We start from the raw sequence: 102,631 nt of genomic DNA, 5'->3' as shown, positions 1-102,631 counted from the left end.
TGCACTAAAAAAAATAAAAAGTGCTCAAATAGGACTCTGGTGTTGAATGGAGTGGGATTATTGAACTCACTCATGTGCTCAGAGCAGGTTAAAAAAAAAAAAAAAAAAAAATCACATGCAAGTGTTCTGCCAGAAAATCCCAAAAGTGTGAATACACCCCCCCAGTGGGAGAACATGAAAAAGAGGCAAACAGTGAGTTACTAGAGTAAGGAATTACTTTTTTTTTAGAGGGAGCAGGTCTTTCTAAGCTCTTTCCATGTGCCATCCTATTCTCCTGAGTAGTCAAGTGCCCCATTTTTTGTGCATCCCAGCACAAGCTATTGGATTCTCCACCCTACTGGATTAGGTTGGTTGTGGCCTTGGCTTTGGAGGTTAAAAAAAAAGGATATTAAATCTGGTAGCTTTAAATTTTCCAGCCGCTTGACTGTGTTTGGCATCATTCTAGTAGTTTTTTTTTTTTTTTTTTTTGGAGCATTCGAATAAAAATCTCTAAGCCACAAGAGTGCAGAGAAATATCTAAAAAAGGAATTTGAAAATTTGATATGCCTGCCTGAAAAGGCCGTTTCTGCTTAACCTCAAGAATACTGAGGTTGAGGTTGCTTGAGTCTATTTCCACAGAGTATATTGCATGAATTGTCCTTATTTCCATAGGGGAAATAAGGACAAACTCTCCCTTACAGTTTAAATGTAACTGGTAGCCATAAACTGAACAATCAAAGACGCCTCCTAAGGAGGAATATTCAATCAATAGTTATGCAGATTTGAGTTTGTGAAATGGCTAGAATGACAGAACACATTTAGAAAACAGCCTATCAAAGTGTAATCAAATGTAATGCAGGCACACAAAATAAAATATGCATGACAAATTGGCTTTGGAGAACTCAGAGCAGGCAGGTCCTCTGAACCTTAGCACAAAGGCTCATTGAAATTCCTTTCATTATGACTGAGGCACTACAGAGAAACAGAGAATGAGACTGACAGACAGAGAAAGATGACTATAATGATTTCTGATTACAGAGGCAGATAAACCTTTGCATCATATGCTGGAATATATCATGACACAGACTGATGCACTGTCAATGCTGGGGAAAACAAAAACAAAAACACACAAGACAAGCATTTAGTGATTTATTTACAACGTTACTCTTTGCTTCAATTTCATTCAGTATAATGTATAGTCTTAACATAGGAAGTGCTGCCAAAGCAAATGTTTTCTTTTTAAATATGTTACAGAAAGTTTTAACTATTGTAATTACCTCCCCCTGTTACAAATGCAAAGGCACATACATGAAAAGAATACACTCTTTGAAACACATTAATACCACAAAACTCAGCAAAAAGAAGTATGATACTGCAGGGTTGTCTCTTAATAGCTCTAAAATCTAAGTTAAGGTCAGAAGAACATCTTGCAGACAATTTCTTGCTTGACTAGTTTCGTTGTCAAAACATTTAAAAATTCTTGTGCATGCAAACCCCTTACACAATTTTACAGCTGTAGTATTTAATACAATATAAACATACAAGTAGATGACTTCTTTGAAATCTTACCCTCTTAAATCACACACAGAGAAAACAAATATGATCCTCACCAGGGAGTGACCTGGGGTTCCTGAAGTGAGTTCAAACCAAGCGTCCCTGTAATTTGCAATGGCTTCAATCTTAACTTTAAAGTTCATGGGTTGTTGTCACAAGTGGTCTCCTCATCAATCTGCTGGAGCACAGTCACATCACATAACTGTTGGCTGGGCAGCTAAAAGACAATAAACAGAACAATTGAGCTAAATGAGAAACAAAACATGTCCTCAGAGCTGGATAAGATGGATGAGTTACTCACTTTTGAATCGCATGTAGCAAGAGTTACAATAGAGCTGTTTGTTTCGTATTCTGACTTCGGCTCCGGCTTCTGATCCTCCGAGGCTGGACTTGCAGTCAATACACTGTATGAGTTAAAAAAATAAGGGACGAGTTAAAAAGCCACTTGTTTGAATAAAGCTAAATTAAACTGACCACCGGAGAAGTTAAGAGGACAGACAAGACAAAGGCCTTCATTTTGTGTACAGAAAGAAAGAAATTGAAGTTAAAAGGTAAAGATTGTCAGAAAAGACTAACATTCAGATGCAGGACACCAAATAAAGAGCAAAGTTCCCTGAAGGAAAAAAAACAAAAATAAGTCAATTTATTACAAGAAAACAAAGTGATTAGTTTGATTTGTAGATTTTGGCACAGCTGTGAAATAATCAGGACCTTTTATATACACCTATGTTAGTAGAACAAGAAAAAAGTTTGGAGTGATTATGTTAGTCTCGGGAAGATCAGCCAAGATGCGCTTCCTGTTTTCTCCAGTACGGACAGAAGCGCAGATCTCACCTTAAAACAGCCCAAATGATAACAGAGCCCGAGGGACTCGATGATCATGGCCGCTCCTTTTCCTAGCGGGGTGTCACAGAACGTACAGATTTTCTTGCCACTCACTGACCTGGATTGCAGAATGTACAGCTATGATTTTTAGAGCCAAGCACACATACACGACGCATGTGTGAATGAATGCACACACACTAAAAACACAGCCAAACTGGTATACACTGGAAGGCAATTTTTCAGTAAATGCATGGGCCAAATACTTGCCACCTTAGGTTCCCTTAGCTGGAAAGTCACCTAAAAAATGTTTCTCAAAACAGTGTCTTAATTACAATGTACTATCATGTCTGTCAAAAATAACATTAAGTGCAAAACATTTAGAACATTTTTAAACATAATGAGAGAAAAATGCAAGGTGTCCTTTGCAACCACTTCCTATGTTGAGATAGTGTAAAAACCCAGTATACCAGCAGCAAGTTAGAAGTTGCAAATTAAGAACTCGAAGCAAAGCAGCACTGTTAGATTTACCTGCTCCGCAGCTCAGGTGGGGGCTCTGGAGAAGTGGTGGGTGATGAAGAAGATAGGGAAGGTGAATGTGACTGTCGGGACCAAATGGACGAGTGGGTTCCTGCCCCACCTCGAAGGGAGCCCATGGAATATGATGAAGGTAAAGTGGAGGAGATAGGCCGCTGAGCCCCTGACCCACTGACGAAAAAGGAAGTGCTGCTAGAGAGGCTAGACGGGGGTCGTGAATAGTTTGGGACAACAGAGCCACTTCTGGGTGTCCATGAGAAGCGCCGAGAGTTGTAGGAGGAGTCCAAGTTGTCAAGAGACTCACCTCTGCAAAGCCAACCCATGCCACACCCATGTTAGCGTGTTAGTTGAGGCAATAAAACCATCTGGCTACCAACTGTTTTTATGGTCAAATATTTACTAATGAGCCAATCAGAAATAATAAAGCAGTATCAGTGTGATAGCCAGACTATTAAATGTCTTTGCTTCTGCAAACAGCTTAACAGGATATTAGTAAGTGGAAAAAGCCAAGTACTAACTGAGGAGGTTGTTTTCTTTACCTGCGCATGGGTGGCATGTCACTTTCCTTGTTGGTGGCAGTGCTGGAGGAGCGCTGACGGATCCAGCTGCTGTCTGTTAGCAGCGGAGTCTTCTTCTTCATCTCATTCAGAATCTGCTGACGGTCCACTTCAGACTGCGACACTGACTGCTGACCTCTCTTCTCAGCTATTCCGCTTCCTGTCTCTGCATCCAGGAAGAAGAAAAATCAAAAAAGTGATGTTTGATAAAATGAAAGTTTTGTGGCAGTTTAAAAAAACAGATCCTGACTGGTAATGGGTGGAGAAAATGGGGGAAATGAATTAAATAGTGTAAGATCAGGATGAAGAAATAGTATTTCCCCAGTCTGGCTTGATCAGACAAACTAAGATTTTACATGATAGAGAACAGAGTGAAGTGATCTGAAAGAAATCAAATTTCAATAACTATTAATTAGTTGGTTCACTATTTAGCTGTTCAGCTGCAAGTGAAACAAATGTTTTAGTAAAATTTCTCAGATTGATCATAAAGGGTGCGGGAATCATATCCAGATCAAAACAGAGACTTAAGGGGCGAACCCCACCTATCTCTTCTTCTCTGTATATCATGACATTGAGGCTGTTTTTCTGTTTCAGCTGCAACTCCGACGAAGGCCTTTTAATCTGGGCCCGTTGTTCACGTGCGATCCTTAGCTGCTCTTCCAGCAGCCACGGGGTTTTGCCCTTTGGCTGCATATGTGCACCTATGGCAGGATACAGTCCACATGCATATTGTGTGCAACATCGCCTATGTGGGGTTATTCAATAATAACCAGTGTAAACTAGTCAAGAAAACTGACCTCTCGTCTGAGATTCGTTGTCTTCGTCAAGCTGAGGAGTTGACTTGGATTTTGTCCTGTAAAAACAAAAGACCAGGAATAAATTAATCAAATGTCACAAAACACCTACAATGGTTTTAATTTAGGAGAAACTTCTTCATTATGATGTTGACAAATATTTATAATTTGCCATTTTTAGGGCAATCACTTTTTTTTCAAGTGATCTGACTTTATTTTTATGTCACTTTTTAAATTTTTATTTTTAATTTTATATCCTATCACCATCATTTTTCAAAGAAGTTGAGATAGGGATAATGGATTTACTACTGTGTTGCATCACATCTTTTTTTGCACATTTTGTAAGAATTTATGAACCATGAAACTAATTCTTGTTGTCTTAAAAGTCAAATGTTTTCCCATTCCTGCTTAATACTGGATTTCCTCTGCACCTAAACATTAATGGCACTTGAACTGGTGGGGAAGCTACCCATGATAGATAGTCCAAATGGGATTTAAAAGTTTGTATTTCCAGGAAAAAAACTTTAAATATTAAGGAATGAGCTCAAGGGATAATTTTCCACTTCTCCTAAGAGCATTTAATGATCTGCTAAATTATTAAGTAGGTTCTAGTACTAACACTTTAGTAATAGATACTGCAAGGAGTGTTTGTGGAATGAGCTTGCGTTCTATCAGATTGGCATCTGAGAAGGTTGGAAGCTGGGTGAATATCTCAGACTGTAGTGCCGCCTGTTCTCCTCCTGGGAGTCTGCTGCTGTTGCCATGTGGGGTGGGGGGTGGATCTTCTTAATGTGTGTTTTTATTTTTGAGAGGTAGTTTTGAACTTGCAATTGTGGTTACACTGACAAACTGTTTACTATGCTTCCTCTTCACCATTGTTACAGATGATCTGAATTAATAAAACTAGGGACTGTGATAATGGAATTACACAAACCCTCCAGCTTTATGCTGAGAAGCAGACTTCTTGTTGAGCTATTTGTCTTCCACAGAGCGGTTAACTCTTTCCAATCTTTATTCCTGGAGGACAGCCTCTCTGAAATACTCTTCCATCTTTTTTAAACTTATTTGTTTAACATGTATTAAATAATGGAAAAGTGTTCCTCCTTTTATGTACAGTTTCCCTACTTTTAAATACATTAACAAAAAAAATATTCTCATATTCCTCATTAGTTGACATGCTTTGTTTGCACTACTTTTAAATAAACATAGAAGTTTGACAGATTTGCAACATGCTGTGTTAAGAAAATCTATATACACAGTTGCCTCTACCTTTGGGTGCCCACAGAAGGTGTTAAAGCTGTTGAAATCTTGTTTACTATTTATTCTACCTCTCATGTGCAATATTCTCCCTCTCCCCCTACCCACTCCTCTATCTCACAATACCTTTTGCTCTTGTACAGCGCTGTACAGTGTATAATAGTATGGCTACACACTATATTTTTTATTTTTATATATATATTTTTTTATATTTATACATTTTTTGCTATAGTTTATTTTCTAATGTGTACAGTGTTCATTTATTCTTATTCTTGATTCATCTTTTCTCTCCTACTACTTAAAACTGTGACTCTGATAGAGCCCTGCACAAGAATTCCAATGTACCTTGACTTTCTGGTTTTATGTACAAATGGCAAATAAAGAACTTTGAACTTTGAACTTTGAAATAGTCATTTTGTTATACTTAAGTTATAACCAGCTAAGCATTGATGTTAGTAAATTATGAGGCAAATGTGTAGCAAGACTGTACGTGATGCAAGTAGCCTAAAAGTAATAAATATTAGGTGACAGAAAGAACTCTGGTAGGAAATGTAGTTTGACAAACACACAGGGACAGCTGTACTGACCTGTCTGTAAAGAACAGAGAAGGCTTGACAGTAGCAAAGCCATGGAAGCCACCAGTCCTTTAGTAGAAAGCAGTGTGCAAGCAGGAGGGATGATGGTTACAGCAGCAGGATAACGCACACACAAACATATTAGTTGCAGTCATGTTAATGCATAAACAATAAAGCAGGTTAAATGTGTTATCAGCTGATGAGAAGACATGGAATACATGAGAAGATGAGAGTTTAGGACAGAACAGGAGGAGCAGCTGCTCTACTGACCACTGCTGCTGCTCGGAGGCTCTCTCTCTGAGCTGCTGCTCTACAGCCTCTTGTCGTCTCCTCTCCTCCTCCCTCTCCTCCTCTCTTCTCCTTTGCCATCTCTCCTCCTCCTCCTCCCTTCTTTTCCTCTCCTCCTCTTCCTCCTTTCTCTTCCTTTCCTCCTCCTCCTGCATCTCTTTCCTCCTCCTGGCCTCCTCCTCCTGTATCTCTCTCTTCCGCCGCGCCTCCTCCTCCTGCATCTCTCTCCTTTTCCTCTCCTCCTCCTCCTGCATCTCTCTCCTCTTCCTCTCCTCCCGCAGACATTGCAGCTCTCGCTCTTCCACTTCTCTTTTCCTCCTCTCCTCCTCCTGCCTTTGGCGCTCCAACTCCTCCTTCCTCTTTCTCTCTTCCTCTTCCCACAGAGGAGGTGTGGGCTGTTGGGAAGAAGATAGGGGAGAGTATGGGCTGATGCTGTGGCTGTTCACTTCTAGACTCCCAGGCTGACGGAGAGAAGGGAGAACAGAAAAGAGGAAGCATTTAAAATGCATGATGGCATTTAAAAACGTGATCTTTATTGACATCCAGGAGGAACTGCAACAGTAGTTGAGAAACTCCTTACACCCCCGACTTGACAAACCAGAAAATGTTTCAAAAGATAAAACAATGGAGAGTTTTTAGTTGCAAAACTATTAGATGGAATGTGTCTTGTGCTTGTGTCAATAAAAGGGTAATGCTCTCCAGTTGCTTTCACTCAGTGCTTCACCTGTATAGGACTGCTTTTTAAAAAGTCTGATATAAAATTATGTGGGCACATATTCACAGCATAATTACAGCATTTCTGACCATCAAAGTGTTTTAGATACATTTAAGCCAATTAATGCTGTCAGTCGCAGCCTAAATGCCACATTTTAACACTCTCCAGCTGATATGGTATTATGCCATAATTTGCACAAATTAAAATGCTTTTGTTACCTCTCCTTGGCCCACATTTGAGGCCAGTTCCTGCTGAGCCTTGAGCCACTCCTCCTGCAGCTTTTCTTGATCACGTTTGTATTTCTCCTGAGAAAGAAGGAAAGAATAAACGGCTGTCTCATATCCCCATTTGATGCAAACTTTCAAATAATTTTTTTAATTCTAAAAAAAAAAACAAAAACAAAACACAGACATATAATACATACAAAAACACCCTGCTCAGATCAAGTTTAAAGCTTTAGTAAGTACATTAGAAATGTACTTTATCTAATAGCTGGAGGTATGGGTTATAAGCTCACCTAGATGTTACACAATCATTCTAAAAAACCTTTGGATGTTTGCCAGGGTGGGATGCCTCCATGGCAGATCATGAAATCAGGCTGTTTATCCAACAGGGAACAAGACCGGGGGAGTTAACAAGCCCTCTCGGCTACATCAGTACTCTGCTTAGCCACCTTTGATCTCCATCCAGAAATAAGGTTTCAGTAAAATGTTTTGACAGATTCTTTTACATTTAAGCTTGACATATTCAACAGATATGTTTAGCTGTCTGAATGCTACCAGCAGTCGAGCCCACTGAGGACTTCCTTGCCCATCAGTTCTTTATAACGCCTCCTCTCTGAAGGGTTGCTAAATTCTTCATTATGTATTATTCAGGTTTATTTTTTTCGGTTGTCTTCATTTATAAATAATTATAGTCCCATTTTGATCACACTTTGCATGTTAAATAAGGGCTTCACTCTTTAGCATAACTTTTAAAAAGCCAACAGAAAATTGTCAGTTATAATAAAATTATTAATATTTTCGACCTCCTTAAGTTTTGTGATCATGTGACTCTACACCTGATGTATTGCCAAGCTGTTTAATGGACAGTATTAGCAGTAGTTTTAGTTCATAACCTAAAAACAATGCATTCACTACCTGTAGGAGGCGCTCTTGTTCCTTTTGCCATTTCTCTTGTCGTCTTCGCTCTTCTTCTGTGTCCCAAGACCAGCGACTGGAAGGATTGATAGCAGGAACGGGAATCTGAAGACAGGAAGACTCTTACATGTCTGGTGTTACAAAACCTGGTGTTTATTACCTCTGGTTCCCAACACTCTCCTTGCTTCTGAAGAGAAGTTTCAAGTGAAGCTAAATGTTTAAAACTGCTAAGAAGGTTGGTACACTTTTAGAACAGAGATTATATAAGTAATCTACAATTCCAAATAAACAAAATGATCAATTTATCTTAAAAAGGACCAAGTTAACTACATTCTCTTTCCTACATGCTCCCTGTAATCCCAAATTAGTTTTTTTTATTCAGCTGTTAGCTGAAATTAGTCAGAACAAAAACAACTATTAAAAGAAATTATGCTTTGCCATCACAAACAGAAACAAAATGCAAATTTTGTAGAAAAATAGCAGTGAACTTAAAGCTCTCCTGAAGCAGAAGAAGAAAACCAAGCAATGAAACTTAGTGAAACTAGTCCCTAGTGGGGCCCCAGCTTTTGTTTATTACGTAGAAAACCAGCTTCCTTTATTTAAAGTTTTAAAAACCTATGAAGAGGGCCTCCTAACAGTGCAGACTCAGTGAACAGAAATATTTACATTTTTTTATTTAAAGGTTTTGCTTTGAGTTTTGTTTAAGACTATTGTGTGTGTGTTTTTTTTTAGTTCTTCTAATTTAGACTGAATTCATCTAAGCTAACTGAAAAAGAAAAAAAATCCAAGACAGCTTCTTTAAAAAAATTTAAATGACTGTATTTTCATGGCATAACCATAGAATAAAATGAAGTTAGCGCCAGACGTGCCTCAGTAAATGCAGGTGAGGAAATATTACACTAGTTATTAATATATAAGTATTTGTGATGTGGATGAAGAGCTCATGCGTTTGAGTTCTAAGGGTTTTAGTTTTTCACAAAAAAAGTAAATCCTTAGGAACAGAATGTTTATGTGTTTAAGTCTTTATAATATCAAAGATCAATCTATGTTTATCTTGGTTCACTTACTAAATGTGTATGGGATTAAACAACGAAAGTGTGAGCCTATAGGCATCCACAAGTTAAGCTCGTGGGGTACCTTTTCGTAACTTTATGTAAAGGATGGCTTAAAATCTTTCATCCAGACTAAATTGTTGTAGGACATATTAGAAAAACTGTGTACTATAAGAGATACCACTTTATAACGCAATCAGCACACTGAAGAATAAGGCAAGTTGACAGAAAGATGGTAGACTGGTTGATATGGGTTTAACCTAAAGCAAGACGTTGAAATAAAAAGAACAAAAGAGAAAAAAATACACAGTAAATTTGAGAAGTTACAGCCTTTTAGACAGGAAGTAACTGGAAATAAGGATAAATGCAAAGCAACAAAGGAAAGAAACTGTTTGCATTAACCTTTAAAACGCTATTTTCTCTACCACAGCAGACTTTTTTCCTCTTACATATCAGAAATATGCCTTTGTGATATTCAGGGTTATTTACTGGATTCAAACAGCTTAAGTTTAAATAAAAACTAGAATGAGAAAAATAGTGTTCTGAACTTTTCATTGAGTCAAGAAGAAGAGAGAACCGGGTTCTGATGTGAACTGCAAAAAACGGTCCATGTGAGAGGTTAATAGTTGGTCTGGGCTTCCTAATAACACTCTGGTACGGAAGCAAACATGAAATTAGATAAAATAAGGGGAAAAAAAAAACCCTCATTGCACCAACACTACTTACATCTGGCATTGCAGATTCTGATCCTCCTAGAAAAGAAGAGAATTTGGATATTTAGACAACCGTTGTGACATGCACAAGCAGAGAAAAGTGACATATTACATTTTTATCCAGATGCCATTTTCTACATCAACACAGAATTTACAGATTTATTGAAGATTCAATTTGATTTTTTAAATTAAGTATCAAATCACACGAAAAAAAACAAGCTTCAAAACAGGAATTCATGTTTACAACTAGTCTGATGCAACATAAGGTCAAATTTCACCCCCTAGAACTTATTGATTTTCTCAATTCCAGATCACAAACTTGTTGACGTTGATATTTTCAGTCATCTTAATACATCTGAACATGAAAATCAATATACTGATTGTAGGATGGCAAGATCAAACAAGCTGAAAGCGCGGCCACATGCATGCAGCTACGGCACAGAGCAGCCAGTCTGAGAGGTGAACAAACGCTTCAACACGTGCATGCCAGAAATGCTTTTAACTTCAAGCACAGCAAAGTGTGAGGTGTAACCATGTGTTAAGCTTGGACATCATCCTAATATACCACAAACACACAAATTCAAAAGATTTGCATTTGTGGCTGATGTGCTGGAGCAGTGTCATGCTGTTCAGCTTTAGGAATATAAATGACTGCTTTTATTTTGTTTGTTTTTTTCCCAATGTCAATGAAAGTTGTAGAAAAATATCTGTTTATTAGCTTGAACAGCATATCACAATCCAAGGCTTTACAAAGACAAGGTGAGAAGGTCACTGCACACTCAACCTCGTTTACCACAGAGGAAGGCCAGCGCACTGACACTGGACCCTGAGCCACCTGAAGAAGGGAAGGGGCATAGCACAGGGGTTAAGCTTTAGGACCAAACAATAAAAAAAATTAAAAGAAGGAATAAAAAAAAAGAAGGTTCCTCAGTGGATTGCACTTTAATCCCCTCAGCTTGTAATCAATTGATAAAGGTTTGCTTATCAATTAAAAACAGGGCTGAGACCAATAAGGAAACATGCAAACTCTATTTCCTAGTTCAGGGACATGAAAGCACAGAGAACCCAGCCACCAGAATACACACATGTCATATTCTATGGTAACAACCCCCCATATCCCACTTGAGTCACTTCTTTATCTTTTTACCTTGTTCAAAAAACTCTGATCTCCGTTTTAAGTTTTTCAAAGATATTGGTTCTGACTCTACGTGAGAAATGGAAAACAGGACACAGTGAGGCACAAGAGAAGAGGGAAATAAGTTTAACCTGAAGAGATTGCGCTTTATATTACACATTATCGTAAATCAGGTCTACAGTAAACACTGCTTACATTATCTTGTAAGTAAATGCCTGTTGTAGTAACACACACACATCTCTCAAACTAAGTCAACAAATTTGACATCTACACCGATATGCGTTTGACCTTAGACCAGAAATAATCATCAAGATCAATTTCATAACCTTTATGATTGTGTGCTCTGCTCTTTACCTTTGTTCCTCATGGTCACCGGTTTCTCTCTGAAAGCCCCATTAACTCCGTTTGAAGCAACGTCCTGCAGAGAAACGTGGCAGGGTGTAAACTCATTAGAGATTCCCTGGGCTGTGAACAATACCTGAATAAAAATCGATCGATTTGGAGTTGGTCAAGGCGATTGCAGGTCACTTACACTGAGGGGATGTGCAGGGGCCTCTTTGGTTGGTAGCGGTTCTTTGGAAATGTTTGAAGTGAATTCCAGGTTGGAGCTGATATTGTTTGCCTCAGGGGAACCTAGAAGCACCAGATGATCCGTACTGGTCAGATTGATGGTCTTATGGCTTTTATATGGCAGGGAAGGTTGATCTCTGTCCCAGTCTGCATGCAGTGAATGCAATGGCAAAAGATAGATTGTGTGTTTGCAGATTGAACCATTTTTTGTTCAAGTGTATTTGTGAGAGTAGTCTGTATATGTGAGCCCCAACATTTGACACATTTAACACACAGACCACTATGAAGCAAGGGGATAAGGGATGCTGTTATGGAGTTATTGTAGAGAGCAGCAGGGGGTGACAGAGAAACCACCTTCCTCAGCCATGCATTGCATTAAAGCCTTTATAAACCCAAAACACTGTTTCTAACATGCTTATGACCACTGGGCTTTAATCTGTGTTAGTTCAAGTGAGCTATGCTGGCTGGTTTATTACTTTTCTAAGATGGCAGTGGTGTTGTTGGAACAAGTAAGAATACAACAGCAGACTCCTAAAACAATGAACCTGAGCAGAGTTAGTTCTCAAAGAGTCAAACTACTGCAGGAGAGCGAGAAACGCTAATGATGCAGAAAAGCCAACTGAAAGAAAAATAAGAACTAATGGAAATAAAAATGAAGGGCATGAAAAAAAAGAGTATGATAACTCACACTGGGGAAAAAAAGAAGAAATTAAGAATCTCACAGAGGTCAAAATAACACCAGTCTTCCCTCACCAGAGAGAAACAGAAAATTCACAGCTCTCTCATCAGTTAGCTGTCATGAGATCATTCATGGATGACTTAACAATAGTTTACAGACCAATTTAAAGTGTCAAAACTATTTAGCAACGCACAGAGCTTAAGCGACACTGTCAGTCCTGGAATGTAGCTCTTGCATGTTTCATTCACTTTCAGTTTCTTGTTCTCACACAACACACTCACACACCGACGGTGTATTGGTGACTCACTGTTCTGGCCATGACGGCGTATATCCATGACCAAACTGCCTTCCTGCAAGGCCTCTTCCAGGTGAGACTTCCACTCTGTGTAGCTCATTTCTGCCACCTGGTGTCGGTTTACAGTCAGCACTTCATCCCCCACCTGAAGCTGGCACATCTCCGCTGGGCTACCTGAAAGACACAGAGGTCAGAGCCGATAAGAATAGAATTTAGTCATGCGGTGACATGATCGACTTTCACAGAGTTTCTAACGAACAATGTTTCTTAAACATGAGTTTTTATAACAAGCTGATATTCAAATCTCAGTTAAAAAATATTTTCAAGTAAGAATTCCACTGAACAATAGACGTGGTCGTCAACTGTTTTGCTTCTTTCCTTTACTTTGCAAGATTTTATGTTGTTCCATTGTCCTAATTACAGAAATGATGGTCAGTGAGTGTAGTGCTTGTAATCAATGAAATGAATATTATATGAAACCTTGACAATAATCTATACATAGAGTTAAATGTACTACAGTCTAAAGCTGGTTTGACAAAGCAATAGTTCCTGTATTGCCGCGGGATGTCAGTATATCAAAGAAAAACTATGCGCCATACTGTGAGGTGTTGGTGGGGAATCTCAGCAGAAAGAGGCTCAGGCCCAGCAGATATGACCCAGATAGAAGATGCCCTACATAGGTCTAGCATCACCACTGCAATGGACTAAAAAAACCTGCTGACAGCAAACTACATTTAGGGACCAAATGCAAAATATAACAGAGCTAAAGCTCTGGTTTCCAACCCTAACAGAGTAACAATGAACACAAAACTTTTAGAAGCAAACAGCACTGCATGTGTGATCTTTTTTGACTTCTCAAGAGTTGCTACCGTTTTACCTGAAAAATTATGCCATTAGTTTAGTAAAGCTCTGCTAGTAAAATATAAGGTATATTTTCTGAATTGTTTGCTGTTACCTGGCTGGATGGATGTGACATGAGCTCCTGTTGAATCCCAGGTTGTCTGGAAGCCAAAGTCTCTGCTGCTGTTGGGCTTCTGGTTTAGGCTAATCCGCATCTCACAGAAGTTCTCCTAAAAACAGCAAAAACAACATGGGTTAGTAGAGAATAGTTTCCAGTCTATGAATGCAGACTGCTTTTCTATAGCTACAGAGATATTAACGTGTCATGTTATGTGTATGAGCAGGCCATCTTTGGCAAGAAAGCATTTCATTAATCATTTATGGCTGTTGATTAAAGGCTAATCTGTTGCTACACCTTTGTTTCTCCAGATGGTCACTATTATTTCTAACAATGAAAAACTTGCAAAGGTAAGTACCTGGCTTGTTTCTTTGGCTAGAGCGGGACTGACAAGAGTTTCCTTCTCCACATGAGGAAGAACAGATGAGATGCTCTGAGTAGAAGTGGCTTTCTTTGTTGTGGTCTGCTCCTCCGCCTCCTCCTCGTCCTCTTCGTCACTACTGTGTGCCGAGCTTGAGTGAGCTTCATCCTCGGATGTCATGAATGGGTGATACCGGCTTGGCACCGATGTCTTCTTAGAAACATCAGCATTGCCATTGACCCGTTTTTGGGAGTAATCCATCTTTCCGGGATGAGTACAGAATGGCAAATAATTAATTACAACATAATGTAGAATAAATATTATTGCCAGGCTTTTGATTACAAAAATAATCCCTTTCAGTTAGTAAAATAGGTTGGTAGCTGGTCACTATTTAAGTTGTAGGGGTTCAAAGTCTTTTCATGAGAAGTAACAACTGTGAATCTCATGGAGGCTCAAAATAGCAGTTCTGCTAGTTAACTTAGGTTAAAAACAACACAAACCTCATTCATTATTTACACTGTAATCAGATCAGATTCTTGGGTAATACTGATGTGCTTAAAAATAAACTATCTGGCCAGCCTGATAAAGATTTCCCACTGTCAAACAAATACAGTCTCATCCTGCCCTCTAGTGCTGCGCTGGTAGTTTGTGTTAAGTTGTAAAACCATCTAGTACTCACTGTGTAGGCTCTGGGAAGAGAGGTGATGCTGGAGGGCTGGGTCCCAAAGGGCCTTGGCGCGATAACTGAGGTCAGACGTGCGCTATCCGATCTCTGGTAGTTTCTGGGGAGGGAGGCAGAAACCCGAGACACCCCAAGAGGCTTGGGTTCCATTGAGCTGTACTGCGGTTGTTGTTTGTTCAGAGAACCAGAGGAGGTGGCCTCCACTTCAGTTTGTGTGCCCAACAATGGGTGTCTAGGCTCTGGCACCTTATGTAGAGAGCTGGAAGAAGAGACGCCGTCTGTGGCCTCCTCTTTCTCGGTCGTGCTGGTGTAATCTACAGCTTGACTCCTCTGTAAAGGTCTGGGTTCTGGAGAGTTGGAGCTGCTATCGGAGCTGTGGCTGGCTGGAGTGGTGGTAGGAGTGTCGGTAGCTGTGGTACTGGTGGTGCTGGAGATGCTGTCTACAATTTTGTCTTCCTGTAAAGTGGGAGGGGAAGGAGCCCGAATAGTAGATAAAGAAGCTGCTGGGGGTTCTGTTTTCAGAGAGGGCTCAGGTGATTCAGAGGAATAGAGTGGAGTGTCAATAGTGTAGCTTCTGGTAGGGAGGGTTCGGGAACGCGAAGAAATGGCAGCTTTATCAAATACGTCGTCGTCGTCATCCAGGAAAGACAGAGATCCAAGACGACTGCCGATGCTGTTCCTTCCTTTATTTTCTCTGGAGATAGGACAGAACGAGACAGTGGAAGAGAATAAATGACAAAAAAAAAGTTTAAACTCGGTGGTAATGGATAACATTACAGATGAAAATGACTTGGGGACGTGCATGGAGATGGTTGGAGAGGAAGGATGTGGGGCAAGAAAAGGGTTTAGCTATGATTAAATTATACTTTCAGACTGTAGAAAAAAAATACAATCTCCTCATGCACTCCTGCTAAAATGATGATGTCATTACTGCACAAAACAAATTCTCACACACTTTTCTTTTATTACCTTAGCAAAGGATCCCCCTCTGAGAGTTAAAAAGGTGCACAACAGAGAGACATATTCAGTGTGCAATACCACACTATAATGCAGCATCCATGCATTATTTTAAGTACCTGATCAAGTGTGCTTTTCCTCACCTCTCTTCTTGCATCTCCTTGAAGGTTTTGGACCTCCTGTTGCCACTGTATGTAATTTGTTCTATCTTCTCCCTTTCCTCTTTCTTCTTCACTATATCAGAATTCACACTCCTGCGACGGTTCTTCCATTTGGTCAGGTCCTGCAGCGAAAGCAAGCTTAAATCACCTTACGCATAACAGCTTTTAAAATAAAATTCTGCTTGAATCCAGAACGTAAAACCCAGATTGTTTGCTAAGTATGCAACTGATGGGAAAGAAGTTGAGAAGGGCAAAAAAGAGAAGGGGCTATGTTTGAAGGTGTTCTATTTGTGAGCTTTAGGCTCCTCCCGGCTCATTTCCCCTGTGTATGGGGGACTGTGTGACCTAAATGCTGCTTTAGAACTATTATTTCACCATGACACCAATCAGACCACTGGCAAGCTTCATGACTGGTCATGCATATGTGGATAACATTCCGTCTTATTTATTATTATTTAATTTATTCTATTATTGAACATGCGTAATGGACAACTTGGGTTTAAAATGGTACATAATATATTTTTCGAGTGATTCTTGCCACCAGTGATTTGGAAATGAGGACAGTCCATAGCCAGAGGGCAGTTCTTCACCATTCAGTGTTTGCCTTCCTATCTAAACAGCTCTGTTTTCCCCCTGCAGACTTCTACAACACCCAAACACCTGCCACACACATCTCACAGATCATGTGCTCATCTTTCACTTCAACCTTACTGTATGTGTGCTGTAACCAAACATTTCTCTGCGGTCAGACAGAGCCCTCGGGCATTAATGTGTGGTACAGAGATATACTCACATCCTGCCACTTATCTTCACTCTCCTTGATCTGTTCCCGATGCTTTTGGAGCTCTTCATAGCGAATCTGCCTCATAACTGCAGCGTCTATCTGGATATCGCTTGTTGATTTACTCCTGTTGAAAAAGCAGGAAATATATATAAAGTATTAAAAGATTTAGAAGCTCAGTTGGCAGGTTGAGGCAATGTTCTCTAGCTGAGGCTTGATAAAAAGATTTTAAAGTTATATTCACAGCAGATATACATGCACCAACAATGGTTTCAAATAAGTTCAAACAACAAACACATTTAATACTTAAATTAATTCCAGATAACCTACATCAGAGGATTTAACACCAATGCTGAAAACGAATGCCACAACTTGTTTTAGTGTTAGTTTGCATACACAGCACACCGGTCAAACATGCCAACTGTAAGGGGATTTAAGCCCAGCGGGTTAGTAACACAGTCCTCCCCCCTTCATGCAAAACAGGTGAGTCTACTAAAATCTTTACACCTAAAAAAAATAAATAAACATACCTGTAAAGATTAGCATGTTATATCTTGCAAACAGTGTTCAGACCACTGCTCGGTCATAACTCCCACTGGGACACACTACAGTTTAGTTACATGACCCAGCATATTACTACTGTATCAGTCACTTTGTAGCTTTTTAGAGCTCACACCTCACCCCTCACCCTGAACTTGGCCCTCAGCCATACAATACTCAATGTTGTGTGTCAGCATTTAGCCGCTAAAGAGTGAGAACAGCAGCACAAAAGCAGGAGGCAGCAGGGTGCGACTGTAAGAGGCCAGAACAAATACAAACGTGCCACATTCCTGGGAACCCTTTTCAACTCACCCATCGATACTCTCTTCTGTCTGGTGTTGTCTAGGGGAAGCGGAGAGAACCACAGACAACAAAATCACATTTCTGCAGGATGGTTTTTGGTACTGAGATCAAGAGTTTGAGGCCAATTAGCGACATGAGCTGGTGGGCTTCAGTTATATTTAAACCCATTGTGAGCAGGAATTTGCTCATTTTCACCATACTGAATATGTAGAAGAAATCAGAGTTAAATGTCTGTATGTGTGTGTGTGGTAGGCCTAGACCACCGCATCACATTTTCTTACTCTGACATTTAGATTGAGGAGGTGTGTAGACATACATCTTTCCCTAAACAATGCCACCTTTCTGAAGAAACCAACATGTTACTGGAAACATGACAAATGGGACTTAAGTACATCCAGATGGACCTGACTCAGGTTATATGGCTGCTTTGTGTGAGCTTTTGTATGTCTGGTCATGTTAAAACTCTGTTTTCAGGTTACTATGGAGTCCACATGTCACATCTACTTTTCAGAGCTGTGGGGAATTTCTACAGTTTCTGACGTTGGCACAAAAGACAAGACAAGACAGCATTAAGTTTCCCTGCTTAATGCTGTCAGAATATTCAGGATGTTATGTTGGGACATTTTTCCAGACTCCAGCCTTTCCACACTCTCCTGTTGCTGCAGTTTGAATTTCACATGATGGTGTAAAGCTCCCTTTGCTGAGCACTTGAACTTGCACTTGGGTTAATTCCATGTTCCTGCAGATGTGAGGTGGGGTTTAAAAAAGAAAACTCAATGCAATTCACTGCAAAGTAATGATGTTGCTGATTTTTCTTTATTTGGCATGAATATTTCTTTTCGAATCATAAGCAAACTCAGTTTTGCAGGGAAAAAAAACAAACACATTTTGTGTATGGTCTTCTCGTGATCTACCAGATCATTTGGTCAAAGAAAAGTTTATACTTATTTGTTCACAAATCATGCAACACACATCAGCAGTTGGTTTATTGTACAATCCGGGCACACTGCATGTACAAACCATCCATTTTATAAATGAAATATACTATAGTTTTGACAAAGACTATATTGAACACTGTGATCCAGTGAATGCAAGTGCCTGCTAGTGACTGTCAACTTTAATTGCTGACTGTGAGGACTCCAAAAATGCCAGACATGTAATAGCATGAAATGATAAAGAAACAACAAAAAAAGGACAAAAATAGGAAAAAAAAAAAGTCTACAGAGTCAGAAGAAACTAACAGGCACTCTAGCATCAACCTGCTCCTACAGCTTCAGTGCTGCTAGCCTCTCCACCAAAAGCTTCTTCTTATATCTTAATTGACTTGCTTCTCTGATTTCCTGCCACCTCTGCAGGTCCCCTTTGCTACAGGAGGAAGGCACAGAGGGTGTCATGTAAGCAGCTGATGGGCCTCTTAGCAACATCTGACTCTGATCAGAATAATTTCCAAGCTTTCGAATTAGCATGTCATCAGTTTTAGGATGCATTTCATCATCAACTTCGTTCTTGTTAGCTGGTGCTGCTTCTTGAGTCAGAGGACATGGAGGGCAGAGAAGTCTGGCTTTAAGTTTAGGAGGAAGAGCCCAAGGTTCAGGGATGGACATGGGAGCGTAGTTGTCGGGGGCTCCTGACAGCGGTCGTTGCTGCTGAGCCTGCTGAGTCTTCTCCTTACGATAAACGACATCGTCCTCCTCTATGTCGGGAAACTCAGTTTCCTCAGTGTCTCCGCTACGACATTGCTGGGTAACAATATTGATTTGTGGCTCAGATGTGTAGTGTCGGCGGTTAACAGACAGCTGAGTCTTCACCATAGCCAGGTCTGTGTTGGACCTAAATGCCAGGGTTCGCCTGGTAAACATGTCATCATTCTCCAAATCGGGGCAAATACTTTCATAATCAAAGGGATCCATTGATTCCCGGGGGTCTTGGCGCCCCAGGAGTGGCCATCTCTCACATTTGACCAGCCTGGGACCTGATGTCGGGTCCACAGGGGCAAATACCAGTGGAGGGGTCTCTAATAAAGAGAACTGTATCTTGGGGGGCTGTGGGGAAATGTGTGGACTGCAGGGTAGGCAGAAGGAGAGAAAAAGGAAAGAGAGGTGATGAGCGCATGCATGTGAACTAGATGAAGATGCAAGAAAAGGAGGAAAAGATTCAACAAGCAGCCAAAAGTGGTGATATTTGATTCAGATGTTGATCAAATGAAGACTTACAGCTAACTGGAATAAAACTCTGATGATAGTTGTTATAAAAACTAGTCAATGACAGACTGATTTAATAAGGAATTTTAATTCTGACAGTTTTTTTTCCAACTAAGGCAAGCAAACTTTGCTCTGCTTTTTAAAGCTTGTTAGGGCAACTCCAGAAGCTTGACAGCATACTTTATTAGTTTATTAGAAAGCAATCCATCAAAACGTCTAGCTGGAGCATGTCAGAATTATCCTACACAATCTGATGCTTGAACAATCCTGCATCATCACAGTCATGCAGCTGTATCAACCTTTTCCCAACAACAATGGTAGCTTGAGCCGAGGCCTCGTGTGTGTGGGAGTGAGAGGGAGGTGGGCCAGAACGAGAGGGGGCAGAGGACAGCCAAGGACTGATGTTGCACTCTGAATCATCTGATGAAGAGCCCGACCTCTCACGGCTGCAGCCGAGAACAACAGGATGGACGAAGGGAAAGGAGAAGAGGTAACGGGGAAAACAAAGGAGGAAGTGGTAAGAAAAGAGAAATGAAGGTAAATGGGGGAGAAAATGCAGTGAATCATTGCATCCAAAATTTAAAGTGTATAAAAAGGTTAGACTGGCATGCAATTGTACGAGGAATATAAGATAAAGTGATTAAGGAAGGAAGAAGGGAATGAGCAGAAATATACATCTAAACTTTGGTGTTATACTATCTGTTTACTTTGGTTAGATATAATATATATATTTGGGTTCTGTTTATCAGATGCTACAAATGCCCTCACACACCTGAAACCTTGCATCTTCTTGTACCAGGGTCTCCTCTGAGAGCCCTGTTTGATCATCTGCACATGAACGTCTTCTTCAGGTGTCCAGAATTTAGGTAAAAACTTGTCGTACGACACGCTGCTCACAGGCTGGGGCTTGATACCCATCTTACGGGCATAGAGATCATCTTGGACTGGGTCAGCATAGCCCACCTCATCGTCCTCATCCTCAGAGTCATCATAAATGTCCCTGAACAGGCTGTTAGTGTGCACAGCTCGGCGGTGGTCCACCCTCACAGAGCCGTGCTTGGGTGGCGGCACTTTCCCGCTTTTGCTGCTCAAGAGAGACAGCCAACCACAAGTGTCAAAATTATTTTTCAGCGGCAGAAGAGCACAGCAGTCACGCAAAAAGGAGCACAGCAACCTCAAATGAAATGACGCAAGGATTAGCAAACCAAAGCAAGCTTAAAAGCAAACTCTAAGGTAAAAAGCTCATTTGAGGAGCCATGTTGACAACTCAAATCCCTCCTCAAAGCGCGTATAATCCAGAAAGCAAATATGGGAGCTCTGCACCTGAAAGTTTGAAAATTATTTTAAAAATAACCAATAAACTAAAGGAGCGTTAGAGGCAGCACACTGCGATCAAATGGGTTGCTCATGGTTATAATTAACCATGCAAATGAGGATAAGAGAAGCATTTGTGGTTGCTCTCATCACACTGGCACATCACACTGCAGCTTCATGTATTCTGACCTGTAGCAGGTCACATTTTCCTGAGGGAGAACACTTGGAGACATAGTGACCTTGGGCCAGGGGCCTGCTTTCGGTCCAGGCAGCCTTCCCTTTGCCAGGGGACTGATGGGCAGAGCAAAGTTGGTGGGAGGAGCTGGTGTGGGGCTGTGAAAGCGTCTGCTTGCCAGATCGTCTAGGACAAGATCGGGATCTGGTCGATCTGCATCTGAGTCACTGCCACTTTCATAATCGTGGGCCCACTGGAGGTCAGCTGCTGAAGTGGAACTCTGGGCGACTTGGATGTTGCCATAGGAGTCAGTGGGAATCCTTGTTTTACTGACATTGTCATCCCACAGCAAAAATTGACAACACCGTGGACCGTTCAGACAGCACAGTGGTGAGAGGAGAAAGCCAGCATGTAAATGTCACACGGCACAAGCCAGGATTTTAGCTATGGAACCTCGTCACTACATTTCTTTTCAGCAAGAAATATGAGGAATAGCTCTTTAATAATTAAAGGACATAAGAATCAGTCATTAAACAGATCAATATTATGGTACCTGTTGAGTGTGCCTTCATCCTCTACGCTACTGATGCTGGCCCAGCTGCGCCGGTTGTCTTCATTACGTTCAGCCCGTTTCTTCCTTAATGGAGCAGGCACGTAGCCTGACTGCTTGTCTTTAGTGGGCAGAAACTGGTTAAACGGCGTGCTGGATTTAGGTGTGATGACAGCAGTCCGGCGGTAACCAAAAGTGTCCTTGTTCTCAGCCATCCTGAAGACTGAATCTGCCTCTGTGTCGCTACAACAACCTGGACCATGAAGGAGAACAGGAACAAACGGGTTTAAGACACAAAAGAAAGTGGGAGCGGGAACAATGGAGGCAAATGAAAGGAAGACAAACTAAACAAGGATATTAAAAAGGAAAAAAAAAGTGAGGGGAGTGTTGTGTACTCTAGTGCGACTTTGGAGAAGTAACAGGGATGTAGGGGTGAGGAGCGGAGGCTTCCTCATTTACAAGCTAGTGTAGACAGCTGTGGAATGTCTCACTGCTGTCTGTTACAGAATGAAAAGAAAAAAAACTGCTCTGGGATTACTAATCAGCAGTTTTCTCTATTAAAAGCACAGCGACACCCCAACAGATTAATTTACCATAGATTTATTTTCTGTTTTCTTGAGATCATTTTTTCATTAAAAATATTCAGTTGCAAAAGCATACCACTAGATGGCAATATGTATTTGTTTTCACAAAAGGGAGTAAACTTTTTGGCCTCAGTTCATATTGAATTTCTAGGCAGATGAAATGGATTATAAATATTTGTGCAGAGGCACAAGATGAAAAGGTTTAGACAAGCAAATGGCCATCTACTTTTTAGTGTAAGAAGCAGTCTGTAATGACACAAAACATGCTGCCAAAAGTAAAAAAAACAAAAAAAAAACATGTACACTGAATTCCATGAAGGCAATTAAGGGCAGCAATATGCCTTAAAAGTGATGTAAGAGCTGTATATCTTAAAGGGTGATTATGTTAACACCTCCTACCCTCGCTGTTGCCTTTTAGAGTGATGTCAGATGAGATGCTGTGGGGTCGGGAGCCTAAGGAGTCTAAGCTGTCCAAGGAGTCGTCTCTTCTGTGTGTGCTGCCGCCTCCTCCTCCTCTACGATGGTAGAGCTCCTCTCGCTCTGGGTACCAACTATCTCCAAAACCGCTGTCTCTGACGTTGCTGCTTGTCTGACTCGAAGATTCCTGCAGAGCCTTTCACACACATGATCAATTATACATTTAAAAACAGATTTATCTCCAACTTATGTGTGTGTATGTTTAAGGGGGGTGTCAGATCTCCTAGGTAGTTTAAAGTATGGGCTTGCTGGCTTATCATTTTTGCACACTAAGTTACTGTACACAAAAATTCCTATAGTAAATTGAAACTCTAGACTACATGGTACAGTTTGCATGGATTAACCAAACTATGTTCTCAGTTCAGCCATCTCTGCCAAAACAAATAATGCCACGATTCCCACACCCTTAATGACTGTGCTTACAGTAAGAAAAGAATGTCACTCTACATAAACACTTAAAACCCCAGTCTCTTTAAACCGAATAGTTAAAGACAAGTCAATACTCTTCAGCCACTTTAAAAAGAAAATTTTCAAATCTGTAATCTTCTAAATCTTGCCAGACAATGCAGGTCCCCGAATTAAACCAAACCAAACACTGTGCCACTTAAATGTTTAGCCACTGCATGGCTCAACATGCAAACTGCAATCCAACCAAAGGCTGTTACTGAAAATCCCTATTGTTGGTTGAATTACAGAGGCCTTGCTCACCACCTATAAATCCATGTGAACGCAAAGTGCCAAGTTCAACACTGGCATGGGCAGGGGGAGGAAATGAGCTTCTTATTTAATGAAAAGAAGCAGCTATTTTTCGCATGTAAACTATGCAAACAGTGTGCCGTGCAGTAAACAAGATCAAAAATAGTTGAGTCAAGGGATCAGTTCATTTATGACTTAACGTAGCTTTGGTTTTAGTGGCTAGCAAGCGGCAGCCCCTTGGCCTATCGCAAACATTCTATAGAACATTCTCGTCATACCAGGGAGGATGCAGAAATGCAAAATAGGATTTCAGTCTATGCTTAAATTAAGTCTTTGGTTCACAACTGCACAGATAAAACAACTCATAGATCCCAATAATACTTACTTGTTTGAAAGAATTTACCTTGTAGAGTGCTGTGCCCAATAATCCCTCAAATGCCTTGAAACTCAGGTAAGGTCCATCATAGAAACGGTCACATTGAGCTCTTCTACCAAGCCAATAAACAGTGATTAAAACCTGTAGAGGGGAAAAGGCAAAGGTTTATTATACATATGCCTATAAATCTGAATTAATTATTACCAACTAAACTGATCAGGCTATCACTGTACTTTCACCCTAAGTGATGATGCAGTACTAAAGCAAGTGATTGTTATGACAGTTGTAACCCTGCTTTCAGTGAATGAGGTTTATATCACCCAGTGCTATGCTCTTGTTTCCAGGCTCATCCAGAAAAGTCTACTGCTGCTTGTGTGTGCATCATTAGGCTAAACAGGTAAATATAGTGCACTACAGCAAACAAACATCACCACACCAGCAGTGCTAAAGCTTCATTACAAATGAGTTCAAACCAACATGTCATTTATGTTTTGAGTCCAGAAAAAACATAAATGTTGGATGATAATGTGGTGAAGCTTTGATGAGAGATGTTGTATTCACGGGCATTTTAGAATAAAGCTGAAATAAATCTTTATCTTTATGTAAAAACATAAATTAATAAAAAGTATAGATGGGAGGCCATCTAAACCATCCTGAATGTGATTACATGATCATGTAATCACAATGTTTACAGAGTGAATCTGTCACCATTGAACTTCTTCCATCTAACCTGAATATTTAAAAGCAATAAATATCTATCAATGCTAAGGCAAAATTTTATATTATGTCTTATCTCATTTACTGCTACACATGTAAAGGGTAGCAAATGCATTCCACGTGTATACCATAGAAAGTGTAGTTGTAGGCTACAAAATTAACAAAAACTTGTATCACTATAAAATTAAGGGATTCTATTTGTCACTGTCAGGACTGTAACTGAAATAAATTATGCTTTATGTTTATTAATAATTACAGGCCAGTGAATTAATATCAAAAACTCACATTTTTCAGCCTCCTGTTGGTCTCTTGATGCCTGAGAGGAATAAAAGAGAAAAAGAGAGGTGTGTATGAGGGAAAATAACACCACAAGAACAGAGGGTATCGTTGTTAGGTCTATGTGTTGGGCAGTGAAAGAGCTGGAAAGTGAGAGTACAATCCAGACTACTGCCAGCCCTTCACTCACACTCACACAACAGCAACACAAAGGCAGTTAGAAAAGTAAACACATTTGTGAAAAGAAAGGAGAGGAAAAAATAAATCACAGGTTGTCATTAAAAAGTGTTCAGCTTTCACATAAGTGTACCTTTTAAACAATTAAGTTATAAAACTAAAAACTGTTAATTTAACATCAAATACAGCTTTGCTGTGGGTGCATGAAATCTCAAAGCAGTTACCAAGGGTCAGATACATTTACAGCATATTTCTAGGGTTTGACAGTTGACCTGGTCCCTCAGTAAATTGCTTTGCAGGAAACAGTCAGTTCCTGTGAAAACAAACAAAATCTGCAGTTTCAACCTGCTAGTCTAATAACTCTCTCTTCTTGTTTACCCATCACCCAGCATCTACCTAGAGATGTCAGTGAAGAGTGACAGATTGCTACAACACATATAACGACAATAGAAGATTTACAATCTGGTTTACATCTCTGTTACATGTGACAAATTCCTGATATGTGGTAATAAGATAACCACACATGCCTCTTCACTCAAAGCACTCTGATTTCTCACAGGCCTCTCCCTAGCACACTATGTGACCACAAAAACTTGCTGGCACTGTGAGGCATGTAGGTGGTAGCACCTGAGATCAGTGCTCAGTGTCAATCAAATCTTCAAGTTCATCTAGGCTGCTTGGTTCAGGGGAAGGAACCAAAGCAAGGAGAAATATTTAAACACATTCTTTAACAGGGACACCGTCAAGGGCAATTAAAAGTTTCTGTGCAACAGTAAATGATATACGTATGAACACATTTACTCAAATACTGTTTTTTTTTTACTGCAGCCTCACAGCAAGAAGGTCACTGGTTCAAACCTTGGCTGAGGAGGAGTTCAAACAGTGGCTACTCTGTGTAGAGTTTTCATGTTCTCCCTGTATATGCATGGGTTCTCTCTGGGTACTCTGGCTTCCTCCCACCATGCAAAGACATGCATGTTGGGCTAATTGGCCACTGTAAATTCTCCCAAAGAGTGAATATGAATGATTGTCTCTCTGTTTTGACCCTGCAAATTTACTCTGCTTCTTGTTTGCTAATTGCTGGGATAGACTCCAGCTTCCCTGTGATCCTGCATTGGAATAAGTGGTATAGAAATTAATGTATTTGGATTTTTCATGCATGAACACTTACTAGTAACTTACTGTTACTAGTTACACAAGTGGAAGATTAAATGATCACTGAAAGACATACCATTGCCAGAAAAGGAGACAATGTGTATTAAAAAGCTTTACAAATATTCAAACTCCTCAAACTCTATTCCAACACCTGCAGTCATGGGTTCCTCTAAGCAGCAGCAATCAAGCACCCTGAAAACTCAAATAACTGATGCATGAAAATCAGGAGAATTCAATAAGATTTCTTAGCTTTTGCTGTTTGTGTAGCTTCTCAGTTACATAGGTCATGGTGATTCTTAAAAAGATGGACTTCCTTATTTGCTCTTGAGGATATTTCACCTCTCATCTGATAAGCTTTTAATGGGGAATGGGGACATTTACACCTTGAAACATTGAAATTTATGTTTTATATCTTCAGACTTTAGACCTGGAGACGGAGGGTTTTCAGAGAGTCGTCTCCTTATTTAATAATCCTACAGAGAAATGAGCATCATCAAGAACATTGAAGTAAAGTTGAAAATTGGAAAGCAAAGACACTTTCAAAGATAACTCATCATTGGTTCACAACATCTTCATAAAGACTGTGGAGTGGTGCTGGACTTTTCCAATGTGCAGCCACAACCTGCACAAATATAACTTTATGTAAGAATCATCAGAAGAAAACATTTCCTGCTTTCCAGGTACAAAATTCAGTCTCAAAAGTTTGCAAATTAACATTTAACAAAACTTATTGGCGGCAATATTTATGAAGAAACACCTGTCATAAACATCGTCATGCAGAGTGGCTAAAACTTGTTTTGGGATCGTCTTACAGTCAGTGAATATAATAGCCAGACCTCAACAGAGAAATCCTTGCATGACTAATTTTTACAGACCTGGAATTCTTTTTCATGTCAGAAATACCTCCAAAGTTTATTGGAATATTCTTAGCAGGCTATGAAAAAGATTTACAAGCTGTCATACGTGTCAAAGAGGGCATTACTGACCATGGCAAGCGGACAAACCTTCACCTTAACATTTTTTCCTTTTTTTTTATTTTCAAACAGTAATTGTGACAAATGCATTTTTTTTCTTTTACTGAAATAAGGTAATCACTTAATCATAATAACAGAAATTTTCACCAGGGGTGCCCCAACTTTCCCAAGCAACTGAGATCAGCCTCTCCATTGAATATGTCAGAGCTTCACTTTAACTTTAAATTAACTTTAACTTACACACAACTTTGAACTGCACAAGGAATTTGTACAATAATGTACAAAGATTTACCAAAACAATTATGAGAACAAGCAAAGAACTTTATTTAAACTATACTTAGAAATTCATCATTGACAAGCAGCACAATTCATTTAGAGCTGTGTCTTTTTACCACCAGTTGAATACAACTCCTGCATGTTAACATCTACCACTGCTCAGTTTGTTTTAGCTCTGCCAAATCCTGGAGGGAATATCTGTCTCAAGGTGCAAATTGCCAAGTGGTTGGCAACAGTTTCTGTCTGCTATGCAGTGGCTTTCTGGAGCTTTTTTGCTTTCTTGCTGAGGCTGAAAATATGTGGTGAGAAATGGTAAAAGGACTGTATTTATATACTGTAGTGGTTTTCTAGTCTTGTTGACCACTCAAAGCACCGTTGCATTACAAGCCACATCCGTACACACTCATACAGAACTTCTTAGTCGAAAGCCTTACAGGCAATACAGTTCTTTTTCTCCATCAGGCAAACATTCACACATTGATGAACTAGTAGTATTAGTTTTAAAGTAACACATACCAGAGAAATAATTGTTGTTGACAACTGTTGTTGCTGTACACATGCTAAAGTGCTGAGCTGTACTAAAACCTGTGTAACGGATCTGAGAACAACTTCTACCACTGGCAGCATTTGGACTGGATGGGAAGCAGATCAGTTTTCCCACCAACATGCGTCATCTCACACCATGAGTTTCCAACATGCTAACTCTCCAACAGTGAAAACTGAAGTGGATGTTTTCCAGTTTGGCATGGCATGAATTTATGAGTCCAATGAAGAAAGGAATGGCTTGGAAGACATTAACAAAGTCTTAGATTATAGTGGTAGCAGGTCCAAAAAAAATAAATACATAAAATAAAAGAGTTACAAACAAAAACTACCAGAATGCACTCATCTATGAGTAATGGGAACATTTTAAGAGAGGAGAAATGTGTAAAAAAAAAAGGGCTTATTTCAGGCCTGTAGTGCCTCAGGACTTGCTGTAGTCTTTTAGAATCAGCTGAGTACTCATATGATAGAGCACAATCATCTCTGGAGTCTGACACACACAAGATTTGTACAAAATGTACAATTTAAAAACAGATTCTCTGAAACAGTGTTATCAGTTTCACACAGACAAGTAACCAAAGAACTAAAAAACTGCTTTGACGTGCATTTCCAATTTCAAATTCAAATAGATGTCATGAATAAAATGTCATCTTGTGAGTTCGTAAAACCTTTCAAGTCATTCTACCTCATAAATTTCTCAACTTGCAGACCAAAAACCTATTAAAGAATTTCAATAAGCCGTGCAAAGTTTTCAAAATGGCTGATTAGACAATACTGTGCATGCCATACAGTAAGTAAACAAAGCTCGATAGGAAAGAGTCTAGGTTGACATTTATATTGGAGGCGTTCATTTCCACAAGCAATTCATGTCAAGCCTCAGGCAAAAGCACTGCATGATTTAACAGACTTTCACACCACTGCACTTCTGATGAGGTCAAAAAGTGAGACACAACCAAGTCAGTTCTTTATAAAAAAAAAAAAAAGTACAATCATGGGAAATATCAGAAAACAAGCTGCTAAGTTACACATTTGTACAATTATACAAAGATAAACACAACTTAATTAATTCGATTCAATTCTGAAGAGTTAAAGTTTTGTCAAAAGAAAAGTAATGCTGAACTTTACTGAATAAAGCAACCACGGAAGAAAGCAAATACAAACAAGTGAGCATGAACTTACACCAAGTGAACATAAGGCACAATTCAAATTTTAGACAAATAACTTCCTAACAGACCAATGTAAATGATCTGTCTGAATCTCTTCCTTGTCGTGTAACTAGTGAAATAATGTTAAGAGCCACAGTGAGGTTATAAATCTGCAGGTGAATACTACATGTTGAGTCTACAGCGAATAAACCTGCTGAACCTCTTCAACACAATAACATCAAAAAGAACCCACTACCAAAGCCTTAAATTAATGGGTGTGCACAGACAATCAGAAGCGTACCTTTGTAATGACGATCTTTTGCTCTGTCACGATCATCACATTATCAATCTTCATCTGTACTTTGTTTTTCTCCACTCATAAAACTCTTGGTATTTAAAAAGGCCTCTAGGCAATCTCAGCCGTTCTGAAGATCTTAGGCGCAGTCTGAGCAGGGGAATCATCTGTGGCTTAGATGATGTTGGACATTATTGTGTTGTGCACACAATGATAGACACTACAGCCTCTGTGAGCAAGGAAACAGGGTGAGGCTGGCATTTCTTTCTCCAGTTAGCTACAAAGCACAAACATAACCCTTGTGTGGCTCTTGTACAGCTAGTATTGGTCGTTCAGCATCTGCCCACAATATAATGGCAGTGCCATATACATATAAAACCATGAAACTGTAGCTGGACCAGCAATGAGAACCACGCCTGATAATGCTAACACGCAAGGTAATGAATTTGTGGCCTTCACCAAAACTTGTCATAATCAATTCTAAACCCCTTAAAAACAACAAAACACACATATTATGGTACATTTATTTTGGAGCTGGATAAATTCTCAGAAGATGTGAAACTTAAAAAAAAAATTGTGTGGGAAAACAATAAATTCCTTCAGGTAGTTTAAACATTTAGTTTGATCTGCAGCCAGAGATGCTATTGCATAATCCAAATCATACAATCACACCACACAGCCACTCCTCATCTATTGTCTAAAAGGAGTTCTTAGCAATTTTTTTAAAGGACAATAAAAAAAAGAGTAACTGCAGATCATGTGCAGTTTCCTTTTTTGGTTTTGAGAACTGTCAGACCTTGTCAATTATTTGCTTAATCAAACAGTGGAAAAGAATGAGACTTTGGACCCATCTCTGTGGGGGATTTGTTATGTCACTGGAGGTCATCAGGAAGAAACTGGACCTTTATGCTCCTTAGAACTACATCAGAAATGTTTATATTGATGTAAACAATGTCCATTACAAGAAAAAGCCCTGCTATCAAAAAAGTACAAAAGTACAAGTACATAAACAAAATATACATGCAGCTACAGGCTTTTGGGGTAATCAGCCATAAGATCAGACATTATATAGAGTCTGCATATATTGTCTTTTAGACTCTATAAAAATACTTAGCCACTGAATTTTAAATGCAAAGCCAATGCAGAGGTGCTTCAGTATTTCCCATGTGTTAATCTGTTAGTAGAAATGCAAAATGGTGTGGCTGCTTTACGGTTCAATGAGAAGAACACAGCAGCTCGTGTAGGGAGGCAGACCAGGTTTCAGTTCTGACCTTTTAAGCCATTTACTGTAACAGATGACACTAAACAGTGGACTTTAATTCGTATAATGCGGAAATGGCTGAGTCAAAAACATTTCAGGCAGCAGACTTCAATTCAGTCTGCTCTTGACATAACTAAATTACTAAATTATGATTTCTTTTTTTTCCCTGCTGGACATTATGCTGTCATTTGCGTAATTCTGATCAGGGAGCTGGTGGGAGTAATAACATAATTAGACAGCCAATTAAAATAAAAAAAAAAATAAAAAAAATACAGAGGGAAGACGAGTCAGGAGTTTCATTGACAGTTAAACTTAGGCCACAAGCTAATTATTTTGACGCATTACAGTATTGTTGCTCATAGAAAAATGCATTACTCACACATGATTTAGCTGTTTGTTGGTGAAATCAGTTGTTCTTAATTACAATAACAGACCTTTAAGAGACTATATCATTTTTTTGGCAAGAAATATTTTTAATTCGCTGTTTTAAACTGTGATGCACTTTTTTAAAAACAATACTAGCTGAGTCTTAAATATAATATTTACAATGCATTTTTGTGTTTCAAGAGTAAGCTTGAACTGCATTACCTGATGACTTGGCAAGCTTTCTGCTCCTTCAGTTATTCCATTTATACCGTGTATTCCACTTCATGAAATTCTAATACACTTTGGACAGATTTTGTATTAACTATAATATTTACAATGCATATTTTATGTTTTCTTCCAGTGATGTAGTCAAGAGTAAGCTAGTACTAGCATTGCCCAATGAATGAATAAGCCTCCAGCTCAATCAGTTATCACATTTATGTAATATGTCACAAATTTTCAAGTAAATTCTAGAAATAAATAAGTATTGATGATCAATTGTAAGACTGGAGGTGTTAAAAATGGTAGTTCATTTGAGACAACTGATTTGTATATCCATTTCGTTTATGGTGTATATTGAGAAGAGTTCAAAAATTTTATTTATATCCTTGTGTTTGTGTTTGACTGATAATTACAGATCAAAGATTCACTCTTGCTTTGCTCAGTGTTTTGGTCTCTACCACCTCCTCAGAGAAATATCAGCATTTGTAGGAGGTAACTGATCTACAGTATTTATCAGACAAGTATAAACTGTGCCTTCTTGCTATTTGGTACAGAGCAAGTAGCATACAGTTGAGCTTTAAAATCTGTTTCTGATAAACTCATGTTTAGTGTGGCTAAACTCATCCTCTGATAAGAATAACAAAACAGTACATTTGCACATGTGGAATTCAAATTGTGAACTTAAAGTCTCTACACAACACATTTTCATTGGGATGAGATGAAGTCACTGTGGGTTAGTGGCATTCCAGCACAGCTTATTACTTGTTCTGTATGGCAAGTTCTACAGTACAAAAAACCTTAACTGTCCCATCAGATATACTGTAGTTCCTCTTATGATATAGGATATACAGCTGGTTAGAGATTTACTTAGCAGCTATACCAGTACAGTGTATTATCTATGCATTTATTATATGTATCCTTTAATATTTAACTCAGTTGCAACACTACTTGTTCAAGCATTTACAGAAATCAGGTGTTAGGTATTCAGGTGACGTTGAGTATAGGCAAAATCTAACATTTTCTAGACTTTCCATTCATGTCAGCTGATAGTTATGATCCTAGTTTTAAGATTAATTCTTAAATACAACTAGGGATCTAAAAGAGGTGGGTGATGTTGGAAACTCCTTTTAGATGTAGTGACTCATCTGCAGCACTTGAATGGTGTCATTTCCTGTGCAGCCATTAGAAAGAGGCAGAGTTAGTTAAAATTAGTTGTGAATCATTGTCTCCATTGATGAATCAGATCCAACATGGCCAGTATTTGACCCAGAAGAGTAAAACTTGCTTGGTTAGAGTTCGTTATGTGGAGAATGCTGAACTCACCAGCACACTGCTCTTATCAGTCAGTTGCTCTATCACAACACTTTGTCTTGATATAATATAGTTTTGATATTGAATGCGTTTGTGACTGATAAAAAAGTGTTTGTCAGAGCAAAGGTTGCAGGACACAATGCAAATCCACACTGAAAGAGGTGGCGAGGCCAATACCACAACAACTCAATGGCTCAAAGGTCAGAAAAGACATGGAATAAGCGTTTATGGCTGTCGTAACAGTGGAGTATGAATTAACTTGTGCTCTCAGCACATATTGCATTAGTCAATATCTAACTCCAGATTCATATCAGAGGACATGAGCCTTGCCCACAGCTAAGCAAGACCAATCAATCCCAAGTCAAAGAGGATTTCTAGGCCCTTTAATACTGCTGAATCAGTTTCTAGAAAAACAAGGCTGCAAATACTGTTTTGTGACTAACGTGTCCACTATCACTTCATTTCCAGTTGATTAGCTGAAAAATAAGTCAGAAAGCAAAAAATTACCTTTCATATAGCCCAGGTTGTTTGTTTTGTTTGATAATAGTCCAGCTTATTAACATTTGAAACTTTGGAAGCTTACATTATTTTCAACCTTGGAGACTAGATGATTGTAATGGTTACTGAGTATTAATAAATCACTTGATTGGATTAATTTTAAACATCAACCAAGCAACTTTTTGATCTGTCTCACCCACAAGAAAGTTGATGTACAGCTACAAGACTATTTAGGAAATAAACACTCAGAAAAGTTAGAGATATATGATTGAAATGAGCATTGTATAAAAATAAAAACAAAAAGCAGATGAGATGGTTGACTTATACTAAAGGGTATAGATCACTTGTGAAAAGCAACCTAAAGCAACAGCCTACCATCCTGCTGAAACAGTGAACAGCAAAGCTGAGCAAAGCACCTGTCAGACTGGGTTTAAGGGAGTGGAGGTTGGACAAACACCAGGGCCAAAGACAGCTGATAGACAACTTTCTCTCTCTCTCAGGTTCATTTGCCTAGACTCTGATAAGCTACAGTGTAATAAAGCCACTGGCTGCACGTCTGCTGCCTTGTTTGGGATGTTCTACTCATGTTACTCTCTGCAGGAGTACAAAACTGCAGCTGGAGAACTACACAATTGAGCCGAGGGACAGAAATATGTTATCTTCTGTCTGCTACAGACAAGACTGGGTATGCTGTTATCAAGAGTCACACATAAATCAAAGACTGAAAGAAGCTGCTGAACATGTTAGTGTCCGACATCAACGTTGAACATGTTCCAGTATGAGATACAGTGACAAAAACACATTCAGAAATGTTTACTACAATCACAACTTTGAATCTCATAAACAAACAAGCATGGGTGTACTCTAAACACCACATGCAAGAGGAGAACGTACTGATAGGAGACCACAAACTATTTAAAGCTCCTTTACTGCTGAGTCCTGATACCATTCCAATCAATCCAGCTTGTCAAAGTGACCCCAGGTGCTAAAAATAGGACAGCGGGAGCAGTCTGAGCAGAACCCAAATGTGGATGGACATGATGGCAAAAAGCTGCTCAACAAAATACACAAAATATAGATAATATATTAGGTAATTTCAGTTGGTTGTCATAAAAATGAGGAACAGTTTATTGTCAATATCCTCAGGAAGGGTTGCACAAGAGAGGGGTTGTCTGTTATACAAAGGGCATACGATTGTTATCTTAGATTTATGAGAATGAATCAGACATTTAGTGAATGATAACCTGAGGCACATTATCATCTGCTGTGGGCAGTGGGTGTGTCTTCATTAAAGGTTGGCAGTTCTTTTTTTTATATATATATATAAAGACCAGATTGGGGTTAATGTACATTATATTTGCCTCTGTGAGGATGACCATGCCTGTGTGAAGAATGTGGTATCAGCAGGTTATCAGAGGTGATGAAGAAGGAAAGTCTAGGGTGGATCATGGGAAAAAAATGTTCTGAGGAGTCTTAAGGAATACTTCTAACTGCACAATTATGTGAGCACATTAGGTGAGACAATAAAAGAGCAGCAGTGGTGTGTAGTACAGAAAAATATTTTGCCAGGTGAACGGTAAAGTCTGACAACAAGCAGGTGCTGCTACAGCAATTTTATGCTTGCACAGTACAATGCTGTTCAGCAACAAAGTGGATAGACTGTTTACAGAGCTTTGCCTCCAGAAGCTGTGAAAACGGAACAGGTTGTTCAGCATGCCTCTTCGGTTATGCGACCGAAACAAACACACTGTCCAAAACTGTAAAACGTTATAAGCACAAGGGTAGCGTCATGAACTCAAAAACGACTTCTTCCTATTAAAACTCAAAAGTGCTTCTTTAAAAATGCACAACCTGCATCTGTAAGTGAAATTTCTAAGCTACATCATTAGTCGACTGCTTTGCAAGTTCTCACCTGTCATTCCAACCATTGTATTTTAAAGAACATAACACTGTGTTTCAGCAGATGTACACTAGAGGAGAACATGCACACTGAAAATAGCACTGACCTTTTTTAACGACAGCTTGAGTCATCCTCACATGGAGGACATGTGTTCTACACTACTGTACAGTGTGGAGGGTTTGAAGTTTCAACTTTTATGTGAATATTAGAAGAGGCATGAAAGATGGAGAGGTGGTCCAGTCAAAGCAGAGTCAAAATGTAACAGGATCTGGACTCTGAATAGTAGGAAAGGGCATCAAAGTTTATATGTACCATTTTTACAAGGCTCACAAAATCAGAACTTACTTGACTGTAACTCTTGTAGACAAGTCTTGAAGATCTCCCGGGTGAAAGAGCTGTGCTTCCTTTAGTCCCAGCTTCCCACAGGCCTTGAGGAAGACGTTAAGATTGTCCTGGATAAAAGAACAAAGCAGGGATGAGGGCTGTCCACCTTCAGAGACGAAGAATAATCACTTAAGAATTCTCTGGCAGGGACGCAGCATACAACTGATTGCTTCCAAAGTTCATGTCACTAGGGAACAGAAGCGGACAGGGAGGAGCATGTGTGCAGCAAATAAGAAGCGACCCAGAGCAGAACACACACAAACACACATGTAGGAGAGGAGGGGAGGGGAGAGGTAAGAGGCTGAATGACAGGAGCTGAGTGACACAAGCACAACCACCTGTGGGTCGGGTTAGGGTTGGGACAAAACTAAACCAGGAAGAATGACATCAGAGTCCCACCCAACCGGCCATGCAAGTGCAAAAGTGACGCACACAGGGAGCACACTGCCTGCTGCTGCTGTCGTCTTTTTCTCATACTGAAACTGTGCCCTCCACTCCCTGCCAAGCCTTTTACTCGAGAATACCTGTGGAATCTGTGGGGTGGCGGATTATTTTGGAGACATTTGGTTGCTATGAAACATGAGGTTGGGTGACAGAAACTGACAAGTATTTCCCTGAAGCAGCTCAAAGAGAAAAATGGGAGTGGAGGGACAGTTTCTCTTCCAACACCCTTTCAATTATTTTACATTGCATAAAGTTTATATCTGCGCACATGAGTTACACAGATGTGCGAGTGTGATGCAGAATAAATACATTTCGCTTTATAAAACGTACAAAGCTGTTTTACAATTAAAACATTCCTCTTTTGGTTCGATGATTTTTCCAGTTGTAATCCTGACCTTGTTTGCAAAGCTCCACTTCCCACTGGGACACCGCTGCTTAAAAGGGTTTTCATGCAATCATGCATGGTTTCAGCATGGGCTGGAATAATTAAGGGGTAGACATTTCTATATTTAAATGGCAAACATGCTTATTAGCAAATGGTAAAAGGGAGCTGACCTCTCAATCCCTTGCTGACAGCTTTGTTTGTCCTTTAGCTGCACTTAAGGTTCTAGGTCACCGTACCTCCACAAAACCTGCTGTACAGAAGCTACTTTGGTGTCCTTAATGTATTATAAAACAGCAGTGAGATCAATAAAGATTTTCTCCTCTTTATTGTCTTAATAGAACAAGTGATGACATTTTACTGATTGACTCAGTTTTCTCAGACTCTTTGTCCTCACAGCATTGTTCTCATGTGTACATGTCTGACACAAAATGTATGACTGTCATTCAGTAAGTTCAGCATGTATGCAGTCAGATATTGAGTACACATGACATTTTGGTTAATTTGCCTCACCAGCATGTTCACTTAAAGAACAGAACAGAAATGTTAAACTTTGTAGAAGCAGTTTAACGCTGAATACTTTACAGTAAATGTTAAACACATATTTGAGTTAGACACTTTAACCTCTAGTCATTGGTCTGAAGGAAACATATTTTGACCATAATTTTGTTTTCTTTCTTACCATAATGTGGAAATATATTTGGCAGAATGCGGATACGAAAAGTGCTCACAAGCAACATGTTTCCATTTGTTTTCCACCAAAACATCTGGCTTTGCAACAGAAAATCTGCTCATAATGAGCAACTTTTACAAGACTGAAGGAAATTTTGGTAAAGGTTAAGAGAATTATTAGGGTCTTGTTAAATTCTGCAGTGATGAACCACAACATGCTCATTGGTGTTTTATCCAAAATTTGCATGATATCTGCCTAAACTTTTAATGTCAATAGAGATGACACCGTTAAAATAATGAAGGTAGCCAATATAGCTCTCATCACAATTTGTAATAACCCCAACTACAAAACTATGGAACTCTGAGTTAAACTGAAATAATAATAAAAAGGATGCAATCCTAAACAATAATTCAAACTTGAATTTTTAAAAAAGAAAGAAAAACTATGCATTACATGTCAGAACAGCTTTCAGCCCCCCTTTTCAAAATGTGCTTTAGGACGGAAACAGGTTTATCACCTCCATGTTGCATCACCTCTACATTTACCAGCAATAAGTGTTGGGAAACTGAGAAGACCGGTTGCAATAATAATAATAATAATAACAATAATAATAATAATAATAATTATAATAAAGCAGCTAAATGGTTTCCTTTTGTTCTTTGATTACAAGATTCTGGTGGTCAGTTCATGGTGTCCTTTGTAATATTTTATTTCATAGTGCACCAAACATATAAGGCATGACAAATCTAAAATTATTTAGCATATGGCATTTGTGCTTTTCCAGACTTTCACTATTTTTTTGTTTGTCATAGTGGGTCATTTGAAAAAAGAACATTAGGAAATGTGAGTCAGCAGCAGGATACACTGGGCAGCCACCTCTCATGCAATGATGGGATGCAAAACAGGTTTTCTTCAGTTGATAAAATAGTGACAGAAAACAACTGTCTAATGAAGTTATAATGTGTAATGTTACAAATATAAAAATTGAGGTTTGCTGGTGAAGATTTGCTCCTCTCAACCCCCTTTTTGAAAAACTTTTAGCTTCAGGTTCAGAAATCATCCGCCATTCTCCAAATTGAACTCTGATTGCCGTCATCCCTGCAGACCAGTTTGAATTGATGTGTTCACATGGATCTGGATCCAGGAAATGTTTATTTAGCCTTGGTGGAGCTATGCAGTCAGACTTCTTGAAATATTAATGGAACAAAATTCTAATTCCCTCTCTTGTTTCTGTTTCATTATGTGTAATATATTGCCTGTGTCTATTCTCCAAAAGATTTAACAATTTGAAAAACTTGATTGGCAATTCTGAACTGACCCGAGGAGTGAGTGTAAGCATGCAGGCTGTTTGTCTCCGTGTTAGCTCTGTAATGTACAGGTGACCCGTCCAGGTTATACCAGGGCTCTGGTGACCAATTTTGTTTAAACATAACATCTTCACAACTTAATTTCATTGTTTGGATTTCAATGAAAATCTTATGATCGCCCATTTTTGGCCTTGGTATGACACACACACAAAAAAATTATAATTAATATCATTAGGCATGAATGGCATTTGACCACAAAGAGCATTACCCCCTCCCCCCCTCCCCCCTTACAGTCAGTCCCAGAGCTTGCAGAGATAATGATGTTAAAGGAATGTTATGCTGACTTGTGCCTGCATATAATCCTGCTAAATATGCTGTACCCATCCAGCAGCCTCTAATCCTCCCATGCAGACTTGAGGACCCTGATTAAAGTACTTCACACCACAAAATAGAAAGATAGGCCTCTTAAGGTAAATCTGATGTAAGTATTAAAGTCATTCATCCGTATTTGATCACACTGTAGTCATTATTTCTTTCATAGCATTTATTGTCTGTGATGGGCAAACTCTACAGTTACCCTCATGTGACCCCTTGCAGTGACTCAAAGAACAAGCAAAGCTATGGTTAAAATATCAGGCTACATATTATTGAATCTTGTGACAATAAACCAAGTGGAGATGGAATACATGAAATGAGGCCTCTCCTCAAACAGGCTCAATAAATGGTCTTAGTGTCCCATAAGTCAGATCCAGTCATAACATGCACCCATACAACATAAACACTGTAACAAAACACGGTCAAATGCCTGTCGCTGCACAGATGATTACACAGACATTTAGACGAGTAAAGACACCCTCAGGGCCATTGAAAACTGCTTGTTTATCTCCTCCCCTTGGTACTTCAACTCACAGAGGAGTTAGTGTATGCAGCTCCATACCAATTACTGCATATTTATAGTGGGCAGAGGCTGATGGAGACTGGACCTGCCCAGCACCACTAAAAGCAGAACCAGACCCAAGCTAGGGTGCCATGAACCAAACCCACAGCTCTGCAACAGGCAGAGAAGTGTGCTGACATAAGAAAAAAAAACTCTTGGACACAATTGAAACCAAAGAACTGGTCTGGGTCTGGAGCCAATGTTGCTAAATATTCTGCAAAACCAGAGATTTATATTCCGCCCCCATCTCTCACCAGAATTATTTTTCTTCTGGAAGCTGGTATCGATTTAGAACACTGAAAATCTTTCAGATAAGCAAAGCTAAAACAACACTTATGAGTATAATGGTAGAAAATCTTCATACCTGAATGTTAATGGGGCATGTTAACAGAAAACCTTTAATTCAGCAGAGATTTAAGTCATACTGAAACTACATTAAGGGGTGAAAAAAAACACTTAAAAGTTTCCTCTTGCTCTTCATCCACCTCATTTTCCTTCCCCTTTTCTGGATTCTGTACTCAAGGAACAACGTTTCCCAGTTTGTTCTTCTCCCACAGGAAACAGTAATGCGGGATACTATGTATTAAGACAAAGCATATGTAACATGACACACATGCACAAATATACCTGCTAAATGTTATACTGCATTTTGGGATGACACCGCTTCATATCAAACACTTGATCCCAGCACTTAAAGACAAAACTCATTGCTATTTACAGAGATGGGAAGAGCAAGACTACTTGACCACTTTGGGAGAAAAGCTATTCTTGCTGCAGAGTGAAAGTGAATAACGTTTGTTGGGACATACTTCCACTTCTCTGCATGTGGTTGGCAGTAACTGATAGCCTCCAGCCAACCAAAAGCCTTCACATTTGCAGGAGAATTTACGATCAGGTAGTTTTAAGTTTGTGTCCAAGTCTCGGAAATACCACACAAGTGCTACTGATGGAGGAGATACTCATTACCTCAGCAGGTGCTGAGCCAGATATATGAGAAACATTGCAGAACAAATGGCAGGATATTTGGATTATGGCATAACACAGGTATGAAATTTGTGTTTCGTGTTTATCATGTGTTTATCTTGCTGTCAACTTGTCATTATTCCCTCTAACATGTTCAGTGCTCTAACACATACACAAGACTGCTTGGGTTAGGGTTCCCTATAATTCCTCCAGACAGCTGGACTCAATTACTCCCACTAAAGAGAGTTTTGTGAGGGATGGATTTAAGGTAGATTTTCAAACCTCTCCTTCCCAAGAATTTGTTTGGAGACACTCCCAAAACATCATCTTTACAAGAGTCAGAGTGACTCAAAAAGCTTCAATCAAAAGATACTCAAATTGTGGTGACATTACCAGGTCTAAAAAAGGTTTAAAAACACTGACTTACACCAATTCAATAACAGGTTTTTCCAGTCCTTGAACTTTGCCTCTGTCTGACATCCCATCACCCGATCAAAAATCCAATTATCATACTGGCACAAAGACTTCTTGTCTGATGGGGTTTTGACTGAACGCAGCCTCAAGCACAGAGGATATGATATTGTGGAGGCGCTCAAATGCCGCCAGCACTCTTTCAAGCAGCACCTCGTTCAATGAACTTTTTAGTGCGGATGGAAATTAGCAGTGACAAGTCACTGAGGCAAAAACTTCCCTCTTACTGGCCGCCAAACCTCAAACCTGTCACTATTCAGCTCAGCTGCACCTCAAACAGATTCTTCTCACATTTTAACACACACTCTACAACAACTGTTGCCCAAAAATGGCAAAAAAAGAGGCAACGACAGGTGTCAAATGTGATACGAGCCAAGATGAGCTCTTGCAGATATCTGTAAGGACAGGTTTGAAATGCAATTGCAGTTAGGCTGACTAAAAAAGAGAAGACGACTTACCAGTCCAGCAATAGGTGTTGGCAGCCTGTTAACTCTTTTAATGATACCTGGCTTGATCTTGTTGATCAGACTGTGAGAAAAAGAAAAGAGATGGAGAACATCAGGAGATGTGAGAAGGTAAGTGAAAGCAGTGGGTCAAACTATGAAAGAATAAGACTTGTTGTTAGGTCTGGGTGTTGTGTGTTTATGACTCGGTTTAATGATGGCCACCTGGCTTCAGTTTAGTAAATCACCAGTGCTGCAACATGTTGTAAACAAAATGGGCTGAATGCTTCCAAAACATGCCCTCTACTACTGAAACAACCTCAAGCAAACCTTGTATGACCACATCTAAGCTTGGAAAGCAGTAATGGATTTTAGGTAGAAGGTGATGAATTTTGGGGGATATTCAAAGGGCTTCATTGCTTTTATCAAAAACGGCTTTCAAGACAGGAACAATATTCAAGCTTCATTGCGGTAAGAAACTCAGGTCTGTGAAGTCAGCGTTACATCAATATAACTCTAAATGACATGTAGCTACATGTAAAGCAGGTACAACTATACAAAGAGCAGGTTAGGGTGTTAGCAGATATGTTCTTAAAAAGACATAAATCTTTAAGATATTCCTGAAGGTACAGAGGGACAAAAAATGCACTAAAAGCATTTGATAGCTTGTTCTCCTCATCACGGAACCAAAAATGAGAACAATCTGCACTGACTGCTTTGTGCATTAGGATGCCAATAGCAGACAACATTCCTCAGAAGAGTGCAGCAGTTTAAGAAGCATAAACTTGTATGAATGACTTAGTTAAGATAGCAGATCTCACAGTGACTCTGCAGGCAGTTATTAGTTACTTGATCATTTGTGTCTATGTTTGTAGCTTGTGAAGCTTAATGAGGAATGACATGTGCCCATTCTAGTTAATCAAACAACAGATGGTCCACTGTGTTCTGGCATATCTTTTGTGGTGTCACTGACTTCCCGGGGGACTCACTGAGCCAGATACAACCCAGTTTATCTTATATTGTAAAGGTCAAGGTGGCATGACAAGTGCAACACAAAGAGGGAAACCGGTAAAAAAAAAAAAATCATACCCTGGTTCTCCACAAGCTTTGTGAGGGGATATTTGAAAGAAGGCTTCTGATATTGCTACTGTGTCCGATGGAGTGAATGATTGGGAAGAAAAGTAACTCAGTCTTGGAGATATTTAGTTGAAGTTGGTGTTTGGCAATCCACATGAATCTCTCAGAGAAACAAGCTGGGATTTGTGCTGAAATCATAGTTATGTGGCAGAATAATCAGGACAGGTGGGTATAATCTGCAGAGCAGCGATACCAGTAGCTATGCAAAATACGAAATGATGAGCTGGCCCAAGTAGCAACATTTTCTGGATATTCTTTATTTTAGCTTTTTAAAAACACAATTTAACTTATTAGATTTTTTCTGACTGTACATTCTAAAAGATACCCAACTGGTTGGAAAAAAGGGAAATGAAAAAGCCCAATTATGAAAAGCTGAGACAGTTAAAACATCTGTCATTCTGTCTTGAAGAAAAGACTATCTATTAAAACAACAGTTGTTGATTTAACTTCTGATAAACCCATTGTTTGTTCAACTAATCAAAGCTGAACAAAGTCAAACTATCAAAACATAAATACACCTGATACTGGATGATACTTTTCAAGTTGATAAATTGCTTTTAGATGTAAAATATCCACATCTGCTATGTATAATATAGTGCAACAACATCACCCTTTGTCTAAGAAAAGCATAAAATAAATAAAAAGTTCAACATGAGGTACAACAATGTCTTAAAGCTGCAGGCTGTAGGTGGATGGGATGGGCTGACAATAGATGTAAAGAAAGAATGTAAAGGGCACTTGGGTTCATGCTAGCCATTTAACAGTGAAACAATAGAGCTTTATAAGATAACACACACATACACTTAAAGCTAAGTAGGATTTAATCATGTGTGCGACCGACACTAAACATTCCTTTCCAAACAAGAAGCTGTGATAACCACAACACAATGGCAACCAAGGCTGAGTTTCTAGGTGAAGGTGATTTAATCTGTCTTCCTCTTCCTAATGCTGAAAAAACATGGACATTGAATGAAAGCGACTGTTTTGTCCTCTGAGATTAAGTAAACACTGGAGTCAGGCCCAAATCAGCAGAGTGAAGAGCTTTTTCTTTGAGCAGACGCCAGCAGAGGTTTGGAAGATTCTGCATCTGCTGCTGCTGGTAATTACAGCCTCCTGCTGATATGTGCAAATCACACAACTGTGTCCATCTAGCAATTAACCCACACACTCATCCTTAATACACATACACACACACCTCTGATGTGAGAAAAAGCTACAGCTCCACAACTCAACCACTCAAAGGGATTCAGTGGATAAGCAAATCTTGCACAGATAAATTTGTTCCTCTAATTCATCAAATCTCTTGATGCACTCAAGCTAATGAGAAAGCAGCATGCTGCGACTCTTCACTGTGGCTTTAGCTGGTAGTTTACCATTCAGTACACGGCTTCTCAATAAAAGTAAGGATGGCACTCGGCCCAACCCACAGATCTGTAACATCTGTCAAACAGACAACACACCACCTCTTAAAATACATCACACCACTCAAACTAAACATTATAGGGAAGATCTGACAATGATAACACCAAATAACTACATAACACAGACTCTATTGTGCTGTCTGGAGTCACTCGGGTCACTTTAGGTGGCTAACAAACAAACTGAGATGGCAGGGGGTCTGCCTGGGAAATATCAGTAACACGTAAGAGTGCAGACCTAGAGGAGAGCAGAGGGATTCCTTATGAATGAGTGGCTTAGGAGAGATGCCTGGGAAAAGCGGAGTACTTACTCACACAACAGCACGCCATTCTCCAGCGCTGATCGGAAGTCGTTGCTCCCAAATTTTTTCTTGGTTACTGCCTGGAAAAAAAAGGGGGGAGACATGAACAGTGAGCAAAACAGCAAGAAGGGTTGGGTGAGGAAAAGAGGCGTGTGGTGGGCTGAGAGTGAAGAGGGGTGGGGAGGCTAAGAGAAGAAAGGTAGGATGTTGAGAACAGTAGCAGAGGAAGTCAGAGGTATTTCCTCCTGAGTTCCTACATTGTCTCTGTGGGACAGAGTCGAGCAAAATTCTTCAGGTACAGGAGCTCTGAAGTGGCTTAGTTCTTCTCGCTTAAATGCTAGAAGCTGCTGGCAAACAGGAGAGCTGTGTTAAAACTTCTGGAGCCAGACTGCACAAGCCGCAAGGCTATGGGAGCATCTGGAAGAACACAGCGCTGTGTTACAGCCTCATGCCTTTCCCATGATCTCAAACCACCACTGCAGAAACACCAAGAACCATTATGTAAGCAAACACACACACTGCATGCATGACCTGCAGCCTTAAACACTTGAACACATGCACATATGCAGTTCATCCACAGAATTAAACAAAAGCCATGACTTTTACCATGACATTCTTTATAGCTTTTCATTCATGCACTCTGTACTTACTTTATAAGGAAACATTACTCTCATTTTTATGCTATAATGTGAAACTGTCAGTTTGTTATCAGGTATGAGATCATGCTGATAGCCACTCCTTCACTCAACTTCCTGTGCTGTTAAGTTAAAATATTTCTCTATTAAATACTTGGCCCATCCGCACCTAAAGGTGCAAAATCAAACAGAGTGCCTCAGAAAAGGGTCTATAGTACTAGTTCTGAACATATGTTATATATTTTTTTTAATTTTTCTTGGCCAGAGGGCTAACTTTAAAGAGATGTACAATGAATCCTTCTGTTCTTTTTCCATGTGGTCTGTCATTTGATCCAGCACCCAGTCCAGCAGATTCTTTGGTCTGCATGTCTTCATTGTTTTGTTTTGTTTTGTTTTATGGTCTATTCTACTTTAATATTTAATCAAAGTCAGTTTCTGACATATTATTGCTAAATATTTCTTGAAGAGTAAATCAAGAAATTAAGCTGAACTTTTTCAGGCAGAGGTTATGGTTACACTGACAGCCACGTTGTCACATTTTGCTGCCAAACAAATTCTGTTTTTGCTTTAATTCAAGTCCAGTTTGTGGAAACAAGGGTTTTTATTTAGATGTTCATTATACACAAAATATTTTGTTCATAAGATGCTCCACTGGCAGCAATAATAGAGTTATTAGAATCAGAATCAGAAATACTTTATTAATCCCTTTGGAAATTCCTCAGGGAAATTTGTGTTATTTTTAGCCCTTGTTCATAGTGCTTCAATATCTGATTTGGCTCTCAAGGAAGGCTTTCCAATCCTTGTTATATTTTCGGAGTTCTGTCATCCATGCCTGCTCAGAAAGTCCCAGAAATTTTTGATGGGATTAAGATGTGGAATTTCTGCAGGCCAAGGATGAAGGTGAATATTGTTTTTTTACAAGATCTTGCAGATCTGAGCCACCTGTGGCCCCAGCATTGTCATACTGGAACCTAGACTGATGCACTAGGATAACAGTTTAAACTGGCCACAGCATTTCATCGGCATTAGCATTTAGATTTCCTTAAATAAAATCAATGTCATAGGAGTCAAAGTAAACGTAACACTTGTTTTATCTTTCTGAGAACACAACAACAGGCAAAAGGGCCCAACAATTCCATCTGGGGCGAGATGCAAGTTCAGAATCGGTGTATGGATGACTGGGTCACATCCCATAACCACCATGTTCCTCGCTGCTCTTCCAGCCACAGGTCAGTTGTTCCTTCCTACATGAGAAGCAGAGGGTTATGATGCTAACTGAAAGTGTCTTCTGAGTTAATTTGTTGAACCTAATGAGTAGATACACATGGCCAAGTCAAGAGTCCCAGAAACTTTTTCAATTGTGGACTAACACTAATTTCTCTCCAAAGTTTTTCCTCTGCAGAAGAACAGCTTTGTCGCTCTGTGGTTTGGTCGGCCATGGCATTGTGAAGTCATGTGAGAAATATTTCATATTTGGGTACTTTTATAGCGCTGAACCGCACAATTTTCATGGATAGTAAAGAGGTTTGTCATCTCACTTGAGGAGTGAGTATCGCACAACTACAGGCAAAATCTCAATAGTTTTATGTAACAAGTGAGTGGAGTAGGAAATAATACAATTTTCAGATTTTTCAACATGTTTTTTGGGAAATAAAACTGACAGATTTTTTTTATTCTGCAAGCATCACTAATTTAGTTTCCCAGAAGGAAGATTTGCTCAGATATTACAATGCAAGCACAAGTGATGTAGCTGACATGATTAAAAAAAACAAAACAAAACATAATAATGGTCAGATTTCAAGCAAAACATGGTCTTTCAGACCAAATTGTTCAGATGTGGCTTGTTTCAAGTCTTTCATCCAATTTCTTAGTTCAAAAGGAAAAGGGAACCAAAGATGAGCTGTTAAACTGAGGCAAGTTGTTAAGTACAGGGCATCATAATGGAGCAGACAGGAGAAACTGCAACAATTAGATTAAATGACTGAAAGCCACTATTATTATTTTCAAACAATTCACGTCACACCTCGGAACACACCATGAGTAACCTGAGATGGAAAAGCCTCAAATACTTGTCATTCCAACTAAATTAGACCACATTGTAATAAACGGATCAGATTTAAGTTCTCACACGCTTGTTGCCTGCAGTATTTGAACAGTGAGATCAAGTTATTACTGGGAAACACTTGTTTTGTTTGCACAACATACCGAGATCTTGGCCTTTTTCTTTCTCATTGACAAAAATTAAAACGACAACCAGGCACGCAAAACACAAAACAGAGATGCAGAAAGACACAAAGCTGTAAACACACACATGCATCATATTTACACAAAGGGAAAAAAAACATCACAATGCAGTGCAATCAGTCAAGCTCTGCTGTTGGCATATGAAATCCTGACCCCTGCTGTTCTATAGATGTGGAGCAGAAACTGGGATTCACACACATGCAAACAAACAACAGTTGGAAACAGACAGTAAGTATGATTCAATCTATGATCTCTCCAAAGTGGTGTTGTGGTTATGGTTATTTTCCCATCACATTTTCTTATCAAAGCTGATGTAACAGAAAACCATTCTCCTCTGCTGTCTCCATTAGAGGCATGAACTCCACCAAGATCCAGCCTGCCGTGCCCCATCAGTCCTGCTGAACCTGCCATGTGGGATCACAGCTCTGATCTGAAACAATGTACTGCTATTCTGATTTACCTAAGAGGCAGGAGGAGAAATTTTCAAAAACAGTTTGCAAAAGTTCCTGCAAAAACCCACCTTCACTCCCCTCAAGAATGTGTTGATGTGTCAAAACTTTGTTCCAGTAAAAGACAAAAATGTGGCTCTCGGAGTCCATTATGGGTTACAAAACAGCTCTAATACTTGTGTGAAATTAATTATCCTTATTGTATTGAACCAAAACTCTCTGGGTCCATGACCACAGATATTGTTTATTCATGCAGGGCACTCAGGCAAAGCTGCATTAACACCACTAACTATTTCTAGAATTCTCTGTCCTTATTCCACTGGATTGAAGAATGGGTCACCACAGATCAAATGGGACATTATCCAAATATTTCAGGCTTCCAACTCAAGAAAAATATACAACTGTGAAAGCCATCAGTATTTCTCCTACAGACATGTTACAATAATAGGGCTACATCAACATGTATTTAAGTGAAAAGCCTCTTTTATGAAGCCCTGTTTCATGTCAGTGCGTCTGAATGCATGTGGCCTCAGCTTTAATTGGTTTCTGTCAAAACAGTCAAAAGACCCAGAGTGGTGCTATGCCGAGCTGACCAATGATCGGTCTATTCTCATAGCTTCTGCTATGGCAAACAATACAGCAATCTCAGAAGACAAGGGTGCTGACTGCAGGACCACCATAAAGTAAACTTATTCAAATTTATTCCAAAAATTCAGAAATACCATAAATAACTAGAGTGAGGGATCAGCCCACAGACCTTATTTAAACCAAAAACAGTCCTTAGGAAAAACATTTTGGAATATTCTATGCATCATCAGAAAATGGTTTTCCAGGAAAAGATGTTTCAGATGAAATCTTAAATCGTAAATTTCTTTTGTTGAGGTCAACACAAAAGCTTCCATTCCACTCCACTAATTACCAACAAGGTGACCAAAAAACTGAGGCATGGATGAGTTTTACTGAATGGTTAAAACAATAAGAACCCACAAACTGTGAAGATGCTCAGATTTAAATGGACACCCTCTTATACTTTTTGACACATCATACCACAGTGGTGGTTTCATTCAGGACAACAATGACCCATTATACAGATAGGAGGTGAAGCAGCTGGTGGACTGGTGCTCTGAGAACAACCTGACCCTGAATGTCCAGAAGACAAAGGAAAAGATCATCAACTTTAGGCTGAAAACAGCCCAGCCAATCACCACTCGTCATTGACAATAAAGCTGTGGAGGTGGTCAACAGCACCAAATTTTTAGGGGTGCACATAACTGACTGCTCATAACATGCTTCCACATTGTTCACATGGGCTCAGCAGTGTTTGCACTTCCGGCACCAGGTGAGAAGAGCACAGCTGTCTCCTCCCATCCCAGCCACTTACAACTGGGGCACATATTGGCCCTTTCCCACTCTTACCCACTTAGCCCAGCCCGACGCCATCCCTTTCTACGATTTGTTGGTGTTCTCAGGATTTTCATTTTTAAGCACCTGCTCTGTCTGGGTCTTGAAGGTGCAGAGCCGGGCCAAAAATTGTGATGTGTCGAAATAGCAGGCCACTAATGGCCAGAATTCGACGTTATGGGATGAGTCGTGAAAGCAACTCCCGACCCTGCCATCTTTAAAACCCAGAAGCAGTGACTGTGGATAACAACACTGACAGCAGCAGAGAAGGCATTATAAAAGCAATCACCATGGTACAACACTGAGGTGAAGACCTTTTTATGCTTTTTGGCCAACAAATGGGAACAATCAAAACCGGGGTGATGTGGTGTCGGCTGCATTAAGGTAGGGCTAAGTGGATACTAGTGGGAAAGGGTCAATGGAAAGTGTGTTAACCAGCTGGATGTCTATATGGTTTGGCAGCTCCAGGGCCTCAGATAGGAAGTCGCAGCTGAGGGTAGTGAGAATGATATAGAAGATCATCTTGACTTCTCTTCCATCCATGCAGGACACTGCATAGAAATACTGTCTTATCAAAGCCTGAAATATCAAAGACTCTACAAACCCCCACCATTGTCCAGTGTCCTTGATGTCCTCTAGGAAGAAGTTCTGCAGCACCAAAATGAGGACAGCCAAGTTCTGTTTAATTCTCCAAGTCATTGTGAATGCACCGAAATTCCATTCCCAGTGTGCAGAAACTTGTGTAACTTCTAAATGACAAAATAATCAATTTATTTCTACAAACAGAAAATACTTAAAGAAAATAACTTAATATACAGTATCGATAATACTGTCAAAAATGTAGCATCATGTTTCCTCAACACACAAAAACAAACAGGAAGCTTGGATTTGGTTTCGTATTGCATGACGGCAACAACAGGATTTGTAACAAAACCTGCAGAAGTTCACAGGCTTGTGTTACCTTTGAACATCTTTTTTTTCTGACATGGAACACAATATGGCGCTTTTCAACCCTCCTTACACCATCCACACAAACACACACACACACACACACAAAGCTGTAACATCAAAACTACAGTTAACATCTCATACAAATTACAGCCCGGTTTGATACCCAACCTTAAATCAGAGTGGTGTGCAGTCATGCTCACCTTAAAACCTGTTTTAAGAGGCTTTAAGTTATCTGGGTGAGACATAAAGACTAAAAAAAGGCAAAACAAAAGTAATTTAACCTCTTTGTAAACAAAAGAAAGTACATTAAAATCATCACGATGTGCTTGAAAGGGCCACTGTTGAAAGTCCCTTTCCCCTTTCCACTTCTAGAACTCTCTGTATGGTCAGTATTTAGTAACAACCCCTTTAGCAGGTGTCACAGCTTACAAATGCCCTTTCTATATACCAGTAAGATTCTTTCAATTCCTGTTCAGGATTTTTTTATCATTCTTCCAGGGAAAAAAAAGGCTTTTAATAATCTGAGAGACTATTTGGCCATCGTGTTTGCACTGATGTCTACATTCTGATGAGGTTAATAAAGTTTGTGTCTCTTGAGACAGTTTATATGATTAATAGTGCTTATAATTATCCTAAAGCAGAAAGCCATGAACTTTCTATCTCCAGCTTTGACTGCCAACAGAATAAGTTGACACTTGATTTAGTCAAAATTTTCCTCTACAAGTGAAAACTTCCCAATGCCACAAGCTGCAACACAAAACATAACTGATCCATCTGCATGCTCTCTGAACACAACTATGCACATTTTTTCCTTCAAGTGTAGCTTTTTTCATTGCAGCCACTGAGTTCTGTTTTAACTTAGTAACTCAGGACTTGTTTTCCTGAGTAACATCCTTGTTTAGATACTCTTTTGTAAAAAAAATTGCTTGCTGAACTTTTACAAAATGCAGGAAATATTTTCTACTCATGGCTCTTTGGTGACAATCATATGGAAATATTGGTGTACTGCTGATTTGCTTTGCAACGCTCTATGAGTCAGAGTATATACAAGGTTAAACCCTAATGAGGAATGTGAAACTCTTGTAAATGTGATCATAGTTTAAATTGAGTGAAGAATAAATTAACCCAGTATAAAGAATGATCAAATAAAAACAGTGAAACAATCAAATTAATACCTGTGTCATTATTATACAAGAACTGCTACTTCTATATATTCATGTCTGTCTTTACAGCCACATGCATAATCCTCTGACCTGTTCTTTGCATAAACAATGTCACTTGTTCTTGATCATCATAACAGTCCCACTTGGCATTAACAAGGAGCTCTATTATTCCAGTAGGCCCTGTGGTTGTAGGACGCAGCACCCTTTGCTGACAGCAGACCAGCTCTGAGGGGGGCTATGTTCACAGCCATGGCAGCTAATGCAGGAATGTGTTCATGTGACAGGCTCCAGACCATTTAGTCTAGCTTTTAACAACACCACCTACCTCGCCATGCACACATGCCTCTGTTTAAAGCGCTGTGAAACCAAGCAGCTTGTTAATCATTCAGTGGCAGCATTCAATAACCACAAAACTTTCTCTTTGAAGGGAAACGGCTCCCCTCGCGCCAGAGTTTGGTTTTCTTATTGCTCTTTTATTTCATCTAAGTCAAACCTTTCATACATATTCTTTTGAAATAACGCCTTCATGGTTTATACACCTTTCACAGCTTTCTCCTTGTTTCTCCTGCCCCTGCCTGCCCGATATCATGCCCCCCAACCTCAGTCCACAAACTGAGCAACTACAATGGGCTAGTGTGCAAATGTGAGAGACACTGATGTCACATAGAAAGCATTCAGATTCACCCCTCATGAAATTAGAACAATATTTGTTTAGTTACTGCCATGCAGCTACACGCCACCATGCTGAGAAGAGAATTTGTGCAGTGAGGAGACAAAATTTTCCCACTTGTTAAGAGAGAAAAAGAATTAGAGTTTGGCTGGAGGTTGGGTGGAAACTTCACATAATATGACATTTTAGAAATGAAATGGGTCTGCTCTTCTAGTGGTTTTTTCCCCTCCTTTTTAAAGCAAAGTGGGCACATGAATATAAATGGTGATAAAACACCAAACTCAACTTCGCTGTATTGGTCTGGACTTATATTTGCTTTAAATAGAGGTATACCTTGGATAATGCACATACATTACTGAATTGCTTATTTGATTTGTAACTTGAGCCTCAAAGCTCTAAGAACATAAATAAAGCCACTGGTGGGCAAGTCTCTGCAAGATCTGACAAAAGAAGCAGTAGGCAAGAATAATGATCTATAGGTTTTAAGTAATGTACTTTAAAGGAGATAAGAAAGGGGGCAGGAAAAGTCAGTTTTTTCTAGTTTCTAAAAGAAGAGATTGATCTAACTAGTTACCTGAGACATGAGGTCAAAAGGTGACACATCTGTCAGGTCTCTTTGAAACTTTTAGTCATAAAACTGTCAGTTCTTTTTTTTTCTTTTATTTTTCTTTGAAAATGAATTTTACCTAATCTCTTCAGGAGTCTATATATATATATATATATAAAATAAATAAAAACAAATAAATTAATTAAAAAAAAAATTTTTTTGGGGGGGGGGGTGTCTAATTCTCAATGTGGAAGGTTTGACTCACCTCAATCCATCTCTGTGCCTCCACGTAGGCTTCATCGCAGCTGACAGAGGACTGTTCACGCCACTCCATCACAAAAAACTTTTTTTCCGTGCTTCACCAAGTCGGTTCCTAGTGGTCCGGTTCAAAGACGCAGAGACAATGATCTCAAATAAAACTCCTCACGTACTTAGGCAGAGAACAGGTGAGCTTGTAATCACACTACTCATTCTTCAAGTATGTTTCCTTTTGTTCTTTTTCACCAACTCATCAGTGGTTGAATGCAAGGTGTCAACAGTAATGCATTCTGTTGCATCACCTTGCAGCTGCTTACCTGTTCTTTCATCCGACACACCTGCGGTTGGCTTCTTTTCAGCAGTTTCACACTCCACCTTTTAAAAGCGCCGATCAAACGAGTCTTTACAGTCGGACAAGACAAAGCTCACCTCTTCTGAAGAGGACAAATACTGCTGTTCTTTTAAGACTCAGAGATAGAGAGGCGGGGTGGGGGTTCTTCAAAGTGAGGCACGGGGACCATCTACAGACCCGTTAGAGGTTTCCAGGTAAACAAACGGATTTTGCTGTGGTTTTCTTAAAAAAGTTTTCTCCGTACAACACAACAGCTGAGATGAACAATAGTGTTATGTAACACCGAATGAAGCAACTAATAACCCCAAAAGACAATTCCACCAAACTACAGCTATAAAAATGTGACTGCTGAGCTTCACACACAAAAATATCTAAAAAAAAGTTTGAGCACCTGAGAAAACTTTTCACTTGGAGGGAGGTCTGCTGCTCGTGATGGACCAACTACTTTCTCGCAGCGCCACCCAATGGCAACATGTGGATATTGCAAAGTATTAAAACAAGCAACGCAACTAAAATTCAATCGCTAGTTTTATACTCAAGTAATAGACACATACACCCAATAAACGGGGGAAGATCAAGAAGATTTTTGATGGGAGGCCATACTGGACACCATAATGTAAAAAAAATATCAATGTGTATAGCCAATTGTATGTTTTAAACAACAACTAAGGCATTCTCTTCTTAAAATATGAACAGTTTGACAGACAAATATTACCACCCATGTAGCCCATGTAGGCAATTGACAAAATATGGAAGCCTCAGTACCCCCCCCCAAAAAAAGGCACTTATCATGTTATAAACATTTCACATTTTTACAAAAAAATAAACTATCATGTTATATTATAATATGATTCATGTTTTTACAATGAATTATCACGTTATACATTTATATGGTCCCTTTTTTGTTTAATTTGGGTGATAGTTCCATGGTTTTGTACAGATGATGATGATGAAGATGAGGTTGTGTTAATGTAGAAAAACATATGGAACAACATAAAGAAGTCCATTACATGCTGCATTCACTTGTACTTTTACTTTATGGGTGGTGCAACCCACCCCAGGCCACCACTCTGGCCTTGCTGTTGACAACAACGACAACAACAACAATAATAATAATAATAATAATAAATCAGACTTCAAAGATGCAGATTCTGAAGAAACTGAAGAATGGTATTCTGATTTAAAATAAAATTCAGTTAAACTATGTCTCAAACTGCCATTTAAAAGAATAAAACGTAACTTCTGACACAGTTCTTTCCTGCACACGTTAGGGGTGGCGTTTGTTTTCTTGGTACACAAAATATAAACAAAGTTGAGCTTAAAAAAGTTATTTTAATGCTTTCACAGAAAACCAGCTCTCATTTTCTATCGGAGTTTATGATGAAGATGGTGTTATTCTTGTTTCTTGGAGGCCTCAGACTGGACATATGCTAGAGTAAAAACCAGGGATGCTGGAAAGTTAAAAAGAAAGTTTTAATTTTTTCATTATAATTTTTGTTAAATGTCAATACCACTCTAACTCTAAACATTCCACCCATTCCTTTCAAATGGATTTCTTTTTCTTAATAATTAATTAAAGGGGGTTGTCACAAAATTGGTGGTGTGGTCTGAGCCACAACTACTGGCCAGACCAAGGACCACTACAAAGACTACTGTGTAATGAGTGGTCTATGCAACTGGGAGGCATCTAAATCAGTGTTACCTGCCAAGGACCACAGCAGGGACCACAGTGTAATGAGTCTCAAGACCTATCTTTAAAATTTAGCTTTAAACTAAATTGTTATTTTATATTGTTTAGTTTTTATTAGTTTGCTTTGTTTTCTTAGACATTATTATTTATTTTATTTTATTTTACTTATTTATGAACTTCATACTTGTTGTTTTTATTTGTTTTTAGGTTTATTTAATTTTCTTTAATTTTTTTTCTTTAATTTTCTACTTTTAAATGGTAAATGGTAAATGGTCCGTATTTATATAGCGCTTTACTGTACCTGGAATGATACCCAAAGCTCTTTACAATATACATCACATTCACCCATTCATACACACATTCACACACTGATGGCGGAAGCTGCCATGCAAGGCGCTCGACCACGACCCATCAGGAGCAATTAGAGGTTCGGTGTCTTGCCCAAGGACACCTCGACATGAACACGACTTGGCTGAGGATCGAACCGGCAACCCTCGGGTAACTCCAGTGTATTCCTCATGGGGACCCTCCACTCTGGGACCATTGCCTGCTTGGTCTGCATGATTGTTGTCATGGGGATGGCTGTGGTCTGGGTGGCTAGGGGCCCTGCACTGCAGCCCGAATGGCTGTGGTGTGAGCTCAGACCTGTGTTGTCCCCATAGTGGCAGCTTCTGTGGTCATGGAGGCTAAATCAGTGGTCCCTGCCACTAAGTGATGCAAAAAGACTAGCATGTTGTGGTACATGTGGTTGTAGGTCTACTTGGAATATGGTGGTGCAAGCATTCTGTAGAACTTTTAAAATTTCATCACACCAGTCATCTAGTCAACACACTAGAGAAAGCCATGGCAAAAGGTAAGTAGGCCACTTTTATGTTCTGTATTTAGACTATTTTTAAAATTCAGGATAGGAGGCTGACACCTGGACATGTTTCTAGATACAGTTTTCCAAAGACTGGAAGCTTTGTAACACAAACAGGACAGGGGCTGCCCCTACAGTAAAAACCACACCAATGGCAACTCAGTATCATATGAAGAATGTTCATTTAAAATACTCCATATTCTTCAGTGTCGAAGGCATCGGTAAGTTGAGTCAGGCAATAAACTACTTATTTTAATGTTTTGCTGATAATTGCTGTCTGTATTAGCCAATTCATAAGTAGAAATGCATGAAAAGAGCATTCTTTACAACTTTTTTCAATTATTGGACACCCTAATGTGTTCTGCATAACATCATTTACAACAATGCAGTATTTACTTCTGTTATTCAAAACTCTTGACCTCCTTTGTTCAGTACTTGAAACACACTGAACCAAAATAGGCTTACATGATCATGTTCCTTTAGAAAAAGTTTCGTTTTAAAAACTTTTATGATGTATTTGTGTGCTTTTAAAAAACACTTTTAGAACAAATGCTCAATGTAGAGTAAGATCAGTGTGTTTTAGGGTTGTGAGTTATTTTCAGTGCCTCCAGAAAATTGTCAGACAAAATTTCAAACTTCAAAATTCACCACATTTCGTAAGTTAGGGTGGTGGTGGAGACATTTAGGAAGTAAACTCTAAGCTTTGGGTATCTATTTACAAGATAAGCAGCAGCCTGTCAATAATAGTAACACCAGTAGGAAATGTGGAAGAGTTGTGCAGCGGTGGGAATAACAGAATGATGTTTAAGATGTTCTTTAATTAAAAAACTGTAACAAAAATCTTCCAGTAAGTGATAAACAGCCGGCATTGCACAAGGACCACTGTAGTCATTTTATCCATGTCATTTTATCTATTTTAAAATCAACAGGTAACCAAACTGCTGAGTAGACTAAAATAAAATCATAATTTAAAAAGGGGTCCAACTGAAAAGCCATAAGTTTGTTTGTTCCAGATGAAAAAATATAAGAAGTGCAAAAAAAAAAAAGTGTTTTCAGACTCCAGAAACACCGGTTCTGTGTGAACAACATGTCTAGATAACACAAAAGTTAAGCAGATACACATCAACTTGTCTCTGTGTGGACATGGTCTTAATTTTACCAACCACACAGGCTCTGTATCATCAAAGCCTTGTGGACCCCCTGTGCTCTTTTGCGTCGGGACCCCCCAAAGTTGGGAACCACTGGTCTAAGGTGTGCATTGTAAAGAAGTGAGTGTCCAGCCCCTTGTGGTGCTCCTGTGTTGCTGACCATCATCTAAGACACACAACTTTTCAGTCTCACAGACAGTGATCTGTTTGTTAGCCATAAATCCAGCTGCTGGTAGAGGTATCCACCCAGAAGTTAAGGAGCTTCTCACATAACAGTCCAGGCTGAATTGTGGTAAAGGTCCTTGATAAATAAAAAAACATGATCTTCATCATGCTGTCTGATTTGTTCAGATGAGAGTGTGCTCACTAAAGCAGGTAGTTGATGGCATCTTCAAGCCCATTACAGAAGCAAACAGGAACGGGTCCTGAAAGGTGTTTATTTGCTTACTGAGGTGAGCCATTCACCGTCTCTAAAGGATTTTCATTATGTGAGATGTTATTTTACATATATTTAATAAAAATAAAATATATATAAATGGGAGACACTATTAAAACTTAAATGTTATATATGTATATATGTATAAAAATGGTGGTCTGATCTGAGCCAAGACTACATCAGTGGTCCAGACCAAGGACCACTACAAAACTACTGTGTAATGAGTGGTCCGTGCCACTGGGAGGCATGAGTGGTCTGTGCTACCAGGGGGAGACTAAATCAGTGATTCCTGCCAGTATATATGTATGTATAATGTATGTTTTAACAGAGTCAGTCATAATTAAAGATGCGACCAGTATGACAGGCCATTGTTATATTTATTCAAGACACAACCCCCTCTGTACTTCTTTGTAAGATAGCTGTCATATTTTATTCCTGTATTTAAAATATTTTTACTTGTCAGTATTGTAAATAAAGGTATCCTCAATCATGTTCTTGGTTAGAGAAACTAAATTTTAAGATACACAGAATACACATCGTTCTACTAAGAATTAAGCTTCATATATGAGCTTTAAAAACCTTAAGTTAATATATATTAGCTTGATAGGAAAGGTAATTGAGATAATTCAGTTCTTCCTGGTCAGAACATTCCCAAGATCTAAAGTTGCATTAATCAAATCTTAAAGACTGCAAACATCATCCTTATTAAAAACAAGCTATGTCACTTTTGTGTTTTGGGTTTCCACTTCCAGAGATTCAAGAATGTGATTTTTTTTTCATACCAGAAAGACATTTTGACAAGAAAAATCAGAAAATCTCAAAAATTCTTGAACAATTAAACAGATTAATAAAAACATGATGAACATATAAAAAAAGAGAATCACACACATTTCATTTTTTGTAGATTATTTAGTTTTTTATTTAAAACAAATTTAAATAAACATTAAAAATAAGCAATTCATTCTAAATATAAAAATACAAATACTCATTAAAGCTAAATTAACTAATTAATTAATGTTACGACCCACTTTAGTGGTATGAGAAGGCAGTACAAAAGAAAAGAACTGTGGACAGATGCTGTAACGCTGTAACTGTCCACAAAACAACTTAGAGAGCAGTTTAACACTTTAAGATAGTTTTGTAAAGATTCTCAAACCTTGATAAGAGTTTTATAGCTAAATAAACTAATTAATTAATGTTAGAAGCCAATATAGGGGTATGAGAAGGCATAACAAAGAAAAGAACTGTGGACAGATGTTAATAATGGAAGCAAGTAGTTATTTTGATTTGAAGGGAAAATAGAGAACAAACAAAACGGTGGTAATGATGAGTGCTGGGGTTAGCGAAGCTGCTCAAAGAAAAAACAAAATAGAACGGCTAAGGTCTAACTCAAAAACAGCCAGTTGAAATAAAACCAAGAATAATCAAAAGTGGTGAACAAACACTGGCCTGCTAATCTATGTTTAATAAAAGTGAAGCAGCTCCAATAATCTAAGAAAGCTTTATGTACAATTATGATCACACTAAACTAGCCCAGCACATTCTAACTTTTACCAAATTTGAATGAACTAAACAAAATAACTGTAATGCTGTAACTGTCCACAAAATAACTTAAGCAGTATAAGACAAATCTTCTTAAAGATGGTCTTGTGAAGATTGTCCAACCTTGATAAGAGTTGATAAGCTAAATAAACTAATTTATTGATGTTATGACCCACTATATGGGCATGAGAAGGCCCAACATAAGGAAAGAATTGTGGACAAATATTAACAGAAGCAAGTAGTTTGTTTCAAGGGGTAAAATAAAGAACAAACAAAACGGTGGCAATGACGAGTGCTGGGGTTAGCGAAGCTGCTCAAAGAAAAAACAGAATAGAACGGCTAAGGTCTAACTCAAAAACAGCCAGTTGAAACAAAACCAAGAATAATCAAAAGTGGTGAACAAAACACTGGCCTGCTAATCTATGTTTAATAAAAGTGAAGCAGCTCCAATAATCTAAGAAAGCTTTTTGTAAAATTATAATCACACTAAACTAGCCCAGCACATTCTAACTTTTACCAAATTTAATTTAACTAAATATTAAAACGGACTTTTGATGATGGAAGGTCGCCCAGTGATTCCAGTAGTCTGGCTCTGAAGGAGCAGACCAACCGGACCTTCTCCACTATGCTGCATGAAAAGACCAGAAGCAAGACCTTATCTCTGGCAATCAAGTTGCTCTTGCATAGGTGGAGGAACATGTTCTTGGGGAGTGGGTCCATGCTCTCGGGGATCTTAAATTTCCCTCCACTCCAGCCCAGATGATCTGACACAGCTCCCTGACCTGGCTTTTCAGATATTGAGGATCATAATTTTCATGCAGAAAGCCTTGAAAATGGTCTTGTGAAGCATAACAGGACTTTCCAGAGAGGGATCAAAATGGTGGCCTTCAACCTCGGTCCACATTTTGTGGGAAAGCCACGTGAAGGTGTTTTAAAGCTGTTTAGGAAGAAGGCGAAACAAAAGAAAAGAAGTGTGGACAGATGTTAATAATGGAAGCAAGTAGTTTGTTTTGAAGAGAAATAGAGAACAAACAAAATGGTGGTAATGACGAGTGCTGGGGTTAGCGAAGCTGCTCAAAGAAAAAACAAAATAGAACGGCTAAGGTCTAACTCAAAAACAGCCAGTTGAAACAAAACCAAGAATAATCAAAAGTGGTGAACAAAACACTGGCCTGCTAATCTATGTTTAATAAAAGTGAAGCAGCTCCAATAATCTAAGAAAGCTTTATGTACAATTATAATCACACTAAACTAGCCCAGCACATTCTGACTTTTACCAAATTTAAATTAACCAAACAAAATGACTGTAATGCTGTTACTGTCCACAAAATAACTTAGAAAGCAGAATAAGACAAATCTTTTTATACATGGTCTTTTCAAAATTGTCCAACCTTGATAAGAGTTTATAGGCTAAATAAACTAATTTATTGATGCTATAACCCACTATATGGGTATGAGAAGGCGCAACATAAGGAAAGAATTGTGGACAAACATTAACAGAAGCAAATAGTTTGTTTTAAGGGGTAAAATAGAGAACAAATAAAAGGGTGGCAATGACGAGTGCTGGGGTTAGCGAAGCTGCTCAAAGAAAAAACAACATAGAACGGCTAAGGTCTAATTCAAAAACAGCCAGTTGAAACAAAACCAAGAATAATCAAAAGTGGTGAACAAAACACTGGTCTGTTAATCTATGTTTAATAAAAGTGAAGCAGCTCCAATAATCTAAGAAAGCTTATTGTAAAATTATAATCACACTAAACTAGCCCAGCACATTCCAACTTTTACCAAATTTAATTTAACTAAATATTAAAACGGACTTTTGATGATGGAAGGTCGCCCAGTGATTCCAGTAGTCTGGCTCTGAAGGAGCAGACCAACCGGACCTTCTCCACTATGCTGTATGAAAAGACCAGAAGCAAGACCTTATCTCTGGCAATCAAGTTGCTCTTGCATAGGTGGAGGAACATGTTCTTGGGGAGTGGGTCCATGCTCTCGGGGATCTTAAAGTTTTATCCCTCCACTCCAGCCCAGATGATCCGACACAGCTCCCTGACCTGGCTTTTCAGATGCTGAGGAACATAATTTTCATGCAGAAAGCCTTGAAAATGGTCTTGTGAAGCATAGCAAGACTTTCCAGAGAGGGATCAAAATGGTGGCCTTCAACCTCGGTCCAGATTTTGTGGAAAAACCACGTGAAGGTGTTTTAAAGCTGTTTAGGAAGAAGGCGAAACAAAAGAAAAGAAGTGTGGACAGATGTTAATAATGGAAGCAAGTAGTTTGTTTTAAGGGGAAAATAGAGAACAAACAAAACGGTGGCAATGACGAGTGCTGGGGTTAGCGAAGCTGCTCAAAGAAAAAACAGAATAGAACGGCTAAGGTCTAACTCAAAAACAACCAGTTGAAACAAATCAAGAATAATCAAAAGTGGTGAACAAAACACTGGCCTGCTAATCTATGTTTAATAAAAGTGAAGCAGCTCCAATAATCTAAGAAAGCTTTATTAACAATTATGGTCACACTAAACTAGCCCAGCACATTCTAACTTTTACCAAATTTAAGTTAACTAAACAAAATAACTTTAACACTGTAACTGTCCACAAAATAACTTAGAAATCAGTATAAGACAAAACTTCTTAAAGATGGTCTTGTGAAGATTGTCCAACCTTGATAAGAGTTGATAAGCTAAATAAAGTAATTTATTGATGTAATAACCCACTATATGGGTATGAGAAGGCGCAACATAAGGAAAGAACTATGGACAAATATTAACCGAAGCAAGTAGTTTGTTTTGAGGTAAAATAGAGAACAAACAAAACGGTGGTAATGACGAGTGCTGGGGTTAGCGAAGCTGCTCAAAGAAAAAACAAAATAGAACGGCTAAGGTCTAACTCAAAAACAGCCAGTTGAAACAAAACCAAGAATAATCAAAAGTGGTGAACAAAACACTGGCCTGCTAATCTATGTTTAATAAAAGTGAAGCAGCTCCAATAATCTAAGAAAGCTTTATGTACAATTATGATCACACTAAACTAGCCCAGCACATTCTAACTTTTACCAAATTTAAATTAAATAAACAAAAAAATTTTATTGCTGTAACTGTCCACAACATAACTTAGAGAGCATTTTAAGACAAATCTTCTTAAATATGGTCTTGTGAAGATTCTCAAACCGTGATATTAGTTGATAGGCTTTATAACCCAAATACTTAATATTACGACCCAATATATGGGTATGAGAAGTCGTAACAAAAGAAAAGAACTGTGGACAGATATTAATAACAGAAGCAAGTAGTTATTTTGACTTGAGGGAAAATAGAGAACAAACAAAACGGTGGTAATGACGAGTGCTGGGGTTAGCGAAGCTGCTCAAAGAAAAAACAAAATAGAACGGCTAAGGTCTAACTCAAAAACAGCCAGTTGAAACAAAACCAAGAATAATCAAAAGTGGTGAACAAAACACTGGCCTGCTAATTTATGTTTAATAAAAGTGAAGCACCTTCAATAATCTAAGAAAGCTTTATGTACAATTATGATCACACTAAACTAGCCCAGCACATTCTAACTTTTACCAAATTTAATTTAACTAATCAAAATCACTTTAACACTGTAACTGTCCACAAAATAACTTAGAAATCAGTATAAGACAAAACTTCTTAAAGATGGTCTTGTGAAGATTGTCCAACCTTGATAAGAGTTGATAAGCTAAATAAAGTAATTTATTGATGTTACGACCCACTATATGGGTATGAGAAGGCACAACATAAGGAAAGAATTGTGGACAAATATTAACCGAAGCAAGTAGTTTGTTTTGAGGAAAAATAGAGAACAAACAAAACGGTGGTAATGACGAGTGCTGGGGTTAGCGAAGCTGCTCAAAGAAAAAACAAAATAGAACGGCTAAGGTCTAACTCAAAAACAGCCAGTTGAAACAAAACCAAGAATAATCAAAAATGGTGAACAAAACACTGGCCTGCTAATCTATGTTTAATAAAAGTGAAGCAGCTCCAATAATCTAAGAAAGCTTATTGTAAAATTATAATCACACTAAACTAGCCCAGCACATTCTAACTTTTACCAAATTTGAATGAACTAAACAAAATAACTGTAATGCTGTAACTGTCCACAAAATAACTTAAGCAGTATAAGACAAATCTTCTTAAAGATGGTCTTGTGAAGATTGTCCAACCTTGATAAGAGTTGATAAGCTAAATAAACTAATTTATTGATGTTATGACCCACTATATGGGCATGAGAAGGCCCAACATAAGGAAAGAATTGTGGACAAATATTAACAGAAGCAAGTAGTTTGTTTTGAGGAAAAATAGAGAACAAACAAAACGGTGGTAATGACGAGTGCTGGGGTTAGCGAAGCTGCTCAAAGAAAAAACAAAATAGAACGGCTAAGGTCTAACTCAAAAACAGCCAGTTGAAACAAAACCAAGAATAATCAAAAATGGTGAACAAAACACTGGCCTGCTAATCTATGTTTAATAAAAGTGAAGCAGCTCCAATAATCTAAGAAAGCTTATTGTAAAATTATAATCACACTAAACTAGCCCAGCACATTCTAACTTTTACCAAATTTGAATGAACTAAACAAAATAACTGTAATGCTGTAACTGTCCACAAAATAACTTAAGCAGTATAAGACAAATCTTCTTAAAGATGGTCTTGTGAAGATTGTCCAACCTTGATAAGAGTTGATAAGCTAAATAAACTAATTTATTGATGTTATGACCCACTATATGGGCATGAGAAGGCCCAACATAAGGAAAGAATTGTGGACAAATATTAACAGAAGCAAGTAGTTTGTTTCAAGGGGTAAAATAAAGAACAAACAAAACGGTGGCAATGACGAGTGCTGGGGTTAGCGAAGCTGCTCAAAGAAAAAACAGAATAGAACGGCTAAGGTCTAACTCAAAAACAGCCAGTTGAAACAAAACCAAGAATAATCAAAAGTGGTGAACAAAACACTGGCCTGCTAATCTATGTTTAATAAAAGTGAAGCAGCTCCAATAATCTAAGAAAGCTTATTGTACAATTATGATCACACTAAACTAGCCCAGCACATTCTAACTTTTACCAAATTTAATTTAACTAAATATTAAAACGGACTTTTGATGATGGAAGGTCGCCCAGTGATTCCAGTAGTCTGGCTCTGAAGGAGCAGACCAACCGGACCTTCTCCACTATGCTGCATGAAAAGACCAGAAGCAAGACCTTATCTCTGGCAATCAAGTTGCTCTTGCATAGGTGGAGGAACATGTGCTTGGGGAGTGGGTCCATGCTCTCGGGGATCTTAAATTTCCCTCCACTCCAGCCCAGATGATCTGACACAGCTCCCTGACCTGGCTTTTCAGATATTGAGGATCATAATTTTCATGCAGAAAGCCTTGAAAATGGTCTTGTGAAGCATAACAGGACTTTCCAGAGAGGGATCAAAATGGTGGCCTTCAACCTCGGTCCACATTTTGTGGGAAAGCCACGTGAAGGTGTTTTAAAGCTGTTTAGGAAGAAGGCGAAACAAAAGAAAAGAACTGTGGACAGATGTTAATAATGGAAGCAAGTAGTTTGTTTTGAAGAGAAATAGAGAACAAACAAAATGGTGGTAATGACGAGTGCTGGGGTTAGCGAAGCTGCTCAAAGAAAAAACAAAATAGAACGGCTAAGGTCTAACTCAAAAACAGCCAGTTGAAACAAAACCAAGAATAATCAAAAGTGGTGAACAAAACACTGGCCTGCTAATCTATGTTTAATAAAAGTGAAGCAGCTCCAATAATCTAAGAAAGCTTTATGTACAATTATAATCACACTAAACTAGCCCAGCACATTCTGACTTTTACCAAATTTAAATTAACCAAACAAAATGACTGTAATGCTGTTACTGTCCACAAAATAACTTAGAAAGCAGAATAAGACAAATCTTTTTATAGATGGTCTTTTCAAAATTGTCCAACCTTGATAAGAGTTTATAGGCTAAATAAACTAATTTATTGATGCTATAACCCACTATATGGGTATGAGAAGGCGCAACATAAGGAAAGAATTGTGGACAAACATTAACAGAAGCAAATAGTTTGTTTTAAGGGGTAAAATAGAGAACAAATAAAAGGGTGGCAATGACGAGTGCTGGGGTTAGCGAAGCTGCTCAAAGAAAAAACAACATAGAACGGCTAAGGTCTAATTCAAAAACAGCCAGTTGAAACAAAACCAAGAATAATCAAAAGTGGTGAACAAAACACTGGTCTGTTAATCTATGTTTAATAAAAGTGAAGCAGCTCCAATAATCTAAGAAAGCTTATTGTAAAATTATAATCACACTAAACTAGCCCAGCACATTCCAACTTTTACCAAATTTAATTTAACTAAATATTAAAACGGACTTTTGATGATGGAAGGTCGCCCAGTGATTCCAGTAGTCTGGCTCTGAAGGAGCAGACCAACCGGACCTTCTCCACTATGCTGTATGAAAAGACCAGAAGCAAGACCTTATCTCTGGCAATCAAGTTGCTCTTGCATAGGTGGAGGAACATGTTCTTGGGGAGTGGGTCCATGCTCTCGGGGATCTTAAAGTTTTATCCCTCCACTCCAGCCCAGATGATCCGACACAGCTCCCTGACCTGGCTTTTCAGATGCTGAGGAACATAATTTTCATGCAGAAAGCCTTGAAAATGGTCTTGTGAAGCATAGCAAGACTTTCCAGAGAGGGATCAAAATGGTGGCCTTCAACCTCGGTCCAGATTTTGTGGAAAAACCACGTGAAGGTGTTTTAAAGCTGTTTAGGAAGAAGGCGAAACAAAAGAAAAGAAGTGTGGACAGATGTTAATAATGGAAGCAAGTAGTTTGTTTTAAGGGGAAAATAGAGAACAAACAAAACGGTGGCAATGACGAGTGCTGGGGTTAGCGAAGCTGCTCAAAGAAAAAACAGAATAGAACGGCTAAGGTCTAACTCAAAAACAACCAGTTGAAACAAATCAAGAATAATCAAAAGTGGTGAACAAAACACTGGCCTGCTAATCTATGTTTAATAAAAGTGAAGCAGCTCCAATAATCTAAGAAAGCTTTATTAACAATTATGGTCACACTAAACTAGCCCAGCACATTCTAACTTTTACCAAATTTAAGTTAACTAAACAAAATAACTTTAACACTGTAACTGTCCACAAAATAACTTAGAAATCAGTATAAGACAAAACTTCTTAAAGATGGTCTTGTGAAGATTGTCCAACCTTGATAAGAGTTGATAAGCTAAATAAAGTAATTTATTGATGTAATAACCCACTATATGGGTATGAGAAGGCGCAACATAAGGAAAGAACTATGGACAAATATTAACCGAAGCAAGTAGTTTGTTTTGAGGTAAAATAGAGAACAAACAAAACGGTGGTAATGACGAGTGCTGGGGTTAGCGAAGCTGCTCAAAGAAAAAACAAAATAGAACGGCTAAGGTCTAACTCAAAAACAGCCAGTTGAAACAAAACCAAGAATAATCAAAAGTGGTGAACAAAACACTGGCCTGCTAATCTATGTTTAATAAAAGTGAAGCAGCTCCAATAATCTAAGAAAGCTTTATGTACAATTATGATCACACTAAACTAGCCCAGCACATTCTAACTTTTACCAAATTTAAATTAAATAAACAAAAAAATTTTATTGCTGTAACTGTCCACAACATAACTTAGAGAGCATTTTAAGACAAATCTTCTTAAATATGGTCTTGTGAAGATTCTCAAACCGTGATATTAGTTGATAGGCTTTATAACCCAAATACTTAATATTACGACCCAATATATGGGTATGAGAAGTCGTAACAAAAGAAAAGAACTGTGGACAGATATTAATAACAGAAGCAAGTAGTTATTTTGACTTGAGGGAAAATAGAGAACAAACAAAACGGTGGTAATGACGAGTGCTGGGGTTAGCGAAGCTGCTCAAAGAAAAAACAAAATAGAACGGCTAAGGTCTAACTCAAAAACAGCCAGTTGAAACAAAACCAAGAATAATCAAAAGTGGTGAACAAAACACTGGCCTGCTAATTTATGTTTAATAAAAGTGAAGCACCTTCAATAATCTAAGAAAGCTTTATGTACAATTATGATCACACTAAACTAGCCCAGCACATTCTAACTTTTACCAAATTTAATTTAACTAATCAAAATCACTTTAACACTGTAACTGTCCACAAAATAACTTAGAAATCAGTATAAGACAAAACTTCTTAAAGATGGTCTTGTGAAGATTGTCCAACCTTGATAAGAGTTGATAAGCTAAATAAAGTAATTTATTGATGTTACGACCCACTATATGGGTATGAGAAGGCACAACATAAGGAAAGAATTGTGGACAAATATTAACCGAAGCAAGTAGTTTGTTTTGAGGAAAAATAGAGAACAAACAAAACGGTGGTAATGACGAGTGCTGGGGTTAGCGAAGCTGCTCAAAGAAAAAACAAAATAGAACGGCTAAGGTCTAACTCAAAAACAGCCAGTTGAAACAAAACCAAGAATAATCAAAAATGGTGAACAAAACACTGGCCTGCTAATCTATGTTTAATAAAAGTGAAGCAGCTCCAATAATCTAAGAAAGCTTATTGTAAAATTATAATCACACTAAACTAGCCCAGCACATTCTAACTTTTACCAAATTTAATTTAACTAAATATTAAAACAGGCTTTTGATGATGGAAGGTCGCCCAGTGATTCCAGTAGTCTGGCTCTGAAGGAGCAGACTAACCGGACCTTCTCCACTATGCTGCATGAAAAGACCAGAAGCAAGACCTTATCTCTGGCTATCAAGTTGCTCTTGCATAGGTGGAGGAACATGTGCTTGGGGAGGGGGTCCATGCTCTCAGGGATCTTAAAGTTGTATCCCTCCACTCCAGCCCAGATAATCCGACACAGCTCCCTGACCTGGGTTTTCAGATATTGAGGACCTATTGAAAGATAATCAGCTTCATAGATCAGGATTTTAGTCAGTCTGTAAACAAACCAACGAACCACTTTTTGATGTCTTTCCTTCTCTGCTGGAGCAAAATCCTGGTCCTTCAGAAAAATGAGCTGACCTGTCTGGGCATCCACAAAGTCAGCGGCTGGTTCGTCTACTGATGTTTGCTTGGACCAAAGCTCAGCTCGTCAGGTTCACGTCAGGGTTTATGTGTTTGTTTTCATCTCCTCTGTTCCTACACAGGGCTAGATCTAACATTTGCCACATATGAGGAGAGCCAGGTGATGGCAGGTGCCTTTGAGGTTTTTAACAAGGCCTTCTTAAAGCAGGAGACAACATATCTGTCACCGTCTGGGAGCTTTGAATTCAGTAAAATGAGGACTAATTTACTCTGAGCCATAATTTTTCTGCAGAAAGTCTTGAAAATGGTCTTGTGAAGCATAGCAAGACTTTCCAGACAGAGATCAAAATGGTGGCCTTCAACCTCGGTTTAGATTTTGTGGAAAAGCCACGTGAAGGTGTTTTAAAGCTGTTTAGGAAGAAGGCGAAACAAAAGAACAGAACTGTGGACAGATGTTAATAACGGAAGTAAGTACTTTGTTTTGAGGGGGAAATAGAGAACAAACAAAACGGTGGCAATGACGAGTGCTGGGGTTAGCGAAGCTGCTCAAAGAAAAAACAAAATAGAACGGCTAAGGTCTAACTCAAAAACAACCAGTTCAAAGAAAACCAAGAATAATCAAAAGTGGTGAACAAAACACTGGCCTGCTAATCTATGTTTAATAAAAGTGAAGCAGCTCCAATAATCTAAGAAAGCTTTATGTACAATTATGGTCACACTAAACTAGCCCAGCACATTCTAACTTTTACCAAATTTAAATTAACTAAACAAAATAACTGTAATGCTGTAACTGTCCACAAAATAACTTAGAAACCAATATGAGACAAAACTTCTTAAAGATGGTCTTGTGAAGATTGTCCAACCTTGATAAGAGTTGATAGGCTAAATTATTTAATTTATTGATGTTATGACCCACTATATGGGTATGAGAAGGCGCAACATAAGGAAAGAATTAGGGACAGATGTTAATAACAGAAGCAAGTAGTTATTTTGATTTGAGGGGAAAATAGAGAACAAACAAAACGGTGGCAGTGTCGAGTGCTGGGGTTAGCGAAGCTGCTCAAAGAAAAAACAAAATAGAACGGCTAAGGTCTAACTCAAAAACAGCCAGTTGAAACAAAACCAAGAATAATCAAAAGTGGTGAACAAAACACTGGCCTGCTAATCTATGTTTAATAAAAGTGAAGCAGCTCCAATAATCTAAAAAGGCTTTATGTACAATTATGGTCACACTAAACTAGCCCAGCACATTCTAACTTTTACCAAATTTAAATTAACTAAACAAAATAACTGTAATGCTGTAACTGTCCACAAAATAACTTAGAAACCAATATGAGACAAAACTTCTTAAAGATGGTCTTGTGAAGATTGTCCAACCTTGATAAGAGTTGATAGGCTAAATGAATTAATTTATTGATGTTATGACCCACTATATGGGTATGAGAAGGCGCAACATAAGGAAAGAGTTGTGGACGGATGTTAATAACAGAAGCAAGTAGTTATTTTGATTTGAGGGGAAAATAGAGAACAAACAAAACAGTGGCAATGACGAGTGCTGGGGTTAGCGAAGCTGCTCAAAGAAAAAACAGAATAGAACGGCTAAGGTCTAACTCAAAAACAGCCAGTTGAAACAAAACCAAGAATAATCAAAAGTGGTGAACAAAACACTGGCCTGCTAATCTATGTTTAATAAAAGTGAAGCAGCTCCAATAATCTAAGAAAGCTTTATGTACAATTATGATGACACTAAACTAGCCCAACACATTCTAACTTTTACCAAATTTAAATTAACTAAACAAAATCACTTTAACGCTGTTACTGTCCACAAAACAACATTGAGAGCAGTTTAAGACAAATCTTCTTAAAGATGGTCCTGTGAAGATCCTCAGACCTTGATAAGAGTTTATAAGCTAAATAAAATAATTAATTAATGTTACGACCCACTATATGGGTATGAGAAGGCGTAACAAAAGAAAAGAATTGTGGACAGATGTTAATAATGGAAGCAAGTAGTTATTTTGATTTGAGGGGAAAATAGAGAACAAATAAAACGGTGGTAATGCCGAGTGCTGGGGTTAGCGAAGCTGCTCAAAGAAAAAACAAAATAGAACGGCTAAGGTCTAACTCAAAAACAGCCAGTTGAAACAAAACCAAGAATAATCAAAAGTGGTGAACAAAACACTGGCCTGCTAATCTATGTTTAATAAAAGTGAAGCAGCTCCAATAATCTAAGAAAGCTTATTGTAAAATTATAATCACACTAAACTAGCCCAGCACATTCTAACTTTTACCAAACTTAAATTAACTAAACAAAATAACTTTAACACTGTAACTGTCCACAACATTTTTTCCAACCTTTCTGGTGGGAGATTAGACTTCTGTCCTCGAACCTCTGCGTAGACTTTATCAAAAAGCCATGAGTTGGTGTCTTTCAGTTCATGTGCAGAGAATTTCATCCATGATTTGGAAATGGCTTTTGAGATCAGGTTATCTAGGACATTACAGCTGTTTTGTAGCATTTCTTCTCATCTGCTGACTCCAGATCACATTTACATTTTGGGAAATTAATCAAATCGACTTTGTCCTCGACTCCTGTGACCTCCTCCGTCTGATGGCCAGCTGTGGAGGTCTCTGTGAGCTCAAACTGCATTGGGATTACCTTTTCATGTCTTTTTTCCAAAGAAAGTCTTAAGTATCTTCATCATGATCACAAGTTTTGGTTGTGCCCAAGTGTCTGGAGAAGCTGGCTCAATATCCCAACAGACTTTGGGTGGCATCCCTGAGATGCAGTGAAGAACATTCAGGTCATGTTTCTTTTGTGAGGAGGAAATGACGTCTTCGACTCTTGTGACTTCTATTGTTTGACAGGATGATCCAGAGGTCTCTGAGAGACCGTACTGCACGGGGATCACGGATGTCTTTTTCCAAAGAAAGTCTTGAGTTTCTTCATGGTGGTCCTTCGTGTGGGCTTTGCGCTGATGTCTGGAGGAGCTGCCTCACTTTTCCAACAGACTGTGGATGACATATCTGTTGTTACAGGGGTTCAGATGAATTAGTTCTGAGGGAAATGGACTATTTCCCTAAAACCAGAAACTAGTAACAATCTGAGGACCAATTGATTCTGTCTTTCAGTTGTCTAAGACGATGGTGCCTCCATAAGGAAGGGATTAATCACAATCACGATCCTGTGTCTGCTCTGAAAATTTCCACCAAACTGAAGTGAGGTTGGAAGGAAATTTAGATAAAGGGGCTTTTGGAATGCAGCCTTTGATACATCATCTTTGTATCAGAACAGTGTTCGATAAGCCACGCCCACAAGACGGGGTCTCCCCTGGCAGCAGCAGCGAAAGTTGTAGTGACATCACATCACCGACTTTTCAAACAAGCCTGCGCAAACTCCGTGGCTCTCTGCTGTGACAGTGGATGGAGGTGTTTTTTTTGTTTTTTTCCCCCCCTTCCCCCTCGTCTCTTTATTCTCTCTCTTATTATTGAATGCAGCATTTCAGTACAAAATATAAACATGACAAAGAACACATGGTGATAAATTAGCTGTAGAGCAATTACATTGTGGATGGAGGTGTTTGTAACTTGTATTGAAATGAATGGACATTACGCGGCTCGCGGAGTCACGCTGGATTTCAACAAGCAGGATGGCCTCCACGTGCAGTCTCGGAGTGGACCACAAGAGTAGGGGGACAGTTCGCAGCGCTCTACACTTATTCGGGCAATTGGCAGGCCTGGCATCCACCCACGGCACGGACAAAGTTAGTTGTTATTTTTCAGTTGTCACAAAAAGGGTTTAATTATTATTATTATTATTATTATTATTATTATTATTATTATTATTATTATTATTATTTATTTTAATAATCAACATGAGACGGAACAAGATTTGGAAATGGTGAACATAATAAATTGAGCAGTAGGGGGGAGCGGGGTTTGTCAGATGGGTAAGTTGTCACATTGCAATTATTTTCTCCACCAGGAGGTATAACAAAAAATTGGAATACTAGTTTTCTTCCTTTACATGGGCAAATGTCATGCACTGTCTGAGAAGAGAACAGCACATTGTGAGCTGAGGTAAGCACAATTAATCATTTTCCACAATCCAAAGTAAAAAATATTAACTCAATATATTTCAAAATAATCAAAAATAAATAATTCTTTCAGGTAAGAATTCTAACAATGATAAATGAAGTCTTGTTAGAGGATACATTGAGGCATCCTGTCATACCTCAGTCATTCTGTTTTATGCTAACTTTAAGCTAGCGCTAGCTTTAACAAACATGGACGTTTGGGGCAACTTGTCTCAATCATTTTGTGGTAAGTTGTCACATGTGGCCACAGCCTTTGGATAGAAGGGCTACTTAAAAAGCATGTTAACATTTGTCTCTGAGAAAAAAGAGAAAAACTGCTATTATCACTGACACACCTGTGAAGGAAGCACTTGAAGTGGAAAAGCAATTACAAGGAAAAACAAAAAGTCTATTCAAAAAGAAATGCAAGGCAACCAAATCCAAAATACCAAACAAGCAAAGCACAAGAGAAAAAAAGAGGATGGGTACAAAAGAAGAGACAACGCCTTGCTAGAAGATGAGTCCCAGTGTCTGGTCTGTGTAGAGCCATTTGGAAACAGCCACCCAGGGTGCAGTGCACAATATGCAAAGGATGGGCCCATGAAAAATGCACCCCTGTCAAATCAGTTTACATTATGCCAGAACTGTGATTTGGATGAGTCTGACTAGTGAACAGTTTAAGAAAAGTTAAATTGGCATTCTGCCTGCAGTCTGGACTTTAATCCAGTGCATGTTGCATTTTATTTTGTGTTGATGTTTGTTCATTGGCCATGTTAAATGACTTCTTCACAGTCAATGACGAACACTGTTTGTGCCTGACTTCAATGTTCAGTTTCAAGTAAAAAAGAAAAATAATAATGATAATTGTGTCCTGGTTTTATTAGTTGCAAAATCCAGTGTGACATCTTGCTCCATATAGTGAGACAACTTACCGCATGGTGGGGCAATATGTCACATGTTCACACTCTCCATTTGATTGCCTATAATTCTGCACTGACAAATAATATGAAAATAACATGAATACAAAATCTATACTTGAGACACTGGTCTTTCATCTGGTACACATTTTTATTTTAGATAATGTATTGACTCCAAGAAATATACAAGAGTGTAAAAAGTGTAACAACAAGCCCCGGTCTCCCCTAACTTGTGTGTATGTGTATGTGTATAGCTATTATGATCCTGTCGACAGTGAAAATAGGTCATTTAAATTTATTAAGCCTTTACTTTATATCTTTGAAAAGTATTTTATTAGTTCTCCACTATTTAACTTGTCTGACAGCTAGTTAAATGTGGGTTTTCTGATAATTCAACTCTTACTTGTCAAAATAAATATTCCAGATGTCGAAATTTACATAATTTCGATTTAAAACACCTCATACACCATCCTAGTAGAATGTCCCATACAGTGTTACTGTAGGGAGTGCATGAAACTGTCCAGGATTTACTCTGTGTTTTATTGCTCCTGGTCCCACATCTCTCCCAGGCTTTCCAGCACCGATTTCATGGAGGCCTGACGACTGCTCGCCTTTATTACCCTTATTTTTACATTTACAAAAAAAGAGGTTCAACATAAGGTATATATTCCACAATTATGGCAGCACAACACACGTGAAGAAGGGTGTACCATTGGGAACGCAAACAGGCAGGATCTTCTAATATATTAAACAACATAAAGATGTACAGACTCCTGCAGTTTGTATTTGCTCAAGGAAGATCGGACAGGCCTATTCAAGAGGAGCTTGCTTCCACCTGTCATTCTAAGGGGGCCAAAGTGGTCCAATTTCGGGAAGTCTGCTGCATGTCTGCAGAATATGTTCAGAGTGTGAAGGTTGGCAAGCAACTCCATGTTTCTAAATGGTTGTATACTCTGTTGCCCAATGAACAAATACATCAGTAAGAACTTTTAAGCCTTATTTATGTTTCCTCTGTGTCCGTAAATGTGTACATCTGTGTCAAATGTTGTCAAACATCACTGTCCACATACTCCAATGTGGGCAGTGATAATTAGGTAAAACATCCACGTGATTGTTAGGTAATATATCCACTAGAGGGGAGTGCAGAGTTCAGAGTTCATCTCCGAGTTCTGAATACTGACAATAGTAAACATAGCAATGGTGGAAGAGAACATGATACATTTTGAGAAAGAGACGTACAAAGAGGCTGCGTGGTAGACGGCGGTGGTTTGCTGCATCTGGGTAGCATCTGCTATCTCTCTGAAAACAGACTGAAATATGTACGTAAATGATGCAGAAGCAGACAAAAGGCTTCATCCGTTTGTGTATTTAGCATAAAGCATAAACAGCGGCATTTTCAATCTGTCACATCAGAAACAGTTTTACTTGATGTTTGCAGTTCAGGCTCATGACCTTAAATTGTTGGAACTGCCTCCACTTTTAGTTTCCGCCTCCTTACAAACCCGGCATCATACTGGGCTTTGTGGAGAATTTGACCAGTTGGCTGAATAACAAACTCTTGTGAGAGAGAGTTTGAGCCTACTGGATAAACAGAGTTCATTATGCATAAAAATTTTAAAACATGCATTTACCTCTGCTTTTTACCCCAAATATCAACTAAGGTACTGCACGCCATACTGAATTATTAATTTTATAAATAAAGTGTTGGCTTCTTCCACTCCTTTTAAACAAGGACTTTTTAATTATTATTTATTATTTTTTAGTTTTATTTTAATTCCTTTTTTTTTCTTGCTTAAGTTCAAATAAATTATCTTATAAATTCTAAAATCACAATAAAACCAGCATTATTTTAATTGCATATAAGCCAGAACACAGGGACAAATGCCATGGGCCTTTCACTAAAAATCCCATTATGATTTTTAACTTTGAGGCATCCCAACATCAGTTCAGTTCAGTTTATTTGTCATTTGCAGTATTTAAAAAAACACACTGGAAAACAGTTGCAAAGAGATCAAAATGCACTGTCAACATTTATAAAGACAAAACATACGAAACACAAGCCTAAAACATACAACACATGGACAAATCCTAAAACGCATAAATACTAAGAAACAATAAAAACACTGTATAAATAAATATCAGTAAAAGAGGTAACTAAAACAGTAAGGTGCATGTCTGAGGTATTTCAAAGTGCATTGTTCAAAGTCATGACAGCTTGTGGAAAAAACTTTTAGTATGACGAGATGTAGTGCATTTATTAGCGCGATATCGTTTCCCTGAGGGCAGCAGGTCGAACATCTCTGTAACAGGGTGGCCAGAGCGATCATTGGACTATTGTCCTGTGAGCAGAGCGAACCACTCAGTTTAAGCGAGAGTGGTAAGTTTCTACATGACATTGATAAAGAGAAATAACTTTTGATCAAATAAAACCACCTTGTCAAGAGGGAAGAGGTTGAGGAGCTGGTCTGTGCCCATGCTCTGCAGGCTGGTGTTCTCCTGGTTGATGAGTGTTGGCAATGCACACAAACTTCTGCAACCCCATTTTCTTGTCCTCCAGTGTGCCTTGTGTAATTAGCCTGTACACATTCAGCACCCGTTCAGACAAATGTTAACAGAACATAAATGTGCCTTTCTAAGAATCTGATTTCACTGAGTCTATTTTCAATCACTAGTTTGAGACAAAAACAGCTAAATTACATGATTCAAGACTGATCTACCCCTATAGTTAATGTAGCAAGAATCAGTCACTGAATGCTACAGAATCAAATTAGATTTAATCTTACTACAACAGCTAAAAAACTACATGAGTGGTCAGCAGCAGCACATCAGTGGTTGGAAATTTCAAAGTGCCACAGAATGCTTACACTACCATATTCCAAGTAGACTTACAACCACATGGACCACCACATGCTGGTCTTTTTGCATCACCTAGTGGCAGGGACCACTGATTTAGTCTCCCCTTTGTGGCACAGACCACTCATGCCTCCCAGTGGCACGGGCCACTCATTACATAGAGGTTTTATAGTGGTCCTTGGTCTGGACTACTGATGTAGTTAAGGCTCAGATCAGACCACCATTCTTGTGACAACCCCCTCTCCAAAAACAACTAGCTTTGTCTGTGGGTGGATGTCAGGGCCGGCCAATTACCCGAATCTGTGTAGAGCGCTGGGAATTGCCCCCCTGTTTTCGTGGTCCATTCCGAGACTGCACGAGGAGGCCATCCTGCTTGTTGAAATCCAGTGTCAATTTAATAAAAAATTACAATTACCTCCATCCACAGTGTAATTGCTCTACAACTGATTTATCACCATGTGTTCTTTGTCATGTTTATATTTTGTTATGAAATGCTTCATTCAAAAATAATAAAGAGAGAGAGATTAAGGACCCGGGAAAAAAACTCCATCCGCTGTCACAGCAGAGGGCCACGGAGTTTGCGCAGGCTTGTTTGATAAGACATATATACGTAGATGCCGCCTCTGCTGTCCATTGGAACCATAGACATTATAAAGACCTATGTTATTATCTTTTCTTTACTTTTTTTTAATCTTTACTATTGACATTTAGAGTTTTTAGAGGACACTGCTGACATGACATGCAGTTTCATGCACTCCCTACAGTAACACGTTAGTGGAGTCAAACTAAATACAAATACCAATATAATTCAGCACTCTACTCCCAACTTTAAATTATTAGAAGAAAACATAAACCAGGCAGGACAAGTTTTTAATTAGACAATAATTTAAGCTCTAAAGGAATTATTTCTGATGTATAAATGTTGAAAATATGTCGTAAATCAACAATGTATTATGGTTAAATTCTGCTGAGGGAAATGCCAGAGTTTACTGTTTCAACTGTGGCTGTTTCTACAAATGAAAACATGTTGAGACCAACGTAGGAATGGGGGGCTAATAAATTCTAATGACCTATATTCACTGTAGAAAAGATCATATTGGCTATACACATTACAAGTTACTGGTCAATTTATTAGGTTCACCATTTCAACGACTTGTTCTGCCTCCATGCGCTTTGCTCATGTTGATTATTTAAAATTAAATAAAAGCAATAAATCCTTTTAGTGACAACTGAAAAATAACAAATAGCTTTGTCTGTGGGTGGATGCCAAATTAACCGAATCAGTGTAGAGCGCTGGGAACTGTCCCCCTGCTTTTGTGGTCCACTCCGAGACTGCACATGGAGGCCATCCTGCTTGTTGAAATCCAGCGTGACTCCGCGAGCCGCGTAACGCGCATTTAATTCAATACAAGTTACAAACACCTCCATCCACAATGTAATTGCTCTACAGCTGATTTATCACCATGTGTTCTTTGTCATGTTTATATCTTGTACTGAAATGCTGCATTCAATAATAAGAGAGAGAATAAGGAGACGAGGGGGAAGGGGGGGGAAAAAAACAAACAAAAAAAAAACCCACCTCCATCCACTGTCACAGCAGAGGGCCACGGAGGCTTGTTTGAAACGTCGGTGATGTGATGTCACTACAACCTTCGCTGCTGCTGCCAGGGGAGACCCCGTCTTGTGGGCGTGGCTTATCGAACACTGTTCTGATACAAAGATGATGTATCAAAGGCTGCATTCCAAAAGCCCCTTTATCTAAATTCCCTTCCAACCTCACTTCAGTTTGGTGGAAATTTTCAGAGCAGACACAGGATCGTGATTTTGATTTATTCCTTCCTTATGGAGACACCATCGTCTTAGACAACTGAAAGACAGAATTCATTGGTCCTCAGATTGTTAATAGTTTCTGGTTTTAGGGAAATAGTCCATTTCCCTCAGAACTAATGCATCTGAACCCCTGTAACAACAGATATGTCATCCACAGTCTGTTGGAAAAGTGAGGCAGCTGCTCCAGACATCAGCGCAAAGCCCACACGAAGGACCACCATGAAGAAACTCAAGACTTTCTTTGGAAAAAGACATCCGTGATCCCAGTGAAGTATGATCTCTCAGAGACCTCTGGATCCTACTGTCAAACAAAAGAAGTCACAAGAGTCGAAGACGTCATTTCCTCCTCACAAAAGAAACATGACCTGAATGTTCTTCACTGCATCTCAGGGATGCTACCCAAAATCTGTTGGGATATTGAGCCAGCTTCTCCAGACACTTGGGCACAACCAAAACATGTGATCATGATGAAGAAAATTAAGACTTTCTTTGGAAAAAAGACATGAAAAGGTAATCCCAATGCAGTTTGAGCTCACAGAGACCTCCACAGCTGGCCATCAGACGGAGGAGGTCACAGGAGTCGAGGACAAAGTCGATTTGATTAATTTCCCAAAATGTAAATGTGATCTGGAGTCAGCAGATGAGAAGAAATGCTACAAAACAGCTGTAATGTCCTAGATAACCTGATCTCAAAAGCCATTTCCAAATCATGGATGAAATTGTCTGCACATGAACTGAAAGACACCAACTCATGGCTTTTTGAGAAAGTCTAGGCAGAGATTTGAGGACAGAAGTTTAATCTCCCACCAGAAAGGTTGGACAAAATGTTGTGGACAGTTACAGTGTTAAAGTTATTTTGTTTAGTTAATTTAAATTTGGTAAAAGTTAGAATGTGCTGGGCTAGTTTAGTGTGATTATAATTGTACAAAAAGCTTTCTTAGATTATTGGAGCTGCTTCACTTTTATTAAACATAGATTAGCAGGCCAGTGTTTTGTTCACCACTTTTGATTATTCTTGGTTTTGTTTCAGCTGGCTGTTTTTGAGTTAGACCTTAGCCGTTCTATTTTGTTTTTTCTTTGAGCAGCTTCGCTCACCCCAGCACTCGTCATTACCACCGTTTTGTTTGTTCTCTATTTCTCCTTAAAACAAACTACTTGCTTCCATTATTAACATCTGTCCACAATTCTTTTCTTTTGTTTCGCCTTCTTCCTAAACAGCTTTAAAACACCTTCACGTGGCTTTTCCACAAAATCTAGACCGAGGTTGAAGGCCACCATTTTGATCTCTGTCTGGAAAGTCTTGCTATGCTTCACAAGACCATTTTCAAGGCTTTCTGCATGAAAATTATGATCCTCAACATCTGAAAAAGCCAGGTCAGGGAGCTGTGTCGGATCATCTGGGCTGGAGTGGAGGGATATAACTTTAAGATCCCCGAGAGCATGGACCCACTCCCCAAGCACATGTTCCTCCACCTATGCAAGAGCAACTTGATTGCCAGAGATAAGGTCTTGCTTCTGGTCTTTTTAATGCAGCATAGTGGAGAAGGTCCGGTTGGTCTGCTCCTTCAGAGCCAGACTACTGGAATCACTGGGCGACCTTCCATCATCAAAGCCCATTTTAATATTTAGTTAAATTAAATTTGGTAAAAGTTAGAATGTGCTGGGCTAGTTTAGTGTGATTATAATTTTACAATAAGCTTTCTTAGATTATTGGAGCTGCTTCCCTTTTATTAAACATAAATTAGCAGGCCAGTGTTTTGTTCACCACTTTTGATTATTCTTGGTTTTGTTTCAGCTGGCTGTTTTTGAGTTAGACCTTAGCCGTTCTATTTTGTTTTTTCTTTGAGCAGCTTCGCTAACCCCAGCACTCGTCATTGCCACCGTTTTGTTTGTTCTTTATTTTACCCCTTAAAACAAACTACTTGCTTCTGTTAATATCTGTCCACAATTCTTTCCTTATTTGGTGCCTTCTCATACCCATACAGTGGGTCATAGCATCAATAAATTAGTTTATTTAGCCTATCAACTCTTATCAAGGTTGGACAATCTTCACAAGACCATCTTTAAGAAGATTTGTCTTATATTGGTTTCCAAGTTATTTTGTGGACAGTAACAGCATTACAGTTATTTTGTTTAGTTCATTCAAATTTGGTAAAAGTTAGAATGTGCTGGGCTAGTTTAGTGTGATTATAATTGTACATAAAGCCTTTTTAGATTATTGGAGCTGCTTCACATTTATTGAACATAGATTAGCAGGCCAGTGTTTTGTTCACCACTTTTGATTATTCTTGGTTTTGTTTCAACTGGCTGTTTTTGAGTTAGACCTTAGCCGTTCTATTTTGTTTTTTCTTTGAGCAGCTTCGCTAACCCCAGCACTCGTCATTGCCACCATTTTGTTTGTTCTCTATTTCCCCTCAAATCAAAATAACTACTTGCTTCCATTATTAACATCTGTCCACAATTCTTTTCTTTTGTTTCGCCTTCTTCCTAAACAGCTTTAAAACACCTTCACGTGGCTTTTCCACAAAATCTAGACCGAGGTTGAAGGCCACCATTTTGATCCCTCTCTGGAAAGTCTTGCTATGCTTCACAAGACCATTTTCAAGGCTTTCTGCATGAAAATTATGATCCTCAACATCTGAAAAGCCAGGTCAGGGAGCTGTGTCGGATCATCTGGGCTGGAGTGGAGGGATATAACTTTAAGATCCCCGAGAGCATGGACCCACTCCCCAAGCACATGTTCCTCCACCTATGCAAGAGCAACTTGATTGCCAGAGATAAGGTCTTGCTTCTGGTCTTTTCATGCAGCATAGTGGAGAAGGCCCGGTTGGTCTGCTCCTTCAGATCCAGATTACTGGAATCACTGGACGACCTTCCATCATCAAAAGCCCGTTTTAATATTTAGTTAAATTAAATTTGGTAAAAGTTAGAATGTGCTGGGCTAGTTTAGTGTGATTATAATTTTACAATAAGCTTTCTTAGATTATTGGAGCTGCTTCACTTTTATTAAACATAGATTAGCAGGCCAGTGTTTTGTTCACCACTTTTGATTATTCTTGGTTTTGTTTCAACTGGCTGTTTTTGAGTTAGACCTTAGCCGTTCTATTTTGTTTTTTCTTCGAGCAGCTTCGCTAACCCCAGCACTCGTCATTACCACCGTTTTGTTTGTTCTCTATTTTACCCTCAAATCAAAATAACTACTTGCTTCCATTATTAACATCTGTCCACAGTTCTTTCCTTTTGTTACGCCTTCTTCCTAAACAGCTTTAAAACACCTTCACGTGGCGTTTCCACAAAATCTGGACCGAGGTTGAAGGCCACCATTTTGATCCCTCTCTGGAAAGTCTTGCTATGCTTCACAAGACCATTTTCAAGGCTTTCTGCATGAAAATTATGATCCTCAACATCTGAAAAGCCAAGTCAGGGAGCTGTGTCGGATCATCTGGGCTGGAGTGGAGGGATACAACTTTAAGATCCCTGAGAGCATGGACCCACTCCCCAAGAACATGTTCCTCCACCTATGCAAGAGCAACTTGATTGCCAGAGATAAGGTCTTGCTTCTGGTCTTTTCATGCAGCATAGTGGAGAAGGCCCGGTTGGTCTGCTCCTTCAGAGCCAGACTACTGGAATCACTGGGCGACCTTCCATCATCAAAAGCCCCTTTTTAATATTTAGTTAAATTAAATTTGGTAAAAGTTAGAATGTGCTGGGCTAGTTTAGTGTGATTATAATTTTACAAAAAGCTTTCTTAGATTATTGGAGCTGCTTCCCTTTTATTAAACATAGATTAGCAGGCCAGTGTTTTGTTCACCACTTTTGATTATTCTTGGTTTTGTTTCAACTGGCTGTTTTTGAGTTAGACCTTAGCCGTTCTATTTTGTTTTTTCTTTGAGCAGCTTCGCTAACCCCAGCACTCGTCATTACCACCGTTTTATTTGTTCTTTATTTTACCCCTTAAAACAAACTACTTGCTTCTGTTAATATCTGTCCACAATTCTTTCCTTATGTGGTGCCTTCTCATACCCATACAGTGGGTCAAAGCATCAATAAATTAGTTTATTTAGCCTATCAACTCTTATCAAGGTTGGACAATCTTCACAAAACCATCGTTAAGAAGTTTTGTCTTATACTGGTTTCCAAGTTATTTTGTGGACAGTTACAGCATTACAGTTATTTTGTTTAGTTCATTCAAATTTGGTAAAAGTTAGAATGTGCTGGGCTAGTTTAGTGTGACCATAATTGTACATAAAGCCTTTTTAGATTATTGGAGCTGCTTCCCTTTTATTAAACATAGATTAGCAGGCCAGTGTTTTGTTCACCACTTTTGATTATTCTTGGTTTTGTTTCAACTGGCTGTTTTTGAGTTAGACCTTAGCCGTTCTATTTTGTTTTTTCTTTGAGCAGCTTCGCTAACCCCAGCACTCGTCATTGCCACCGTTTTGTTTGTTCTTTATTTTACCCCTTAAAACAAACTACTTGCTTCTGTTAATATCTGTCCACAATTCTTTCCTTATGTTGCGCCTTCTCATACCCATACAGTGGGTCATAGCATCAATAAATTAATTTATTTAGCTTATCAACTCTTATCAAGGTTGGACAATCTTCACAAGACTATCTTTAAGAAGATTTGTCTTAAACTGCTTTCCAAGTTATTTTTTGGACAATTACAGCATTACAGTTATTTTGTTTAGTTCATTCAAATTTGGTAAAAGTTAGAATGTGCTGGGCTAGTTTAGTGTGATTATAATTGTACATAAGCTTTCTTAGATTATTGGAGCTGCTTCACTTTTATTAAACATAGATTAGCAGGCCAGTGTTTTGTTCACCACTTTTGATTATTCTTGGTTTTGTTTCAACTGGCTGTTTTTGAGTTAGACCTTAGCCGTTCTATTTTGTTTTTTCTTTGAGCAGCTTCGCTAACCCCAGCACTCGTCATTACCACCGTTTTGTTTGTTCTCTATTTTTCCCTTCAAATCAAAATAACTACTTGCTTCCATTATTAACATCTGTCCACAGTTCTTTTCTTTTGTTACGCCTTCTCATACCCATATCGTTTGTCATAACATCAATAAATTAATTTATTTAGCCTATCAACTCTTATCAAGGTTGGACAATCTTTACAAGACTATGTTTAAGAAGTTTTGTCTGATATTGGTTTCTAAGTTATTTTGTGGACAGTTACAGCATTACAGTTATTTTGTTTAGTTAATTTAAATTTGGTAAAAGTTAGAATGTGCTGGGCTAGTTTAGTGTGACCATAATTGTACATAAAGCCTTTTTAGATTATTGGAGCTGCTTCACTTTTATTAAACATAGATTAGCAGGCCCGTGTTTTGTTCACCACTTTTGATTATTCTTGGTTTTGTTTCAACTGGCTGTTTTTGAGTTAGACCTTAGCCGTTCTATTTTGTTTTTTCTTTGAGCAGCTTCGCTAACCCCAGCACTCGTCATTACCACCCTTTTGTTTGTTCTCTATTTACTCCTCAAAACATACTTGCTTCCATTATTAACATCTGTCCACAGTTCTTTCCTTTTGTTACGCCATGTCATCCCCCTATATTCATTTGTAACATTAATTAATTAGTTCATTTAGCTTTAATGCGTATTTGTATTTTTATATTCACAATGAATTGCTTATTTTTAATGTTTATTTAAATCTTTTTTTAATAAAAAACTAAATAAACTACAAAAATCGAAATGTGTGTGATTCTCTTTTTTATATGTTTATTAGGTTTTTATTAATCCATCTTTATTAATCTGGTTAATTGTTCAAGAATTTTTGAGATTTTCTTATTTTTCTTGTCAAAATGTCTTTCTGGTTTAAAAGCACACTCTCATCTGAACAAATCAGACAGCGTGATGAAGATCATGATTTTTCATTCATCAAGGACCTTTACCACAATTCAGCCTGGACTGTTATGTGAGAAGCTCCATAACTTCCGGGTGGATGCCTCTACCAGCAGCTGGATTTATGGCTACCTAACAAACAGATCACTGTCTGCGAGACTGAAAAGTTGTGTGTCTTAGATGATGGTCAGCAACACAGGAGCACCACAAGGGGCTGTACACTCACTTCTTTACACTGCACACCTTAGACCAGTGGTTCCCAACTTTGGGGGGTCCCGACGCCAAAGAGCACAGGGGGTCCACAAGGCTTTGATGATACAGAGCCTGTGTGGTTGTTAAAATTAAGACCATGTCCACACAGAGACAAGTTGATGTGTATCTGTTTAACGTTTGTATTATCTAGACATGTCGTTCACACAGAACCGGTGTTTCTGGAGTCTGAAAACACTTTTTTTTTTTTGCACTTCTTATATTTTTTCATCTGGAACAAACAAACTTATGGCTTTTCAGTTGGACCCCTTTTTAAATAATGATTTTATTTTAGTCTACTCAGCAGTTTGGTTACCTGTTGATTTTAAAATAGATAAAATGACATGGATAAAATGACTACGGTGGTCCTTGTGCAATGCCGGCTGTTTATTAGTTACTGGAAGATTTTTGTTACAGTTTTTTAATTAAAGAACATCTTAAACATCATTCTGTTATTCCCACCGCTGCACAACTCTTCCACATTTCCTACTGGTGTTACTATTATTGACAGGCTGCTGCTTATATTGTAAATAGATACCCAAAGCTTAGAGTTTACTTCCTAAATGTCTCCACCACCACCCTAACTTACAAAATGTGGTGAATTTTGAAGTTTGAAATTTTGTCTGACAATTTTCTGGAGGCACTGAAAATAACTCACAACCCTAAAACACACTGATCTTACTTTACATTGAGCATTTGTTCTAAAAGTGTTTTTTAAAGCACACACATACATCATAAAAGTTTTTAAAACAAAACATTCTTTTATTCATCCATCGCCATTGCGAAGAGTTTATCTGCCTGCTACCTGGTTAGACCTTCAAATATCATCATGATGTTGATTGGGACCTGTTTATTTTAAAGACAAAATATTTGTTAGTAAGATTGAGGTACATTGATAAAGATGTGAAAGTTAGCTATAACTTAAGGATGTTAACATGATAATGGTACCAAAACATGTTGAGATTAGGGCAAGATGAAAGCTGTTATTACTTATAAATATATTTAGGCCTACCTCAGGAACCATGACATCAGTAATGAAATCCACATTCCTCAGATAATCATAGTCAAACTCCAATGTGGTTTTCACCCTGTTGATGAACTCTTTTCTACTTGATTACAGAGCTGTCACACAGGTCTGGAAAAGTCACCACAAACCTAATTTCGTACTTACATGTTGTTCGCTAGATGGCCTGCCATTCAGGATTTGATTTAGTGCAAAGTTATGCCCAGGATTCTTCCACAAAAACATTCTCTGGGACTTCTTCTCCCCCCATCCAGCAATTCTTTTCAGTCTTTTGTAATGGAATTGACATGATGACCATTTGTACAGGACCCCAAATAAATTCTAAACACAACTCACAAAATCATTAAACATCAAGGCAAAAAACTAGCTGCAATTCCATGTATAGAGTCAGAAAAACTCTAGTCATAACTCATAACTCCCGGGAACCCAAAGCTTAATTTATCAACCAAACTTAACTATGCTCTCACAATATGTGTTTTGCTATATACATTAAGATAAAAGTTGAACCATTCACAAAGTACATATATATATAAATGTGTGTATATATATATATATATATATATATATATGTATATATATATATATATATATATATATATATATATATTTTTTTTTTTTTAAGAAATGTAAAGCATTTCAGAATACAATAACTTGGGATAGTTTTCCCAAATCATGGTTTCTATCACAAACTTGAGTGTGTTATTTCAGGGTTTGATTTTACTATGGGAACATAGTATAGATCAATCAATCAATCAATCAATCAATCAATCAATCAATCAATCTTTATTTATATAGCACTTTTCATACAAGAATGCAGCACAGGTTGAAAACTACCGGCCGGTCTCACTGCTTCCATTCATGTCTAAATTACTAGAGCGTGCCGTCTTCAGTCAGGTCTCACAGTTCCTCCAAGACAACAACCTGTTAGATCCATATCAATCTGGATATAGGCATGGTCACTCTACTGAAACTGCTCTCCTGTCAGTTACTGATTCCCTACGGCTTGCCAGATCCACTGGTCAATCCTCAGTCCTTATACTGCTGGACCTGTCGGCTGCCTTTGACACTGTCAACCATCATATACTGTTCTCCAAACTCTTAGAGCTTGGCATCTCAGGATCTGTCCTCTCGTGGTTTACATCCTACCTCACAGGGAGATCATTCAAAGTATCTTGGCGAGGGGGCGTGTCCAGATCACATGGGCTGACAACAGGGGTGCCTCAGGGCTCGGTGCTCGGCCCTCTTCTCTTTTCCCTATACACCTCCTCACTCGGTGCAGTCATTAGCTCTCATGGTTTCTCCTACCACTGCTATGCAGATGACACTCAGCTTTTCCTTTCTTTCCCACCTGATGACACAACCGTCTCAATGCGAATATCAGCATGCCTTGCTGATATCTCTGCATGGATGAAGGATCGCCACCTTCAGCTAAATCTGTCCAAGACTGAGCTTATTGTCTTCCCAGCCAGTCCTTCTTTACCACCACAGATAAGTGTGCAGCTTGACTCAATCACACTAGTGCCTACATCTTCTACCAGGAATCTTGGTGTCATGGTAGACAACCAGCTGACCTTTAAGGACCATGCTGCCTTGGTTTCCCGGTCTTGCCGATTTGCTCTCTACAACATCAGGAGGATCAGACCCTACCTGACTGAACACACGACCCAGCTCCTGGTCCAGGCTCTGGTCATTTCACGCATTGACTACTGCAACTCCTTACTGGCTGGCCTGCCTGCATGCTCAGTTAAACCTCTGCAGATGATCCAGAACGCAGCAGCACGTCTGGTCTTCAACCAGCCCAAAAGAGCTCATGTCACTCCGCTGCTAATTGCTCTTCACTGGCTTCCAGTTGCAGCACGCATCAAATTCAAAGCTCTGCTTCTGGCTTACAAAACAATAACCCAAACGGCTCCGGTCTACCTTCACTCCTTAATCCAGAGCTACACTCCCTCTCGAAACTTACGCTCTACCAGTGAAAGACGCCTAGTGCTCCCACCACAACGTGGCGCAAAATCAGTAGCAAGACTCTTCTCCTCTGTTGTTCCCCGGTGGTGGAACGATCTACCAAACTCCGTCCGATCCGCAGAGTCCGTATCCACTTTTAAGACCAAGCTAAAGACTCAGTTGTTTAAGGAGCATTTCCACATTTAGCTTAACTAAATGAGTCAGAAAGATTTGTCCAGCTTTTTGGCTCAACCAAGTACTGAAGAAGCTGTGTGCACTTATGCCCAAGATGATATTGTGTGATGAAATCATGCACTTATGCCCAAGTTGATATTATGTGATGAAATCATGCACTTATGACCTACTTGATATTGTGTGATGAAATCGTGATCCTGTATTTAAATAAAATGACTAAAAAAAAAAAAAAAAAAAAAAAAAAAAAAAAAAAAAAAAAATTATATGCACTGCACTAGCACTACATGACAGCACCTGGGTCCAACTGGACTCAAAAGCGGTCTGACTATCACTTAATTATGACGTCCCATCTTGTTTGAATTCATGCTTGTGTTGTTCTTCCTCTCAAATGTAAGTCGCTTTGGATAAAAGCGTCTGCTAAATGACTGTAGAATAGAATAGAATAGAAAAACAACCCCCCTCCCCCACCCCCACAGATAACCCCCTCCCTCCCCGCTTGTGTACAAGCAAGCATACACATACAGATACACACACACATACTTGCACATATTAAAAGACTAATGTGAGGTTGAGCACAGATGAGCCTGGTAAGGAAACACTATCACAGGGAGCCGTCTGCACCGGGAGCCGCCCACCAGCCACGACCGCCATGACACCGACCCAGGGCACACGGCCAATTGAGAGGCAGAGGAGCCACCCAACTAGACCGAAAGAACCCGCAGGACAGAGCCGCAGCAGCCACAGCCGATGAAAAGCCCCCGGTGCAGAGAGCCCCCTCCGAGGAAACACTGGGGAAATAACCTAAAAATAATATAAATAGAATAAAAGCATAAAATAAATAAAAATGGGTTAACATAGAAAAATAAATAGGCTAGGGGAATAAAATAAATAAAAATAAAATGAATAAATATTAAGTAAAAGCTAAATTAAAAAGGTGGGTCTTGAGCCTGCTCTTAAAAACATTAACATTCTCTGCAGCCCTGAGCTCCTCCGGCAGGCTGTTCCAGAGACGAGGACCATACCACTGGAAAGCTGCCTCTCCATGAGTATGTGTCCTGACTTTAGGTACAGTCAAGAGGCCAGTACTGGAAGACCTCAGGGGCTGCGAGGGTTCATAAGGTAAAAGCAAATCTGAAAGATAAGAAGGCCCAAGACCATTAAGACATTTAAAAACCAATAAGAGAACCTTAAAATTGATCCTGAAACACACGGGGAGCCAATGCAGTGATTCTAAAACCGGTGTAATGTGGGCCCGCCCTCTGGTCTTCGTCAGCACACGAGCAGCTGAGTTATGTAGGAGTTGTAGAGGTGCAATACTCTTTTTGGGAAGACCAGAGAGCAGGGTATTACAGTAGTCAATACGACTGGTGATAAAAGCATGCATCAGCATCACCGTGTTGGCCCGAGAGAAAATGGGACGGACTCTGGCTATGTTTTTTAGGTGATAAAATCCTATTTTAGTAACATGTTTAATATGTGGAATAAAACCAAGCTCAGAGTCAAAAATAACGCCCAGGTTTTTTACTTGTGATGATGGGTTTAATGCGGATGCCTGTAATTTAGCTAAGAGTTTCTCTCTCTGAGCCTCAGGACCAATGATTAAAACTTCAGTTTTGTCCTGGTTAAGCTGTAAAAAGTTTTCTGCCATCCAGGATTTGATATCTAAAATACAGTTGAAAAGGGCATCCATTGGTCTCGTGTCATCAGGAGACATGGAGATGTACAACTGAGTATCATCAGCATAACTGTGGAAGTTTACTCCATGCCTCCTGATGACACTGCCAAGAGGGAGCATATACAAATTAAAAAGAACAGGGCCTAAAACTGACCCTTGAAGCACACCACATGTCATTTTATGGATCTTAGAGGAGCATGTATCCAAACTTACCATGTAAGTTCTGTCTGTGAGATAGGAAGTGAACCAGTTGTGAACAGCACCAGAGAGGCCCACCGGGTGTTTCAGTCTGTTTAAAAGAATAGTGTGGTCTACTGTGTCAGAGGCTGCGCTAAGATCCAGTAGCACCAAGACTGAGAGGTTCTGTGAGTCACAGTTAATCCTAAAATCATTTAAAACCTTCAGGAGAGCAGTCTCTGTGCTGTGGTTCACCCTAAATCCAGACTGATATATCTCAAGGATATTTCTACTATTTAAAAAATAATTAAGCTGAATAAAAACCAGTTTTCTAAAATTTTACTTAAAAATGGTAAGTTGGATACAGGTCTATAGTTATTAAAATCATTACAATCCAAATTGCTCTTCTTCAGAAGAGGCCTCACCACCGCTGTTTTAAAGGCTGCAGGGAAGACGCCCATCTGAAGAGAGCAATTTATCATGCATAAAAGCTCGTCTTTAAAAAATCCATAAAATTATTTAAAAAGTGAAGTGGGAATTGGGTCTAAAAGACATGTGGTGGGTTTTACTGTGGAGAAAACTTTATCAAGGATCTCAACATTAACCAGGACAAAACTGTCCAGTGTCTCCTCAGGTAAAACCAAGCACTCAGATGTGTTCGTGTTCTGGTTGGATAAAATACCACATCTGATGGCACTGATTTTACCTCTGAAGTGGTCTGCAAACTGCTCACAGAGAGAGTCTGTTGGGGTTCGCTGGGAGCTGTTAAAATCAGGGTTACATAGGTGATCGATGGTGGACAAAAGAACCTTGGGATTATTTTTATTGTTACTGATTATTTTTGCGAAGTACATGTTTCTTGAGTTCCTTAGTAAATTTTAAGTTGCTCACAAAATATCTGATGATTTATTGTCATTTTATTTTTCCTCCATCTCCTTTCTGGCGCCCTGCAATTTCTTTTGAGTTTTTTAACCTCCTCATTCCTCCAGGGAGATATAAGTTTTGGGTAAATCTTTTTTGTAGTGAGTGGAGCGACAGAGTCGAGGCTTGTCTTCAGTTTATTGTTAAAATGTTCAACAATAAAATCACAGGGTGCAGGTAAAATCACAGGAGGACATTTATCTAAAACCTTGATAAAATTTGCAGCCACTTCAGAGGTTAGATAGCGCTTCCTCACAGTTCGCACCGAGGTCTCCCGCTGAATAAAACCGGTGATGTTAAAAAACACACAGTAGTGGTCAGAGACAGCCAAGTCAACAACAGAGGACACACTGGCAGAAAGGCCATAGGTAATGACCAAGTCCAGTGTGTGTCCTCTGTTGTGAGTCGGCTGCGTGACATGTTGTGTAAAATCCATATAGTTAAGAATGTTTAAAAATTCTTTTGAAACAGAGTCTAAAGGATTATTTATGTGCAGGTTAAAATCACCGGTTAAAATTATCATGTTGTACGTTGTGTGTATGATTAATAAAAATTCTGAAAACTCATTAATAAAAGCAGCACATTTTTGGGGTGGTCTATAAACGGTGACACATAAGATTGGAGGGCTGCTAAAAACAAAGGATGGATATTCAAAAGTGGTAAAATTATCAAATAAAATCTGTTTGGTGGTGAGAGTGTTATTGGTTAAAGATGCTGTGCCACCACCTTTCCTGCCAGTTCTTATAGAAAAAGAATAGTTAAAATTTCATGTCTGAATAAACTTACTCATGATCAGATATTCTGGTACATCACATGCTTTTGTGTTCATAGGTTTACACCCCAGTAGAATGTGAATTTATTAAAGAATATAAATGATCATACAAAACCTTTGCTCTCATTCATGGTTAGTGGTTGGGTATAGCCATTTACCATAAAATTTGGTTGTCCTTTGTAATCATACTAACAACAGAAACTATCAAAATGACCCTTATCAAAAGTTTACAATATTTAAAAAATTACCACAATTACACACAAACACCCAAGTTGACACACAGCAGTTTTAAATGGCTCCTAAATATAACAATCCTCATTTGTGATGTGTTTGCTTGTAAAAACTGGGCTTGTATAACATCCATTGTGTTTCTAGGCCCAAAAATAAACTCCTGCTTGTTTCATCCAGTGCTGCACTGATGGATTCTGGACCACGGGCAAAACAAAATAATGATCAAAGAATCTGTGGGGGGTGACAGGTGAACTCTATAGACTTGGAAAAGGATATGAAAATGATCCAAGAAATGGAAATGCCAACAAGAGTGTTCAATCTCTAATGCAAGGTAAATGAAAATGAGGGGTGCCGTTGAAACCAGCTAGACCAACAAAAAATAATAAAATAATAGTTTGGGGTACAAAGATAATCCCACAAATAACTTGATCTGACCCGGGAGTCTTTTTTTAAAAAGGGTCTGGTTGTTTTAAAGGGACAACGTGGAGGCACGTAAAGCCAAAATATTAATTGACCAGAAAATGGTATTGTATGCCAGTGCCACTAAGCAACCTGTTTACAATACTCCAAACATGTAAACAACAGCCCATCTATAGCTTTTAAAGCAATGATTGTCTTTGATAATAAGAAATTCTTACCATGACTTTTCAAGTGAGTCACATAGTTATGCTTCCGCTGTATCACGGCCATGCAAGTGGGACAGTGCCAGTGGCTGCGCCTTTGATGTTTTAGGCCACAGTTGCATGGTATGCAAAGCTTTTCTATTGGGAAAATGGAAACAAAAGACAAACACTTAATAGAGGAGTTGATAAAGTTGAACATTACAAAAATTAAAACAAAGAGTTATTTATAGGTTGTGATGCTGTTGACTCATGTACCCCCTGTTACCTTACATGAATATAAAAAAGTGTCATACCTACAGTGTCTTAAATGCAAGCAACACAGACAAACGGCAGACATTAGGGGTCTTTGTTTACAGCTGAACCACATCAGTCTTGATATATTGGTCTTTTGAATTTCAATGGGGACGCCATAGTGTATGTAGCACTTGCTAGACAGCCATTGCAAGTCTTTTGCGGTACAAAGTTTTCTATTCAGTAATTGAGTCAAAACAAATAAGCAGATAGATCTTTTCCCACATATCATAACAGAGCAAGTGTAAAACTCAATGAGATTCTAGTGAAGACAGCACTGAAAATGCCTGGATCTCATTCCACCTTTTACTATTTTACAAAAGATGCACAGTAGGATGGTGCTTGAAATACTGTAAAATAATTACTGAATACTGATATACTAACTTTTTCTAAAGGAACATGATCATGTAAGCCTATTTTGGTTCAGTTTGTTTCAAGTACTGAACAAAGGAGGTCAAGAGTTTTGAATAACAGAAGCAAATACTGCATTGTTGTAAATGATGTTATGCAGAACACATTAGGGTGTCCAATAATTGAAAAAAGTTGTAAAGAAAGCTCTTTTCATGCAATTCTACTTATGAATTGGCTAATACAGACAGCAATTATCAGCATAACATTAAAATAAGTAGTTTATTGCCTGACTCAACTTACCGATGCCTTCGACACTGAAGAATATGGAGTATTTTAAATTAACATTCATCATATGATGCTGAGTTGCCATTGGTGTTGTTTTGCAGTAAGGGGAGCCCCTGTCCTGTTTGTATTACAGAGCTTTCAATTTTTGGAAAACTGTATCTAGAAACATGTCCAGGTGTCAGCCTCCTATCCTGAATTTTAAAAATAGTCTAAATACAGAACATAAAAGTGGCCTACTTACCTTTTGCCATGGTTTTTCTATAGTGTGTTGACTAGATGGTTGGTGTGATGAAATTTCAAAGTGCCACAGAATGCTTGCAATATCAGAATTCCAAGTAGGCTTACAACCACATGGACCACCACATGCTGGCCTTTTTGCATCACTTAGTGGCATGGACCACTCATTACACAGTGGTTTTATAGTGATCCTTTGTCTGGACCACGAATGTAGTTAAGGCTTAGATCAGACCACCATTTCTGTGACAACACCCTCTCCAAAAACAACTAGCTTTGTCTGTGGGTGGATGTCAGGCCGGTCAATTACCCGAATCAGTGTAGAGCGCTGGGAATTGCCCCCCTGTTTTCGTGGTCCATTCTGAGACTGCACGAGGAGGCCATCCTGCTTGTTGAAATCCAGTGTCAATTTAATACAAATTACAGTTACCTCCATCCACAATGTAATTGCTCTACAACTGATTTACCACCATGTGTTCTTTGTCATGTTTATATTTTGTAACGAAATGCTTCATTCAATAATAATAAAGAGAGCCAGGAAATTCCGACGCAGTCCGCTGCCCCCCTGCTCCTTCTCCATTTCTGTGACAGGTACTGGCCAGGGCTCCAACATTGCACGTGGCTTGAACACCAGCACTGGAATCAGACTCCAGAGAACCTTGGATCGGTGTGGGAATGGTTTCTCATTAGAGATTAATTAGTATTTCGTGCACATGTTATATCTATATCTCAAAACTGAAAGCACAACGGACTGCTAGTGGTGATTTTCATTAGTTAATTTTCAGTAAACTTTATTTTGACAGTTTAAAGATATCTCAGAGACCATTGTGGGTTTTTCTTTCTTTAACATGGAAACAATTTTGTTCATGTCTGCATATGTTTTAAATGCAGTGAAGCTAATCTGATTGTAAGAGAGCACATAATTCTCAGCTTTGTTATAATACAAAGTGTTCCAGTTTGATTGCTCTGAACTGAAAAATGACGTAGTGCCTTCAGGAGGAATTTGGATTAAGTTCACTTTCTTTCAACTTCGCAACGAGATTTTGGTGTTGGCATGGCTACCGGTTATATGAAGAAAAACTGTTTTATTTGAAAAACAAAACAAAAACAAAACAAAAGCTTGAAACATTTGAAATTCTTGTCTGTGCTTTAACCACATCTACTAATAAGTTTATGTCTGAAAAAAAAACGTGCAAGGGCCGTTACTAGAAAGTGAAACTTCTGGAAAAACTCATAGTTTGCTGGAAAACCGAATCCAGGAGAGATCCAGCTGGACCTCATGGTGACGACCAAATCAACTGTTTTTGTCTTGGGACAATCAGAAAAGATCATAAAAAGTCTAGATAACAAACTTCTTAGTTTAGACAAAGACCCAGCCAGTCAACATGCAATGGAAGGAAAAGAGATTGTCGCCATGAAGAAAGTGCACGAATGGACTTTCAGCTTAATATTATGTTTACTTTTTACTCCAGTCTGCCTCATCACTGTATTGTTCCTTACAGAGATGGAAAACCAAGGCCTCAGGACAAAATTACATCACATCAGAGAGGAAAAGTTGTCGGCCAGGAACAACGATGATCTGCTGAAGCAACTTTTAAACTCCAGCTATGAAAACCTTACCATGGTCATAAATGAGAACTACAAGCTGAAGTTGCTCTTCAACTCCACACTGTACAACGCTGCCCTGCTGTCAAATGAAAATGTCCTGCTGAGGGAGTGTTTGAACATCACGTTGCAAGAAAAAACACGTTTACAAGTGGAGAAATGCAAACGTTCCTAAATGGAACAGTGGACAGCTACAAATGTGTAGAAGAGGAGAACCTGCAACTTACTGCGCTTTTGAATGAAAAATTGCATCAAATCACAGTTGCTTCTGCAGAAAATGAAAGATTGCACCTGCTGTTAAACAATGAACAGCAAAAATCTGCAGCGTTGGGGGCAAAAAACCAACAGCAGCGTTCAATCCTGTACTCCAACCAGTTGTCTTTCATCTGGCATCTCTGCAAAGGACACACTGCAGTGCTCGCACTGGTCTTCGGGCTGGGTCTAGCACGCGTCACGCTGCTTCCTCCTGGAAACAAACCAAAAACACTGGGAAGCTGCTCGCAGGGACTGTCGCAGCATGCAGGGTGACTTGGCTGTTGTTCTGAATGCAAAAGACCAAGCGTTTTTGACAAACTTGACTTTTCATTTTGCAAAGAACCATCCTCAACAAAACTTATATTCAACATGGATTGGGTTGCAGGATATGGTGAAAGAGAACCTACGCTTGTGGAACGATGGAAGCAGAGTGAAATCGGATGTCACCTACTGGAGGAAAAATATGCCAGACAATGCTGTTGCTTCCTGGGATGTTGACAGGACAGGACAGGACTGTGTTGCAATTGTGGCATCAGAACATATAGGAAGTGAAGATTGGTGGGACTCATGGGATGATATACTTTGTCGTGCAGAAAGTAATCAAGAATCAAGAATCAAGGATCAAGAATCTTTATTGTCATTATGCAAGGCACAACGAAATTTTGTTTCAGAAGTTCTCGGCTTAAAAGGCACACTGTAACACACGAAGATAAAAAGTATGGGAAGGCAAAAGGCAATATATACAATTACTTGTGTGAAAGGCCAGCTGTCATTTTGCCTTGACTGGCCGACTATCGTGGTATCTCACACCCAGGACCATCTCGCCCTGCCCATCCCTGTGCCTTCCAAAAAAAGTGGGGAGTCACCAGCAACCTGATCTTGTACAAAGCCAGCAGTTTAGCAGTTTTTCCTTCATTTTGTAAAAGAAATTATTATATAATTAAGTTAATGTGATTCATTTGTATGGAGAGAGAAAAGTGACATATAGGCACATGAAAGAAATGTTTTTAACCTGGATTTAAAGGTGTTTACATTTAATAAAAGTTTATTTTCCACTGGACAAATGTCCCACTTGTCCCACAGCTAAATGCTGCTGCTCCATGTTTAGTCTGGACTCTGGTCTGGACTAGCTGATCTGAGTCCTTGGATATAAAAACTTTATATACTATTTTACAAAGTTCTTTGCACAGCAGCAGCAAAACAAGTTGAAACAAAACATTAAAAGAACATAGGTTAGAATAAAATTAAGATTGAAAGTAACTTAAGGTAGATTATCAATCAGCTAACTTTTAAATAATAAGATAATCCTGAAAAAAACTTGCTTTTACTACATTGGAAAATGTCAGTATCTATGATGTATTTATAGCTAAATGGTCTTTTTGTGGAACATATCTTGTATATTATTTTTGTGTAGCCTTTTACTGCTATAAATATGTCAGTGTTTATACTTTTGGTTATTTGTATCATTGATCTGACTTATTATAGAAATGGCTTTTTTTGTGATGACATCTGGTAGGAACTAAACCAAGGTTTGGTTGGAGAAGTTATTGACAAGGACTCCGAACAGAAAACGAATGACAAACGAAGAAAGAACTTTGCTCAAAAAGTAAGTTTTCTGATTGGAAAAGAGCTGTCAAAGCTGTTGCTCGTCTTAAGCGTCATACTAAGCAGATCAAGGGTCTCAAGCTTAAGCCATGTGAAGCCACAAGCATTGAGGAAAGGCAAGAAGGAAAGCACTTCATAATCAGATTGGTCCAAGAGGAGGCATTCTGAGGCCACATCCAGAATGTCAAACAACACAAAGAAGTATGAACCAAGGACAAGACAAATAAGCTACACAAACTAAACCCATTTATTAATAAGGGTGGTAAACTCAGGGTGGGAGGTCGTTTGACAAAATCTGGTCTTCACCTACGTGGCAAACATCCTTCTATTCTGCCCAAAGCCAGCCATGTGTCCTCTTTACTGATCAAGTATTATCACGAGAAAGTGCATCATCAAGGAAGTAAAATAACTATAAATTAGCTGAGATCCAATGGAATTTGGGTCCTAGGATGCAGTAGTGCAGTAGTTTCACACATTCATAAATGTACCAAAGGCAGAAAATATAGAGGGAACACACAAGATCCAAAGATGGCAGACCTGCCAGAAGAAAGAACAGAAATGACACCTTTTATGTAAAGGAGGCAAGAAAAGAACTGAAAAGGTATGGTCTCCTGTTCACCTGTATGTGCTCAAGAGTCATACACGTTGAAATGCTTGATGATCTTACGACAGATGCTTTCATTAACATTTTGCATGAACACGATGAAGGTCTTAAACCATGAACAGCTGAAAAAACATGGATGTTAGTTCATAAGGAACATTCCATCATCAAGCTTCCGTAACAGTATCCAACCACTCAGAAACATGGAGTTGCTTACCCACCTTCAAACACTGAACATATTCTGCAGCCATGCAGCAGACTTCCTGAAATTGGACCACTTTGGCCCCCTTAGGATGACAGGTGGAAGCAAGCTCCTCTTGAATAGGCCTGTCCGATCTTCCTTGAGCAAATACAAACTGCAGGAGTCTGTACATCTTTATGTTGTTTAATATATTAAAAGATCCTGCCTGTTTGCATTCCCAAAGGTACACCCTTCTTCACGTGCTGCTATACCTGTGAAATATATACCTTATGTTGAACCTCTTTTTTGTAAATGTAAAAATATGGGTAATAAAGGCTAGCAGTTGTCAGGCCTCCATGAAATCTGTGCTGGAAAGCCTGGGAGAGATGTGGGACCAGAAGCAATAAAACACGGAGTAAATCTGGACAGATTCATGCACTCCCTACAGTAACACGTTAGGGGAGTCAAACTAAATACAAATACCAATATAATTCAGCAGTCTACTCCCAACTTTAAATTATTAGAAGAAAACATAAACCAGACAGGACAAGTTTTTAATTAGACAATAATTTAAGTTCTAAAGGAATTATTTCTGATGTATAAATGTTGAAAATATGTCGTAAATCAACAATGTATTATGGTTAAATTCTGCTGAGGGAAATGCCAGAGTTTACTGTTTCAACTGTGGCTGTTTCTACAAATGAAAACATGTTGAGACCAACGAAGGAATGGGGGGGGCTAATAAATTCTAATGACCTATATTCACTGTAGAAAAGATCATATTGGCTATACACATTACAAGTTACTGGTCAATTTATTAGGTTCACCATTTCAACGACTTATTCTGCCTCCATGCGCTTTGCTCATGTTGATTATTTAAAATTAAATAAAAGCAATAAATCCTTTTAGTGACAACCGAAAAATAACAGTTTTTGGGTGGGTGGATGCCAAATTAACCGAATCAGTGTAGAGCGCTGGGAACTGTCCCCCTGCTTTTGTGGTTCACTCCGAGACTGCACGAGGAGGCCATCCTGCTTGTTGAAATCCAGCGTGACTCCGCGAGCCGCGTAACGCGCATTCAATTCAATACAAGTTACAAACACCTCCATCCACAATGTAATTGCTCTACAGCTGATTTATCACCATGTGTTCTTTGTCATGTTTATATTTTGTACTAAAATGCTGCATTCAATAATAAGAGAGAGAGAGAGAGAGAGAGAGAATAAGGACACGAGGGGAAGGGGGGAAAAAAAACACCTCCATCCACTGTCACAGCAGAGGGCCACGGAGGCTTGTTTGAAACGTCGGTGATGTGATGTCACTACAACCTTCGCTGCTGCTGCCAGGGGAGACCCCGTCTTGTGGGCGTGGCTTATCGAACACTGTTCTGATACAAAGATGATGTATCAAAGGCTGCATTCCAAAAGCCCCTTTATCTAAATTCCCTTCCAACCTCACTTCAGTTTGGTGGAAATTTTCAGAGCAGACACAGGATTGTGATTTTGATTAATCCCTTCCTTATGGAGACACCATCGTCTTAGACAACTGAAAGACAGAATTCATTGGTCCTCAGATTGTTAATAGTTTCTGGTTTTAGGGAAATAGTCCATTTCCCTCAGAACTAATTCATCTGAACCCCTGTAACAACAGATATGTCATCCACAGTCTGTTGGAAAAGTGAGGCAGCTGCTCCAGACATCAGCGCAAAGCCCACACAAAGGACCACCATGAAGAAACTCAAGACTTTCTTTGGAAAAAGACATCCGTGATCCCAGTGAAGTACGATCTCTCAGAGATCTCTGGATCATACTGTCAAACAAAAGAAGTCACAAGAGTCGAAGACGTCATTTCCTCTTTACAAAAGAAACATGACCTGAATGTTCTTCACTGCATCTCAAGGATGCCACCCAAAATCTGTTGGGATATTGAGCCAGCTTCTCCAGACACTTGGGCACAACCAAAACGTGTGATCATGATGAAGAAACTTAAAACTTTCTTTGGAAAAAAGACATGAAAAGGTAATCCCAATGCAGTTTGAGCTCACAGAGCCCTCCACAGCTTGCCATCAGACGGAGGAGGTCACAGGAGTCGAGGACAAAGTCGATTTGATTAATTTCCCTAAATGTAAATGTGATCTGGAGTCAGCAGATGAGAAGAAATGCTACGAAACAGCTGTAATGTCCTAGATAACCTGATCTCAAAAGCCATTTCCAAATTCATGTATCAAACTGTCTGCACATGAATTGAAAGACACCAACTCATGGCTTTTTGAGAAAGTCTAGGCAGAGGTTCGAGGACAGAAGTTTAATCTCCCACCAGAAAGGTTGGACAAAATGTTGTGGACAGTTACAGTGTTAAAGTTATTTTGTTTAGTTAATTTAAATTTGGTAAAAGTTAGAATGTGCTGGGCTAGTTTAGTGTGATTATAACTTTATAAAGAACATTCTTAGATTATTGGAGCTGCTTCACTTTCATTAAACATAGATTAGCAGGCCAGTGTTTTGTTCACCACTTTTGATTATTCTTGGTTTTGTTTCAACTGGCTGTTTTTGAGTTAGACCTTAGCCGTTCTATTTTGTTTTTTCTTTGAGCAGCTTCGCTAACCCCAGCACTCGTCATTGCCACACTTTTGTTTGTTCTCTATTTCCCCCTTAAAACAAACTACCTACTTCTGTTAATATCTGTCCACAATTCTTTCCTTATGTTGCGTCTTCTCATACCCATATAGTGGGTCATAACATCAATAAATTAGTTTATTTAGCCTATCAACTCTTATCGAGGTTGGACAATCTTCACAAGACTATCTTTAAGAAGATTTGTCTTATACTGCTTTCTAAGTTATTTTGTGGGCAGTTACAGCATTACAGTGATTTTGTTTGGTTAATTTAAATTTGGTAAAAGTTAGAATGTGCTGGGCTAGTTTAGTGTGATTATAATTGTACATAAAGCTTTCTTAGATTATTGGAGCTGCTTCACTTTCATTAAACATAGATTAGCAGGCCAGTGTTTCGTTCACCACTTTTGATTATTCTTGGTTTTGTTTCAACTGGCTGTTTTTGAGTTAGACCTTAGCCGTTCTATTCTGTTTTTCTTTGAGCAGCTTCGCTAACCCCAGCACTCGTCATTGTAACCGTTTTGTTTGTTCTCTATTTTCCCCTTAAAACAAACTACTTCCTTCCGTTAACATCTGTCCACAATTCTTTTCTTTTGTTTCGCCTTCTTCCTAAACAGCTTTAAAACACCTTCACGTGACTTTTCCACAAAATCTAAACCGAGGTTGAAGGCCACCATTTTGATCTCTGTCTGGAAAGTCTTGCTATGCTTCACAAGACCATTTTCAAGGCTTTCTGCATGAAAATTATGATCCTCAATATATGAAAAAGCCAGGTCAGGGAGCTGTGTCGGATCATCTGGGCTGGAGTGGAGGGATATAACTTTAAGATCCCCGAGAGCATAGACCCACTCCCCAAGCACATGTTCCTCCACCTATACAAGAGCAACTTGATTGCCAGGGATAAGGTCTTGCTTCTGGTCTTTTCATGCAGCATAGTGGAGAAGGCCCGGTTGGTCTGCTCCTTCAGATCCAGATTACTGGAATCACTGGGTGACCTTCCATCAGCAAAAGCCCGTTTTAATATTTAGTTAAATTAAATTTGGTAAAAGTTAGAATGTGCTGGGCTAGTTTAGTGTGATCATAATTGTACATAAAGCTTTCTTAGATTATTGGAGCTGCTTCACTTTTATTAAACATAGATTAGCAGGCCAGTGTTTTGTTCACCACTTTTGATTATTCTTGGTTTTGTTTCAACTGGCTGTTTTTGAGTTAGACCTTAGCCGTTCTATTTTGTTTTTTCTTTGAGCAGCTTCGCTAACCCCAGCACTCGTCATTACCACCGTTTTGTTTGTTCTCTATTTTCCCCTCAAATCAAAATAACTACTTGCTTCGGTTAATATTTGTCCACACTTCTTTCCTTATGTTGCGCCTTCTCATGCCCATATAGTGGGTCATAACATCAATAAATTAGTTTATTTAGCCTATCAACTCTTATCAAGCTTGGACAATCTTCACAAGACCATCTTTAAGAAGATTTGTCTTAAACTGCTCTCTAAGTTATTTTGTGGACAGTTACAGTGTTAAAGTGATTTTGTTTAGTTCATTCAAATTTGGTAAAAGTTAGAATGTGCTGGGCTAGTTTAGTGTGATTATAATTGTACATAAAGCTTTCTTAGATAATTGGAGCTGCTTCACTTTTATTAAACATAGATTAACAGACCAGTGTTTTGTTCACCACTTTTGATTATTCTTGGTTTTGTTTCAACTGGCTGTTTTTGAGTTAGACCTTAGCCGTTCTATTTTGTTTTTTCTTTGAGCAGCTTCGCTAACCCCAGCACTCGTCATTACCACCGTTTTGTTTGTTCTCTATTTTCCCCTCAAGTCAAAATAACTACTTGCTTCGGTTAATATTTGTCCACAATTCTTTCGTTATGTTGCGCCTTCTCATACCACTATAGTGGGTCATAACATCAATAAATTAGTTTATTTAGCCTATCAACTCTTATCAAGGTTGGACAATCTTCACAAGACTATCTTTAAGAAGATTTGTCTTAAACTGCTCTCTAAGTTATTTTGTGGACAGTTACAGTGTTAAAGTTATTTTGTTTAGTTAACTTAAATTTGGTAAAAGTTAGAATGTGCTGGGCTAGTTTAGTGTGATTATAATTGTACAAAAAGCTTTCTTAGATTATTGGAGCTGCTTCACTTTTATTAAACATAGATTAGCAGGCCAGTGTTTCGTTCACCACTTTTGATTATTCTTGGTTTTGTTTCAACTGGCTGTTTTTGAGTTAGACCTTAGCCGTTCTATTCTGTTTTTCTTTGAGCAGCTTCGCTAACCCCAGCACTCGTCATTGTAACCGTTTTGTTTGTTCTCTATTTTCCCCTTAAAACAAACTACTTCCTTCCGTTAACATCTGTCCACAGTTCTTTTCTTTTGTTATGCCTTCTCATACCCCTATATTGGCTTCTTACATTAATTAATTAGTTTATTTAGCTTAAAAACTCTTATCAAGGCTTGTGAATCTTCACAAAACTAACTTAAAGATTTGTCTTAAACTGCTCTCTAAGTTATTTTGTGGACAGTTACAGCGTTAAAGTGATTTTGATTAGTTAAATTAAATTTGGTAAAAGTTAGAATGTGCTGGGCTAGTTTAGTGTGATCATAATTGTACATAAAGCTTTCTTAGATTATTGGAGCTGCTTCACTTTTATTAAACAGATTAGCAGGCCAGTGTTTTGTTCACCACTTTTGATTGTTCTTGGTTTTGTTTCAACTGGCTGTTTTTGAGTTAGACCTTAGCCGTTCTATTTTGTTTTTTCTTTGAGCAGCTTCGCTAACCCCAGCACTCGTCATTGCCACCGTTTTGTTTGTTCTCTATTTTCCCCTCAAATCAAAATAACTACTTCCTTCCATTATTAACATCTGTCCACAGTTCTTTTCTTTTGTTATGCCTTCTCATACCCCTATATTGGCTTCTTACATTAATTAATTAGTTTATTTAGCTTAAAAACTCTTATCAAGGCTTGAGAATCTTCACAAAACTAACTTAAAGATTTGTCTTAAACTGCTCTCTAAGTTATTTTGTGGACAGTTACAGTGTTAAAGTTATTTTGTTTAGTTCATTCAAATTTGGTAAAAGTTAGAATGTGCTGGGCTAGTTTAGTGTGATTATAATTGTACATAAAGCTTTCTTAGATTATTGGAGCTGCTTCACTTTTATTAAACATAGATTAGCAGGCCAGTGTTTTGTTCACCACTTTTGATTATTCTTGGTTTTGTTTCAACTGGCTGTTTTTGAGTTAGACCTTAGCCGTTCTATTTTGTTTTTTCTTTGAGCAGCTTCGCTAACCCCAGCACTCGTCATTACCACCGTTTTGTTTGTTCTCTATTTCTCCTCAAAACAAAGTACTTGCTTCCATTATTAACATCTGTCCACAGTTCTTTTCTTTTGTTTCGCCTTCTTCCTAAACAGCTTTAAAACACCTTCACGTGGCTTTTCCACAAAATCTAGACCGAGGTTGAAGGCCACCATTTTGATCCCTCTCTGGAAAGTCTTGCTATGCTTCACAAGACCATTTTCAAGGCTTTCTGCATGAAAATTATGATCCTCAACATCTGAAAAGCCAGGTCAGGGAGCTGTGTCGGATCATCTGGGCTGGAGTGGAGGGATATAACTTTAAGATCCCCGAGAGCATGGACCCACTCCCCAAGCACATGTTCCTCCGCCTATGCAAGAGCAACTTGATTGCCAGAGATAAGGTCTTGCTTCTGGTCTATTCATGCAGCATAGTGGAGAAGGCCCGGTTGGTCTGCTCCTTCAGATCCAGACTACTGGAATCACTGGGCGACCTTCCATCATCAAAAGCCCATTTTAATATTTAGTTAAATTAAATTTGGTAAAAGTTAGAATGTGCTGGGCTAGTTTAGTGTGATCATAATTGTACATAAAGCTTTCTTAGATTATTGGAGCTGCTTCACTTTTATTAAACATAGATTAGCAGGCCAGTGTTTTGTTCACCACTTTTGATTATTCTTGGTTTTGTTTCAACTGGCTGTTTTTGAGTTAGACCTTAGCCGTTCTATTTTGTTTTTTCTTTGAGCAGCTCCGCTAACCCCAGCACTCGTCATTACCACCGTTTTGTTTGTTCTCTATTTTCCCCTCAAAACAA

At 38.8% G+C, this 102,631-nt stretch overlaps 2 protein-coding genes and 1 long non-coding RNA gene across 13 annotated transcripts; all 3 read right to left on the bottom strand.

Annotated features, from left to right (window-relative positions):
* Nucleotides 1–1,114: 1,114 nt before the first annotated feature.
* lmo7a (LIM domain 7a) lies at nt 1,115–52,859 on the bottom strand. Of its 11 annotated transcripts, none has more exons than XM_042000874.1 (31): nt 52,390–52,852; nt 52,080–52,187; nt 43,764–43,834; nt 40,913–40,982; nt 35,239–35,345; nt 24,780–24,810; nt 23,805–23,918; nt 22,628–22,841; nt 21,648–21,897; nt 17,414–17,443; nt 16,574–16,688; nt 15,763–15,902; nt 14,660–15,356; nt 13,978–14,241; nt 13,617–13,731; nt 12,674–12,835; nt 11,650–11,834; nt 11,472–11,535; nt 11,130–11,186; nt 9,996–10,021; nt 8,218–8,322; nt 7,297–7,383; nt 6,346–6,824; nt 6,088–6,144; nt 4,247–4,302; nt 3,992–4,150; nt 3,432–3,615; nt 2,887–3,198; nt 2,368–2,476; nt 1,835–1,937; nt 1,115–1,750 (listed from the first exon to the last, which is right to left on the bottom strand). In XM_042000874.1, the coding sequence occupies exons 2-31, from the start codon at nt 52,146–52,148 to the stop codon at nt 1,728–1,730; spliced, it is 4,455 nt and encodes a 1,484-aa protein (XP_041856808.1). In that variant the 5' UTR covers nt 52,149–52,187; nt 52,390–52,852; the 3' UTR covers nt 1,115–1,727. The 11 variants fall into 11 exon arrangements, with proteins under 11 accessions (XP_041856808.1, XP_041856815.1, XP_041856818.1 ...); XM_042000881.1 differs by having other exon boundaries at nt 11,650–11,750; nt 52,390–52,850; XM_042000884.1 differs by lacking the exon at nt 2,887–3,198 and having other exon boundaries at nt 52,390–52,858.
* Nucleotides 18,202–21,636, bottom strand: LOC121649809 (LIM domain only protein 7-like). The gene is made up of 4 exons (XM_042000886.1): nt 21,109–21,636; nt 20,378–20,689; nt 19,851–20,051; nt 18,202–19,465 (listed from the first exon to the last, which is right to left on the bottom strand). Exons 1-4 carry the CDS (start codon nt 21,150–21,152, stop codon nt 18,670–18,672), a joined length of 1,353 nt encoding a protein of 450 aa, XP_041856820.1. The 5' UTR covers nt 21,153–21,636; the 3' UTR covers nt 18,202–18,669.
* A 28,577-nt stretch (nt 52,860–81,436) lies between the features above and the next one.
* LOC121650838 lies at nt 81,437–101,130 on the bottom strand. The gene is made up of 3 exons (XR_006012342.1): nt 101,000–101,130; nt 91,172–91,176; nt 81,437–81,453 (listed from the first exon to the last, which is right to left on the bottom strand). It is a non-coding gene; the product is annotated as an uncharacterized LOC121650838 (long non-coding RNA).
* Between the last annotated feature and the right edge of the window lie 1,501 nt (nt 101,131–102,631).

This window comes from Melanotaenia boesemani, chromosome 12, assembly GCF_017639745.1.
Source record: "Melanotaenia boesemani isolate fMelBoe1 chromosome 12, fMelBoe1.pri, whole genome shotgun sequence".
Lineage (NCBI taxonomy): Eukaryota > Metazoa > Chordata > Actinopteri > Atheriniformes > Melanotaeniidae > Melanotaenia > Melanotaenia boesemani.
The sequence above is the reverse complement of the archived record's forward strand: the minus strand, read 5'-3'. Positions and strand labels throughout refer to the sequence as shown.

Bases quoted from the DNA above. Each gene is read 5' to 3' on its own strand.
- LOC121649809 (XM_042000886.1), bottom strand. From the start codon at position 21,152: ATGTCTCCAAGTGTTCTCCCTCAGGAAAATGTGACCTGCTACAG. The intron at 20,690-21,108 runs GTCAGAATACAT...TCTCTTGAGCAG, and splicing joins GAAAATGTGACCTGCTACAG to CAAAAGCGGGAAAGTGCCGC. The intron at 19,466-19,850 runs GTAGGATAATTC...CCTACCCTGCAG, and splicing joins TTGTTCAAGCATCAGATTGT to TCCACACATTTCCCCACAGC.
- lmo7a (XM_042000874.1), bottom strand. From the start codon at position 52,148: ATGGAGTGGCGTGAACAGTCCTCTGTCAGCTGCGATGAAGCCTACGTG. The intron at 15,357-15,762 runs GTGAGGAAAAGC...TCCTATCTCCAG, and splicing joins AAGGAGATGCAAGAAGAGAG to AGAAAATAAAGGAAGGAACA. The intron at 8,323-9,995 runs GTAAGTAGTGTT...TCCTGTCTTCAG, and splicing joins CAGAATCTGCAATGCCAGAT to ATTCCCGTTCCTGCTATCAA.